At 51.5% G+C, this 132,500-nt stretch overlaps 4 protein-coding genes across 15 annotated transcripts; all 4 read right to left on the bottom strand.

Moving 5' to 3' along the window:
* Positions 1 to 19,423: 19,423 nt before the first annotated feature.
* On the bottom strand, positions 19,424 to 63,745 carry CELF5 (CUGBP Elav-like family member 5). 10 transcript variants are annotated; one of them, XR_013960824.1, is made up of 13 exons: positions 63,397 to 63,745; positions 47,181 to 47,263; positions 36,364 to 36,415; positions 34,445 to 34,573; positions 33,367 to 33,446; positions 31,293 to 31,439; positions 30,296 to 30,437; positions 30,066 to 30,212; positions 28,506 to 28,568; positions 28,005 to 28,091; positions 24,503 to 24,605; positions 21,982 to 22,224; positions 19,424 to 20,628 (listed from the first exon to the last, which is right to left on the bottom strand). XR_013960824.1 is itself a non-coding variant. In XM_080672461.1 (13 exons), the coding sequence occupies exons 1-12, from the start codon at positions 63,653 to 63,655 to the stop codon at positions 22,022 to 22,024; spliced, it is 1,461 nt and encodes a 486-aa protein (XP_080528587.1). In that variant the 5' UTR covers positions 63,656 to 63,745; the 3' UTR covers positions 19,424 to 20,628; positions 21,982 to 22,021. The 10 variants fall into 10 exon arrangements, 7 of the variants coding, with proteins under 7 accessions (XP_080528587.1, XP_080528584.1, XP_080528583.1 ...); XR_013960825.1 differs by having other exon boundaries at positions 21,982 to 22,149; XR_013960826.1 differs by having other exon boundaries at positions 36,367 to 36,415; positions 63,397 to 63,733.
* Positions 63,746 to 71,663: 7,918 nt separating this feature from the next.
* NCLN (nicalin) lies at positions 71,664 to 92,126 on the bottom strand. 3 transcript variants are annotated; one of them, XR_013960933.1, is made up of 16 exons: positions 91,732 to 92,126; positions 85,528 to 85,718; positions 84,475 to 84,619; positions 82,621 to 82,715; positions 80,773 to 80,853; positions 78,783 to 78,886; positions 77,596 to 77,684; positions 77,366 to 77,505; positions 76,753 to 76,931; positions 75,144 to 75,231; positions 75,019 to 75,057; positions 74,776 to 74,939; positions 73,779 to 73,832; positions 73,575 to 73,653; positions 72,993 to 73,414; positions 71,664 to 72,214 (listed from the first exon to the last, which is right to left on the bottom strand). XR_013960933.1 is itself a non-coding variant. In XM_080675063.1 (15 exons), exons 1-15 carry the CDS (start codon positions 91,913 to 91,915, stop codon positions 73,355 to 73,357), a joined length of 1,692 nt encoding a protein of 563 aa, XP_080531189.1. In that variant the 5' UTR covers positions 91,916 to 92,126; the 3' UTR covers positions 71,664 to 73,354. The 3 variants fall into 3 exon arrangements, 2 of the variants coding, with proteins under 2 accessions (XP_080531189.1, XP_080531190.1); XM_080675063.1 differs by having other exon boundaries at positions 71,664 to 73,414; XM_080675064.1 differs by having other exon boundaries at positions 71,664 to 73,414; positions 74,776 to 74,936; positions 91,732 to 92,103.
* A 4,703-nt stretch (positions 92,127 to 96,829) lies between these two features.
* On the bottom strand, positions 96,830 to 98,399 carry S1PR4 (sphingosine-1-phosphate receptor 4). Its single transcript, XM_080673970.1, has one exon. It carries the CDS (start codon positions 98,382 to 98,384, stop codon positions 97,227 to 97,229), a length of 1,158 nt encoding a protein of 385 aa, XP_080530096.1. The 5' UTR covers positions 98,385 to 98,399; the 3' UTR covers positions 96,830 to 97,226.
* Positions 98,400 to 106,703: 8,304 nt separating this feature from the next.
* Positions 106,704 to 128,717, bottom strand: GNA15 (G protein subunit alpha 15). The gene is made up of 7 exons (XM_080673321.1): positions 128,152 to 128,717; positions 121,173 to 121,357; positions 116,838 to 116,992; positions 115,817 to 115,945; positions 112,687 to 112,816; positions 111,377 to 111,530; positions 106,704 to 107,623 (listed from the first exon to the last, which is right to left on the bottom strand). Exons 1-7 carry the CDS (start codon positions 128,294 to 128,296, stop codon positions 107,397 to 107,399), a joined length of 1,125 nt encoding a protein of 374 aa, XP_080529447.1. The 5' UTR covers positions 128,297 to 128,717; the 3' UTR covers positions 106,704 to 107,396.
* Between the last annotated feature and the right edge of the window lie 3,783 nt (positions 128,718 to 132,500).

Raw genomic sequence — 132,500 nt, 5'->3', positions numbered from 1 at the left:
GGAAATCCTCCTGAAACCTGACCACACTCTCTTCTGCTTTAGCTGCGTGAATATCACACAGTTTCTATTCTGGGCACAGTCCTTAATAGTTTGCAAGACGCCTCCACAGTCATCTGCTCATTGGATTTCCTACAAAGACCCTGTTTGGGGGGCAAGTTCTATTATTCACGACCCCTCCTTTCACAGATCAGGAAACGGAGGCACAGAAAGGTGGTGAGCTAACTTGCTCTTTGAACGAATGAACAGAGATTGACTGAACTTAGCTGCGTTATGCTTTTTAAGGACCTGACGTGTTTTCGCCTTCCTCCTTGAAAATAAAATTATTAAACATTGGTATGCAGATGAATATAATCCGGGCTGGATTCATTTCTATCTATTCATTATGTCATAGTCATTGCTTTCTTCTGATTGTAAAAGAAGTAAAAATTAAAATATTTACAAGGGCCTGGCTGCCATGGCTCAGTGGTTGAGTGTTGATCTATGAACTAGGAGGTCACAGTTTAATTCCCAGTCAGGGCACATGCCCGGGTTGCGGGCTCGATCCCCAGTGCGGGTGTGCAAGAGGCAGCCGATCAATGATTCTCTCTCATCATTGATGTTTCTATCTCTCTCTCCCTCTCCCTCTCCGAGATCAATAAAAACATATCTTTATAAAAAAATATTTATCAGGACCCTGGAAGTCTAGCAGACCCTCCTGTGGCTGTGGGAGGCCCTGAGTCTGTCTGGGATTTGGGAGCTGAGGCTGCAATCTCTGGCCCCTAGCCTCTCTCCCCCACTCAGCCCCACATTTTAAATGCTGCCTGGACCCCTCAACCTCCTGGGGATCCTTGATGCTCTGACAATAAAGGGGCCTTGGGGAATCACCTGGCTCACTCTGCTGAAAAGCATGAAGTTCCCGCCAGTGGAGGCGTGGCTGCTGCCGGGGATGATTACCTCGTTACCTTTCAGCCGGTTAGGAGGAAGTCCTCATGGAGGTTGAACGGACCCTGCAGAGGCCGAGCTCTGACCTCTGGGGTTGACAGACCCCTTCCTACCCTCATCAGCTTCCTATGCTCAAGGGCAGCCCTGCTGGGAAGGTTTGAGACAAGTTCAGCTTCTGTGATTGGGCCCCTTGTGGGTGGGGCTGGAACTGAACCTCTATGGGGAACCCAGAGGACCCAATTGGGAGCTGTGCCCAGAGAAAGGTCAGGGGGAACAGGGTTAACTGAACGGAATTCATCTCCCAGGCATCTTCTTTTTTGAGCTAAACCCTAAGTCTCCAGTTCTTTCCCTGCGGGCTGCCGAGCCATGCTCTTTCCTCTTCCTGGTATCCCAGTGTGACACCTGCCCTTGCTGATTAGTGTGTCCATAACCTCCCTGTATTGGCTTTTACCTCTGTTGATAAGACCTCAGGTTTCCACAGAAACATTCTCCTTTTCTCAAATTGCCAGTTCCACTTGACTCTCCCAGGACGGTGGAGAAGAGGGGTGGAAAATTGTTACCCTTGCCTCCGATCCCAGCTCTGCCCTTTGCTTGCTGTGTGACTTTGAGCAAGTCACTCTGTTACTTGAACTTCCAACTGAAACACTAAGTCCCCACCATCCTTCATCTGAAACCCACCCACTTTTCTCCACCCCCAGGCGCCCAGCATCGCTGGCCTGGACGCTGCCTCAGCCTTCCCCTGGTCTCCGGCTGCCAAGTCAGACCCAGACTATCCCTTCTCCCCGCAGAAGCCCCAGGGAGCTTTAAAAAATGTAAAACAGGTCCTGTCCCTCCTCTGCCCACAGCCCTCCAGGGCACCCATCTCCCTGGAGTAGAAGCCCAAGTCCACGCAGTCCACAGGCCCTGCATGCCCTGTCCCCCCTTCCCCTTCATGCCCTCACCTCCTCCCCCTTCTCCCTCCCTCACTCTGCTTTGGCCTCATAGGCCTTGTCGTTGTTCCTCCAACATACCAGGCATGGCCCTGCCTCAGTGCCTTTGCACATACTGTTCCCTCTGACTAGACATCTTCCCCCTTCTCTTCTAGTGAATTCTGTCATCTGCCAGGTCTCAGATCGAATGTCACCTCCTCAGTGAAGCCCTCCTTGACTGCCTAGTCTCAAAGCCCCCCAGCTTCTTATAACCCCTTACACAATCATAACTGACTCCTACTTTGTGCACTGATAATTTTATTTTCTGTTTCCCCCATTGGAACATCAGCCCCAAGAGGACAGAGATCTTTGTCTGTCTGGGTCACTGCTGTGTTCCAGGCATGAGAACAAGAGACACAGTACGTGGACGATGAAGCCCGGAAGACACAATAGACCAAAAGAAGAGTGAAAAAGGAAAACAACTCATGAGACTCCCCGTGATGTGGGGAAAACCTCTGTCCTCGTGGACCCTGAGGCCTCAATACTCTGAGGCTGGGGGGACAACTCCCACTGTCCCCAACAAGGGTTCACCTGACTCAAGGGACAGGACAGAGGAGGGACAAGAAGCAGAAGCAGCTATGAGGGGGTCACAGAAGGTCCTAAGGTGCTGCCTCCCACCCTGAGGCCTCGGGGACCCACAGAGCACTGGCCACGAAGCCCAAGACATTCAGGCCCCACACCATTTCCCCGATAGGAAACCAAAGACCAGGGAGGGTAAGCCACTGGCCCAAGGTCACACAGCACACCCAGGTTCAAACCTGGAGATGTGATCTAGAATCATGTTGATAGATTTCAGAGTTCTACTGTGGGTGACAGGCCAGTTCCTGGGTGGACGGATGGATGGACAGCAGGGCAGACAATAAAGCATTGGCCTAATGGCCTCATGCTGGCCTGAGAGACACTGGACTGCCAGCCCCAGGCCCCAGGCACTGCTTCTGGCTTCTCCCCTCATTGGCTGGGTCCTGGAAGCTTCTTGAAGGGTGCTAAGTCTTAGGAGTGGGTGCTGCAGGGTGCCCTCTCCCTCCCTAGGGTCGAGAGCAAAGAAATGGCCAAGGTCCCACAGCGGCTCAGACCCCGAGCCCCCTGCCTCCTGGCCAGTTAACCTGGGTGCTCCCCAGCACCCCTCCAACTCCCCAGACCTTGCTGCACTCACAACTTCCCATCGTAGGCCCTGGGGCCACCAGAGTCTCCGTGACGCCATTGCAAGGTCTCCAGGTCCAGCTAACTCACCGCCAGTCTCCCAAGAGAGCGGCCACCTTGCGCCTTGCGCCCTCCCCGCCATGGAAACTGGCACATCGGACACAAAATCGCATCTGGGGAGTCTCGGCCACGCTTTCAAGTGCGAGACTCAGGCATGGCTTTCTCTCCATTGTCTGGTCTCGGTTTCCCCACTTCTGCTCACCGCCCCCATTTCCAAATGCTCAGGGCAGGGTCACTGTTGCTGCCAATCACACCGGACACCCCAGCACCGGTGTCCACACATCCGAGAGCCCCCTGCTGCCCGCTGTCCCCTCCTGCCCCATGACGGCTGCCTGAACCCCCTCAGTGCCGGTGGGCACCTCCCCACTCACCATCCACCACATTTTGGCCGTCATGTCGTAACAGAGCTGCCATTTGACCGAGGTCTCTCCAGGTTTGCTGGACACTGGGGCCCCGGGCACCTCCATGCTTGGATGGAGCGGGAGGCCGGCCCCACGTCGCCTTATTCAGATAGAAGCAAGGGCTGGGCCAGCTGCCTGGGGTGCAGGGAGTCAGCTTCCATGGCCCTGGGCAAGGGGGCTTTCTTCGGAGAGTCGGAAGAGGGTTCAGAGCTGGAGATCATAGGAGAGACAGAGAGAGAGAGAGAGAGAGAGAGAGAGAGAGAGAGAGAGAGAGAGAGAGAGGCGGAGGAATGGAGATACGTTAATCTGAGACACACCAGGCCACCAGTCTCATGCAAGTGGCCACCCACAGCCCGGGGAGGCTGTTGAAGGCCGTGTGTGTGTGTGTGTGTGTGTGTGTGTGTGTGTCGGCAGTCAGTGTGATCATACCAAAGCACGGATTTGTGAATGAGACTCTGATTAGGAAGACATCCACCCCTCCAGCCCCAGAAGGAGTGTGGCTTGCCCCATCTACCTTACCACCACCGCCCCCCCGCCCCCGCCTGTTTGCCTCCCCATCAACTCCACCAGGAAAGAAAGCCTGAGGCCGAGCCCCACCCAGGACCCTGTCCTAGATGCCAGATGGGGAGGGCACCCCTTCACATTCCCGAGGCCTTGCTAGCTCCAGGCGGGGCCCTGAAGTCATGGGGCAGTAAACAGTGTGTTCTGAGAGATGAGAAAGGTGCTCTCAGTGTTCGCAGAGAGTCAGGGGCAAGGAGCCTGGGTTGGAAAGAGATGGGCATTGGGTTCTGGCTGTGTGATCATGGACAAGTCACTGCGCCTCTCTGGTTTCACTCTCCAGACCTTAAAAATGGCAGATCATCACCGAGAACAGGGGAGTGGTGAGGGGGTGGGAATGAGACAACACACAAAGCCCATACGAGGGGCTAGAACGGTCATGATTTTCTTTTCTTTCTTTCCTTCCCCCCGTCTCTGAGCGGAGGCAAGCCAGGGGCTTCTCTTGTTTTCCCGTTCTAATCCTCACTGTGCTGAGGGGTGTGCTGAGAGTGTGTCCAAGCGAGACGAGCAGGGCTGGTCACTGCTCTGTGTGGGTTGGGTGTCCTGGCCCCACACGGACAGTAGGAGGGACTGAAGATAGACAGCAGGAGAACTTCCCAGCAAGGGGCTGCCCATGAACTCTGAAAGGCCATGACAGGGTCTGGCTAGAAAGCGTTTGGCCTCTGCTTTTCCCTGTGGCCTTGCAGGCTAAGGATTAGGAGTGGACAGAGGGGTGGGACGGGTTGCGCAGCAGGTGCTGGACATAACTGTGGACCGAGGCTGAGCCCTATGGAACTGGGAGTGGAGACAGAGTGGCATGTGGCAATGTGGCCCCACAGGCTTGTCCCCTTTCCTCTGTCCCACAACAACCAGGAGGACCCTTCCTAAAACACACTTCCCACTAGTTCCCTCCCTGCTTGATCCCCTCTGCCGCCAGGTGAAGGGCCCCACTGGGACTGCGGCCGGCTCCCCCTCATCCTCTCTGCCTGGCATACCCTTCCTCTTCCAGCACCTGGAGACTCCTATGCATCCTTTAAAACCCAGCCCAGTATTCCCCACCCACCCCCAGAGTGAGAAAGAGAGTTAGACAGAGATAAAGGGAAACAGATACAGAGACAGAGAAAGAGACAGAGAGAGTGAGAGGGTTAGAAAGAGACACCCAGCCACACCCCATGCATTGGCCGGGTCACACACTCTTAACTCCCACCCGAGAGGCCTGGATTATCAGCCATATGTTCCTTGAGAAAAAGATATCTGTGTGACACCCCCCCTCCTGGCCCCTGGCCCCAGCCCTGAGCACACAAGGGATCCTGGAGGACAGGCCCCAGGTCTGAGCCCTCACTGGGACTCCCAGTCACCCAGGACAGGACTGTGCACACAACAGGCTCCAATGGTCACGGACAAAGCGTGTGCATTAAACCCCGTTATTTGAATCATCGTTTTCAATACAAACCATTGGTTGATCAGCTACTATGCACCAGGTGCACAATCACATCGAACCCTCCCAAAGCCACGTGAGGGCAATACTTTGATTGCTCCTCTTTTACAGAGAGGGAAACTGAGGCTCAGAGACATTTAGGCAGGAGCTCAGGGGCACACAGTAAGTAGAATTCACCCCTGTGATGCAGGGGTGCAATAGTCACCCAGCTCCCTCTCTCACCTCCACGGTCTCAGCTTAGAGGAAACCCTCCTCTGGGAGCCTCCTCTGACCCCCTGTTTAAAATTGCTCTTCCTCCCCGGCACTTTCACCTCCTCCAGCCTTGGTTTTATTTATTACTATTATTTATCTCTTGCCTGTGTTCCCCAGTGGAGTGTCAGCTTTTGTCTGTCTTATTCACTGCTTTGGCCTCAGTACCCAGAACAGTCCCTGGCACAGCGTAGGCACTCAGTAATATATCTTGAATGAATGAACGAATGAATGAATGAATAACGGGTCCAGGGTTTTGCAAACACTGGCATTTCCTGCTGACTTTCACAAAAGGCATTCACATCTTGGCATGAAAGATGCAGGTCTGGCAAGGGGGGCGGGGAGGGGCAAGAAGCCAGGCAGTGCTCTCATGGCCTGAGTTGGGCCACGCCTCGGCCATCTCTCGCAGTTGAGGCCTGGGGAGCCCAGCCCAGCGGACGCGGTTCGCCCACATGGAGGCCCCCGCCCCGTCACTATAATTTGCCTCAGTACCTTGTGGTCTAGGAGACAATTACCCCACAGATGTGCGGTTGGAGTGAGGCATTCAGATGGCGGGTCAGAGCCTGGGTCTTGGCGGAAGGCAGATGTGGGAGGCAGCCTTCAAACGGGAAAGAAGGGAGGGAGAGGGAAGGAGGGAGAGAGAGAGAGAGAGAGAGAGAGAGAGAGAGAGAGAGAGAGAGAGAGAGAGAGGCAGGAGAGTAGGAAACAGAGAGACGAAGGAGAGAGAGACAGACACACAGAGAGAAACAGAGAAATAGATAAACTACACACAGAAAAGAAGACAAGTAAAAACAAAGAGAAAGAGAGGGAGAATGGGAAAGAGAAGGAAGGAGGGAGAGAAAGAGAGAGACATACATTAGAAGAGATAGACAGAGACATACACACAGAGATAAAGACAGACACAAGGAGGGACAGAGAGACGTAAAGAGGATGAGAGGGAGACAGAGGTGAGAGAGACATACACAGAGTGAGACAGAGGCAAGGAGGGACAGAGAGACAAATTGAGACAGAGAAGACAGAGACACACAGAGAGACAGAACAAGAAAGACCAAGAAACCCAGCCATACTCCATCCAATGGTGCAGGTTGGGGAGCTTCTGGGTCACGCCCCCTACACTCCCACCAGAGAGGCCTGGTTTACCAGCTACATTTTCCACTCAAGGAAACTGAGACCCCTGAGGGACAGCCCAATGCTCAGACTTCCAACAGCAGCTGAGCTGGGCCAGGGCCAGGATTGTGTGAGGGCTCCCCAGCTCCTCCACCAGGTCTCGTCTCCCAATACCAAGGGCAGAGGACCCAGGTCCACTCTGTGTCTCAGTTTCTTCAGCTTTGAAATGATGAGGCTAGATGGGGAAGTCTCTCTCAATCTTCTGTAACACTCAGACCACCATCCCCATTTGGTCTGTGTCCAAGTATTACTTTTATTTTGATTGAACCATTTATATAAAGAGTCTTGGATGTATTTAAAGAGAAAAGTACAACTATAGGCTAACATGAGTCAAGGTGAGCTATAAAGATAAATGCAACAAGAATCTCCTCAATCTTATCCAACTCTACCCAGAGATCAAGCCTGAAGCCTGCTCTTTTTATTAAAAAGATACTCAAGAATTATAGAGGTGTCACAGATGGGTGAGGAGAACCCAAGGGCTGTGGGACAAGATTAAATAATCTAATATATGTGTAGTCAGAATCCCAGAAGGAGAAGAGAGCAGAATATTTTAAGACAGAATGGCCAACAATTTTCCAAAATTAAAGACATTAAGTAACAGATCCAAGAAGTTGAGAAAATACCAAACAGAACAAATATCACCCCAACCCCTAACCAGACATATAATATTCAAAATGCAGAAGATTAAAGAGGAAAAGAAATTTTTTGAAAGCAGCCAGAAAATAAAAGATGTTACACAGAGGAACAAAGACAAGAATAATAGCAGACTTCTCATCAGAAATGGTACAAGCAAGGAGACAATGGAGTGACATCTTCAAAGTGCTGGTAGGAAAAGACTCTCAACCCAGAATTTTATACCCAATGAAAATATCATTAGAAAATGGAGAAATGAAGTTTTGTTTTGTTTGTATTTTTTAAAAAAATATATTTTATTGATTTTTTACAGAGAGGGATAGAGAGTTAGAAACACTGATGAGAGAGAAACATCAATTAGCTGCCTCCTGCACACTCCCCACTGGGGATGCGTCCATAACCAAGGTACATGCCCTTGACCAGAATTGAACCCGGGACCCTTCAGTCTATAGGCCAACGCTCCATCCACTGAGCCAAACTGGTTAGGGCTGAAGTTTTTTTTTCGCAAACAAAAGCTGAGAAAATTTATGATTAGCAAGACACCAATTTTAAATAAAAGGTATAGATAAGTTACAAGTAAAAGGATGGGGGACATATACCAAGGTAATACTAATTTTAAAAATGCTGGAGTGGATACATTAAAATCAGACAAAGCAATTGTATGTCAACTGTAACTGAAAAATTAAAAAAATCAGACAAAGCAGACATTACAGCAAGGGACATATAATGATAAAGGAATGTGTATGCATCTAACCACGTACAATCCAGCAACATACAATCAAAATACATAAAGCTGACACTGATAGAACTTAAAGTAGAAACTGGCAAATCTGCAATTATACTTGAAGACTCCAACACTATTTTCTCAGCAACTGATGGAAAAAGTAGACAGAAAATCTGCAAGGATATAGAAGACCTGAACCACACTACAGAGCAACATGAAATGACAAGTATAGAACACTGCATCCAACAACAGTAAAGTATACATTTTTATTGTTTTTTAATATATTTTTTATTGATTTTTACAGACAGGAAGGGAGAGGGATAGAGAGTTAGAAACATCGATGAGAGAGAAACATCAATCAGCTGCCTCCTGCACATCCCCTACTGCGGATGTGCCCGCAACCAAGATACATGCTCTTGACCGGAATCGAACCCGGGACCCTTCAGTCCGCAGGCCGACACTCTATCCACTGAGCCAAACCGGTTAGGCGAGTATACATTTTTTAAAAGTTACCATGGAACATTCACCAAGATAGACCATACTCTTTAATCATATTCACCAAGATAGGCCAAAAAACAAACTTTAATAAATTTAAGAAAATTCAAATCACCCAAATTATGTTCTCTGACCATAACAAAATTCTGACTACACATATATTAGATTATTTAAATAACAAAATTAAATGAGGTATTAAATACAAAAGGATACATGAAAAACTCCAAATATTTGAAAATTAAACAACAAACTTCTTAATAACCTATTTCAAAGCAAAAATCTTTGCAATCTGAGAAAATACTTTTAATTCAATGAAAATGAAAATGGCAACATATCAAACTTTGTGAGATGTAGCTAAAACAGTGCTTAGAAAAAAATTACAGCTTTTAGTATTATTTACATTATATTTCATATATAATTTATATGATTATGTTATTGCATTTTATATTCTTTATATTGTATATAATACACATGTTTATGTTATAATTTGTGTGAATGTACTTTAGTGCCACTGAGCTATACACCTAAAAATGATTAAAATGGTAAATTTTATGCTTCATGTATTTTACCACAATTGAAAAAAAACACAAGGGTGGGGGGAATAAACAGACCATGAGAGTGACATTATCATCTTTACCAAATTCTATTGGTCAGAGCAAGTCCTGCCCACACTCAAGGGGAGGGGTTAGCCTAAGGGCAGTGCCGGACAGGTGCCATGGTAGTTTGCAGTCCACAGCACTCACTCCTCTGCCTCCCACAAACCTGCCCAGCCCAGGACCATCTCTCCGACCCTCAAGCCCCACATATTGTGCCATCGGGCTTCCGGCCGGATCTTATCTTCCTGCAACCGAACGACCTGATTCGTGCTCATGCCCTTCCTATAGCCTGGAGTGACCTCCTCTGACCCTCAACCTTCATCACCACGCTTCCAGCCTCCACCCAAATGCCACCTTCCCCTGGAACCTTCCCATGACCACCAGAGGACGCTCTCAAGTGGTCTGGATTTGCTCAGGCAAATCCCTTCCTCTTTTGGAGCTTCAAATTTCCCATCTGTACAGTGGGTCCAATGATGACCTCTTTGCAGCTTTGATGTGATATTTAATGTATGTCAGATGTCCTCAAACCAGGGCTCTGGGCGTGAGATATGTATTCATTCATTCATCAGACTTTTACGGAGCACTTGCTGTATACCAGGTCCTGTACTAAGCTCTGGGAAACATGAGACCAAGGCAGACCCCAATCCTGCCCTCAGGGAGCCCACAGGATGCTGGAGGAGATGGACATGGCATATATGATTATATACATTCATGTTTAAATGACAAAGGTGACATTCTGGGGAGCCCTGGCCTCACCTAAACCACACCCTTGCTTGCCTAGAAGCCAGCACAAGCATCTTCTTTTTACCTGCTCTCCCCTGCAGCATGTTCTCCACAGCCAGGGAAGACTTAAAAATGCCGATGTGCTCTGGCCAGTTTTGCCCAGTGGTTTGAGCATTGGCCCAAGGACTGAAGGGTCATGGGTTTGATTCTCAGTTAACCTTGGTTGCATGTTCGATCCCCAGCCCCGGTCAGGGCATGAGAGGGAGGTAACCAATTGATGTGTCTCTCTCCTGTAAATGTCTCTGTCTCTGTCTTTCTCCTCCTGCCTGCTCCCTTCCACTCTTTCTAAAAAATCAATATAACAAATACCCTCACTGCCCTGACTGGATAGAGCGTGGGCCTGTGGACTGAAAGGTCCCAGGTTCGATTCCGGTCAAGGGCATGTACCTTGGTTGCAGGCACATACCCAGTAGGGAGTGTGCAGGAGGCAGCTGATCGGTGTTTCTCTCTCATCGATGTTTCTGACTCTCTATCCCTCTCCCTTCCTCTCTGTAAAAAATCAATAAAATATATTTAAAAAAAAACAAATACCCTCACTTCTTGGGTGAGGATTTTTAAAATGCAGATGTGATTGTCTGCCCTCTACCCCATATAAAACCCTCCCATGGCTCTCTATTGCTTTGGGATAGAGATCAATGTCCTCACGGGGTCTCTGGGGCCTGTGATGCCCATCGTTAGTCCTCTGCTAACTTCTTCCACTTCCACTCTCCAACCAGGACACCCATGTAAGTGGGAAGGAGTGGGAACAAGTTTGCAGGTGAGTATCTGGGGGAGGAGGTTCCAGGCAAAGGGCACAGCCCGTGCAAAGGCCCTAGGGCAGTCCCACGCCTTGCATTTTAGGAGAACAGTAAGAAGGCCTGTGTGGCTGGAGCAGAGTGAGCAAGTGGGGGAAAGGGAGGAGATGGGGGCTGGGAGGAGACAGGGCAGTTGTGCAGTGCCTTGTGGGCGGAGGGGAGGACTTGGGCTTTTACCCCCAGGGAGGTGGCAGCTCTGGAGGGCTGTGGGCAGGGGGCAGAAGAGGTTGCTCACATGCGCTCTCCGGTGGCTGCTTCAGGGAGAATGGACCAAAGGTGGCGCGAGGAGGGGACCTGGGGACCAGAATGGAGGACTGTACAGGTGTAGGTGGGAAGTGATGGTGCTGGACCAGGTGGAGGCCGAGGAGTGCCCGAGAAGTGGTCAGATCCAGGATAGAATTTTGAAGGCAAAGGCAACAGGACTTGCTAATAGATTGGATATGGAGTGAGCAAGAAAGAAAGGTGCTGTTTGGCCCCAGCACCTGGAAGGATGGGATTGCCTCTGCTGAGATGATGATGTGGAGGAGCAGGATTGGGGACCAGAACAGTTTCAACCGGAGTAACATCTGCTTGGAGATGTCAGGTGGGTTCATAGATTTAGGGCTGGGCTCGTTGGAGGCTTCAATGGGGGGCAGGCAGGCAGAGAAAGGTTAGGCCCTTGTCCCTATGAGCAGGCCGAGGGCTCGGGGGTTTCTTGTGGACCCCAGAACCGCCTATACAACCACCCACCCACCCACACAGCAACCCTCAGTCCAGACCCTGGAGCTGTCCGCGACCCCCAGTGCTGAAATTCCAGCTCTCTGCTGCAACCTGGCCGGCGCATCCCTGCGCTTCACCGGGCATGGCAAAGCTATTCAGTGCCATTAGTCTGAACTGGTCTCTATGCCTTGCACACCCCAACCTGCATTACACAGACCTCCCCAAAGAGAAGCAGGTATGTGTCCCTATAAGTTGGTTCCAAACTTCCTTTTCTATAGCGAAGTTAGGAACCGACTTACAGTTTACTGCCCCTTTAAGGACCACTGAATGCGTCACTCCTGACATCACAATCACCCAAGCTCTGAAGTCAAGTTCGACTTCAGATTGTAGATTGGCTGATGGTCTAATGAATATGTAGATCACCCTCACATCCAACTTGCTTTGATAGTTTGGAAAAAGGGGACAGAGGGGAGGTGGGCCTTGGCAGGACTCTGGGTGGGGGTAGAGGGGGAGAAGGATGGTCAGGGAATAGTGTACATTTTGCTCCTGGCTGTGTCTCTAACTCCTACCACAGCACCTGGCACACGGCATGCACTCAATAAATGCCTGTTGACAAGGCTGTTATCTGTGTGCATTCACTAATTTCCCTGGTCATTGCAGCAAATCTGGATGGTGCACACGATCGCGAGCCCCATCTTACATACGAGGAAACTGAGGCTTGGAGAGAGAATAAGATTGCTCAAGGGCATGCAGACCTCGGATCACTCAGCAAATAGAGAACCCAGAGGTGAGCACGTCAGCCTCTGTCCTCCTAGGCCTCATATCCGATTTCAATCTCAGTTTGACCACCGCATGCCCCGCTTCCATCCTCTGTGCAGCCTCGAGGCCAACCAGGCTGAAGGCCCTCTATTCTGTGACTGGGACCCGAATAATTCCTACCTCTGTACCTTGGCCAGTGCTGTTCCCAGTGCCTGAAAGACCACACGTGCCTCCATCGCACATCTCCAGGAGTAGGGGGTGGGGAGGAGAGTGTTCCACCTACATCAGTCTAGAAAGAGAAGGGGAGAGGTGGGACCGGCTATAAAGGACGAGCTAAGAAGTTTGTACAGGGTAGCTTTTGTGTCCCAGGAGAGAGCCCAGAGTCGCCCTCACAACCTCACCCAGCTGTGCAGCAGGTGGCACACGCCTAGTGCTCAATAATGCTTGTGGCATTTCAAATGAAGGCTCCAACAGGAAACGAAGGTGTGGGCCTCTGCTGGCCCCTGCTGGTGGTTAGGGGTGAAGCCTCCGGAAAGGACATTTTTTACTTTTCAAAGGGATTATTCTGACACTTCTCAAGTCTACTCTGGGCTTTAGAACTATTACCTCTCACAACAACCCTCAGAAGTGTGTGCCCTATTAGCCTCATTTCCCAGAAGGCGGGGGTTGGAGGGGAAGGAGGACTGAGCTGCAGAGAGATTGGCCACTGGTCTGATGAACATCATAACTGGGATTCAAATCCTGGGCAGTCGGCCTCCAGACTTAACCACTATGCTTTTGGGACATTTAGCAAGCAGCTGCTCTGTGCGGGACTCTAGGGAATAGAAAAGTAAATAAGACACAACAGGCACGGATGACATGCTATTTTAGTTGCTATAGCTTCATAATGCTCCTAGCATGGCATATTGGTTAGGTGGGCAGGCTCCCCATCTGTGAACTAGACCCTAACTCCTAGGACTGCTGTGGTGATTAAATGAGATAAGACACACTGGGAACTGTGTCTGGCACATAGGAGGTGCTCAATAAACAGCCATTCATTTTTTGGCACATTCTAGTTTTGTTTCCCTTACTCTCCCAATTATCCACATGAGTTTGAGAACCAGTCTGTCCAGTTTTGTACAAACTACTGTGGGAATTTGAACTGGGCAGAAATGCAAGGCTCATCCAGGAGAACTGACCCTTTAAAATCGTGGGTTGCCCTGGGTACCATCACTGTTCAGTTCACTACTTTTTCTTTTATGTCTTTCAAGAAAATGTTACCATGTTCTCCAGGTTTTCCTGGGATTTATTTCAGGAACTTGGTAGTTTTTGTTGTTATAGTTTATGAGGTTTTGCTGATATCATCTATATAATAAAAACCCAGTGGTCGTAACGCTGTAATGACCAAAGACCAGTCACCAGGAGGTGCATTGATGGGTCCTGTGGTGCTGGCGAGACTTGACACTGGGTCCTGCGGCACGCTGGGTCTGGGTCTCACGCGATTTTGTGCGCTGGGCCTCTAATCTATAATAATAAAAGTGTAATATGCTAATTAGACCAGACAGCTGAACGACCTTCCAGGTGTCCTTCCAGACAACCTTCCAGATGAAGCTGCAGCTGCAAGGGCCGAGCCCCTTGCATGAATTTCGTGCATCTGGTTGCTACATAATGAATTACCTTAGTGACTTAAAACATTTATCTCATAGTGTCTGTGAGCAGGAATCCAGGGATACTTAGCTTGGTTCTCTTCTTCAGGGTCTCTCACAGGCTGTAATCAAGGTGTTAGCTGGGCTGCAGTCTCTTCTGAAAGCCGGACTGGGAAAGGCTCCACTTCCAAGCTTGTGTGGTTGTTGGTAGGTCTCAGTTCCTGACTGGCTGTTGGCCCTTACTACACAGGCCTCTCCATAGGGCAGTGGGGGCGGTTGTGTTCAATGTAGGCACTTTTCCCCAAATACCCCTCATACCTGCCTTTTTCATTCATCTTTTGAAAATGTATTTAAAATGAATCTTTAATTTCCTAAATAATACCTGAATATATTTAGGTAGACCTTGTAAAGATTGCAGCTAAGGCTCAACGCTGCTTCATCCTGGTCCCCAGCTCCTCACTCTGCAAATCCACCACCTTCCTTCTGGTGAATAGACTTCTAGTCCTTCCCTCTCTTTCTTACAAGCGTATACATGGCTCCTGAGACAATGTTTACTTATACATTTTTTTAGAAACTACACACACACATCCCTCATGGATTATTTCCTGCTGTGTGTATTTTTCTGCATCTCTCTTGTTTTCATCTAACAGTGTGACCTGGAGATGATTCCATTCTTTAACAGCCACATGGTATTCCACCCTGAGAGTGCTCCCTGTGGGGGCCTCTGTCCCCACCTCCTGGTGTTTATGCCTGCTGTGACTGTAGGCTAACCTTAGTGACTCGCTTCTAACAAATAGAATAAGGCAGAGGTGAGGGGGTGTGACCTGGACATAAGTCACAAAAGGCAGGGTTCAAGAGGTCCACATGGAGAGGAACTGAGGTCTCATGCCAACAGCCACATGAGGAAACCAGCTAGCAGGGGCTTCTCCAGCCCCAGTCAAGCCCTCAGATAAGGCAGCCCTAGCTGATGTCTTGTCTGTGACCTCATGAGAGACCCTAAGCCCTAACCACCCAGCTATGTCATTCCTAGATTCCTGACCTACAGATAATGAACTTGTATTGTTTTAATCTGCTAAAATTTTCATGCAGCAATAGCTACTGATACAACCTTGGGTGCCATTAGCCTATCCCCCTGGATGAAAACCTACACCACAGGCATGGCTCAGCCATTCACAAAGCAGTTCACTCTATGGAGACATTTGTATTGTAAGGATGCACATTCTAAACGTTTACCAACTTGGAGTCTTTGAGTTAAATTTAAAAGCTTAAACTATTACAAATAGTAACTTGAATTACAATCTAACATTTGAATTTCAGCACAGGGAAGCAGAGAAGTGCAGCAGTTAAGAGACAAACCTGAGAGCCTGGATTCAACTGCTGCTGTGCACCTCAGGCAGGTCACTTAACCTCTCTGGGCTCCAGTTTACTAACTCATAAATTCAGGCTATTAATAGAACATACTCCCAGGATGGTGGTAGGCTAAGTGAGTTAAGTCACATAAAACTCCTAGGCCAATGCTGCCTTGTAGAACTTTCCACAGTGATGGACATGTGGTTATTGAGCCTTAAAATGTGGTTTAGTATGACTGAGGAAGAGAATCCTATATAATAAAAGGCTAATACGCAAATTGACCGAATGGCAAAACGACCGGTCGCTATGATGCGCACTGACCACCAGGGGGCAGACGCTCAACGCAGGAACTGTCCCCTGGTGGTCAGTGCGCTCCCCCTGTGTGAGCCCCGCTCAGCCAGAAGCCGGGCTCGCTGCTCTTTAGTGCTGCCTCGGAGGCGGGAGAGGCTCCCCTGTGCTCAGAAGCCGGGCTCACAGCTGGCGAGCACAGCGGTGGTGGCAGCAGCCTCTCCTGTCTCTGCTGCAGCTGGGCAGTAAGGAGCCAGGGGTCCCGGACTGCAAGAGGAATGTCTGACTGCTGGCTTAGGCCCGATCCCCCTAAGGGGTCCCGGACTGCGAGAGGGAGCAGGCCAACCTGAGGGACCGCCCCCCCCCCCCACCCAGTGCACAAATTTCATACACAGGACCTCTAGTTTACAATAATTTAAATAGCCACATGTAGCTAGTGCCTACTGTATTGGATGACACAGGCTTGAAATAATACTTGGTAAATAGTAAGTGCTTAATAAATGCTTGAAAGGAATATTATTCTGCCAAATTATCCTCCAGAGCATCGATTTATACCTCATCAGCTTTGAGGTCACCCCAGGTATCCTCCTAACATCCCAATCTGAACATGCCCTTCCCCTGCTCAAAGCCCTTCTGTGGTTCCCCATCGCCCTCAGGTAATGTCCCAGATTTGCTAATCTCATTGTGGTCACAATTTTTAGCATGCTCTGGAATTACTTTTTCTTGCAGAGGTGAGTACTTTTATTTTCTTGTCCACCACTCTCCTTGATGGAGACCTTGGGAGGGACAAGGTCTGGCACACATTGTGTACTTTATCAGGAAAGGACGTCTGTAATCTGGCCCCTATCATCTCTGCATCTGTTTCTTTGCCCAGTGCTGCAGTCATAGCCAACTGTCCAACCACCACACCATCTCAAGCCCATGAGCCTTGGCCCAGGCTGTTCCTTCCACCCAAAAACCCTGCTAGGCAGACTCAGACTCATCCTCCCAGCTTGTACCCCAGCTGGGCCTTGTTCTCTTTGTGGATGCTAGAGCAAGGCACTCCATGTCTCTGAGCCTCAGTTTCCTCAACCATAAGATGGGATGAATTACCGATAAGAGACATGGTTTTGCAAAGTATTTGGCAGGATATTAAGTAGCTCATTAAATCGAGTGGTTAGTATGACTCCCATCAATTTCAAGAGGCTCAGCTTGGGTGTGGCTATCCCCAATATTCATACCCCCATCCAAGACCCTCCCCTGGAGCCCCACGTCCTCACCCTAAGTGTCAGAATTTTTTTTTTTTTGAGGCCTCCACTGGAGTGGGGCAGGAGCCAAAGCCACATCATCTCTCTGGTCTCATCTCCGTCAGTCATCACTTCCTCAGGGCACTTCTGGGTCCTTGGCTGCAGGTTCAACTGGGGACTTTCTCCCTCAACATTCCAATTCAAAATCTATTTTGGCCCTAACTGGTTTGGCTCAGTGGATAGAGCGTCGGCCTGTGGACTGAAGGGTCCCAGGTTCAATTACGGTCAAGGACATGTACCTTGGTTGCGGGCACATCCCCAGTGGGAGGTGTGCAGAAGGCAGCTGAATCGGTGTCTCTCTCATCGATGTTTCTAACTCTCTATCCCTCTCCCTTCCTCTCTGTAAAAAATCAATAAAATATATTTTTTAAAAATCTATTTTGTATAACAATGCTGACAAGGGTGCAGAGAAACTGGGACCCGTATACACTGCTGGTGGGTATATAAAATGGGGCAGTTGTCATGGAAAATGGTTGGGTGGTTCCTCAAAGAGCAAAACATAGAATTACCACATGACCCAACAATTCTGCTCATAAATATCTATCCAAGAGAACTGAAATAGGTGTTCAAACAAAAACTTACACATTTATCGTGGAACTATTTACAATAGTCCAAAGGTGGCAACAACCCAAATGTCCACTGATGGATGAATGGATGCACAAGATGTGGTCCAATGATATTCAGTAATATTTCACACTGAAATATTGCTGAGCCATGAAAAAGGCATTCAATAGATGGACCTTGAACACATGATGCTCAGTGAGAGAAGCCAGACACAAAAGGCCTCATACTGTGATTCCATTTATGTGAAATGTCCAGAACAGGCACATCCAGAGATATGAATTAGTGGTTGCCAGGGGCTTGGGAATGACTGCTAAGGGAGATGAAATTGCTTTTGGGGTGCTGGAATGATCTGGAATTAGACAGAGGTGATGGCTGTAAAATCTTGTGAATATACTGAATGCCACTGAATTGTACACTTTAAAATGACAAAAATGGTGAATTTTGTTATGTGACTTTTACCCCAATTTAAAAATGTGTTGTGCCGAAACCGGTTTGGCTCAGTGGATAGAGCGTCGGCCTGCGGACTGAAGGGTCCCGGGTTCGATTCCGGTCAAGGGCATGTACCTTGGTTGCGGGCACATCCCCAGTAGGAGGTGTGCAGGAGGCAGCTGATCGATGTTTCTCTCTCATCGATGTTTCTAGCTCTCTATCCCTCTCCTTCCTCTCTGTAGAAAATAAATAAAATTAAAAATATGTGTTGTATAGTCCTGGCTGGTGTTGCTAAGTGGTTAGAGAATTGGTCCGAGCACTGAAGGGTCATGGGTTTGATTCCCAGCCAAGGGCACATACGTGGGTTGCAGGTTCGATTCCTGGTCCCAGTTGGGGTATATGTGGGAGGCAACCAATCGATGTCTGTCACATCAATGTTTCTCTCCCCCTCCCTTTCACTCCCTCTAAAAAGAAGCGATGGAAAAAATGCCCTTGAATGAGAATTAACAAAACAAAACAAAAGTGTGTTGTATAGAGTCTCCTCTCCTGGGCTGCCTCTGTGAGGGCAGAGACTAAAGCCATCTTGTCACTGCTGTGTCCGTAGTGGCCAGCAAAGAGACAGAGGTGCAGTGGGTGTTCAAGAAACATTTGTGAGCTGACTGAATGAATGTGGGAATCAAGAGATATAGGCACCTGCTCTTCCTGAGAAAGAACACTTCATTTCCTCAAATTCTGGATGGAGCAGATGCAATCCTGGCTATGGGAACTTCAGACTTGCCTTCTTAGATTATCTATCTCCTCCTCCATCTCCCAACTCTAAATCTGAATTTTTCTCTAGCCCAGGATCTCAATGGGGCCAGATGCACTTGGTCTTTATTGACATGAAATGGCAAGTAAGGAGGACTCAGTCCTTTAGCAAGTAAAACTTTTATTAAATAAACTTTGTTTTTCCAGACCAAAGAGAGGTGTTTTGGACATAAAGATGATGCTTGTAGCTTCTCACCTGAAACACACCACAGTGACAAGGACCTCTCCAGCCACAAAATTCATCAACCCAGAGTTTCTTCTAAGTCCTTTTCTTGCCTTGTGTGTGTGTGTGTGTGTGTGTGTGTGTGTGTGTGTTGGTTTGTTTCCAAAAGTTGGTTTGCAAGTTGAAACTTCATGAAATTACTAGTAGCAGAAATAAAGTACATTGTACAAATCATGTAGATCTTCGGTGTGGAGTATAAAAATGGTATTTACAGCCAGTAAACATGGATCAGGACACACACCACTGCACGCCAGGCCTGGCGGGAGCTTGGTGGGCACCGGAGACGCAGATGAGGCCCCCTCTTGGCCCCTGAGCACACGCTTGCACACGCAGACGCACGGGATACAGGCACACTAGAGAATGTCTTGGAACAATTATCAAACTCTGGAATATCGAAACAAGTTGGTCCGAAGATTTTTTTTTCTTTTCCTTTTTGTTTTTAAATTTTTTTTTTACTATGTGTTTTTCTTTCTTTTTTTTTTTTTTTCTGGGTTGGTCAACACATTTTGGTAGAAACAAAAGGGAATGCTGTGGGTTTTGTTTTTTTCCCAAAAATTATTTTTCTTGAGCTTATTAAGTTCTCTGGTACCTCGTTTGGCAATAGGCTCCACTGGACGACCAAACGAACTTGACTCTGTGCTTCAAGGTGGGTTTTCATGGTTTGGGTAGGTATGCAGAGGCACCCCACAGGATCTCCCTCCCAGCCCCAGCTAGGAAACAAAAATCCATTGCTTGATTCCCCCCACCCCCATTTTTCTTCTCTTTTCTCCTTTGTACCTGCTCAGAAAGATCAACATTAAAAAAATTCTTTGAAGAGGTATCTTCGGCAAAGGGGTGCTTGGCCAGTGCCGGTTGGGCTTGTCCAACGAGCGTGGCAATCTTGGTTATGAGACCGTGAATTCCAGGCTGGTGATCCGAAGGCAGGGAGGGCTGGCTGCCTGCCCTTGGGAGGGGTAGGAGGAGAGGGGCTCCCACCGACCCCATCTACCCCTGACGGAAAGCTAAGGGCTATTGGTCACATGAGTAAGGCTATGACTGGGGGGAAAGGGCTGGGGGAGGCCAGGGGCTCTCTTTTGTGCTGGGGAAGGCAGGGCCCTGGGACAAGGGAGGGAAGTTCGGGGTCCCGGAAGCTGCAGCTAGGACCAGGGACACTCAAGCCGGCTGAGCCCATAGGCCCGAGAGAATCGTCGGTGGCAGCGGCCAAAAGTCCTGGAGGTATATTGGTTGGCTGATGACTCCCAGTGCTTCTCTGGCACCCTGGTCTGACAATACAGCCGGGAGGTGAGGAGACACGGGGCTGTCCGGCCAGCCTCAGCCCTTCTTATGTCCCTGCTGAGTGACCAGCCTAGGGTCACCTTCTCTTGGGTGGAAGGAAGTCAGAAAAGTTTGGTCCCATGATCTACACTCAAAAAATATATATACTGTCTATAGCTCTCTCTATATATATGCATATATATATATAGAAAAAGTGGTGATTTAGTTTGGGGAAGCCACCAAGGTTGTGGGGAGGAGCCAGGAAATCTCCCAGGAGGCCCCTGACCTCCCCGGCAGCGCTTCACATTTTGGGAAGAGGGCTAAGGGGAGACAGGAGAGGAGAGGGAGGGCTGGTGTCCAAACTCAGTTGTAGTTTACGGAAAAGTCCTGGATCAGGTGGAAGCGGGGAAAACCCTCCAGGGGTGGAAGGCCCCTCACCTGGTGGAGAAGGGAGGGCGTTAGGGAGCTCTGAGCCGGGCACAAAGGCAAAGGACCTCCCCTCCCATCCACCCCCTTGCCCTGGCCAGGCTGGGGTCTAGAACCCCAAGATTCCTAATCTTTTCAGAAAGAGTCCATTTTGGAGTTTGGAGGCTGACAAACCTGGCTTGGGACAGAGTTAGGGTAACCAAGTGTGTGTCCTTACCTGGCAACTTGGGACAAATATTCCTGTTCATTTGAGTCTCCTCTCCCCTGCTGCTTGCCACTGGAGCACCAGGAAGGCAGTTTCTCTCCCCCCACCCCCAAGTTTCTGTTCATTCAAAGCTGTGTCCCCAAACACTGGAAACAGTGCCTAGCACATAGTAGGTGCTCAGGAAAGATGTGCTATCCCAGCATGTTAAAAGTGTGTGGATCGCCTGTGAGTTGGTTTCCAAACGTGGCAGGTTTCCAAATGTGAGCTCCAAGATGCAGGACTCTGACTGCACACCCTCAAATCTGTGGGTGCTGACCTGACAGGGTCTGGAAGTTACCACCATCCCCTGAGCACCCACTTTGCACCAGACCCCAGGCAAGGCTCTCTGATGACAATGGCAATGGTGATTAAAAAAGAAAAACAATAGGAATTATCAAGAACTTTACAGGTGGTGGATCCTGGGCTCAACTGGGAAAACACTGCAACCCCCGTGAGTCCTCCCTACTACCTCTAGGGGAGGTGTTTTTATGAGCCCATTTCACAGATGAGGCTCATGGGAGCTTGAGGTCAGTAGTTAGTTTCCTCATTGATCCCTTAGGGTCACTATTCATTCCCCAAAAAAGTCGTGATTAGTTGATAAAATTGTTTGCTCTGATGTCAAATCAAAATACACTCTTGGGGATTTGTTTGTTTGGGGGGACTTTTTTTCTGGCATGGGGCGGCGGGGCAAAATCCCACCTTCCCATCAACCCATTGGGTATGAACTATACCAAATAGAGGAGCTGAGAAAGGGGCCCAGCTGGGAGTCATTGGACAGGAGAGAAGCCCCTCCCCACAACATTCCCCACCCCATTCCCAACCTGGCCCCTCAGGCAAATTTCTATTCATCCTTCAAAGCTTTCTCCAGGAAGGATTCCGGAACCACCCTTGGTGAGCACTGGCTTTCCCCACTTCCCCAACCCAATCCTACCCTCCCACGACAGGGATTGGGAGTGTCTTCATCCAGCTGTGTCCCTAACAATCCAACCTGGGGGCCCCGGTAGCAACCTCACCCTCCTCGCCCCACTCCCACCCCCAGGCGGGAGAGGATTTGGAGAATAGCGAGGGGTGCAGAAAACACAGGGCAGGGTTGGGGCGGATGGGGCCGCCTGGCGGCTCACCTGGGCCAAGCCCACAGCCTCCGGGCGGCTGTGGGCGTGGTCAGTAGGGGTGTCCCGGATCTTTGGGCCGCTTCAGCTGCACTTTCAGCCTCTTCATGCCAATCTGAAAGCCATTCATGGCCTGGATGGCAGTCTGCGCGCTGGCTGGGTTGTCAAAGCTCACGAAGCCTGCAGAGACCGGGGTGGACCCGCGATGGTGGGCAACGTGGGCGTCTTCCACTCGGCTTCCCGGCTCGTGGGGTCCTAGGGGCGGGGTGTGCGCTCGCAGGGGCAGGCAGCCGGAGGAGGTGGCAGGGCTTGCCAGAGGACACACAGCATCCCTGTCCTGGTTCTGACACCCCTGGACTGCATGCCTCTGGGGATGGGGCACTCAATCCTTACCTGGGGTTTGCTCTGCTGAGACTTCCTATGCGGAGTTGGGGACAGGTGGGATCTACCTCTGGGGGTCCAGGTTCTCCCTCCCACCAGGATGCCTGCCTCCTTCTGGGCCCTGATGCTAGCTAGCCCTTTGCCTCCTCTGAGACCTCTATTCATCTGGGATCTTGTCTGTCCTTATGACTTTGTGTGTGTGCTTCTTTGTCTCGTCTCTTTTTCCATCTCTCCCTCCTTCTCTCTTTGTCTGTCAGTCTCTACTCTTAGTTTCCCCCAACCAGGGGTCCTCAAACTACGGGCCCGCGGGCCACATGCGGCCCGCCGAGGACATTTATCCGGCCCGCCGGGTGTCGCTGCCTGTCCTGCTTAGTAGCCGACTCGTCCCGGGCCCGCAGTGCGCATAGGAATTTGTTCACAGTTTTTTTAAAAAACTATAGTCCGGCCCTCCAATGGTCTGAGGGACAGTGAACTGGCCCCGTTTAAAAAGTTTGAGGACCCCTGCCCAAGACCATCAGAAATACTTAAGCCTCCCCCTCCTTAAACTGCCACCAGCCAAAACTCCCTCCATCTGCCAGCTCAAGGCTGCCTGGCCCTACTCCTGCCCTCACTTCTTGGTCTTCACAGTGGACCTCGTGCAGCCCACAGAGGCCAGGGGCCCTCCAGGGTGAGGGAACCACACAAGCATTTGGAGATGAGGTCACCTGAGCTCTTGTGAAAGGCCAAGTGGGAGGTCAGGCAGAGAGATTGGGGGCTCAGGGTTGAAGGGTCTTACTGAGGCCCAAGGGGAGCCATGGGGAATTTAGAGTTGAGGGATTAACATCATTGTATTTAGCTCCTCTAAGTCCCCTCATTATATAGATGAGAAAACTGAGGCTCAGAGAATGCATATGAATCCCCCCCCCCCCCCGATTGTTGAAAGCGATTGAGTGGGTTTTCCTCCCGAAATTTCCTCTTCCTTCTGGATGCAGGTTACAGAAAAGGGGGCTTGGGCACTAGTGGGAGTCCCATTCTTGCTGTGTGACTTCAAGTGTGTCACCTGACCATTTCATTCCTCTCTTTTCTCCCTCAGTAAATTGGGACAATTCTTCCCTTTTATGGTTGGATACTGAGTATATACAGAAGGCACTTAATAAACAGTCAAGAATTAGCTCTTCAAAGAGGACAGGGTGGGGTTACCAGTCCAGATTTTGTAGTCAAACAGACTAGTTCTAATCTAGGTTCTGCCTCTTTGCAGCTGTGTGACTTTGAACAAGTGTCAGTGCCTCTTTGAGCCCTAATTTCCTCTGTTTCTGGGGACAAAGACGTCTTCCCTAAAGTTCAAGGCCCTTCATGATCTGTCCCTGTCTCCCACCTGCCCTTACCTCCTCCCTCTCTCCCCATCATTCACTCTGTTCCATCCACACAGGCCTCCTCACTGTTCATCCAACACACATGGCCCAGCCCCAGGGCCTTTGCACATGCTGTTGCCTCTTCCTAGAACACTCTTCCTACAGATTTCCCCATGCTGGCTCATCATCAGTCAGCTCTATTTTTCTTCATACTATTTATAATTCCCTGGCCTATATCCTATGATTCCTTATTTCCATCTCCTCCCCCTAAATCTGTGCTTTCTAATTTGGTAGCCACTGGCTCTTGTGGTTATTTTAATTTAAATTAAATACAATTAAACATTTAGTCCTTTGGTCACACTGGGCACATTTCAAGTGCTTGGTAGCCACATGGGGCTGATGGCTCAGACAGACTGGATGTAGAACATTTCCATCATCAAAGGAAGTTCTGTCGGACAGTGCAGGAAGACTGTGAGTTTTCTCAGGGTAGGGTTTTGTAGGCTTCCTTCACTGCTATGTGCCCAGTGCCAAGCACAGAACCTGGCACACAGCAGAGACACAATATATGTATTTGTTGAATGAATGAATGAATGAGTGAGTCTTAGAAAGAATGCATGGCAAGTGTCCAGCAAACAGTAGGTGCTTAATAAGTGTTCACTCTGATTATGAATGTGATTCTTTTTTTAAAAATGTGATTCTTTTGGACCAGGCATGTCTCAGGGATGACCAACCTCTCCCACCCCACCCCCATCCCCTGTTCCAGGACCAGGGGAGTGGGAAAGGCTGGCCAGCAGGAAGGGGCACCCCCCACACGTACTCACCAAAACATTTGCTCTGGTTGGTGGCCCGATCCATAAACACCTTGGAGGAGATGATATTGCCGAAGGGCAGGAACATCTGCGTCAGCTCCGTGTCTCCAAACTCCTGGGGGAGGTGGTAGATAAACAGGTTACAGCCTTCGGGACCTGCAGGTGGGGGAGAGAAAGACATAAAGCCCCCAAGGAGAGGAGGCGGAACCCCCCCGGGGGAGGGGCGGGCCTGGACCCACACCTGGGCACCTCCAGCTGTCAGGAAAGAGGTGCCCCATGATACGAAGAAAGAAGGGATGTGGAAATGGGGGGTAAGGAGATAGGACATCCTGATCCCTGCTCTATAATCCTACACACAGATACTCCAAACCTCTGATAGTCCTCAAGCTCCAGATAATTTACAAAATTCAGATGATTCTTAGCCCTCTGCCCAAACCAAGATAAATAACAGGAACTCTAAAATCCAGGAAAATCCCTAAACCTCAAACTCCAGATTATTTACAAAAGTCAGGTTAACTACATGTAGATATATGGCAACTATAATCTATCTTTTCAATTCTGTAAGTCTAAAACTGGTTCTGAAATAAAATGGTGGTGTTTTTTTTTAAAGCCCTGGCCAGTGTGGCTCAGTTGGTTGGAACGTCATGACGTGCACTGGAAGGTCTCGGGTTCAATTCCTGGTTAGGGCCTCTGATTGGGGCGTGTACAGGAGGCAACTGATTGATGTATCTCTCACATCCATGTTTCTCTCTCTCTCTCCCTTCCTCTAAAATCAATTTTAAAAAATAGTAATAGCCCTAGCTGGTTTAGCTCAGTGGATAGAACATCAGCCCTCGGAATGAAGGGTCCTGGGTTTGATTCTGGTCAAGGGCATGTACCTTGGTTGCAGGCTCGATCCCTGGCCCCAGTCAGGTCGCATGCAGGAGGCAGCCACTGGATGTGTCTCCCTTACATCGATGTTTCTCTCTCTCTGTCTCTCCTCCCTTCTACTCTCTCTAAAAATAAATGAAAAAATATCCTCGGGTGAGGATTAACAAAACAAAAAAAAAGGCAATAAAAATCGGATTATCACAGAATAAAACAAGACAAGTATTCTCTGATCCCCAAATATCCAGATATATTTTCCAAAAGCCTTGGATAATTCTCCTAAGTTTGGGTAATTTCCAAAACTCAGATGATGCAAAAATAAAATCAAGTAAATTAAAAAGAGAACTCTCCAGTCCTGAATCCCAGATATCCTGAAACCACAAATAATTTTTTAAAATATATTTTTATTGGTTTCAGAGAGGAATGGAGAGGGAGAGAGAGATTGAAACATCAATAATGAGAGAGAATCGTTGACCAGCTGCCTCCTTCATGCCCCACACTGGGGATTGAGCCTGCAACCCAGGCATATGCCCGACAGGGAATCTAACCTCGACCTTCTGGTTCATAGGCTGATGCTCAACCACTGACCCACACTGGCTGGGGTCCCACAAATAATTTTAAAATGGTAGACTATACCAACCAGAAATATTTTAATTAATTAATTAATTTATTTATTTATTTTTGTTAATCCTTGCCTAAGGATTTTTACATTGATTTTTAGAGAGAGTGGAAGGTAGGGAAGAGAGGGGAGAGAGAGAGAGAAACATTGATGTGAGAGACACATCGATTGGTTGCCTCCCCCACAAGGCCAGACCAGGGCCTGGGATTGACTTGCAATCCAGGTATGTGCCCTTGATCGGGAATCAAACCAGAGACCCTTTGATGCGTGGGCGGACACTACCACTGAGCCACACTGACTAGAGCAGAAATATTTTTTAAAACATGGCTAATCCTCAAAATCATCCCTTCCCCATAAAATCCCCAGTGCATGGTTTATATACAAACTATAAATAATACCATTTAAAAACCTGATTAACTTGGGGTGAACACACAATACAATATATAGATGATATTTCATAGAATTGTTCACCTGAAACCTATATAATTTTATTAACCAATGTCACCCCAATAAATTCAATAAAAAAGAAAATAAATAAAAATCTGATTATCTGAAGCCAAACCTGCCCCCATGCTCCCCAAAACAAAGATAGTGATCAAACTACCAAGAATTGCTCTTACCCTCGCAATGAATATTCCCCACCCCAGAATATACAAAATCCAAGGTCATATAATCACATCCACCCCCTCCCTTTCTGATTAGGACCACAGTTCTGCTATAATGATTGTTTTTATTTATTTATTGTTTGCATTTTTATTTATAATTATTACCTAAATCTTTATTGTTGAAAGTGTTACATATGTCCCCTTTTGTCACCCACCGATTCCCCACCCCCTCCAGCCCACTCCCATTCCCCACCCCACACCCTCACCACCCCATTGTCTGCGTCCATGGGTTATGCATATATGCATAAGTCTTTGGTTGTATAAAATGCAAGTGTGTTCCAATGTGACTGATATGTTACGGAACAATTTTGAGCATAACACAAATTCTGTGTTTGCTTATAGGCTCTCTCGTCTCCAGGAAACACTAGGTGAATGCAGAACCCTGGGCCCAGATGAACCAAGCCTCATGAGAAAACAAAATTCGAGCTCACACGCAAGGCTCTAACACCTACCAACTTCCAGCTCCCCAAGTATGTTAGGAGCCATACCTGTCCCCATCTGAGGCTATGACTCTGTCTCATTTCAGACAACCCTGTTTCCACTAGTTCACTGTACCACACATGAGCAGCCCTTCCCATTGTCACTTCCACGTGCACATTTCAGCTCTTTTCCAAGATAAAGTGCCACCACATTTATTGTAGTATCACGTATTTCTTAGCCATCTAACATTGATAAAACTGTGTTATCGGTTTTATTAGGGTCCTATCTTTTTTTTATTGACATGTCTGCGGGCCAGGCTCCGAGCTTGCCTTGCCATGGGGAGTGGCCTGGGCTTTCCTGGTTTGTCGCTTTTCCTCAGCCTCCCCCGCCCCCGACTAGCACTATCTGAATTAAAGACAGAGGGTCTCCCCGGTGATGAGCGGTCACTGCCTACTTGCACCTCTTGGCACCAATAGTCGCCTGTGTTAGAGATGAGGAAACAGAGGCATAGGATAGTGAGGTACCTTCCTTTTGTCACAAGTCAGAACTGGGTGGATCTGAATTCCAGCTGTCCGACTCCAGAATCAAACTCTGGCATCCCTCGACTTTACTGGGGAGGCTCCAGTTTAGCCAAGATACCGCACCCCCTCTTCCCAACCTCAAAATGAGTTTACTCTCCAAAAGTTCAGAGAATCATTCAGGTTTGGAGATGGCACTTCTATGCCTACGGGGTCGAGCTAGCACGGTTCGGAGAGGGGGATTCAGTGCCCCCCCCCCCCCAAACTCCCAGGGACGGTACAGGACTGAACCCAGGCCTCTCTGTCCCCTGGGCCGAGTTCTCAGCCGCGCGGTTCCCAGAGGCCTGGCCAGGGGTGGGTCCTACTGGTGATGGGGGCGGTCAGAGGGCGGGGCTGGCGCCCGCAGGAGGTCGCGGCCCCCTCACCTTCTCGCTGCTGCTGCTGCTGCAGGAGCGGCGGCGGCTGCGGGATGCTGTGCGCGATGGGCGCGATGGCCGCGGTAGGGTACATGGCTGTGGAGACCCGGAGCGGAAGCCGCGTGAGGCCGGCGGGCGCCCGGCGAGAGCGGGGCGCGGCTAGTTCTAGGGGCGGGGCCTAGGCTGAGGGCGGGGCCAACAGTGGGTCTTGGGAAGGAGTTGTGGCGGCGCCACAACGAAGAGACGGCCTAAGGGTGGGGCCCAGGCAACACAGCAGCCCGGACTTGAGAGGCGGGGACACGGGTTAAGGGAGGGGCCAAGGCCGACCTTAGGCAGGATCTGAGGGGCGGGACCAGCAGGGCAAAGAGCTGGGATTGGGCCACGGCTAGAAGTAGGAAGAAAGGTTAGAGAATGAAAGACGAAGGGCCGAGCTCTGGGGGCGGGGCTTCTATGGGGCGGGGCTTCTATGGGGCGGGGCTTCTTGCGGGGCAGGCCGGCGTGCCTCCCTACCTGTGTACTGCTGGACTCCGGAAAAGGCAGGATGGAGGGTCTCAGCCATGGTCGGGCTCTGAGCTGCGGGCAGACGGAGGGGCTGAGTGGCGCGGGAGCAACATAAGACTTCTATCCACCCCCAATTCTTAAGAATGGAAAAGAGAGCAACAGACATCCGCCCCAGCTTCACCTCTGCGTAAGTGGTGTACTGGTATGCTTCCCATTTTACAGGTGGAGAAACTGAGGCTCAGAGAGGTGAAGTAACTGGCACAGGGCCACTTAGATAGGAAATGGCAGAAGCCGAACTGGAATCCAGGTTTCTTGGACTCCAGAGAGGTTGACACATGACTCCCATCTCTCTCCCCAACCTGGCCCCCTCTCTCCTTCCTTTCATTCTCTATATTCTCCAGGACTCTGCTCCAGACCACCACTCACCCCCATCACTTCCTCTCTCGCTCCCTACACCTCAGTCATCAGTCACCCCATGGACCCTTATGTGGTTATGACCTTCCAACTGGCCCTAGTGGAGGAGTTAGGTGAGAGTTTGTTCAGGCCACCAGAGCTGGTGAATCAAGAAAATTCAGCCAAAAGATTCCGTCTGGATGGAGAGAGGTTGCTAGAGGATGGAATAGTGTGTGGGTGTGTGTGTGTGACTGTAAAGGGGTTGCATAAATGAATTACTTTGTAAAGGTGGAACAGTTCTGTATTTTGATTGTGGTGGTGGTTACATTAATCTATACCTGTGATAAAATGGTATAGAAGCACACACACATACACAAATGCATGTAAAAAGCAGTGAAATCTGAATAAGCTCTCCTACTCCAGTTGAGTTCACTGTACACACCAATGTCAGTTTCCTGGTTTTGACAATGCTCCTGTGATTATCTGTGATGTTAGCATTGGAGGAAGCTCGGTGAGGGGTACCTGGGACTTTGTATTATTTTGGTAACTCCCTGTTAGCCTCAATCATTTCAAAATAAAAATAAATCCTCTTTAATGGTGTAAACACAGATGACTTACTTCACTTCATCAAGGTGTTGGAACATGTTTGCCTTGAAATCATGGTATAGTGGGAAAGGTGGGACCTGTTCATGAGGGCAGAGCCTAGCTCAAATCAGTGCATGGTCAATATTGAGTGAATGAATGAGTGAATGAATGAATGAATCCTGGTACTGATATCTTCCCAAATAGTAACAATAATTAAGATTGATGGTGCCATTCTTAGTACTAGGTGATGTGTTAATCATTTTTCATACTGATTTCATTGTCAATGCAACCTCATGAGGTGACTGATGTTAATCTACCCCATTTCACAGATGAGCAAACTGAAACTCAGAGACTTAAAGGAATCACCCAAGGGCCACCAAACCTGGATATGAACCCAGAAATGTCTGGGTGCAAATTTCCTATGTTTAACCTTTTTCTCTGTGCCCGCAGCACATATCTGCTCAGCTGAGACTCTCATTGTTCTGCCCCTCTGCTCCATGGGGCATCAAGACACAGGAAATTATGCTTGTCCTAGAGACACCGTCCTGCCCCCTCATGCTCTCGTAGGCCCTGGGGAACCACCCAAGTTACCTGGGTAGGGCATGAGGCCATTGGCATATACAGTCTCTAGGGCAGGGTGCCCGCCAGGGAAGGGCACGACACCTGCAAAGCTGTTGGTGATGGGAGCCATGAGGCCGGGCACGGCGGCAGTGCTGAGCAGTGGGGGCGAGTGCAGTCCTGCAGAGAGAAAAACATCATGAGGAGCCTGGGCCTGGGCCTGGCCCTGCCCACCCGTCCTTGGGCCTCTGGCGGACTCTCACCAGAGGCAGGGGCGATGGGTGTGGCAGGCAGCCCATTAAGGCTGACAGCGCCGATCTGCTGGATGTGGCAGGGTGAGAAGGCCACGCCAGGGCTCAGGTAGCTGCCTGAGGTGGACAGGACCGTTGTCTGCTGCTGCATGAGCTGGGGGTGGAGAGGGAGTTAAGATGCACAGTCAGGGTGGCACCTGCCTGAGGTCATAGGTCCCAGGGAGTGGCCTGGTCCTCCAGTAACTAGGGGGGTCAGGCTGGATATCTTGGCTGAGGCCAAGGTCAGGGACAGTCAGGAATTGGGGCTCAGCCTTGAATCAAGGCTTAGTCTAGGATCAGGGCTCAGCCTAGGTTCCGGGCTCATAGGAATCATGGCTAATCCAGGGATCTGGGTTCAGTAAGTAATTTGGTCTTGATCAGGGATCAGGGATCAGCCAACACTTAACTCAGTCAGGATTGGGACTTAGAGGCTCAGTCTGGGTTTGGTCTCAGTTCAGGGTTGAAGCTTGACCTGAATTATTTGAGGGCTGAGCATGGGGTCATGTCAGTCCAAGTAGAGGTTCAGCTTGGGCTCAGGGCTCAGTTTATGGGTGGGGGCTCAGTTAGGTGTGGGGCCTGGGAATCAGTCTGGATATGTGAGCTCAGCCATGGCCAGAATAGGACCCTGAGTCAGAGACTGGGCAAGATACAGAAAGATGGGCAGAGCGCCTGGCCAGTGTGGCTCAGTGGTTGAGCATCGACCTATGAACCAGGAGGTTGCAGGCTCGATCCCCAGTAGGGGGCATGCAGGAGGCAGCCAATTAATAATTCTCATCATTGATGTTTCTATCTCTTTCTTCCTCTCCCTTTCTCTCTGAAATCAATAAAAAATATATTTAAAATAAAGATGGGCAGAGAGGCCAAACCCTTCAACAGAGACTTAGATGGAGAGAGAGAGACTGAGCTGGATCCTCAGAGTGGTCTTGGAAGTCCCACTGGAGACAAAAGCATGTTTTCTGGGGTCACTCACGGCCTGCGCATAGGCACTGTAGGGGCTGAAGGGCAGGGTGAGGGATGGTGTCAGGATGCCCAGCTGGCCCACCATCTGCTGCATGCGCCGTAGTGTTCGCTCCTTGTCTGTGTCGGCAAACTTGACCACCAAGCTGGAGGAGGCACCCTGCAGGAGCAGCCACAGCAGGAAGGAAAAGAAAGGATGGAGGTAACCAGGAATCTGGGGTCCCCAGAACCACACCAGTTCTGGTGAGGGCTATAGATAGCAACAGCTGTTGGCCCTGTCCATGAACCCCTGCTGCAGACTTTGGGCACCACAGCAAGACAACCTGAAGATCAGAGTCCTGGGTCTCGCACTTGATGATGCAACTACCTCAGCACACAGGTGGGGCATCTGGGTCCAGGGGGCTGTATCTGGGGTACAGTGGAGGACCCTGATTCTCAGGCACACTCCCCAAAACAGGAGGAGCCCTGGCCAGCATGATTCAGTTGGTTGGATGTTGTCCCATGCACCAAAAGGTTTCTGGTTCGATTCCTGTTGGGGCACATGCATGAGTTACAGGCTCCCTGATAGGGGGTGTGCAGGAGACAGCCAATCAGTGTTTCTCTCTCTCTAAAAATCAATAAAAAATCTTACACACACACACACACACACACACACACACACACACACACACACAGAAGGAGAATCCACCTGCTGGAGAGGAACATGGTGGCCTGGGTGGAGGATCCTATAATTGTCACCTACACCTGAGAACGGGTGAGAATCCGGTCACCAGAGAGGAATGGGGCACAGATGGATAACTGCAAATGGCATCTTGCACCAGAGAACAGGTTAGATTCCCACCATCAGAGAGGTTGACATGCCCCCTTTGATGGAGAGCTCACTCCCTGTTATGCCTGCCAGCCCATCACTGGACAGGTCTAAGTATGAGGAAGCCTGACCTGGTGATGAGCTAAATCCTGCCTGTCCAGGGATTAAACTGATGCCTGCTCTTCTGAGACTGCCCTGCACTCCACACCCATTTTCAAGAACTGAGAGGCAAGTTGGTTCTCCAAGCTGTCTTCCCCAGGCAGATTTAGACACTTACATACAGTGAAGATGGTTCCCAGAGCCTCCTTCCTGGGGGTCAGGGCCACCCCAATGCCTGGGTGGTCCTTCCCAGCCTCACACCACTGCTGACCCACAAGTTCCTGGCTCCAGTCTTGCCTCTGCCCACCCCTACTCTGGCCCCAAAGAGACATTTCCAACTAAACCTGACTCCTTCCCTTCCCTGTTGAACCCCTCTGTGGCTCCCCATGGCCATAGGAGGAATCTGTGTGCCTCAGCCTTGAACTGCAGGCCCCTCTAGCCCATCCTCCCCAGTTCCTCTGGGGCCCTCCATTCCGATCCTGCCTTTGATTTTGTCACTCCCCACACCCTCATGTTCCCCTGCTGGCCTCGGCAAATACCATCCACCCTCAGGTCTCACCTATCCTGTATACTCACACACATATACACGTACTCTTACACACATTCACTCACTGTGTATGCTCACAGTCATGCATAGCATTCACATATACATGCTCACCATGCATACTCACACATACTTGCCCAATGCATTCACATACACATGCACAAAATCACACATGTACACACATAAGTATATACAGTCACTATGCACACATAATCATATGCCCTCACCCACACATACACACATGTACTCATCCACACACATAACCCTCACACACACACCTACAGAGGCACATGCATGTACTTGTTCCCCCCACATCACCTGGGCATACTCATGCACTCAACATGCTTGCATACATGTACTCACACAGACATGCATGCCCTCTCACATGCTCTCTTAGACACACACACACATGCAACCACACACTGAGAGTACATTCTTTCACACACATACATGCACACATGTACAATCACTCAGACACATACACCCACTCACACCATCATCAGGACTGCCTCCTTTTCCATCTATGCCCACTATGAAGAAGAACCAAGGACTACCAGATGGCTGGGATGGTAGGAACAGGGCCCCCTTACCCCTTTCCCATGCCCACCACCTTGACCTAGGGTAGCTCCTACTCACCGGCATGGTCTGGCTGCCATGCAGGGCGTGGATTGCCGCCTGAGCCTCCGTGTGGGAGGAGAACTTCACGAAGGCACAGCCTGCTCCAAGAGAACAGGGAAGAGGCAATGGGATATTTCTGGGTAGGCAGGCCCACCGGAGCAGGGGCTGGGGACCCCGGATGGCCAGTCAGCATCAGACACATGCAGCCAGAAAGTCAGACATCTGGACACAGAGCCAGCCAGCCATTTGCTCAGACAGAGAGCTAGACAATGAAGGATGAGACAGTAAGGGAAGCACACGGCCAGCCATGGAGTTAGACAGTCAGCCAATCAGCCATCCATTTAGTCAGAAAGCCAGCCAGATAGCTGTTTGTCAAACCCACAATCAAGCGATGGGACAGGCTTAGAGAACACCCACCAGCCACCAACACTAGGAGATCCAGAGTTGTAATCAGACGTGCAGAATTAAAGTAACAAACCATGAGACACGGATGCAGAGAGATATGGTCCTGTGCACACCCAGGCAGAGATGCACTCAGACCCAGATGGATAGTAGATGCATGTGACCAGAGTTGGAGAAATGGGGATAAGTCACCATACAAAGGCAGACCCAGCCAATCAATCACATGAGCAGAATCAGGTGGACAGATAGCCAGAAACCACCAGACACACGAAGACCCATACAGAAGTGGTCATTTGGATACCCAGCAGGAAGAGTCAGAGACAGGGATGCAGGAGGTGTGATACTCAACCCTAGTCACATACAGTCACATGGGCAGACAAGAAAACATGCCTTTGGAGGTCATTAAACAATCATTCCTAGAAGGTACAGCCATATAGGAACGGTGGAGTACCTACGCAGAACACGGCAAATCCAGGTGGAGACAGGCATCCCCAGATGGGCAGAGGCAGCTAGTAGGACCAGTCTCCACCCACCCGCCAAAGCAGCTGGCCCCGCCCACCCTCGGGCCCCATGCACCAGTGGGGCTTCGCGCGGGCCCCACCCCGGGATCCAACCCCGCCCGCCTCGGGCGCCGCCCTGCCCCCCTATGTCCCCAGCCCTGCCCCCAGAGGCAGCCCCAACTCGGGCCTGTCACCTTTGCTGCTGCCATCAGGCCCCCGGAGCACCGTGCACTCGTCTATGACCCCGAAGGGCTGGAACAGCCGCAGCACGTCCTCCTCTGATTGCTGCTTGTTCAGCATCCCCACAAACAGCTTCCGGTCCCCTGTGGGCGGAGACACCACCTCAGACAAGTCCTGGCTTGAAAGCCTCCGGGAATTTCTCCCCTGGACCCTCCAGTTATGCGCGCTCGAAGGAGGTAACAGACGGGCGCTGCCCTGAGTCTCTCCCACGTTCCTGCACGATCCCATCTTCATGCCTTTGCTCACGCAGTGCCCCTCCCCTCCCCTCCCCCCCCCCCCCATGTCTGGAATGTCCTTCCTTCAATCCTTCGGGACGTCTGCACCACTGCTCCCACCTCCCAGTACAGATGGTCTCTCCCTCCTGTGGTCTCAGAGAACCCATACATAGTACCAGGGTTAGGAACTACCTTGCCTGGCCTAGGTACCTATCTGCCGTCTAGATTATACAGGGCGGGGTGAGCGCTGATGGCCCCTGCATCCTCACCGTGCCCAGCAGAGCTCCCTGCCCAGCCTTGCTGGGGCTCAGGAGGGACGGCAATCAGTGTTTGTTAAATGAGTGAGGCATGTGTGAGCGCAGGACCAAGTGCCTGGGCAGCCTGCAGTCCCCAACAGGTGGAGCTGGAGTGGGTGCCTGGCTGGGCCCTGCCCAAGTCTAAGGCCAGGGGCCAGTCTGGGTCACCCTCTCCTGTGTGAGGCACCAGAGCCCTGCCCCTGGGGTAGTTGTGCTGCTCCCCTGTGCAGCTTCCTCTCCCCTAGACAGTAAGATGGGTTACTATGGAGACCAGTTTTCTGGCAGCTGTCACTCATGGGGTGGGAGGGAGGGAGAAACACAGAAGCAGTGAGATTGGCGAATCAGGAAGAGAAAGACATATGAAACAGAGATAAGCAAAGAGAGGCACAGAGAGCAGCAGAGAGAACCAGAGACAGGAAAGAAAAAGATAAGGAGAGAGACAGAGATATGGTGGGAGAGGGAGCAAGAGAGAGGACAGAGATGGAGACATGCGAACCCCCGCTCTCCAGTCCCTGACCCACACTGGCGGCCAGGTTGGAGAGTATGAAAACAGGCTCCAGCCCATACTGGCTTCACCAGGCTCTTACACATTTCACGTTCCAGGGGTCCTAACAGCCCTGTCCCACATCAGAGTTGAAATCAGATGTGCAGAATCAGATGTCCCACCCTGTCTCTAGTCATCCCCTGGCTGGCTGTTCTTCCTCAGCCCCCAACCCACCTGAGATGGGGAAGAGGGACAAAAATCTCCAAGAATTTTTGAATCCTACTGGGGACAGCCAGCTTCCCCCTCCATGGGCACACCTCTACCACACAGTCCAGCCCCTGCAGACACTAGACCCCAACCTGCACGCCCACAGGCCCGTCTGTTACAGTCAAGCACACACACTTGAACATACATGCCCACGCACAGGCTGCGTGCACGGCGTTGCACGCACCCCCACTACGCCAGCCTCAGAAACACACATGCATATGTGCACATACTTGCACCTGTCTGCATACAGGTGTGCCCAAGTATGCATGCTTATATACACAGACATACCCACTTGTCCAGACATGCAAACGTTCACACACAACCCCCAAAATCAATTCACAGCCCTCCAGGGACCCCATGCCCTCTGCGTCTGAAGATCCCCATTACTGATCTCTGAGAGGAATCAGGTATTTCAAGCTCCAGGGGAAAGTAGCTGCACCTGGCCTGTGGCCCTGTGGTCAGGAAGAGGGGACAGAGGCCCTGCTTCCTGTCTCCACCCCATTAGTGTGTGAGCAGGCAGGTGACTATTGCGGCCTTTTGTGCAGGGACCTTCCCTTCTTCCCCCATTCCTCCACCAACCCCCAGCCTGGAGGTCACGGAGAGATGACAACTACCTCCACGACTTTCGCTGTCCGCAGGCTTCACCTGGATTGGCCGTGCCATCTGTGGAAAAAGGGGGTGGGGAGAGGTCAAGGTCAGCAGCTGGAGCAGCGGGGGTAGAAACTTTGTCTGAGCTCTGCAGGCAACCCTGCCTACCACCCCAGCCTCAGCATCCCACCAACCACCCGGCAGCAACGAACACTCCACTCAAACCAAATAATACATGGTCCCACCCACAGGACTTTGCTCACGCTGTCTGGAAAACTCTTACTTAGCCTTTAAAACCCAGTAACAATATCACTTCCGCCAGGAAGCCTCCTTGCCTCCCCAAGTGCCATGAACTGTTTACAAAGATATCCCAACTCCGCCAGTCCCTGTATGTGGTGAGACTTTGTGGTTCCTCTCATCCAGAACTGGAATCTATTTTCCTTTTGCATCTGCACTTGGCCATGTGACTTGCTCTGACCAATAGAATGAGGTGGAACTGAAGTTGTGGGAGTTCCAACCTTGGCCTCAAGAGACCCTGCAGCTTCCACACTTGAGACACTGAGATTACCAAGTCATTCCAGGTTATGCTGGGGCTATGGGAGGACGGCAGCCGTCACGCACAGAGGCCCCACTGACACACAGCACCTAGGACTGAGGCCGTCCTGACACAGCGTGCCCCAGTCAGGACCCAACTGATTGCAGCTGCATGAATGACCCCAGGAGAGACCAGCAGAACTCCCCAGCTGACAGGTTGGGATTACCAACCCACAGAATCACGAACAAATAAGATGATTGGGGTGGGCCTGGAGACTGAAGGGTCCCAGGTTCGATTCTGTCAGGGGCACATGCCTGGTTTGTGGACTCAATCCCCAGTAGGGGGTGTGCTGGAGGCAGCCGACTGATGGTGCTATCTCATCATTGATGTTTCTATCTCTCTCCCCCTCCCCCTTCCTCTCTGAAATCAATTAAAATACATTTTAAAAAATGATTGGGATGGTTTGTTACTCAGAAGTATCTGACCGATATATCAAGACTGCTACTTTTAGTCAGCTCCCCAAGCCTTGATGGCAGCACTGTCACACCTGAGTGGACCAGCCTGGATTCATTGTTCTGGACTCTTCTGTTCCCTGCCCCTGGCCCTGAAAATGATGTTCATTGGAAGAAATCTACCCCCTAGTTCCCACTCCCACACTTAACCAGGCATGGGTATGAGGTAAGCTAATGTGAATATTTGGCAACAGACTTGAGGGCTGTAGGATGGGGGTGGCATTTACTTCTCTGCCAATCCTAGGACAGAATCCTCCTCCCAACCTGGTATCTCTGGTGAACTCCTCCTACTCATTCTTCAAATCCCAACTCAAAAGCCCCCAAGTGGGCAATCCTTCCCCTCTCTGGGTTCCCTCCTCCTCTGCCTCAGGGCAGCACATATCTAGTGTTGCTCTTCTTCCTCCAGAATGGGGACCACAGCATCACCCCACACAGGGCAGGGTACATGGGAGATTCAGAGGAGCCCACTGAACTAGGCTGACCAGGAGAAAGAGGTCAACACCCACCGGCACAGAAAGACACCTGGTCCCTCCTCAACAGGAGTGGGGGCAGTGAGTGCTGGTCCTAGGTCAGACCATCTTGGAGTAGATCCCCACCCATCCAGAGAAGGTGCTTGATAAATGTCATGTTCTAATCATAGTGCAGCTGCCCAGCAAGCTCAAGAGAGAGACACAGTTTTCACCCCATTTTATAGATGTCAAAATCAAGGCCCAGAAAAGTTATTTACTATACCCACCAAGGTCATGGTAGATGAGTTGAGGCACCAGGAGTCCTAGAAGTCAAATTTAGAGATCTTTCCACCCACTCCCATGAGTAGAGACCTCTCTCCAACTTTAAAACCCCTATGTCTTCTTCCCTCTGAACTCCTTCCCCTTCCCTCAAGACCCTGTCCCAGCTCTCTCACTGATCACCCCTTTCCCTGAGTCCCTCCCCTTGTTGATTCCCCTCCCCCCTCTAGCTTACCTCCCCTTTCTGAGTCCTTTCCTTCTCTCTGCTCCCCCCCCATCTGAGCCCCTCCTACTTCAGATACCTCCCCCGTCTCTGAAAGTGTGTCCCAGGCACATATGGGCCTGGCTGCCTCAATCTGAACTCAGCCTTGGGAGCTCCAGAACCAGAGAGGCCTCAGCCTCCCCAATCCAGTGTCCCCAGTTCCGGTGCCCAACCAATCTGCCACCCAGCCACACCCTCAGAGGAAAGGGGGAACATTTCTCCCCTCCCTCACCACACACACACACACACACACACACACACACACACACACACACACACACACACACTGAGCCTTCTCCACCTGGGTACCACACCCAGCTAGCTGGAGGCAGGAGGGGAGATGATTTCAACCAGGTGGGACCAGATTCTGGGCTGGGGGCAGACTGAGGTGGTGAAAAGAAATGGAGAAAAGGGGGCACCTGAGCATCAGCCTCCTGCTTCCCCACACCTCCCACCTCACCTCCACTGGCCCTCACCTCTTCCCCCCTCCCAGCACCTTGGGCAGATGAGGATGGGGTTGCCAAGGCAACACTGATTCACCACATGGAAGCTGGCAATTGTTGTTACCATGGAAACTGCCTCTTAGGGGCGAGCCTAGCTCCTGCCTTGCACAAAAGAGATATTTAAATATAATCTTCTAGAGATGGATGAGCCAAGAGAGGGAACAAGGGAGGGGGCCACAAGGAGGTAACCTGCCCCCAACACAGCACCCTCAACCCTCACCCCATTCTCATGGCCTGAGTACCTGCTCACCAACTGTGCCTTCAGCTGTGGCTGCAGAGCCTGGGATCTTTCACCTCCAGCTGGAAGGCTCCTTCCCCCTCCAGGGTCAGCTTGGCAGCAGGAGGAGGTCCTGGTCTGCTCCCAGAAGCCAGGTGGGCAGCCCCCTCCTCTCCAGTCCCCTACTCAAAAGCCGAGGCGTGAAGGCCCAGCTATCCACACCCCACAGCCCCCTGCCCCGCCTTACCCACCGGCCTAGAGGCTCACACCAGGCTGGCTGGCATCCATGTGCTGTGGCCCGCACTGCTAGCCCTGGGTGCACAGGGGCGCATACGCAGCAAGAAAGCTGAGGCCCAGAGCCTCACTCCCTGAGCCCCACTCCCAGGCAATCCGCCAGCCACTGGCCAGGCCCTGCCCGCCCACTGGAACCCTGAGAAGGTGTGCCAGGGGGAGCCAGGTCTCCCCATACCCCCACCTCTCCAGTCACCCCTGCCCACCCTTTTGCTTCTGCCCACCTCCTTCCAGCTTCCTCTTTCCATCTGCCCCACCAAGGTCTCTGCTGAGTGCCCTCTCTCCCTCCTCCACCTCTGGCTCCCCAGTGTTGCACCTCTTCCCTCCCTGCCCTCTCCCTTCCTCTTTTCATTTATTCAACAACGTTCCCAGTGTGCCTCATACTGAGTAATGTTGCAGTCCCAGGGAGGACTCCACTTGTCTGGTGGAGGGGAAGACAGAGGCTGATACAAACCCTCCCAGACTCATAGGGTCAGGGTGGGGGCAGAGAGCAGAATCAAGGGCTGGAGAGCCTAGAGCAGGGGTGGGCAAACTTTTTGACTCGAGGGCCAAAATGGGTTCTTAAACTGGACCGGAGGGCCGGAACAAAAGCGTGGATGGAGTGTTTGTGTGAACTAATATAAATTCAAAGTAAAGGAGTGGAGGGGAGAGCAAGAGAACCGGATAGAACAGCCGGATCCGGCCCGCGGGCCGTAGTTTGCCCAAGGCTGGCCTAGAGCAAAGTACAGTGAAGAGCCACAGACTGTGCTGGGGCTGCACTGAAGATGGAAAATCTGTGGTAGGTTTTGGAGTGAATAGGAGTTTGAGGAAGAGACTTCCTCATGTTGGAGCAATATGTATATCCACTGCCTCATTCATCTCCAAACAACTTTATGAGATGGAAACATTCCCATTTTATGGATGGGCAAATCAGAAAGAGAAAGAAGAAGGTCAGAATCAGAGGCTCAATCTCCTGCTGATTTCCTCAGGGTCCTCTGGGGACCCAGCCAAGCTCCTGTGGGCTGGGGCTCTGGGAGTGTCTGTGTTTTGGGGTGGGCACACATGAAGTGCCTGGGGTCCAGTCCTTGCTCTGCCCCCCAGCTTTGGCTGAGTGACTTCAACCAAACCATACACCATTGGGGAAACAGAACCCCTTAGTCTGACCTTTGTCTATTACAGAGACGAAACTGTGGCCACTGGGGGGAGGGCCTGCAGGAGGAGTCTCTAGTGGTCAGGCCGGGGCCCCGAAGAGCCTCCTGGATTTGCAAAGTTGTGCCTTTAGAAGATGTGGGGACTCCAGGAGAAGCCCCAACTGGGTTGTTTCTGGGCGTGTGGAAAGGAAGGAAGCAAGGTGGACCCCCACATTCTGGGCTGCCCATGCCACCATTCCAGCCTCCTCCTCTCCCACTTGGGCCCAGCCAGACCAAGCCCCTCTCCACATCTAGATGCTGCCATGGCTCCCTATTGCCCTTGGGGTAGCATGTCAGTTCTTTAACCTGGCATTCAAGCCACCTTTGCCACTCAGGCCCAGGCACTCCTCCCATGCCCCCGGGACACTGCTGTTGCACTAACTTGGCTGGAATGCACCCCGTCCTCACCTTGAAGAGAACCCCTCAAATTCTACCTCCCTTTGAAGACTTCCTCTCACTATCTATCTGCTTTGGTTGCTTTGCCCAGACCTTGCTTTGATCAAGACACAACCCCCAACTAACACACTCTCTCTCTCTCTCTCTCTCTCTCTCTCTCTCTCTCACACACACACACACACACACACACACACACACACACACACACATACACACACACACAGTCTCTCTTTTGGGTGAGCTTCTTGGGGCAGGGCTGAGGGTCTCAGTGCCTCCTTATCCAAAAGACCCAGCACAGAATTCACAAATAGCTGACATGGGACGAGGCAAGACCTATGACTTTCACAGAAAGCAAAACCTAGGTCCTGTCCGCATGGGCACAGAGCAAGCTGGAAATGTGCTGGGCACAATGCTCAGCAGGGGAGGTAACCCAAGAGTTTGTGCCAGGCCATGTCTACACCATCCCCCCTTCTTGGGAAGCAAACAGGCTTGGAAAGGCAACACGACAGGCCAGGAGTCCTAAAGCTTGTCTTGCCTTGGATGGTCCGTTCTTTCATTCAGCATAGATTTACCAAGTTCCCATTGTGTGCTTAGCACCTGGCAATGTGTCATTTCACAGAATCCTCAAAATACTCCTCTAGTCCCATTTCAGAGGTAAGTAAACTGAGGCCTGGGAAGGTCAAAGCATTAGATGTTCAGCACCTTGGGGTCCCTTGCTCGTTTGCAGGTTTGGATTGACGCTGAGCCAAGTCATGGGGTGTGGGTGTGGCTCCTGCAAGAGGGGCACCTCAGAGACTCCTCTGTGCACAGAAAGGATTTTCAGGAAGGGTTTAGGGGGGACCCACAGCTGAACAGACAAACACATCCCTTTCAGAGGTGCTCAGATAAGCAGTATGGTGGCTACCAAATCTGGGGTGTCCCTTGCCCCCCAAGACCTTCATGATGAAAAAGATGGTGTTGTCTTAAAAGTCTTAGAGACAGCAGCTGCCCGCACTGGTCTTCGCTGCCCCGTGGGACCCATTCCACCGTCAGCCTGGGGTTTGACAGCCCCACTGAGATCCTCTGCTGGACTCTGAGGCACTTGCCCAGCCTAGATTCAGGGTCCTGGGTCCATTCGGGCTCTATTCTGGGATTCTGTTGTATTCAATTTAGGATCCTATTCCAGAACGCTGAGGTTTGATTAAGCTGTGTCCCCCATGGACCCTACTGGTACATGAGGAAGGAACTGGAAAGGGGGGTCATTCTTACTTCAGAAAGAAGCATTAGGGGAGGAGGAGCTCGGCTGCTTCATGGTGTGGGGGCACCGGGCAAGCAAGTGACTGGCTTGCTCCCTTCCTGGTTTGACAGAGGGGAGACGGCGCTCATGCAGGTCACCCAGCAGGGTGAGAGGCCTGCAGCTGTATCTCTCACTTTTTTCAAGAGATAAAAAGACAAGTGTTCACTGTACAATGCCTTCCCCAACTCACACATGCACACGGGGACTTGCGGGGCGGGGGCAGTGCAGGGGACAGGAGAGATGGTGGCTGTCTTCATTTCTAGAGTGATTCAGCTCTGGCCCCTCACTCCCTGCTGTGTGTGCAAGCATGTGCAGGCACAAGAGCCGGCAGGGTGGGTTTCCCAGCACGAGGTGAACCTCATGAGGCTCCATCTTTTGGTGGAGACCCCTTGGGGTGAGCGGGGCTCAGACTTCGGTGTTCAGATCAGCTGACAGGTGAGGGGGGCCTTCTGCCCCAGCAGTCCCCTTCCACCGTGCAATCTGCAAAGGACCCTCCAGATCTGGTTCTGAAAGGCTGATCCCACATCTGTGGGTGTCCTCAGGGGAGGGTGGCTTACCCGGAAAGTCAACCCCTTAGCTAATCAGAAGCCAAAGGTACACTTAGGGCGGGATCAGAACTTCCGGGTATGTGCCTGGTGGGCATGTGCCCACCAGAACCAAAACACGGAAAAGGATCTCTATTTTGAACAGCAAAAACGAGAAAAACCCAAATGTCCACCAAAAGGAGGATGAACAAATACATTGTGTAGTCATGTCGTGGAGTGCTACACGGCAATGAAAAAGCACCCATTACAGATGCAGGCGATGTTGACTCTCATTAGCATCATACTAAGTAGAAAAATGCAGATGGCTTTACATAGAATATGATTCCATTCATGTTGGGTTAAAAGGAAAACAGGCAACAGCCGTCTAATATTTTAGCAACGTACTGATAAGTGCTGAGACCATGGAGAAAAGCAGGGGCTGGGGACCAGAAAGGTCACAATAGTGGCTCCTCTAACAGAAAGAGAGAGGCTGGGCTTGAGACGTGGGATGGGGATTCCTGGGATGCCACTTGTGTAGTAACAACGGGGGTGCGTGCTTTATCGTCGTTTGTGTTGCATGCACTTTTCTCTAAGTGTGTGGTATTTTGCAAACTTTAAGAAATAATCTTTAAAAATCATGCTGTACTTCTGGAGGATGCTTCCCAGGCCTGGTGGTGGTCCCCAGGGGTCCCTGCATCCTCAGGGTCCAACTCTGAGCCACCTCCCCCTTATTTATCAAACATCAGCCCTCACCCCCTGGAGGATAGGGACCAGCTTGCAGGAAACTGAACCAGACAAGCCAGAGGTTCAAGGCCTGTGGAGGGGGAGATACAGCTGCAGGCCTCTCACTCTACTGGGTGACTTTCCATGAGTCCCTCTTACCCACCATCTCCTCTCTGCCAGCCCTCCTGGTGGACATGGCCTTTAGATGAGGGGCCCCAACAGTGCTGGGCAACAGTGATCATTCACACACCAGGCTCCATGTGGAGGCTGAGGAAACTGAGACCCAGAGAGGAGAGGGTATTGCCTGAAACTCCTCACCTCCCAACAGTGAGCTGACATCAAAGAGAAACCTCGATCCCTGCAATCTAGATATATAATAACACTGCATCGTGTTCCTGGGTCTACCATTCTGGGTCTGTGCTATCCAATATGGTAGCTGACTCCTGGCCTAGGATACTCTAGGACCGCACTGTTCAGTAGGCTAACGGGCTCCTAGTCTAGAACATTCTAGGTCTGCACTCTCCAATACGGTAGCTGGCCCCAGTCTAGAACATTCTGGGTCTGTGCTAACATAGTAGCCAACTCTCTAATATAGAACATTCCAGATTTGATCTGTCCAATGTGGTAACCGCCAGCCACATGTAGTCACTTAAGTTAAAGTTTACATTTATTAAAATTAAATAACATTAAAAATTCAGTTCCTGAGTCATATTTGCCACATTTTCAAGGCTCAATAGCCACATGGACCTAGTGGCCACCATACTGGACAGCACAGACAGGACATGTCCATCATGGGAGAAAGTTCTATTGGACAGCAAGCGTCTAGAATGGCAAATTACAGCCTTATCCTGAGCCGCCTGCCTGTTTTTGTAAATAAAGTTTTATTAGCACATAGCCACACCCATTCATTTACATGTTGTCTGAGGTGACCCTGGGCTTAGAACATTTTAGAACCATGCTGTCCAATAAAATAGCCACCAGCCACATGTGGCTACGAAGCCCTTGAAATGAGGCTTGTATGACTCGGGAATGGGATTTTAAAATTTGTTTAATAACAATTAATAAACTATATTGACTGCCTGTTGAAATAATAAGATTTTAGAGATATTGGGTTAAAATGAAATATAGCATTAAAATTCCTTTTACCTGTTTCTTTCTCCTTTTTAAACGTTGCTACTGGAAATTTTAAATGCTGCGTGTGGCTTGCGTTATATTTCAGTTAGCACTGCTCGCCAGCTCTTCTTCCTAACCAGGATTTATCCACCTGGGCACTATTGACTTGGGGTACATAATTCTTTGTTGTGGGCCGTCTTGTGCCCTTCAGGGTGTTGAGCAGCATCCTACAGATGCCTCCCACAGCATCTTCCAGCCTTGACAATGACAAATGTCCCCAGACATTGCCCAGTGTCCTTTGGGAGCAGAATCGCCCTGGGTTGAACACTCTTCCTAACCTAATGTAAACTTTTCCGTTAGACAACAGAGGCTCTCGTGTGTTCTCAACAACACACCAGGCACGTTCCTGCCTCCGAGTCTTGGTACACTCTGTCCTCACGCCACCCCCGTCTTCATCTCCATCTGCCACAATCCTCCCCATCTCTCAAAACTCAGCCCCAAAGCTCCCTCCTCCAAGAAGCCATCCTGTTTGCTCTCTACTGAGTCTGCCATGCATGCCAGCTGTTTCTCCCTGGTGATGCTGCCCCAGGTCGCCCTTGCATCTGGCCGTTTATTTTGTGCTAGCCTTCTGTAGCGGGTTGAATGATGGTCCCCCTAAAATATACCCAAGTCCTAACCTCCGGAACCTGGGAATGAAATGAGACCTTATTTGGCCCTAGCCAGATAGAGCATCGGCCTACAGACTGAAGGGTCCCGGGTTCTATTCTGGTCAAGGGCACATGCCCGGGTTGTGGGCTCGATGCCCAGTGGGGAGTGTGAAGGAGGCAGCCGATCAATGATTCTCTCTCATCATTGATGTTCTATCTATCTCTCCCTCTCCCTTACTCTCTGAAATCAATAAAAAATATTTTTAACAAAAAAAATCGTAATAAAATGAGACCTTATTTGGAAAAGGGGTCTTGATGAATGGAATTAAATGACAGCTCTAGAGATGAGTTTATCCTGGATGAATGGTAAGCCCTAAATCTAATGACAGGTATTCTTTTTAAAAAAATATATATTTTATTGATTTTTTACAGAGAGGAAGGGAGAGGGACAGAGAGTTAGAAACATCGATGAGAGAGAAACATCAATCAGCTGCCTCCTGCACACCTCCTACTGGGGATGTGCCCGCAACCAAGGTACATGCCCCTGACCGGAATTGAACCTGGGACCCCTCAGTCCGCAGGCCGATGCTCTATCCACTGAGCCAAACCAGTCAGGGCTAATGACAGGTATTCTTATGAGAGAAAGGCAGGGGACATTGGAGAGATGTAGACACAGAGGAGAAGGCCCTGTGACAACGGAGGTAGGAATTATTGGAGTAATGAGTCTACAAGCCAAGGAACTTCTGGCAGCCACCAGAAGCTGGGAGAGTCACAGACAGGATTCTCCCAGAGGGAGTGTAGCCTGCTGTCACCTTGCTTTCCGATTTCTGGCCCACAGAGCTGTGAGACGATATATTTTTGCTGCTTCAAGCGTCATGGTTTGTGATGCTTTGTTAAGCAGCCCCAGGACTCCAGGAGTTGGAAGGAGGGTTTTGAAAATTGAAATCAAACCAGGTCATTCCCCTGCTTGCCACCCTCCCATGGCCCCAGCTTCCCTTGGAATAAAATCCAAACTCCTCACATAGTCCTGTCCCTTCGTCTTCCCCATCCTCCTTCCACCCTCCTCCTCACTCCATGGCTTCACTCTGCTCATCTCCTCGATGCTCCACAAAAGCACTGAGTTTGGTCCAGCCTCGAGGCCTTTGTACTGGCTGTGTCTCCTACCATGGATGCCCTTTTGGCAGATAGGCCCCCTCCCTCCCGCAGGTCATCAGGTTGCCTCCTCAGAGAGGCCTTTCCTAACTACCTGGTTTATCTGTAACCCACTGGGCTGGCACACCCCAGACTTCCTGTTCCCAGAATTGATGGATACAGGTGCCCCAAGCAGCTCCTGCATGCTTTTGATGCTGAAGGGTCTCTGAGAATTCCGGAGAGAATGGCAAGCCCCACCCCCAGAGCCCCGAATCTCACTGTGGTTCCTTCACTTTCCATCAGGAGGTGCTGCCTGGAGACCAGGCTCACTTGGCTTAGGGGACCTCTGCCCACCCACAGAGGACAGGGCTGAAAGAGAACTGGCAGGTACAGAGCCTGGGCCGGCCTCCCCTTGGGATGGAAATCCTGCCCAAGCAACCCCTGAATCATGGGGCTGAAGCTCTATTTGCTTCGATGTTCCTTTAACACACTAGACACAGTCCTGCCTCAGGGCCTTTGCACATGCTGCTCCCGCTGCCTGCTAATGCTTCCTCATCTTCAGGTCTCAGGCCAATAACACTCACACCCTCAACCAGTGCCACCTGCATGACCGACCACACATCACCACTCTGGTGTGACGCTTGGGCCCAATATGCAGTAGGCACTCAGTAAGTGCTCACTCTGGTGATCATTTCTGTCCCTCTGAACCTTATACCTCTTGCTGAGTCAAGACACTGCTGATCCCAAGAAGGGCCTTGGCCTTCCCCAGGCTGAGAGCCACCCCTCCTCGCCCCAGACAGCATCCAGACTCACCCCGGGCAAGGTCTTCTGTTCGTGCAGAGCAGTCTGAGCTTTGATGGCAGAGTCCCTGGCACAGTAAGTGAGGAAGGCACAGCCTGGAGGGGAGAGAATGGGGTGTTAAGAAGAAAGGATGTTGTACACCCATGTTCATTCATAGCAGCATAATTCACAATAGCCAACAGGTAGAAACCACCCAAGTGTCCATGGATGGATGAACGGACAAACAGGGTGGTCCATCCACACAGTGGAATATTATTCACTCTTTTAAAAAGGGAAATGATGACACCTGCTATGACATGGATGGACCTGAAGGACATTTTGCTCAGTGAAGTAAGCCAGGCACAAACGGGCAAATGTTGTACAATTCTACCGATAAGAAGTCCCCAGGGAGTCCACTCCATAGAGACAGACAGTAGACCTTGTCAAGGGCAGGGGGAGGAGGATGAAGAGTTCATGTTTAATGGGGACAGAGTTTCAGTTTGGAAAGATGAGAAGGTCCAAGAGGAGGATGGTAGAGATGGTTGTACAGCAAGCAATGTGAATGCACTTAATGCCACTGAACTATACACTTAAAAATGGTTAAGACGGTGAATTTAACATTATGTGTATTTTACTACAGTAAAACAACAGGGGGAAAAGGAGAAAACCACATTAAAATGGTAGGTTTTATATTATGTGTATTTTACTACAATTAAAAATTAAAAAAGAGGACCCCGAACCGAAGCCACCTTTTGCCGGGGGCGGGGAGGGGTGGGGGGGAGAGGGAGGGTGCAGTAGCAGTGGTTCAGCCCCCGCCACTTCCCAAAGAGTGAAACAGGGAAGGGAAGAGAGGAGACCCAGCTGTTAATGGAGTCCGTGGCTGACACTAGATGAAGAGACTCTCAGGACTGTGGCTGGCAAAGTGGGGTCAGGGAGTGGGCAGAGCTGCTGCCCTTTAGGGAGGAGAAGATGGGGAGAGGTCCCAGCACTGGGATGAGGAGCAGTGGGCTCTGCCACTGACTTGCTTTGTGGTCTTGGATGGGGCGCTGCCCAGTCTTTGCCTCAGTTTCCCCCAAAGAGAATGGTCCGAGAGTGCCTTCAGATGGACCCACCAAGGGGCGACCCAGGCTCCAGAGGGTGTGTGGCTGCAAAGAGCAGAGCCAATCAGGAGAGGCCCTGAAGGTGTCCAAAGCCAGCGTGTGATTGGGCAACGTCCTGGGTTGGAGCGGGGGTGCCAGGTGTTGAGAGTCACAGAGCAAGAAACGCCCAGAGAAAGACCAATGAGATCAAAGATATTTTGAAAGATGTTTGCAGAAGACAGGGTGGGGGTTGCAGGCAGGTGTCAGGACCCCTGGGATGGACCCCGAGGTCTGGGCCCAGAGCTGGGCATTGCCTAACTTCTGTGGACCTTGTTCTCACTGCCTGTGAAATGAGACCGTCATTGGCTGCTCTGATGCTGTTGGGCCCTGTGTACCCCAGCCCCAGCTTCTCCCACTCATGGTCCCTGTCTCTCTGCCTCCCTTCACTCCTGACTTCCCGTGCAGAGCTCTTGGGAACAGCTCTGGGGTGCCCACTTCTGCCCCAGGCAGGAGCTAATTAAAGCTGCATCCTGCCAGGCGATGCTGACCACAGTGGCTGCTCCCACCAGCTGGCTGTGATGGGGAGGAGTGCCTGCCCCAAGCCTGAGACGTCTCTTGGAACTCCGGGAGAGGGGCACCAGGCAGAGCTGAAGACAGGCGCTAGCATTTTAAGAAACATTTGTAAATGTAAAATGGCACAGCCGCTGTGGGAAACAGTTTGGCAGGGCCTCAAAAAAGTTACACATAGAATTACCATATGATCCAGCAACTCCACTTCTGGGTAGATACCCAAAAGAATTGAAAGCAGGGACTCAAGAGATATTTGCACACCCATGCTCACAGCAACATTATTCACAATAGCCAAAAGGTGGAAACACCCAAATATCCTTCAACAGATGAATGGATAAACAAAATGTGGGATATACAGATGTCCCCCCAAAATGTATACACCCTTTAACAGCTGATAGCTCAATGTTGAAAATGAAATGTATTTTAATAAGCACTGCCTTTATAATTATTCAAAGTATGTGTACTCACTTTTGGGACACCCTATATGTACAACGAAATATTATTCAGCCTTACAAAAGAAAGAAATTCTGAGCCATGCTACAAGATGATGAACCTAGGGACCTTATGCTCAGTGACATGAGCCAGACACAAAAGGACAAATAGCGTATGATTTCATTTTATGAGGAGTCACATCCATAGAGACAGAAAGTAGATGGTGCGTGCCAGGGGCTGTGGGCAAGGATGAAGAGTTAGTGTTTAATGGGGATGTAGAGTTAGTATTAAATGCAGTTTTGCTGGGGATGGGAGACACAGGTCCAAGAGTTTCAGTTTTGCAAGATGAAAAGAGTTCTGGAGATGGATGGTGGTGATGGTTGCACAACAATGTGAATGTGGGTAATGCCACTGAGATATACACTGTAAAATGGTAAATTTTATTACAATAAAAAATTGTAATTGGTATATATTACAAACCTCCTCCCCCACAAAGGGCAGCATCTGTAAGTGTACAATTAAATAATTATAAAGTCATGTGATCATCTCACAGATCCAGAAATAGAACATGGAAGCCACCAGAAGCCCCATGTTCCATCCATCCTACGACAATCTTTCATCCCCAAGAAGTGGCTGCGACCCTGGCCCTTGTGATAACCAGATCATGCTTTCATTATGGTTTCCCACACCTCATGCGTCGCTCATCATTGTAGCTGAGGGCTTCCCATGTTGAACTTATGTAAATGAAATCACAGTGTATGTCCACTTTTGTGTCTGGTTTCTTCCACTCAACTTTGGATGTTGTGTGTCTCGGGGATTAATTCCTTTCTATTTCTGTGCAATATTTTATCCTATGAATATACTACAAATGGTTATCCATTGTCCTGTGGGTGGATGGCACTTAGGCTGTTCACTGTTTGGGGCTATCATGAATAAAGCTGCCATGGATCATTCTCACATATATATTTTGATGCACAAAGGCAGATCCAGGAATGGGATTGCTGGTTATAAGGTTGGTATATGTTTAGCTTTAATCGATTATTTCAAACAGTTTTCTAAAGTGGTTGCACCCACGTATACTCCCACCAAAGGGGTCCTTGAATCTTATTAGTGCTTCTTTCTCACCAACTCGGGTTTTCCAGCCTTTTAAATGTTAGTGGTGGGTGTGCCATTATATTTCATTGAGATTTTAACGTACATTCCTGGATTAATGACACTAGGCAACTTTTTGCTTTTTAGAAGTTCTTTATATATATCGTGTGTTTATCTGTTTTTATTTCTGTGTGATGCAAACATTTCCCAATCCATGATCTATCTTTCTGTTATTTTTTTTCTGTGTGTGTGTTTCTATTTTCTAAATTTAATCCCCAAAGGTCTTCAGGGAGATGAGAAGTGTTAAAACACCTAGCCCTGCCCTGGCTGGTGTTGCTAAGTTGTCAGAGCGTCGGCCTGCACACTGAGGGGTCACGGGTTCAATTCCTGGTCAAGAGCACGCACCTGGGTTGCAGGTTCGATCCCCAGCCATCGTCAGGGCGTGTGTAGGAAGCAACCAACTGATAATGTCTCTCTCACATCAGTGTTTCTCTCTCTCTCTCTCTCTCTCTCTCTCTCTCTCTCTCTCTCTCTCTCTCCCTTTCTTCCCTCCCTCCCTCCCATCCTCTCTAAAAAGCAATGGGAAAAAGTATTCTTGGTTGGGGATTAACAACAAAAAATAATAGCTAGCCCTAAAACCTGAGAGAAATTAGGCATGGCTGGCAAGAAATCGGGCTGCAGGGGATGCAAAATAGGGGCAGAACCCTTCCTCCTTGGGTCCTTTCTTGCCAGTGGAGCCCCGTCTGCAGAACATGGAGTGGTCTGGCCCTGGAAGGGTAGGGAAGGAGAGCAACCTTCCATACCGCCAGCCTTTGTGTCTGTGAATCTTGCTGCATGAGGAATAAACCAATCGCGGGTCGCTGTCCCTGGTGCTGAAATGATTCCCAGTTCTCTTTGCCCAATCTCTTTTGGGACTCATAGTTTTTCTTTTCTAATTGGTGAAAATGTGTGACGTTTACCCGTTTCTAGATATATAGAGCCTTGGCATTCAGTTCCTGATAGGGTTGAAACGTTTCCTTAGCCCCCAATTCATCTGTTGCTGTCCTAACTTTCAGGGCCTCAGAATGTGATCTCACTCAGAAGTAGAGTCATTGCAGACGGAATTAGTGAAGATGAGGTCATGCTGGATTAGTGAGTCCTACCGTAATACAACACAACGTGTATCTTCATAAGAGGGAGGAAGTCTGGACACGGAGGTGTGCACACAGGGAGAAGGCCATGTGGACACGAAGGCTGAAATCGGGTGATGTATCCTCAAGCCAAGGGACAGGAAGGACTGACAGCCACACCAGAGAGTGGGAGAGGGGCCTGGATCAGATTCTCCCTCTCAGTCTCAGAAGGAACCAACTCAGCTGACACCTTGATCTCAGACTTCCAACCTCCCTTTGAGGGAAAACTCAGCCCACCCAGTACCCACACTGGGTGAGCTTTTCACTCTGATGCCAGCCCTGGCCACCCCCACACCACACATCAGCCCCACTGATGACGTGGGAGCCTGGGCTGGGAGTCAAGCAGCCCCTCCCCAAACTGGCTGAACCCTGAGGGGTTAGCTGATCAGTGGGGCAGGTAGAGAGGGCAGTCCAACCTGCAACAACTGACAGCCAGAATGCTTAGCACTTGACAATTCTATGGTACCTTTTACACACACCTCCATTTTCAAAGCTAGGACCAGGGCTGATCTTGGGAGGGTCAGTGCCCACAGATCTCTTGAGAACCAAGGGCAGAGTTGCACCAATGGGGGGATTTATGGGGGGTAAAAGATTTCCTCCATGTATGTAAGTTTCCTGCCCAGCTGGTGTGGCTCAGTGGTTGAGCATCGACCTATGGACCAGGAGGTCACAGTTTGATTCTAGGTAAGGGCACATGACTGGGTTGCAGGCTCAATCCCCAGTAGGGGTTGTGCAGGAGGCAGCCAATCAATGATTCTTTCTCATCATTGATGTTTCTATCTCTCTCTCCCTTCCTCTCTGAAATCAATAAAAATATGTTTGAGCCCTAGCCAATTTGGCTCAGTGGATAAAGCATCAACCTGCGGACTGAAGGGTCCTGGGTTCGATTCCGGACAAGGGCACATGCCTGGGTTGCAGGCTTGATCCCCAGTAAGGGGTGTGCAGGAGGCAGGCAATCAATGTTTCTCTTTCATCATTGATGTTTCTATCTCTCTCTCCCTCTTCCTTCCTCTCTGAAATCAATAAAAATATGTTTAAAAAATATGTTTGAAAAATAAAATTTCCTAATACAGTAAGTAACTAGACATGCCTCATCATGGATCTCTTTATAAGGAGAGGGCTCCCCGTCCCTGAAGATAAGCAAGCAATGGCTCCATAAGGAGAAAACGTCTTTGCCAGGGAATCCTTAGGGTCCCTCCTGCCAAGATCCTCTGCTCTCTGCTCTGAGATCTGATCTTTGGTGATTTCGTGTTGAAATTGTAACAACAATAATAGTCTACTTCCACCGAGCACCAGGCATCTGATAGGGGCATGCCACCCATATCGATCCTCTGAATCCTCAGACTAGACAAAGATAATGGTACTATTGTTTCTATTATTATCTCCATTTTACAGATGGGGAAACTGAGACACCAGCCATTGAGTCATCTGCCCAATATCACAGAGCAACAGGGGCCAGAGGTTTCTGAGTTTCAGAAAACCACAGCACACTGGGGACTACTTAAGTTGCTGAAGCTTGTTACACTGATTGAATGGCCTAAAAATGTTTTAAAATGAAAAGGATGGTTTTTCCTTCTTACTATTTATAATGCTTATTCTCATGCATAAGTCTGGGATTTTTGTCACGTCCTGGGGAGCTTGGTAACCCTGCGGACTGACCCTGGCTGGCTGTGTCCAGGCATACCCATGCTCAGCCTCTCACTGACGGTCTTTGGCTTATTTCTCCTCAACTGAGTCACCCCCGCCTTTGGTAAGCCTCACCACCCCAACTGATGTTGGGTGAGGCACCTCATGGGCTTCTCCTGTGCCTGTGTGTCCCCCATCTCTGCTCACTCATGCTGTAACTGCCTAGTCGTGTGTTATTGGCCCCCAAAGACTGTGGGCACCCTGAGGGTGGGGACAGGGTGTGTCCCAGTCACTGACATGTCCCCAGGGCCTAGTACACAGAGTGTGCTCAGTAGAATTTAGCCACGGATAACGGCCTACATCCTGGTCCAGCCCCATCATCTCCCACCTGGACAGGGCAGTTGCTTCTGCCCTGGTCCCCCAGCTTCTATCCTGGTCCCCAATCTGTACTCCCCACAGCAGCCACCAGCAGGCGACTGTGAGCACCTGAGTCAGGTTCTGTCCCCCTCTGCCCACAGCCCTCCAGGGCTCCCACCTCCTTCAGGGTAAAAGCCCAAGTCCTCCCTGAAGCCCACATGACCCTGCACAACCTGCCCCATCCACTCCCCACCCTCGCCTCCTCCCTTACTCGCTTGATTACTCTGCTCCAGCCACATAGGCCTCCTCACTACTCCTGCCCATGACCTTTGCACATGCTGTTCTGAAATGTACTTCCCCAAACGTTTTCATGGTTCACTTTCACTTCCTTCAGGTATTGGCTCAAATGTTACCCCTTAGTGAAACCTTCCTTGAGCCCTCAACCATCTCCCATCCTGTTCTTTTTTTCCCAGTGCCCCTATCACCATCTCAAATGCCATATATTCTATTTGTGTAGCTCTGTCTGCCCCACTGAACTGTAGCTTCCATTAGGAGTGGAGTTTTTATGTGTTTTGTTCAATGCAGGTCCCCAGGACCTAAATAGTGGCAGGCATGCAGTAGGTGCTCAATAAATGCTTGTTGACTGACTGAATTTATTTTGTTTCCAAACTGATCTGCTAATATCAAGACCACTTCCTTGAGGGCAGTGACCACATTTGATTCATTTTTATTTCTCCTTCCCCCTACCAGTCAACATTTTCTGAGCATCTACTGTGTGCCAGCTTTGCTGGGGAAACAGATGCAGGAAAGACAAGCTTGTTCACCTTCTCTTTGATCCCCAACATCTCCTTCTCTCCCCAGCCAGGACCCTAACCATAACTGATTATGTGAACCCCCATTCCAAATCCCTTTGATCCCGAGCCCCTGCATACTGGTACCTCACATTCTTGGTCCTTAATTTCAGCTCTGTGATCTAGTGGCTAATCTAGGCCCAATGATTTTGGACCAGCCACTTAACATCACTAAGCCCCACTTTCTCATTCATAAAATAGCAGTCATAACACTATCTATTAAGGATTATAGGAGAGCCTCCCTTCTGCTTTGGGACCACTCTCCATCACCCACCTGCCCCTGGCCACCCTCTCCCCTTCTTCCTTCCTCCTCTCAATCTGAGACCGTCACCCACCTCACTGAGGGCAATGGGCTGATGGGCCCTCTCCCCTATTCACTGTCCCTCCCCCCACTTATAAATGTATCCATTCCCGTCCAAGAGGGCAAGGCCTCAGGCTCAGGGATCACGTTCCTTGACCCCTCCATTGGGTGCACCATTTCTTGGCTGACCTTTTACCTCCCTGGCTGCCACTCCTCAGCCTCCCTTGCCTCCTTCTCCTCTACCCCAGCCTTCCATGTTGGGACTTTTCAGGGCTCTTCTGGATCCCCTTCCCAGATCTCTTGCCCACAGCCATCTTAACTCCTCCCAGGGTTTTAGTCACCAGTGATTCACCCATCCTTGCACCCATCCATCCACCTATCCATGTACTTATTTATACATCCATCCATCCAACCATCCATCCATCCATCCATCCATCCATCCATCCATCCATCCATCCATTCGTTTATCCACCTGTCCATCCATCCATCCATCCATCCATCCATCCATCCATCCATCCATCCATCCATCCAACCATCTGTTTATCCACCTGTCCATCCATCCATCCATCCACCTGCCCATCCGTCCATCCATCTATCACTTATCCATCCACCCTAGAGCAGTGACTTACCCATCTCTCCCCTTAGCACTGCTGACACTAGGTATGGATCACCCTCTGTGGGGGCTGTCCTGGGCACTGTGGAGTGCTGAGCAGCATGCCTCGTCCCACCCACTCAATGCCAGGAGCACTGCCAGTCGTGACAATTACAGATGTCTCCAGACATTACCCAGTGACCCCTGGGAGCAGGGTCACCCTGGGTAACACCCACTTCACAAGAATCCTCTCTCTTCATCATCTCCTACCCTCCCCAACCAAGAGCTGATAATTTGACATCTTAAATATATCTCCAGCCATCCCCTCCTCTCCAAGCCCACAGCCCAGACCCAGCTTAGGCCTCATCCTCTCCCACCTGGACCACGGCTTGGCCACCTCTGTGACCTTTGGCCTCCCATCCTGCTTTCATCCTTCCTCCACACAACCCACCAAAGGAATATCCCTGCACTCAGCTGTGAACTATGTCCCTCCCTAGCTCTAAACCCACCATAGCTCCCCAGTGCTCTCAGGTCAAAGCCAAGATTGGCAGCCTTTACAGGCTTTCCCAACCTAATCACTGCTGTCTTCTGACCTCTTCTCTCAACATTTCCCTCCACTGCTCTTAAATTCAATCCTCTTGTAATTTCCTAGACCCACGTGCAGCCCCCTTCCTGCCTCCAGGAACCTGACTCTGGAATTCTAAACCCTCCCAAACATCCAGTCATGTTCTAGGACTCTCTGTGCCTTATTTTCCCCATCTAGGAAGTGGAAGACCCAGAGTCCACATTCTCCAGATTCTGAAAAATGACCTCCCTAAGGGACCGCTGCCCACAGCCCTCCAGGGCTCCCACTTCACCGAGGGTAAAAGCTCAAGTCCTCCCGAGGTCCACACGGCACTGCTGGATCTGCCCCCATCACTTCTCTGCCCTCTCCTCCTCCCTCTCTCTCTCCCTTGCTCATTCTGCCCCAGCTACACGGCCTCCTCACTGTTCTTGCAACAAGTCAAACTCATTCTGAGCTCAAAATCTATGCACATGCTGTGTCCTCCTCCTGGAATGCCTTTCTCTTGGCTTTAGAATAACAGTTTTCTCATCTGTCACTCAGATCTTATCCCAAATGTCACCTCCTCAGAGAGGCCATCTTTGGCCACCCAAGGTAAGCTGTCACCTAACACACATCTGGTTTTCTTTCCTTCATAGCAACTCATTTCTATCTAAATCTTACTTATGTTTACTAGTTTATTGTCAGTCCCTCCTCCCTGCTGGATTTCTTGGTGTCCCCAGAGCCTTTCTCAGTGCCTGGCACATCATAGAGACTTGATAAACAGTTGTTGACTATCTAACTGCCTAACTATGTATTGACAGCAACAATATGCAAGGCATTACTCAGTAATTACATCAATCACATTATATAAGTGAATTCTAATTTTTATAATGACTCTCTAAGATAGCTATCAATAGTCTTTCTCTTTTACAAATGAAGAAGCTAAGAAAAGATGAGGTGACTTGTCAGAAATAAAAAGCAGAGCCAGAAATGGGAGTCATGTCTGTCGGCCTGCAAAGCTGATGGCCATCCCACCCACCAGGTGAGGAGGAAGGTGGCAAATGTTGGGGAGGTGTCCATCTTCCATCCTTCAATGCACCCATCCATCTACTCATTTAGCCACCCACTCACCTGTCCATTCATCCACCCATCATCCACCCATCTTTCCATCTATTTATCCATCTTCCATCCATCCATCCACTCACCCACTCCTCCATCCATCCATCATCCACCCGTCTTTCCATCCACACTCCATTCATCTATCCACCATTCATCCATCTTTCCATCCATCTATCCATTCCTCCATCCACCCATCTATTCTTTTATCCATCCATCTATATATTCATCTACCCATTCACCCACCCACCCCCCATCCATCAATCTATTAATTATTCTACCCATCTACCCACTCTTTCATCCACCAATCCACTCATACATACACTGAGTCATTGGCATCCATCCATCCATTAGTGCCTACATTCATCTACTCACTTTTCCTTCTATCTGTTAGCCAGTCCACCTTCCACATCCCCTATTTCCCCACACTCTCATTTCCTAATGCTCTCATTCACCCACATGCTCCACTTCAAAATGGCAAACAAGACGCAGTCCCTGTCCTCAGAGAGCTTATGCCTCAGTAATGATCACTTCAGACCAACAGGACTATTGCTATGTCAGTGTCTCCCAGATCCAGCAACCTCTCCCCTGGCCTTGGTTACCTTCATCCCCAGGACAGCCAGCCTCCTGGAAGGCTTTCACCATGAGTCTGCATCTCACAATCACATCTCTTTCTCTGCCTCCTCTGTTATTCTTCTGAAGTGGGCCAGGCTCAGGCTGGGAGGTGTGATGCCTGGCTATATTGCTGTGTGACTTGGGGCTGGGTGTTGGCCCTTTCTGAGCCCAAATTCCTCGCCTGATCCATGTGGTAGAGGGGAACCTGGTTCTCTAAGAACCACTGCAACCTGAACACATTCTGTTCCTTTACATTCCTCTCTTCCCACACTGTGGACCTCACCACAAGGGAAGCTTCTGTTTTATCCATGCAGGTGTGTAGGAAGTGGGCATATTCTGAATAAGGCTGGGAGGCTGGTAAGGGGCTGGTGGTGGCAATGGAAGGTAATAAGACATAAAGTTCCCTTTCTGTGCAGGTCTAACTGAGATCCTTCTCTGCTCTAAATTCTTTCATGGCTCCCAAGTGCCCTCAGGAGAGAATCTAAGCTCAGTGTATCATCAAAGGCTCTTCAGGGTCCAGCCCATGCTGATTATCTGGACTCATCTCCTGGACTCATCTCCTGTGTCTCACTTAACTCCTCCTCAACTTCAGCTGTGCCCCTTCATACCTCCAGGACTTTGCAAACCCAGTTCCTTCTGCCCATATCCATAAGGATGGAAACATCCATCTAGCTGATTTGCTCCTGCGTTTCACACCTGTCATAGGGCCCAGAACACAGTAAGTACTTCTATTAACAAATAAATGAAATGCTTTCTCCACCTGACAAGCTCTTGTTCATCCTTCAAAGCCCCAGTTCTAATGCCCATCTTCCATGCAGCAGGATTTCCTGTTTCCCTACCTAGTTCCCTCAACCCTGCATCCCTCCCTCAGACCCAACACTGATCACTGTGGCTGAAGGTGCCAATGTCTGCTTCTATCTTTCCATCAGAGGACCCTCTCTTGCCCAGTATAAAGCAAGTCCCCAAAAGGCTTTCAAGAAGTGTTGGCTGAATGAATAAATAAATGAGTGTGGTCCCACTAAGTGTTCATTATGGCCAGGTTCTCATCTGCCAATATTAGGGGTGAAAGAGACAGGAGCCTATTTCAGAGATAACTCCTTGGTCCAACTCCAATGCCAGAACTTCTCAGAAGAGACCTGCTAAATAAGCCCCACATCAGAAGGGGACTCTGGGGCTCCAAAGACCCTGTGCTCCTTTCCCACCAGGGCAAAAGCTCCATCCTCCCCCGACCTGAAGCCACCAGAATTAGCGCGCCTCTGGGCCTTTGCACATGCTGTTCTCCCCACCAGGAATACCTTTCTCCCTTACCAGATCCTTCTCACACTTCAGGTCTCAGCTTAGTCACATAATACGCCCAACTGCCACTGACCAAGCATGAACTCTGTGCCAAAAACTTTAACTGCCATCCCCATCCTCACCTTCCCCAACTCCTCTGAGATGGGCGGCTCCTCTGGCCTCTCAGTTCTATAGGTGACAAGACTGGGTCTTGGAGAGACAAAGATGCCTGCCCAAGCCCACATAGCCAGGAAGATGCAGAGAAGCCGACGCATCCTAACGTTAAGCTCTTAACTGCTCTCCCATACTGACTGCCTCTTCCAGGAAACCCTCTTGCCCGCCACATATGTGAGGGCAGAGCCTCCTCTAGGTGGTCCCTGCCAGCGTGTGTTTCTGCCATCACAGCCTTGACATCAACACTGTGTTCCCCCACCAGACTGGTTCTGAACCTAGGAGGAGTCTGCGGGGCGTATCTATCTGTGTGTCCAACACTGTGTACCAGGCCTGACACACAGCAAGTGCTCAATAGTCCTACGGGTAGTAACGGATTCATGTATTGCTTACTCTCATAGAGATTCCTGTGAGCGTGAAATTCCAGCTGTGCTCAAATACGGGCACACAGTAGGTGCTCAATCAATGTCCTCTGCCTGAAGGAGGGCAGAAAAGATGTCACAGTCACTTGTAAGGCCCCAGGGGCCTCATAAAAGCCTGTTAAATCAATGAAGAGTGGGCAGCTGGGGAAACAGAGGCACAGAGCAGCCCGCCTGCCTCAAAGCCACGTGGCCAGTCCCGGTGGCTTCTGCTCAGCCCCGCCCCCAGCCACTGCACCCTCCGATGCCACAGGGAAAGGACTCCTCCCTCAGTCCCCCACCCCGGGCAGTGTCTGCCAGCAGCCCAGCCCGTTGTCTCCCTGGGGCTGGCACGTCACACTCGGAATCTCACGCCTCTGAGCTCAGCGTGCTCCAGCCTCCCCTCCTGCCACCAAGCAGAGCAGCTGGTGCTCCCATGGAAACCACAGGCTCCCCTATACCCCCACACCACACCGGCCCCCCTCACAACCTCCATTTTAAGATAAATATTGTCATTAACATGCAAATGCATATGTGATTACCATAAATGGGGGGCCACAAGGCAGCGGCCAGCGAACCCTATCGCCAGGACGGGCATTAATATTCAGCCCTGATTAAGGAAGAGGGACACCTCAGGGCTCCTACAGGCACCCAGCCCCCTCAGAGCGAGGGTCCTGGGGGGGGGGCTGTACTCCATCATCAGGCTACTGGAAGGGGCTGATGACTGTATACTGGCCACTGGGAGCCCTAGTCCAGCCCTCAGTTCCTGGCCTGAGCTCCTGGCTGGGCTGGGGACACAGGGGAGGTCCTGTTCCTCTGGATGAGGCACAGATCTGGGGGATGGGGTAGGAAGCAGCCTTGTGACCTCCTGATCCCCCTTCTCCCTCTCTCTCTCTCTCTGATTCCCACCCTCTCTCTGCCTCTCCCTGTGTGTGTGTGGGGGGGGGGGCGGCGGCTCTCTCCACTTCTCCTTAAAAAAACCCAGCCTGCCCTCTTTCTGAGGACCCCTCACTTCTTGCCCTCTCCCCCAAGCCCTGTCCAATCCCCAAAGCCCAGGGGATCTGCCGAACCCCCTGCCTTTCTCTTGGTTCCAGCAAGATCCCCCACTGTATAGGCCCTTAGGAATTGGAAGGCCCCCACTGTTCAGGCCCCACCACTGGCTGTGGCTGTCAGATGTCACAGCCACCTCCCCCATGCCATCGTTGGGAAGCCTCATTCTCATTTTGGAGGAACCTGTCATCCCTTCGTCACACGCATATACTTCTGCTTCCCCTGGCCTGGGAGGGAGAAGGTGTGTGACAGTGGGGAGGGCAGCTCTGGTTGGTCCTTGGGACCCAGAAGTTGGCCCAGTAGTTGGCCCTGTGAGCCTGTTTCCTTTTTATATGAATATGGTGGTGCTCACAAGCCCCCCTCAGTGGCGAGCCCTTTGGTGAGAGATCAAACAGGACCCTGAATGTGAAAATTAAGGATGAGATGGTCATGAGGATAATGACAATACTGGGGGGTGGGGGGCACGGTGACCACAATGGATGTTTTGACTTAACGTCATTCTGGCCCTTTCAGCTGACCTGATGCCCAGCCTCATGGGATTCTCCCAGCATCCAGGGGCCCAGAAGGCTGGGCGAAAGGGAAGTTTCTCTCCACCACTGGGCCCAGACCCCTCATCCCTGCCACACTCCTCCTAGGTCACATGGAGGAGTTAGATGTTAGTTGGTTCCCCAGAAATTACACCAGATAAGTGTTCTCTGGGAGGTACCTGGACTTCCCCTCCCCCCACATCCCATTCATCATTCCACTTTCCTTTGCTTGAGGCCCAGAGAAGGGAAGCCACTGGTCAGAGGTTACACAGGCCTCCATCCCAGCTGCTGGCACTCAAGACACCCCTACCTCCAGCTTGCCTCCCACAGGTAAGGTCCCTCCAGGCCCAGGACCAGGTGGGACCAGGAGGGGGATCTATTCTTGACCTCAGGGTGTTGAGTGAGGGCAGAGAGGAGAGAAAGCCCCCCACCCTCTTGTTACCCTCAGGCCCTACATCCAAGGCTCAGATTGGCCCAGGGCCCCTGTGAAGAGGAGGATGAGGACTGAGTGTCATGGACACCCTGCTTCCTAATTTTAAGCCTCCAGGGAAAGATGGGAAATGGAAAAGACCCTGAAACCCCGCCCCCCATAATCCCAACATTCTCCAGCCAGAAAAAACAACAACCCCACATTCATGGGGCCCTGCTTTGTTAACAGTGGGGAAACTGAGGCTCTAGCCCAGGCGAACCTGGGCTGCAGCTCCACCCCCTCATCTCTTCTCACTTGTGGGGAGGATTTCCATAAAAATGAGGAAGGGGCACCTCTGCAACCCATTTGTTTCCCTGTCCCAGAGCTCGCCAGCAGCCTTCCAGGCCAACATTTGGGGGGCCACATGGACACCCCCCGATTCCCATCGGAATCTTTCTAGAAATGGGCTCTTCAGACATACCAGAAAATGACCAAAGCAATGAAGTCCAGAGGGGATGGAGGAGTGTGAACAGAGCCCTCTATAGAGCAGTGGATTCCTGAGCTGGATTCATGGGCAAAAGTGAGCCCTCTGTCCTCCGAAGCCACATGGAGGAGTTAGATTTTCCAGGTCCCCCTTCTTTTTGTGATGATAGAATTCAATAAAAGGTTAAGGCTGGAGGGGGGGTTCTTTCCTCCCTAGGGTATCAGCTGAGGTCTAGCTGAAATGACAGGCCTGGGCTCCATCCTACCAGACTCACATTCATTCATTCATTCAACAAACATGTATTAATGATTACCATGCTGAAACACTGAGGGGAGGATGGAGATAAATGATTCTGAAATAGGTCATGGGTTCTGGTCCACCCCTAAGGTCCCTCCAGTGTTCAGTGCAAAGCCTTTGCCATCTCCAACCCCAGCCCCCAACAGCCAACAGAAGAGCTGTCAACACCACCCCAATTGAGACTGTGCTTATGATCAGAGTCCAGGGCAGGGGCCACAGTCCCTGGGCACCTGCGCCCAGCATGCCATCAGAGAGAGAATCAGGTAGGAGGCAGGCAGGCAGTCCTCCCCACCCAACCTGCCTCCCCGCTGGATTTGCAGGCCGCCCACACCTCCCCTGTCCACCCCAGGATCTGGGCTCTGCCAGATGGACAGCCCAGACTCATCATCGTTGGCCTCAGACCTCAACACATTGCTAACGGGATCGGCTAGTTTTAACTTGAGCCAAAGGTGGAGGCAGGGAGGGGGAGGGCAGAGAAATGGAGGGGGGATGCTGATCCAAACAGAGAGGGTGGGCAGGGGGGAGGGTGAACGGTAGCATTTGAGCCACCGGAGGCTGGTGCTCCCCCTCAGCCTGGCTCAGCTCCCTGCGCCCCCCAACCCCCCTCTTGCTTCCTTTGTAGTTACCGATTAGCCGGGGTCCTGGGCATCCGTATGTCCCGGAGGCCAGCTGGACCTGCCCCACCGGCCTGGCTTTGTGAAAATGACCAAAGCAATGGAGTCCAGAGGCGCAAAGTTCCCCGACGGGGCCTGGGGAGGCCGAATGAATGGGGGGAGCAGGGAGGGGTGGTGGTATTCAGGCAGCTCCCCCAGCAAAGGGGCAGGAAAGAGTGGGTGAGGGAGGGAGGAAGGGTGGGGGTTAGGGGGAATGGGAGGAGAGAGAGAGAGAGATGCTTGGGGGGTGGAGTATGGGAGGTAAAGGGAGATGGGAGAGTAGAGAAAGGGAGAGAGAGGGAGAGAGAGGGAGAGAGAGGGAGAGAGAGGGGGAGAGAGGGGGAGAGAGGGGGAGAGAGGGAGAGGGAGAGAGAGAGAGAGAGAGAGAGAGAGAGAGAGAGAGAGAGGATGCCGGAAGGTGGAGAGGGAAGGAGAGGGGGCGGAGGAGGGGAGGGGGCCAGATCGGATCTGTCAGCTGCACCCCCAGAGGGAGGAGGAGAGGGTGGGTGGAAGGGGGGAGAAATGATGCCGTGGCAGAGGCAAGTAGAGGGAGGTGGTTAGGAGAGGAGGGTTGGGGGAGAGAAGATGCCGGAAGGTGGGGTGGAGAGAAGGGAGGGGAGGGAGGGGGCCAGGGCGCCCACCTTTGTGCATGCCCGTGTAAGGGTCTTTGAGCACCGTGAGCTCATAAATGCGGCCGAACTGCTCGAATAGCGGCTTGAGGTCCTTCTCGTCCAGGTTGCGTGGGATCTGGCCCACGAAGAGCTTGATGGCGTCCAGGTCCTTCATGCCGTCGGGCTGCCCCCCGGGGGGCTCGGGCCCGCTGCTGCCCACCGGCGAGGGCCGCGGCTGCAGGAGCTGCTGCTGCTGCCGGCGCGCCTCACTCTCCGTGAGGCGGGCCATGACGGGCGAAGGCGGGCGGCGGGCGCGGGACCGAGCCGGCGGCAGCGGGCGGCGGGCGGACTCACAGCTACAACGACGGACGCCGCCTCCCGCCTCCCTCCCGCCCGGTCCCCGCGCCCTCCTCCCTCCTCCGCGCCCGCTCGCTCCAGCATCAGGACCACAAAAGGGCGCCTCGGCAGCGGCCCCTGGAGGCCAGCGCGCGCATAGCCATCCCGCGCATTCTGCACTCCTCATCCCTCATTCCACATGCCGCGTACTGGAGCCCAGTCCAGGTTGGGTAATTGAGGCCACGGGTCCGCAAACCCCGCCTTCTGGGTGGGTGACAGTGGGGCTTCGAGCAGGACAGACATGACTTCCAGGTGTCACTGGCTCCTTCAATTGATAACAGGAAAAATCACTAAAAGCAGAGCCCAGCTTTTACTTAGCTGTGCTGTTCTTGCCATTTTTAAGACCACAACTCATCAATAACAAGAAAGAACACTTCTGATAACAAAGGCACTGCGCTCAGCACTTTTAAGTTGATAACTTACTGAATAGAAATAGAAATCGTGTTTGTTACATCAATAACCAGAAGTAACATTTTTTGTCACACTTGCTTTGTGCACACAGTGTTCAAAATATTTCAAAAGATATTGATGCATTTGGGCCAAGAACTTTAAGGACATCATGCTTAAAACTCTCTAAAAATGTCCTAAAATTAAGACGAAGTCCTCTGTGCAGCCCCCAATGTCCTACACAACCTGCCCCAGTTCCCTCCCTACCCTCACCTCCTCCCTCTCTCCCCCTTGCTCACTTGCTCCAGCCACAAGGGCCTCCTGGCCTTTCTTTGAACACACCAGGCACCAACCTGCCCCAGAGACTTTGCACAAGCTGTGACCTCTGCCTGGAATACCCTTCCCCCAAATGGTGCATGGCTTTCTCCTTCAATCCCTCAACACTTTCTCTATCCATTCTATCTAAAATTGTTCAGCCACTATCACCTCATTTCTCAGGCTTCCTTTCCCCTCCATAATATTTATAACCATTTAATGTAATTTAATTATAATATGTTGTATATTTACATGCTACCGATAAAGTGCATAGCTCTTTCCAGGCACCTGGCTCTGTGCTAAGTTCTTGACATGCACAAACTCATTCAATCCACATAACAAATCCTGGGGTGGTACAAATAAATAAACAAGATACTTTTACACTATGAAAAAATACAATGAAAGAAGCAGCTGAATGAATGGAGGGAAGCCTTTAGGAGGCAAATTCAGGGAAGGCTGATAACAGAGCTTGGACTTGGAGCTGAGATAAGACTGGGGCAGCAAGTGCAAAGGCCCCGAGGCAGGAAGCATCCTGACAGGCTTGAGGGACTTCGAGGAGACTCTAACAGGGAAAGTGCCGACTGAGCAAGGGGATGGGGGTGGGGGGGAGCAGTCTACCAATTCTGAATTTAATTTTTAATTGCTTTTCTTTATTTTAAAACAAAGACAGGATCAGTAACAATGCAGTGCTGAGCCAAAGGAAAATTCAGTAATACTGATTCTGTCTATTTAAAATGTTGACATTTTATTCATCATGAATTTGGGGAACATTAATTTTAGTTTTAAAAAGAATACTGCATTAGCCTGGCCAGCATGGCTCAGTAGTTGAGCGTCAACCTATGAACCAGGAGGTCATGGTTCAATTCCCTATCAGGGCACATGCTTGAGTTGTGGATTCAATCCCCAAAGGGGGGGAGGGAGCATGCAGGTGGCAGCTAATCAAGGATTCTCTCTCATCATTGATATTTCTATCTCTCCCTCTCCTCTCCTCTCTGAAATCAATAAAAATATCTTTTAAAAAAACTGCATTGAAATATTCTTTATCTTGCCCTGGACTGTTTGCTCAGTGGTTAGAGTGTTGGCCTGGGGACAGAGGGGGCTCGGGTTTGATCCCTGGCCCTGGGCACATATGGAAGACAACCAATTGATATGTCTCTTTCATGTCAATGTTTCTCTCTCTCTCTCCTCCCTCATCTCTCCCTTCTACTCTCTCTAAAAATCAATGGAAAAAAATATGCTTGGGTGAAGATTTTAAAAATAATAATATATATAAATAAATAAAATAAAATATCCTTTACCGTGATGACTATGTTTTTTGGTGGCCCCTTAAACTTTGCTCCCCAGGTGAGCTCACCCTGGTCCCTGCCCATTCCTCATAGTAACCATTAAGAAGTAAATACTGTTCTATACCCATATTACAGAGAGGCAAACTGAGGCCCAAGTAACTTTTTCAAGGTTACACAGTGAGCGTGCTAGGATTTGAACCTAGCCAGCCTGAGCCCAGAGCCCACACACTTCCCACCATCCCACACTGTCTTTCCCACAATCTAGGCAGCCAAGTCTTGGTTTCCTTATTTGCCAAGTGAGACTAAAGAGTGAATAGGATGAAGCTCTTGGCTTCAGGGTGGATTTGGTGAATTCATAGGTGAGGCTTATCATAGCACCTAGGACATCCTTAGTGCTCAATAAATGGCTGTCATGACTGTTACAGGCAGCCACTTGCCCATCCCCAGACGGGAGCAGGGTGTCAGGGTTAGGTGAGGAGCAGAGCCACCCTTGGTCCCTGGTTCTCAGCTTGCAGCCCCAGGCTGGGCTGGTGGAGTTGGGCCAAGACAGGTTCAGTCTCCATGGAGACCCAATCAGGATGCACGAAGCCCTGTGAGCCTCTGATGTGCTGGAGAGTCATTAAAAAGAATAAAAATAGCCCGGCCAGTGTGGGCCAGTGGTTGAACGTCAACCTATGAACCAGGACATTATTCAATTCCTGGTCGGGTGGGGCACATGCCCAGGTTGTGGGCTCAATCCCCAGTGTGGGGTGTGCAGGAGGCAGCCAATCAATGATTATCTCTCATCATAGATGTTTATCACTCTCTCTCTCTCCCTTCCTCTCAAATTCAATAAAAACATATCTTTTTTAAAAAGAATGAGAATTAAAACTCACCAACCCTCCTGTGAGCCAAAGATGAATTTCCCACACTCTTACTGAACACACAAAACAAACTGGGGGCAGGGGCAGGGAGGGTCCCAGTCTAGTTTGAGTGTGACCTCCAGGAATGTAAATTCAGCATTCTGCCTCCTGAGTGATACTCATTTCTGGAGTTTACTCCCTGACTGGCTGACACAACTCAGCTGTATCAGGGAATAGGTCAAGGCACAGAAAATGTCCAGGGCTGTCTGCTTGGAACCCAGGAGGCCGATTTTCTGACTTATTAGTCAGAGGAAACCTGGTTAGCTGGGCATCATTGCAGGAGGCCCGTGGTTTGGGCTGCTGTTACTGAAGCAGCAGCAGCAGCAACGAGGCTGGGAGCAGAGCCTGGGGTGGGAGCCAGGGGCTGGGAGGCTTCCCGGAAGTTGCTTGGCTCCCTGAACCTGTTTCCTCATTCACCTGCCCCAGGGTTCATCTTCCAGAAGAGTGTTTCTCAAAATGCTTACATGAGCTTGAATAAGTCAATATTAAAAGGAAAACTGTGGACATTTAGGGGTCATAATGTTCTCTATGGAGGAACCACCTGCTGGAGGGTAAGCAGCATCCCTGGCTCCACCCACTTGGTGCCAGGAGCACCTCCAGTCATGAAAACTACAGATGTCCCCAGACATCTCCCAGGTCCCTCGTGGGGCAGGACCTCTGGGAAGAACTGCTGATGAGCACAGCTAAGGCACTTGCCTCAGCAGAGGAGCTGGGGTGGGGTCAGCAGGGTCCACACTGCACTTCTCAAATGTGCGTGTCCTCCTGGGCATCCTGCTAAGAAAGCAGAGCCTGATCCAGCAGGTCTGAGGAGGGGCCTGGGACTGCATTTCCTAACAAGCCTTCAGGTGACAGGCGGCAAAGGTCTGGCAAGATGTCCACCATGTTCCCGTTCTGGCTTTTCACAGCAAGATTCTTATTTCAAAGGTCGTGGTTGTGGGTAGGAGTGAGCCCCTCGGGGAGGGACAAGAAATGGCCTCTGATCTTTTCTAGGTCCCTCCAATCCCCACACCCTGGCTTTCTGTGTGGGGGCTGAGGTGTAGGGTCAGCAATGGGGCCAGGGTATTGGGTAGGGCAGGGGCAGGGGGCCCAGCTTGGAGCTGCCCTGTGTTAGGACCTCTGCTCTTTGGTGGTCTCTGCACAGCCGGCCTGTCTTCCTGACCCCTCAACCCTGATGCCCTTTGACCCTGCCCCTCTGTGCCCCCAAGTCCCTCGTTGCCCAGACTACCTACAGCTCTGCTAGAACATTCCCAGAAGTTGAAGCACCCCCACCTACCAAGGCTCAAGATGTGTCCCCTGGGAATACTACCCCGCAGTCCCCACCTACCCCAGACATCTCCTGCCTTCACGCATCTACAGCCACAAAGCAGACAGAGACCTCTGGTTGCCACACCCCATCCACACTGCCTCCCCTCCCCTGAAAGGGTGCCCTTTCATCCTGCAGGAACCCCAGTCTGCCTGGATTCTCCCAGGTCCCTGGACCCACCATTTGGTTTCACAGATGGGAAAGGATTCCTCATTGGGTCAACCCCTTGTTGCTCCCTCTCTCAGGAACGGGGTGGGGTTGTGTGAGGTCTAAGGCACAGCTTGGACACCCCTACACCAGCATGGGGGAGAGGGGAGCGAAGGGAGGGAGGGGTGGGAAGAGGTGTCAGGATCTGGTTGTGCCCCACCCTCAGGAGCTGTGGCACCCTCTCCCCCATCTGTCCTTCAATGTGGTTCCACTCCTCTGGCCACAGCTCATGGGACCTGGAGTGGACACCTGTCCTGAGGGCTGACGAATTATTTCCCTGGAAACACTGAGTGGATGCCTCACCATCCTTGGAGCTCAGTGTGCACCACATTGAACTTGGGTGTGTGTTTTCCAATGTTATGATGAGAGAGGAACAAACCCTCATTTCTGAATGAACCATCCCCAGTGTGTTCCTATAACTTGCAATCGAAACTGCATGGGTTCGTATATTGTAGAATTCTATTTATGTGAAATGTCTAGAACAGGCAAATCCACAGAGACAGGAAGTGGATCAGTGGTTGCTAGGGGGTGGGGGTAATTGCTGATGGGAATGAGACTTCTTTCTGAAGTAATGTAATGTTCTGGAACTAGAGAGAAGTCACGAAACCCCTGAATGATATACCTAAAAGGGTTAATTTTATGGTATGTGAATATATCCCAATTAAGTTTTAAAACACACACACACACAAAAAAAAACAAAACTGTGTTTGAATGCCAACTCTGCCTCCTTTTTGCCACAAGACCTCAAGTAAGATAGGTCACCTGTCTGATTGTCTCTTTCACCCTCTGCAAATTGGAAATAAAAGCAGATAGGCACTTCAGACAAGGGATAGAAAGAGAAAAATCCCCACGTGGCAACCATCAGTATGATCACAGCTTCACAGGAATCACCAGTGACTTTGGTGACGTTTGAGGAGTGACAGGTTATTTGCACCGCCCAAAAGTATCTCCCCACGCCCAGCCGGTGTGGCTCTATGGTTGAGCATCGACCTGTGAACCAGGAGGTCATGGTTCAATTCCTGGTCAGGGCACATGCAGGAGGCAGCCGACTTATTGTTCTCTTATCACTGATGTTTCAACCCCTCTCCTTCTTCCTTCTTCTCTGAAATCAATAACAATATATTAAAAAAGAAAAGGGTGGAGCCCAGCAGGCATGGCTCAGTGGTTAGGGTCTACCTATGAACCAGGTGGTCATGGTTTGATTCCCAGTCAGGGCACATGCCTGGGTTGCAGGCTCTACCCTTAGTAAGGGGCATACAGGAGGCTGTCAATTGATAATTCTCTCTTATTGATGTTTCTATCTCTCTCTCCCTGTCCCTTCGGTCTGCAGGCCGACGCTCTATCCACTGAGCCAAACCAGCTAGGGCTAATCATGGTTTTTAAAGAACGACAAGGAGCCCTGGCCTGTGTGGCTCAGTTGGCTGAGTGTTGTCCCTGCACCAAAGGGCTGCCGGTTCTATTCCCAGTCAGGGCACATACCCAGGTAGCAGGTTTGATTCCTGGTCAGGGTGCGCATGGGAAGCAACCAATCGGTTTCTCTCTGACATCAATGTTTCTTTCTCTCCCCCTACCTCTCCCTTCCTCTCTCTAAAATCAGTAACAACGTATTTTTAAGAGAATTAAAACAAGAATGACAAGGATATGGACAGTGGGTTATACCTTTGGGCAGATCGGGGGGAGACAGATGATTATAAGAGATGTTAGATTGTGTTTTATTGCCTTTTAAACAAAGACCCCTGGGAAGAGATCCAAGACACTGGTTGGGACCCCCTTGGGGTCCTGGTGGAGGATACAGTACCCTCCTCAGAAGATGCTTTTGCCCAAACTGTTTGCTGCCACCCAGGGCTGATGGGGACTTAAGGTGATGTTCACGGGCACCAAGGGAGCCCAAGGAACAATCTCTCACGTCTGGCACACATGGCCTGATCTCATTTCATCTTCATATCTGTCCTTGGGGAGCCAGTGACCTTTCCAAATACAAGTCAGGCCTATGTTCCTCTCCTTGGGCCACCCCCTCCCCAGTTCCCCATCACAGAGCATAAAATGCAAACACCTCACCAAGGCCCCTACAAGTAGCCTGCCTCTCCTCCAGCCACATGGGCCTCCTCACTGTTCCTCTAACATACCGAGCACCATCCTGCCCCAGGGCCTTTGCATGGACTGTGCCCTCTGTCAGGACCACTAACCTGGATTTCCACACAGCTTAATCCTTCTTGCCATTCTGATTTGACTCAAAATCGCCTCCTCAGGGAGCCATCACTGTCCACCCCCAACTATTTTTACCTGATTCCCCAGTGGACCACAGGCCCCAGGGTGGCCGGGACAGGGACTCTTGTTCTGGCCATGCAGCAGCGGGGAATACTGGTTGACTCCACAGTTGAATGAGATAATCTGTAGTGACATGATCAGGGGCCACCTGGGAACAAGGGCACAGGGAGAGATTGCAGAAGGGAGCAGGGAAATGTTCACCTCAGTGTGGTGATGGTTTCCGGGTGCCGCCAGGGGAGCACTGGGCAGTGGCAGCTCGTCCCAGGCTAACCCCTGAACCTGTCTCCAAGGCCTCCTTTTCTCTAGCACTTTAGTGAGCTGACAGCAGCCCCACCTTGGCTCACTGCTTTCCTGTAACATTTTGGAGACAAAGCAGCCCGTGTGCCCTTCTCACTGCATTCCCGTTTGTCTGCAAAGAGCCATTTAAAGAGAAATACTTAAAAAATTGAGTCCTATTTTCAAAATGAGATTGCATGTACTTATATTCACATACACCCACACACACTGGGAAACAGGATGAAAACACACGAGCATGAGGGCAGCCATCTTTGCCAGCTGGGACTATTGGTGGTTTTCATTTTCTTGGTTACATACAAACACTGGAACTTTTTGTGAAAAAAAAAAAAAAAAAAAAAGGAAACATCAGCTTATGTCAACATGAGGAGGTAATGGGCTGGCCTTTCCTCTGAAATGTGGGGATTTTTACCCGAGTTCATGATGAGGCCAAAGCTACCTCCTAGCCTTAGCAGGGGGACGGCAGGGGAGAGGAGAGATGGCCCACCCCTCTTCCCCCACGTCTGGAGCAAGAGCACCCCATAAACCCGGAGTGACCTGTACCACGTGTCCCAGAGGCTGTGCCCAGGCCAGGACACTCCCAGGGGCTGGGGATGGGCCTGGCTGGTGGGAGGGGCCTCCACACAGCCTGGTGTCCCCCTCCCCACTGGGTTGAATGCTGTCCCCTCAAATTTATAACCCCTGGGAACCTCAGAATGAAACCTTATTTGGAAAAAAGGCCTTTGCAGACGTAGTTAGTTGAGATGACGTTGTACTAGAATAGAGTGGGCCCTGAATCCAATGACCAGTACCCATATTAGAGACACACACATACAGAAGACTCAATATGATGGTGGAGGCAGACCGGAGATACAGTTCACAATCTGGGAGAGCCCCGGACAGAACCCCTCACAGCCTCAGAATCAGCCTGCCCACACCCCCAGACAGGACATTCAAGGCTGAATGTTCGATATGGCTTTATTTTCTGATCATCCGACTGCGTCCCACATCCAGCCTGAGCTCTGAACAGTCAGTGGCCTGAGCCACCTGGGGAGGGAGGGCACTAACTGGGCAATCCCAGATGGTGCACCCGTCAGTCACATGTGGGGAAAGATGAGTTCCCCCCTCCCACCCTATCCAACTTCTCATCTTGTAGCATGAGCCCCCAGAGGTGGTCAAGCATTTGGTGAAGTCTCTGGGGCAGTGGGTCCTCCAGGAAGGGTGGAGGAGGAACGAGGCTGAACCTGTGGCCCCCACGCTGACTTCTCCCAAGGCCTGGCTTAGCCAACCGCTGGGGCCCAGAGGCTGGAGGACAGGACAGCCAGAAGTTCTCAGGGACGGCTTTGGCAAAGGTGGGAGACTGGAAGTGGAGGCAGACAAGAGCCCCCAGAAGAGCCCAGTCAGTCTCTCCTGCTGGCAGGCTTCGGGGAAGAGGCAACAGCAGGCTGGGTGGGGGATGGGAGAGCCGGTCCTCTTGCCCCTTTACACCACTTCAGTCCTCCATGGTGAGCCTGGAGCCCTCCTTCCTGGTCCTGACCCTCCCCCTTAGCATTTAACACTTGCTTGATTATATTGCTCATGAATTGGTATACCTGCATCTCCCTGAGGTCCATCCAGTGCTGGAAGCCTTCTCTCCACCAGGAGAGAAGCTCACGCCCATGAGGCACCTGGTTTGTGGAGTGCAGGCTCAGCTGAGGCTCGCAGAGCCCACACCTTGCCCCTCTGGATCCCACCGATGCATCTTCTCCAGCAAACACTGCCCTGACATGGATTTCACACCCCCAGGACACATCACACCCGCCTTTTCAGATGAGGAAACGGCTCAGTTGGGCTAAGAAGTGAGTGCGCAGAGGGGCCAGAGTCTCCAGCCCAGGGCCTCTCCTCCAGGGCCTCCTTGAGGACTGCCTCTGGAGCCTGGGACCTCCAAAAGCACCCAGTTTCCCTTTGGGAGCCAGGAGCCAACAGAGAAGACGCTTGGGGAAATGCTGGCATTCCCTAGGGCGCAGTGAAAGGGAGCAGAGGCCAGAGAAGCCCCGTGATGGGAACAACGCAGGGGCCCTGCAGGAAGGCGACAGAGATGGGGGGGGGGGGGCGGGGAGGGGGCTCCAGGTCTTCAGGGCACCAACTGTCCAATGGGGGTTCTGGGAGACATGTGCCTCAGCCCTGGCCCAGGGAGGAGACATAACATTCCAAGGCTGGAGCTACAAGCTGGGGACCTGGAGGCTGGTGCTGCCCTCCTCAGACCAACATGAAGAGAGCATCCGAGACACTGAGGGGGATGAAGACAGCGTGGAGGACAGATGCAGAGCCAGTGCCAGCTGTGGTTGTGGTCGGCATCACGAACAGGAGTGACCCCAAGGCTGTGCGGGGCAAATTTCCTTTCACAGCACGGCTTAGCGCCTGAGGGCCAAAGGGCCATCTCCCGGGCCAGAGGCTCAGCCACCGCTTGTTCCCAAGTCCGTGGTCTGGCCCCAGAACTCTACCAAATGCTTCTCCAAGGGAGTTCGAAGGACAAAAAAGAGAAAGAACCCCCTAAATCCTCAAGAGCAACACAGAAAAGCTCTGTAATTCGGGGTTTTGGTGAGCCCCTGCAGGCCAAGGGTGGTGGTGAGGGTGGCAGGCAGGGGGCCCATGGTGCTGGCAGGGCCTCGTCACTGCGTCTTGGCCTTCAGGAGTAGTCTCTGAACTGTTTTGTACAGGAGGTCGAAGTGCTGGAAGCAGTGGGAGGGCGCAAGTGAGGTCAGGAGTGAGGGCAGGGAAAATCCCACCAAGGAAGGCCCAGAGACTGTGGAGTCCACATGCTTTTAGGCAGGATGGGGGCAAGAACTCACCTGGTCAGGTTGCCCTCCCACTTGTGCCCTGTGAGCTCACCTGGACCGCTGTATAGGCCATGCCGAGGTAGGCGCCGATGCAGACTGCCAGGAGCAGGTCAAAAATGGCTGGTTTGACCCTGGAGGGAGAGGAGTCAGAGGTCAAGGGAGGGGGTGGGACTGGCCACTCCCTGGCTGTCCTGTGGACCACAGTCCCCTGGATGGTAACCCAGGGGGACAGGGCTCCTGGTCCAGAGCAGCTCACCTGTAGGCATTCATCACCTGCTTCAGCTGGTCGTAGAAGACAAACTCGGGGTCCCTGGGAGAGAGTGGGTTCTCAGTGGACTCGCCCCGACAGCCGGGCCCCCAGATACCAGACCACCCGGAGGTCCCACAGCCCAGGGACATGGCAGGGAGCACCCTATGTGTGTGTCTCCTCGAGGCTGCCACTATTCCTCCTGGGAAAGGGCAGTCCTTTATTCTGAAATAGCATCTTTCCTATTGCTTTTTTGGTGCTGAAACAATCTTTAAAAATGGAATATGGGGACTGTAGAAACTTGATTGGTCTCGGAAATATTTCTATAGAGGGTGGGTGACCATGGCCCGAGAAGCAGAGACCCTGGCTTCGGCTGTGGATCCACTTTGAGCCTCAGTTTCTTCTAAGCACTCTGCTTCCGGGAGTGCCATGACTCAGATGGAAGGTGAAGGCCAGCAAGGGCAATGAGCAGTCTGGGGACACCTCCTGCCCATGGGCACCCACAGGTGCCTCTCCTATCACAGCCCCTGAGGTGCCTGCTCAGTGCAGCTGGGGAGCTTGGGAGCCTTAAGCAGAAAAAAGACAAAACTCAGGGGGCCCATGGTGAGGAGGAGCACCCTAAGGGCAGACAGGGATGGGGTTCAAGCCACCTGATGCTTAGAGCACCAAAGGCCCAGAGGGTGGGTGGAGGTATAGGGCTGCCAGGTAAAACACAGAACATCAGTTCTCTGTGGATTCAGGTAAATAAGGAATAGGCTTTTAGGGATAAGTATATCCAAACATTTCATGGGATATACTTATACTAAAAAACATTTGCTGTTTATCTGGAACTCAAATTTAACTAGTACCCTGTACTTTTTTACTTATCATTTAACTTTTCATCCAGTATTTTATTTATTTGTTCAACCTGGCACTGGGGGAGGTGTAGAAGACTCTAGAAGAGCATGCTCCCTGGCCAGCCACACTTCATGAGCCTGTGACGGGGTGGGGGCCGTCTGCGCCTCACCGTTTGTCAGCCTTGATGTGGTGCTGCTTCACCTCCTTCAGGTAGCGGCTCAGGTAGTGCTCCAGTGTGTTGAGGAACGTGCCATCTTTGTCCACCAACTGGGCAGCCCGGGGCTGGTTGGTGAGCCAGTCCATCACCGAGTCCAGCTGTTCCTGCTGGATCTGCTGCGAGGGACATGGCCATGGTCAAGGGACCCCTTCCTACCACTGCCCCAGGACCCTGCCCACCCAGCCCAGCAGTTACCATCTGCTCTGTGAAGACAGGCATGTCCGGGGGCGTCCCCTGCAAAGAGAGGAAAGGACAGGCTCTCAGTCCCAACCCACCTGGTGCACTGGATAGAGGGCTTGCAGCCACCGGTGGGGTCTCACCTTCTCAGTCAGGTTGTAGATGACTCGAGTCAGGGCCTCTGCGATGAGCCTTGTGTTGCGGGTCAGAGTTTTAGAGTCAACCCGGGACCTTCAGGGCAGATTTGGAAAAAAATCTATATATATTTGGAATCGGCATCATTTATAATCACCCAAAATCAAGAGCAACCATATACCTAATGATAATAAAAATAAGAAAAGGTACAGTCTCCTTGGGCAGGGTGGGCACCTCTCCACACCTCAGATTCTTCTTTAAAAGTTAGGGGGACCCTGCCCTCTTCGAAAGGTTGCCCAGCACCCTTGGGGGTTATTTGCAGGTACAGAGAAGCAAGCCTGGCTCCTTGAGCAGGAGCCTGAATGGACTGGACCCTTCTGAGCCTCAGTTTCCTCATCTGATACGTGGGTGGTCAGAGAACCTGCCTGCATGGGTTGTTGAAGGCAGTTAACACCAAGCACTTAGGGTCAAATATCCCCCCCAAATTCACACCCACCCGAACCTGGGAACGTGACCTGATCTGGAGGTAGGATCTTTGCAGATGTGATTAGTTAGGATGAGGTCACACTAAAGTAGGGTGGCCCTACATCCAATGGCGGATGTCCTCATAAGAGGAAAATTTGTGACAAAAGAGACACAGATTGGGGTGATGCAGTCACAAGCCAAGGGACACCAAGGATTATGGGCAACACAGCCCGAAAAGAGGAATGCTGGAGGCAAAACGTCACTGATCCAAGTGGGTGTGAGATGCTGGGACCACTCTGGGAGGGGAGAGCAGCAGGTGGAGGTGGCTCAACTCACTCTCCGGGCTCTGTTCCTCTTTCCCTCCAACTGTCCTTTGCTCTCAGCTTCCTCTGCCCTGGAACACCCTGTTCCTGACTCATGTCCCTCAGTTTCAGCGCCACCTCCTCCAAGAAGCCCTCCAGCCCCAGGACCAGCCGATGCTCCCACTGTGCCTGTTCTCACTCTCTGGGTCTTGCCTGTCACCAGGCTGGGCTGAGACCCATCCAGGACTACCTTCTCATTCCCCCAGCTGATGTGTGTCCAGGAGCTAGGACATTGCTCAGGGTTGGCCAATGAGAGGGCATAGGCAGACTGTCCCAGGCTCGGGGTTTGGCAGCCAATACCTCCAGCCCCACTGGGGGCTGCCATGCTAACAGGAGGAACTAATGGAATGTGAGGTCCTAAAACAACGGAAGCCAGAGGTAGCAGCCAGAGAGAAGAGTGAGAAAGGAGTTGGTGGGGAGTGCTCCCAAGGAAGCATGAGGGGCCAGGGAGACAGGGCACAGCTCGCCAGGCGGCAGCACAGCCATGCAAAGGCCTGGGGGCAGAAGCCACAGGTGCTCAGGGTCTAAAAGTTATGCTTAGGAGCTGGAGGTGGGGGGAAGCCACTTGCTGTGTCCTCCCTGTCCCCAGCACCCTCTTACTGAGTTAGCACAGGTGAGCCACGCTCCTGTTTCTTGAGCTGCCAGACTACTGCCAGCCCTTCCCCGCAACCCACATGGCAGGTTTGCTCCCTCCAGGCATCCACTCTGGAAGAATAGTTTTTGTTTGTAGGACCCAGATGACAGAAAGACAGCTATGAGATAAAGTGGGAGGCCTGGGGGCCACACTCACCGCACGTCCATAATGCTGCTGCGCTGGCCATCACGGTGGCTCTCCAGGTGGGACAGGGTGAAGGCAGGCAGCCGGCGGATGGCGAAGCGCTCGTGCTCCCAGGCCAGGATGTCCTCTGCCAGGTTGATCTTCTTGTGCACCATCGAGAAGCGCACCTCCGGGAACTGGTGAGCAGCCACCTGTGTGGGATGGCGTAGTCAGGGAGTCCACCCACTGCCCTGGGGTCCCGGCCACACCCAACAAGTCTGCAGAGGGACATCTCGCACCGAGTTCATTCTACAAATGTTCACAGGATCCTCAGAGCCAAGAGGGTCCCATGTCCCTCCCCAAACCTCCTTTTAGAAATGGGGAAAAACCCACTTGCCTCCCAGGAAGCCAAATGAGGCTCACTCAAGGTCCCAGGGTTTGCAAAGCGCCTGGTCTGATGCTTGGCCAATGGTGAACACTAGCTAACAAGGGACAGAGGGCAGATATCCCAGACTGGCCCCCGAGTCCCTTGTGATATACTGCTGCCCTTGTCAGGGCCTCCGGGGCCTGTCTGTGAAATGGGCACGTGACCGGCATGAGGTCAAGTTGCTACCTGGAGGGCTCCTTTGCCACCAGAGGCACCTACCATCTCCAGCTCCCGCAGGAAGGCGTGCTGCAGCGTCCCCTCCCTGGGCGGCTTGGACACATGCAGGTGGAGGCTGTTCCCCCGGCCCACGGTGTCCAGGCAGAGGACGAAAGCCACATTGTCCTGGAGCAGGCTGGAATCTGCGGAAACAGTAGGAGCTGACCAGGGTCGGGCTGGGGGGGAACCAAGGGCCCCTGACCACATAACCTGGGAAAGCTGGGGCCACTAACCTGTGTGGTCCAGGTTGTCTTCTAACCAGCGCTTGGTCCCCTGATAGTTAAATTTGCCCCCTCCAGACGCAAAGAACAGGAGATTATACCTGATGGGGAGAGTAGCGTTGTCAGCTTTGGCAGATGAGTGTCCAAGTCCTCAACAAGGAGGAGATGGTCTCCCCCAAGTGCAAAATCCTGGCCAGCCCTTAGGGCAGGGATTCCCCACTGCCCACTTCTGGTATCAGCACCGGGTCATCTCTGTGTGGGACCGTCCTTGGCACTCTGGTGTACTGAGCAGCATTCCTGGCTTCCATCCACTCGATGCCAGGAGCATGCCCAGTTTTGACAACCACAGATGTCCTCAGACACAGTGCAGTATCCCCTAGGGCAGGTCACCCTGGGGGGAACTGCTGTTCCAGAGGCTTCTCTGAGCTCTCAAAACCAGGAGACAACCTGGTTTCAAACGATGAGGAAATAGACCCAGAAAGAAAAGGTGAAAGGAATCCAGCACTGCTTTTCCTGAAGCAGGACTAAAGCCAGGGCTGTCACAAAAGACCATATCCCTGGCCTCCCTCACCCTCCACGTACCCATCCCACCAGGGCCACAGCAGTCCTTCTAGGGGAGAAAAGACAGAAAGAGAGAGGACATGTGAGGTAGGAGACAGAGACTGGAGTTACGCAGCCACAGCCAAGAAATTCTGAGCACTGCAGGTAGTGGGAAACATGGCCTGTGACAACTTGATCTAGGCCTTGTGGCCTCCAGAACTGGGAGCATAACTGTTTGCTATTTCAGCTACTATGTGCGGTGTTTGGTGACAACAGCTCTAGGAGACTGACACTCTCCCTGAGCCCCTTTCTGCCCCAGGGCAGCGTGGTGTGTGGGTGAATAAACAAGAACAACCCAGCCCAGTGTCCACAGTGCCAAGAGAAGGAAACTAGTTTAAGTGACTATTTTTAGAGCGTTTCTATTATTACTTGCAGCTGAAAGCATCCCCAACACCTGCCAGGACTAACAGCAGCTGGGCCTCCTGGGCAGGATTCCAAGGAATGAATGTGGGAGGGGTCTGGCCTATGGTAGCCCTCAATACAGACACTGTTATTCCTGGGGTTGGAACTGCACCTGGGCCACAAGGCATAACCAGTGTGGCCCAATCAGCAGGTGGCCCCACCTGGCCCTCAGGCCCTCCCTCCGGGCCATCACTTACGCAGCATGGGTGCGCTTGTAGGTGTATAGCCTGGAGAAGAGGCGGGCGAGCTCCAGCAGCACGGAGATGCCGCTCCCATTGGAGTCTGCGCCATGTGACAGCCACTGTGGACGAGCAAGACAAGACCAGCCGTCACCCCCCACCAGCCACACATGGCACCTCACTACCCTCCTCCCACAGCACTCTGCCCGTGTGGTCTTGTCCCCAGTCCACATTTAGAGCAGACCTGGGATGGCTACCCTCTGCTTAGAATCCCAGACTGACAGCACCTCAATGTCCTCAGGGATGAGCGCCCGAACACTTGATGCTATTCCGAGTCTCCTTGCCCACTGCAACTCTGCCCTGTGCTGGGCAAGGAGCTGTGCCACCAGGACTGCCTCCACCCAGCTGCCTCAGCATGTGCACTTGGACCCTCACTCCCTTCACTATGGGGGGAGTTGGTACAGATTCCCTCTGGCCAGACCACCAGCCCTCTGCACCTTCCCTCAATTCATCTGGGTTCTGTGATTGAAAGCAGAACTTCAATGGGGCATGACTGTTTCTTGGGGAAAGAAAAAAATCTTGGATTCCATAATGGCTCAGGACTCTCCCCAGGTCACAGTCCAACATATAGTGTATCAACAGAAGTAAAATTCATGGGGAAGAGGACCATGATGCTCAGCAAGAGGAGCCAGACACCAAAGGCCACAGAATGTGTGATTCCATTTATGTGAAATGTCCAGACTGCTAATAGGGGTGGGGACGATGCAATGTACTGGAATTAGATAGTGGAGATAGTTATACAACCTCGTGACTAGATTGAAAACCACTGAATTGTATGCTTTAAGAGTGAATTTTACATTATGGGAGTTATATTAAAAAAACTGTTTTTAATTTCACAGACAGAAATTAGGACAAAAGTGTTTAAAAAGGAATAATGAACAAGTTGAGAAGCGTTGTTCTCAGCTAACTGTTCAGAGCCTGTCTCTGGGCCCCGGCTGGTCCAGGTGTTCTCAAGGATGGCCTTGGCCTTTCAGGTGGTGTGGCCGTGGAACAGCTGTCACTGGTCTGTGGCACAGTCAAAAGCTCACACAAGGCTGCAGGTCCACCCACCAGCAGCACCCTGTCTGGTTCAGCTGGTTGTTCTTCCAAAGTAAGACTTTCTTGACAACAAGAAGCAGATTTACACTTTGGCCCAATCTTGCCATGCTGGGAGCTCGGAGAGGTGGCCCAGGGATGCCTGCAGCCTGTGGGAAGGGCTAAGTGCACCTCAGACTTCTCTCCTCAGAGAGGCTGGCCTGCAAGGCTGGCCCTGGGCAATGTCTGGAACTGGACTCTGGGGGCTCCCACCAACCTCACTGATGGGGGGCTCCCGGGCATAACCTGTCTGTGCCAACACATGACTCATGCTGAGCACATGCTCTCATCCGGAGTCTGGATCTCGTACTTGCCAGGCAGAGGGGCCTGCATGATCGGCCCCCAGTGAGAAACCTGGGCACTGGGTCTCTATGAGCCCCTGGGGACTGCACCTCACATGCATGGTCACATCTTGTTTTGGGGAAATAAGTGAGCGCTGTGGACTCTGGGAGCTGTGCCTTGTCCCCAGCCCGACCTGCCCCAGGCACTTTGCCCTGGGCTCAGTACTGTCTCTGTACAAACTACTGCTGTGAGGACAACCATCTGCTGAGTCCTGGGTGAGTTATTGACGGAGTCTCTTGGAGACCCTAACAGACACGCCGGGCTCTGTTCCCGGCCCGGCCACCTATCTGCAATGGAACCCTGTCCACGAGACCACCCTGGTTTCGCCTGTCTTAGCTGGAAGATGACACCACCCTGCAGGGTCCTCAAGAGGAGCCGAGGTAATGCCTAAAGGGCTCTCAGAGTGGGCGCTGCTCCTCTGACCACAGCTGCTGTCCACAGACAGCCGCTTCTGCATCGGAGCTGGGCTGGGCTGAGCAGTGTGGGAGGAAAGGCACCCAGCTCCCCTCCTCTGAGGCGAGCGTATACGTACAGGAGCCACTCCAAAGGCATCGTAGTGAGCCACAATGACGATGGTGGGAAGGTCCTCTCCACCCAGGCCCGTCAGCCGTCCCTGTGGTGAGACAATCTGTGAAGCGGCCAGCCAGCTGGGGTTCTGACCCCCAGAACAGTCTAGGCTACCCCGACCCAGTAGGACAAGGATAGGAGAGTATTTTTAGCTTTGCTAGCTCTATGGTCTGTCAATAACTTCTCAGTTGTGGGTGACCTGTGAATGAATGGGCGTGGCCAGGTGCCAATGAAACTTTATAGAAATAGGCTGAAAGCTAGACTTGGCCAAGGGCTGCAGTTTGCTGACCACAGCTCTAGCTACAGGAATCTGTTCGATCTTCTTAATGTGCTTCTCCCCCTGGACACCAAGCCCACCCTTCAAAGGCTGAGCTCCAAGCCACTGTTCTCAGGGGCAGAGCACTGTTGATAAGGAGAAATGGTACAGTCAGGAATGGAGCTCCACGAGCCCCACTGCAGGTCCCAGCACTAGCTGGGGACAGTGGGAGGGAGGCCAAGCACCCCCACTTCCTCCCTGCCCTCTGCTTCCCATGTGAATAACAGGAATGGCAGAAGACGAATGGCAGAACCAAAGGCCATGGCAACCAGGCTGGCAGGTTGGAACAGAGCCTCAAATGTGAGAGGGGCCCGACTTGCATGGCTCGGTGGTTGAGCATCAACCTGTGAACCAGGAGGTCACCTGTTCAATTCCCAGTCAGGACACATGCTCGGGTTTCAGGCTTGATCCCCAGTGTGGGGGGTGCAGGAGGCAGCCAATCAATGATTCTCTCTCATCATTGATGTTTCTATCTTTCCCTCTCCCTTCCTCTCTGAAATCAATAAAAATGTATTTTTTTTAAAATGTGAGAGGGACCCACCAGATCCCCAATGGCTCCATCTGCTGTGACCCCCTGGGAGTCTGATAACAAGGACTCTGGCCAGTACAGGTTTTCTCTGCCCAAATCACCACCATCTCTTATGCAACTTAAAAAACGTATTCATCTGATTATTGTATTAATTGCTCAGAGGCTGCAGAAGCCTCACCTCAGGATACTGAATCGGCCTATCAGCCCTGCTAGCTGCCTTGCCTCCCCACTTCCCCGCCCCCCCCAGTCTCTGCAGGAATCCGAGTCCTCTCCTCACTGCCACTTCACTTGGCTCCACGCCTCAGCCTGGACGTCCTTGAGTGACCTTCTGAAATGCGAGAGAAATTCAAGGGAAATTACAGAAAGGCGTGGGATACTAGATTGACTTTGTTTTTCTGTTAATCCTTACCAGAGGATATTTGCCCCCATGATTTTTAGAGAAAGTGTAAGGGAGGGAGGGAGAGAACATCAATGTGAGACACATTGATTGCTTTATTCCCACACACACCTTGACCAGGGCTGGGAATGAACTGTAACCCAGGTGCATGCCCTTGACTGGGAATCACACCTGCAACCCTTCGGTGCGCAGGCCAACACCTGCTACTGAGGACACCGGCCAGGGCTCAACTGATTTTGTGTGTTAAACAGCTCTAAGGCAGACTCACTTAGTCTGGGAGGGGGAAGAGTGACTGCACCCCAACTTCTGCCAGAGTTTGCACACTGACATGGGGGGCAGTGCCAAGCAGCCTGGCACCATCTGGTGTAAGTCCCTGGGAATTTGGGCCTACAGAAGCCCCATTAGTACAGAAGGCAGTGCCTGGCCCAAGCAGAGGGCCGAGGAGACCAGTATGCTCAACTGTAATGGGCCTAACTGGGCAGTAGGCACCAGGGTGGGCTCTGAGGATGAGACAGTAGTCTCAGCACCCCCCATCCCAGGGGCTCGGCACAGGAACAGGGCTGGCACTCACCTCCACACTGGTGATGAGCCAGTCACTCAAGGCCTTGCTCTGGACCCCGCTGGTGACCATCTGGAAGCCATTGGCAGTGGCAGTGTGGAGCAGCACTGGGGACAGGAGCAGTGAGGGGTCAATCCAAGGGTTCCCCGACCACAGCCAGCATCCTCATCACCCCAACACCCTGGACCCTAGATGGTCAGTCTATGCAACCACATGAACTAGAATGCAAGGCAATGACTGGACATGGAAAAGAGCCTGAGTGTTCAGGATAAGAGCTGGTGAAACAGTCACCCCAACCCCAAGCAGGCAGGGTGCCCTCACTCTACAATACCCTGGGACTCCATTCCAAATTTACAGAGGCATGTTCACGTCCCCTGACCCAGCCTTCCAAGGACCGACTCAGCACCCATGAAGATGGTCACCCTAGAGGTGACCCAGAAGCAGGAGTCTTCTATCAGATGGCCCATGATCCACCAGCCCATCCCCAAAGGCCCAAATAGCCTAAGCCAGTGGTCGGCAAACTGCGGCTTGCGAGCCATATGCGGCTCCTTGGCCCCTTGAGTATGGCTCTTCCACAAAATACCACGGCATGGGTGAGTCTATTTTGAATTGGGTTAGAAGAAGTTTAAGTTTAAAAAATTTGGCTCTCAAAAGAAATTTCAATCGTTGTACTGTTGATTTTTGGCTCTGTTGACTAATGAGTTTGCCGACCACTGGCCTAAGCTCTCAAAGCTTTGGAACTCACTTGCTCACGACCAGACACAAGGCAGCGCCACCTTGCTCAATGTGAGCAAAGGAACCACTGTGGATGTTTTCCACTTACCCGTCTAAATAAGCATTTTTCCATGCCTTTAAAATTTTACCCTGATGTCATTTTTAATGGCTGCATAATATTCCACTAAGTAGAAGATTCCTCCCCTCTTCTACTCTAACTGGAAATTTAGGTCTTTCCAAAAATTCACTCTTCTGCTGCCACAATGCAGACAGATGCTATCAAAACTTTGATCTAAACCAGGGGTTGACAACTTTTTTCTATAGAGCCAGAGAGGCAATATTTTCTGCTCTGCTCTACCATAGCCATTCAACTGTGCTGCCGTGAAAGCCACCATAGACAATACATAAACAAATGGACACAGCAGAGTGGCAATAAAACTTTCTTTACACTGACAGCTAAAAGCTGTGGTTTGTCAATTCCCAATCTAGCATTCCATGCAGCTAATCATCTGGCCAGGAGGAGCAAACCTTTGTCTACAACTTAAACACATACTGCCATACTGTTTCCCCAGGGAACTGGGCCAAGTCTCCCAGTGTGGACAAGCCCTCCTGCCTTGCCCACTCCTGTCAGTTCTGAATATTTTTCTCCTGTTAGACCTGCTGTTTCAATAGGTGAGAACAGTGTCAGGTGGTTCCTTTCAGCTGCATTTCTTTGACTAATTCTGCTATCTCACTTCCAACAGTAAACCACTCCTGCTCCCAGCTCACCACAGCATCCCCGGTCCATGAGATAGGAGGCAGGTTTTCTCCTCCTCCCAGGAACGTTGCTGACCCACCCTGATGTATTCAGCAGGAAGGACAGAGAAAACTGAATAGATGCCATGCTTTCCATAAACATCCGGAGGCTGAAGACAGGAAACATCTCCCTCCAAATTAGCAGTGCTCAAAGCTTCTGTCTGCCTGAAAATCAGTGGTGGGATAAGGTGGGGGCTATAAAATGCAGAGTCCTGGCCCCCAGCCCTGAGACTGACAGAGCAGGTAACTTGCACTGTTAAGTATGGGTGATGTGCTAAGGGTTTCAGAAGTGGCACAGTGTGACCTCAACAGGGAAGGCTCCCCATGAACCTGCTTGGCTCCTGCAGCCCCCCACACCTTCGGCAGCAGAGGCGGAGCCCTGGGAGGCAGAGGCAGCCTGAGTCTGCTCATAGATGGAGAGCAGGGCCTCGTCTTCCACAGCAAAGTACACAGGAACAATGGTCTCCATGGCCAGCATCTCAGGCTCAATCTCCATGAATTGCTGTGAAAGAGATACACATTTAGGTGACTTATGGCCTGGGGGGTGCCCAATGGCTGTCCCTGGAGGGCAGATAGGCCAGGGCCTGAAAGAATGCCTCCTCTGAAGCAGCTAACGAGGCTAGGATTGCGCCAAAGAGGAAGGGGCAAGAAGGAGACAGGAAAGTGTGACGAAGACGGAGGGACAGGTGAGGTGGGGCGGTGCCCAGGGGCCCCCCTGATGGTACCCAGCAGGGAGGAAGTTGGCTGGGAGAACAGGCATTGGAGCCAGCCAGGCTAGGGTCAGGTCTGGTGTTACCGTGGACCGTCCTACCCTCACTGGCCATCACATCCTTAGCAATAAGTGGGCAAATGGGTGCTGGCTTCCTAAGCTGACGGCAGGGATCCACATGGACAGTGGGCATAAACTGCATGCCTGGCACTGAGCTGGCTTTTGGAAAATGTGGGCTGCTGACCCTACCCAACCCCCACTGCCCCACACCCCCTTCTCACATGCAAAGCATCTTTATCGCAGAATCTTGGGGGATCCTATCAGATCCTGTTCATTCAAAGCAGACCTTTGCCCTTCAGCACTGCTGACATCAAGTCCAGGTCACTCTCTGTGGGGGCCTGTCCTGGGCACTGTGGGGTGTTGAACAGTACCCCTGGTGGCACCCACCTGATGCCAAAAGCACCTCCAGTTGTGACAACCACAGATGTCCCCAGACATTACCCAGTACCCCCTGCAGAGTCACTCTAGGGGGATAGGGAACAATGATGAAGGGGAACAGGTGCCATCCACTTCCTGAAGGACAAGGGCTCAAGGGCTCAGGGAAATGGTTTGCCACACAGCTGACTCCAAATCCAGTGTACCCTTTTCCACAGAAGCTTCTGGACCCTGGCCTGTACAGAAGGTGGGGAACGGGGGCTCACCCGAATGACGTCCTGGGGCACGGCAGCCATGGCCCGTGGCAGGATGATGACCACAGCACCAGCCAACTGCCGTAGAGCCTTCTGGTACTGTTCATAGGAGAAGTCTAGCAACCGCATGAGCACGCAGCGGCGACTCAACACGTCTGCATCGATGGTTCGCGCCTCCGTGTTGAGCACTGCATTCCGTGTGCCTATGGGGGAGCCAAAGGGTGGGGCGCTCCCTAAGCAGGGTCCAAGTCCTTGCCCAGAGAACACCGACTCAGTAACCCCCAGAGTCCCACCAGTCCTCTGCCCACATGCCCCAATACATGTCTGCCATGGCCAGCATCCCACTTGCATTGAATGCAGTGCCCACTTGAACCCTGGAGAGTTGCAGGAGGGCCTTTTGAGAACCGAATGAAAGCTGAGACTCTTGCCCCTGGACAAATCCACAGGCCCGCCCTCCCCCAACTCCCAGAATCCTGGGGGCAAACTCAAACTCTGGGCCTGGCTAACCTGAGCCCGGTGGCCCTGTCCTGCCTTCTCTGGCCCCCTCCTGCCAGGCACCCTCTTCCCTCCAGGGCTCTAACATTGCCTTGTTAATCCTCTAGGTGGGGCCTCAGCACCATCTTGCATGTTTATGGCTATCTATTCCTCTAATTAAACTGGGATTCAGAGGACAGAGACCTCATTCACTGCAAAGTAAAACCAGCACAGCCACTTACTAGTATGTCCTGACAGATTCATGTGTTGTTGTTTTTTTCTATTTTTATTTATTTCAGAGAGGAAGGGAGAGGGAGAAAGAGAAACATCAATGATGAGAGAGAATTATTAATTGGCTGCCTCCTGCACACCCCCTACTGGGGATCGAGCCTGCAACCGGGGCATGTGCCCTTGACCAGAATCGAACCTGGGACCCTTCAGTCCTCAGGCTGACACTCTATCCACTGAGCCAAACCAGCTAGGGCTGTCCCGACAGATTCTTGATGAACACCAGCCAGGAGAACAAATGAACAAACGCTAAGTCCCCCAGTGACCCTCAGAAAGTTCCAGAAATGCCAGGGTCTCTCCCACTCAGCAGACACTAGGGTTGAGTTGTTCTCTGTGGGGGGCTGTCCCGGGCACTGTGGGGAGTTGAGCAGCATCCCCTCCCCCACCTACTTGATGCCCGGAGCACCCCCAGTTGTGACAACCAATGGTTGTTCCTAGACATCTCCAAGTGTCACCCCAGGTAGAAACTTCTTGCTGCTCTACTAGTACATTCAATCGCCATATTCTGCCTCTCTTCTAAGAGCTCAAGAAAGATCTAGGGACTCAGGGAAGAAGGGAGAGGCTGAGTCTTGGCCTGGACCCTGGCCACTCACAAGCTTCCCATGGGCAGCTGAACCCCCACCCCCACGTGATCAAAGTGGCATGTCAGAACCAGGAAGTCGCAGAGAGCTTTCCTAAGGCCAGCCCCTTGGGCGCACAGCATGTGAACACTGGGTCCTGAAAGTTCTGCTGGAGAAAGCCGTCCCAAAGAAGCCCTTTTGAGGTTAAAATGCTGGACCGTGGAGGGGGCAATAACGTCTACATAGCTCCCCACAGGTACCAGGAACGCAGTGGCAGGCCCTTGGGGGCCATCTTTTCTCTTTTTAAATCCTCACTTCAGGGCATGCTGAGAGAGAGGAAGGGAAAGAGAGAGAAACATCAATTGGCTGCCCTCCGTATGTGCCCGACCAGGGATTGAACTGGCAACCCTTTGGTGCACAGGACGATGCTCAACCAACTGAGCCACATCAGCCGGGCAAGGGAGCCATCTTTTCCAATGGAATGGTGGGTAAGGGGGCTCAGTCAGCCCCCCAATGTCAGAACCATCTACATGCTGCCGGAAAGCTGCCAGAAATCCCAATTCTTATATCAAATCACCCCAATTGTAAAGGCAAGCAAGGAGTCCAGAACATTTCACATGCTGCAGGCTGACCAGGCTGAAGCAAGCAAATAAACCCTAACCACACGAGGGCTGGATGGAGCCCCCAGAGCCTCCAGTTTGAGACCCACACGGTGAGCACAGAGGACACGGAGAAGGGATCTGGCATCCCCAGGGAGGCCAGCCCTCAGCCATTCTGGAGGTGGAAGAAGCTCAGGGGAGGCGCCATCCATGCACTTACAAATGCAGACCTATGCTAGGCTACACTAAGCCCAGGCTCGGGGCCAGGAGCCTAGATCCCTGCCTCTGCTTTCCAGGAATGAGCTCTTTGGGAAAGTGAACAAGCAGACAGAAGGCTTGCTTCCAACGGCATGCTCTAAGAGGATGGTGGGGAGAGAAGGCCGGTGGACACAGAAGAGACAGCATCCCAGGTAGGAACAGGGAGGGCCATCTCTGGCAGGGGGTTAAAATGCGACCAAGGAGTAAAGGTGGGCCATATGCCCTGGGCTGGGGTACCCTGCTTCCACCCCCAATCCTCTGGGGAACTTCTCTCTGCTTTAAGCAGGGGAGGGCAGCAAAGACCTTCAGGATGCCCTTGAAAGTCTTGAAATGCCCAGAAGGCCCCTTCTCCATGCCCCACCTGTTTTGGGCCCTCGGCCTCCCAGAGGTGGCTCAAATGTCACCTCGGGGGGGGGGGGGGCATGAAGGGCAGCCTGTGGAGCCTTCTGTGTGCATCTTCTCCCTGGGCCTGGTGCTCCTACAGGGCAGGAATCAGGACCCCAATTTCCAGAGGGAGGAAGCAAGGCCAGAGAAGGAAGGAGGGGGATAAGAGGAAGGCCAGGGACTGTCCCCCAGTCTCTGAGCACCGCAAGGGCAGAGACCATCTTTACTGATATGAAGTTAAAGCCAGCACAGCCTTCTACATCCCTGCTCTAGACCAGCAGAGGCTCAGGCTTGGTAGAGGGCACTGGACACCTGAACAGATGTTGCTGGTTCCCACTACGGAGCCTGCAAACTTCTATCGAGGACCAAAGGATCAATTCTCTTGCCTGGCTGGGCCATACTGGCTCTGTCATGACTACTCAGTTCTGCTGTCAGAAACACATCAACTAGTGGGTGTGGCTGTGTGCCAATAAAACTTTATTTACAACAATGGCTAAAGGGTCAATCCTAGGTAAAGAAGCCCTGGCAAGTCTGCCCAGCATGGTGCTGGGGTACTAACACCCCCACCTCCTCGGGCCTTGTTGAGCCACAGTGCACCAGCACCAATCAAGTGCTGTTAAAGCAGTAGTCACCTCAGAAAGGCCAGAGTCCACCTGGTAGGGGTGAGGCCACACCTGTGGCCCTGTACCTGGTGTATTTCCCTCAGTACTATTCACAGCAGCAGCACAAAGAGCACTCGCCTTTCCTTCCTGGGCAGCTGCCCAGCCCTGTTTCTTAACAGGAGCGAACAGGAAGTTGGGAAACAAGAGACTCTGAGCCAGGATTGCACCAGAGTTGGGGAGCCTGGGCGTGCACTCTAGGAGAGGGTGTGAAAGACACTGGGGAGACTGCAATCAGCAGTGACCTAGCTGACCAGTTCTCAAAGGCACCACTGGCAGGGAGAGACTCAGGGCTTCTTCTGGCCACACCAAATCTTTCTGCTGCTGCTGAAGAATAAGAAGCAATGCCTCAGACCCCTGAGGAGCCTCCCCTCCAACAACGAACGCCCCCTCCACCAACTATCCCACCAGCTTCTCCCCAGGCAGCAATGGTCTGCCCAACATCTGAGCCAGGGATATTGCAGGGTGTGTGGGGGTGTGGACATGCAAGCCCCACTGGCAGAGCCTCATTCAGATTTCTCAAGCCAGACCTCTGTCTCCCTACTCTGCAGATAAGCAGCACTTGGCTAAAATGGGTGGGTGCCCCATCAGGCCCCCTCTGATCACCCCTGGAACCCAGAGTTTCTATAAATGCCTCATAGAGAGCAGGAGGTGTCTGTGTTTCTCATGAGGAGCAACAAAGATGGGGGCCAAGAAAGGGGGTATGTGGAGGGAGATACCAAGTAAAAAGAAATAAAAAGAATGGGAGGGAATCCCTGGGTCAGGAGCAAAGGACTTAGAAAAGGGCGGGAAAAGGGGGGGAAAAAGCTAAGGGAAAGGAGAGGAGGCTGGGAGAGAGGTTACCTAGGATCTGCAATGGAGGGAGATGGAGAGCATGGCTCTGCATTCAGAAAGATGGTGCCTTGGCACCTGTTTGCTCCACAAATTCAGCCAGCATTTCCTGGGTGGGTTTGGAGGGGAGAAAGGAGGCCACATCAGGTGCAAGCAGGACAGTGCTGAAAGGGCCAGAGGAAACCTGGGGGTGTCCAGGCTGTCAGATTACAGTTGTCCAAGGGGCCAGAGAGAGAAGCTGAGTGTGTTGGGAGGGGTAGGACAGGAGGCTCTTGGCAAGGCTTCTGAGTGTGAGTCGTTTGGGTTGGGACAGAATGACAGGTGTGAGTCGAAGGAACTGAAACTCAGGGTCTGGAGAAATTGGTTATATTGAGTTTTAGGATCTGGGCCTTCTGGACTGTGGATTCCTCTGGGAAACCAATGAAAACTCTAGACCAGGATGGCAGCCACCTGTCACATGTGATTATGTGACTTTATTACAATTAAATAACACTAAAAAAGTCTCCTTCTGTGGCATGAGCCACATCTCAATTGCCCAGTGGCCACCTGGGGCTGGTGGCTCCCGTATGAATGAAAACACAGAACCCATCAACTGTCACAAAAGGTCCACTGTACAGACTGGTCAAGACCCTTCCTCCAGGAGAATGTCAATACACAGAAACGTGCCCACAACATTAGAGCTCCTAGCCCCCACCCCTACTCCTCCAGAGCCTGAGGCCTCGGGTTCAGGACCATCACTGAAACCCCAAGTTTCTCCCCTCAGCACTGGAGCCAGATCTTTCTCTGTGAGGTGATAAGCAGGATACCTGACCCCCACCCACTCAAAGCACCCCCAGTATGACAATCATAAAGTCATCACCCAATGAACCCTGGGTTGGAAACCACTGCTCTGAACAGGAAGAGCATAACTTTGTGGCTAGGAGGATCTGAGGGGAAATCTGGACTTGTCTCCAGAGCCTGAGGCTCTCCAAAGGCCTGGCAGGGCTTGGGCTTCAGGGGTCTCAGGTTGGGCCTGAGGTGGTCTAATAGGAGAGGGGACCAAGAGAACTAGAGAGGGAGGCTCCTTTATCAGGAAGTCAGGCTTTGACTAGAAGGGACCTAAAGCACCAGGCTGGAAGAGAAACCAGAGGCCAGAAAGTTCGGAACAACAGATACAGACATGTAGTTGGGAAGAGACCAGGGAATTTAGGATAATTTGGGCACTGGGGTCAGAACCACCACAGGCAGGTAAAGAAGCAGGAATGGGGGAGCAAGGAGCTGTGCAGGATCCAGGCCCGGGAATCAGAGACAATACAGAAATCCTGGAGAGAGGTAGCAATTGGAGTTCCAGGAAGCTTGGAGTGAGGAAGAGGAACTGAGGGGTGTAAATACCAAAGGAGAGGTCAAGACATGGGGTCCAAGGGATCCTCAGGAACCTAAGGCATGGGGATGAAACTGGGGGAGCGGAGTCTGGCTAAAGAATTCTGAGGAATCTGGCTCATGCGCTGGAACCTCGGAGAGTTCAGAGCCTGGAGAGAAATGGGCCCTGACATGGGGCCAGGCCTTGGTTAGGGTTAAGGTTAGGGTTAGGGTTGGTGATCTGTGCTCTGGAGTCCTGAGGGGAGCAGAATGTGGACGCTGCACAAAGAGCACCGAGGTACCCAGGTGCTGTGGAAAGCAGGGGCTGGTTGGAACAGCACGTTGGGCGGCTCACCTGGCAGACCTTAAGCGAGGTGGCTCACCTCCAAATTCACCAGGCCAGAGGGTGAAGCTCTGGGAGCAGAGTATGACCCAGTGAGGATGGCACGCGGTGGTGGCCCAGGGAGGGACATCCTGGGCAACGCGACGCTGGCCCAGCTGGGAATTGGCGAGGGGACCCCGGGAAGATGTGGGAGCCAACGCGGGGGGGGGGGATTCCTGGGGCACTGGGCGGAGAGCTGGGGGCCTAGCGGTGGTCCAGGCATCCACGCTCTGACTTACATGGGCCTAGGTGAGGGTCTGGCAGCTGGACAGGCCGGAGAGGAGGGTCCTAGGGCCCGGGAAGCAGAGACCCGGCTTGAGGGAAGGGGGCATCTCGGCTCGGAGAAGGCCGAGAGGAGGGCGGCTGAGCCAGGGGCCGAGGGGTGGGGTGGAGGGGAGGCGGGGACCCGGGGGAGGCCAGGAGGGAGGCCGGGGTCCACGCACCGTAGGGCTGCCCTTGCAGGTCGTACTGCTGCATGCGGTAGACGGTAAACTCGTGCGCCGCGTCGGCGGCGGGCAGCGGCGGCGCCACCAGCAGCAACACGGCGGGCAGGAAGACGATGAAGCCGAGCGGCAGGCACGACGCCTTCAGCATGTTCTCCAGCACCTCGCCCGCTTCCTCCAGCATCCTGGCCGGCGGGAGAGCCGCGCAGAGCGGCGGCCTGAACGGGACAGCGGCGGCAGCAGCGGCGGCAGCGGCGGCGACGGCTCCCGCAGACTCACCTCAACATGGGTAGCCGCCGGGGTCCTGCGGACGCGGCGCGGGGCAGCCCGGGCCCGCCCCGGGGTCCTGCGGGCACTGCTGCGGACCGCCCCGCGCCGCCGCGCTGCCTCCTGGGAGGTGTATTTGTCACGGCGTGCGCGAAGCCACCTGGGAGTTGTAGGCCCACTCATTTACTCCAGAATGCTAGCTGTGGTGGACTGTTTGGCTAAAACTGCTAAAGTTTCACTTAAACTCCAAGTCAGAAAATACGGAGACTTAAAAAAGAACTATTTGAAGTGGAACTTATTTAAACCCTGTCTTTGCTGTAGGAGGAGGGGGCGGTGACTGCGGATGTAGAACTTGACCTTGAACGGAGCAAAAAGTTGGTAATGTTGGGAGGGGCTTGCTTGGTGCGCTAGGTCTCCTGGGAGTTGTAGTCTCAATGAGCAAACACAGGGGATCATTGAAGGTGTAGTCTTCCTGGCAGAAGTCTGAAAAAAATCACTTAAAACTTCCAAGGAATATAGATGTTAAACTTCCATGAGGACGAAGACTTTGTTCTGCTTTGAGCATTGATGTATCCCCGGAACCTAATAGAAAGCCTGGCGCACAATGGGTGAGCTATATACTTTTGGGATGAATGAATGTAGAAATCATAGAAGGTTCCTAAAGGGATGACGTAATGGATTATGGGACTTGTAGTCTGGAACCTGAAGTTCTTGCAGGGATTGGTGACATGCTTATTCATTTTGGGGTCATAATCATAGTAAAAAATTATTCATCAGAAACTGAAATTTAACTGTGTGTCCCAAGTTTGTATTTTCTAATATGGCCACCCTAAGAATTCCCTGTCTCGGGGTCAGGGATCTTGAGAAGCATGAGTAACTCACACCCCCTTGTACAGATGGAAAGACAGAGGTCACAGGGTGAAGAATACAACAGCCTTGGCCCACAACGTGTTGATATCCCAGGCTCTGATATGGTGGCACTTGTATTGATTAACAGCATTGGGTTCAAATCCCAGCCCCTCCACTTCCCATCTGTGTAACCTTGGACAAGTCACCACCTCTCTGAGCCTCAGTTTCCTCAGCTGCCAAATATAAGAAAAAATCAAATACTCTTCCACTCGCCGAAGAGGTGTGTAAGAAGTTAATCAGATAATGCACGTGATCTGACTCAGAAGGAGGAAGGCACACATGAAGCTCTCAATAAGTGTTGCTATTATAAAAATACACCCACTTGTGCAGCCCCAGGACTGTTGCATCTGCTCTGCCACTTTTCTGCATGGCTAGCTCCTCATAGAGATGTCATTGGGCATTTGTTAGCTCAGTATTGCCACCTCCACCAGAGTGGGACCTTGATGAAGGCAGAAACCAGATTGTTTATATCTGGAGCCTCAGTGCCCAGAATAGAACCTAACACAAGTGAATGAATGAGTAGTGAAAGCTCCAACACACCAGCCAACCCTTCCTAGCCATTCTTCTTCTTCCCTTTCCTCCAGCCATTCTGCAGGCCTTTCAAGGGAGGTCCTAGGCCTGAGGAGTCAGGAGTGTCCTGGCAGGGCAGGGAAAGAGACAAGAAGTCATTCTGGCCCACATCACCAAATGTTTATTACCTGCTTCTTCCATCTGCACCCCCATTCTCCCAGGCCAGGATAGGAACACATATGACACACACACATTCATCCAGAGACAGGTCAAGATAGGGTCCTGGCCCTAGCCAGTGTTGCTAAGTGGTTAGAGTATCAGCTCACACACTGTAGAGTCACAGGTTCAATTCCCGGTCAAGGGCACGTACCTGGGTTGTAGGTTCAATCTCCAGCCCCAGTCTAGGTGTGTGAGGGAGGCAACCAACCAATGTGTTGATGCATCTCTCTCATATATTCATATATTTCTCTCTCTCTCTCTCTCTCTCTCAATCTCTCCCCCCCCCTCACTTCCTTCCACTCTTCCTAAAAGAAAAAAAATCAATGAAAAGAATATCCTCGGGTGAAGATTAACAAAACAAAACAAAAAAAAGATAGGGGCCTAAACATGGCTGCTTAGAGCTGTCCTGCTGCCTGCTCTCCTGAGTCTTTGTTTTTCTGTCTAAAACATGGAGGTTCAACTAGTCCTCCTTCAAAGAATGAAATGGTGTTTTGAGTTTTCTGAGGAGGAAAGGAATTGGTATTCATTCATTCATTCAAGAGGCAGTACCATGCAGGAATCAAAAAGCCACCTGCCTGGTTTTAAATCCCAGCTCTACTGCCTCCCAGCTGTGTGACCTTGAATAAGTTACCTAACCTCTCTGGGCCTCAGTTTCTCATCTATAAAATGGAGTTAATGGAGAGGTTTTGTGAGGATTACATGAGTTAAAACAAAGGTGATTACACAACACTAGGCACCGAGTGATAAATAAGGTGTTGTTATTATTATTCATTTAAAAGCATACACATGATAGTTCCAGGGTCTTTTTATGTTTCAATTTAGCAACATCCCAGGAAGGCAGAGGCTATCAGTGTCCTCATTTGACAGATGAAGAAGCTGAGGCCCAGGGTGTTAGAGCTGGAGAATGACAATGGGTTGCAGACACCTGAGATATCTAACAAGCAGAAGATAAGGATTCTTGGGGACTATTCTGCCACTGTTAGAGAGAGGGCTGGGGTAGGGAAGGAGGAGGGGGAGAGGTTCCCAAGGCTCAGCAGAAGGCGTGCTGATGAGTCCAGTGCTTCCAAAGCTCCAGGTCATTGAGTATCTGCATGCTCCCAGGCCCCGGACACCACCAAGATCTCCATTGTCACAGCTTGTGGTCCAGGGGAAGAGATAGATGGGTGACCAGGTGCGATTGGCGCTACAATGGGATGCACAAGCAGCTGAGGGAGTCCAGAGGAGGCCTGGGGGGGCGGTGGGATCAGAAGAGACTTCCTGGAGGAGGTGATGCTAAAGCTGAGACCCAAAGGGTAGGCAGGGCAGATGGGGCAGCTAAACCAGCTCAACACAGGTCAAGAACACAGGCTGAGAGTTTTGGGGGTGCGTTCCACTCACCCCAAATTCCACCAAGCCCCCACACTGCCTACTGCTGCCCCAGATAAACACACCCAGAACCAGCATCAGGGAAATGTAAAACTTACTCCAGCATTTTGCACCCCAATACAGGCTGGAACCTCTTTCCGGCCATGTCCAACAGAACTTTCCATGATGATGAAAACACTCTGTCTCGGCAGTGTCCAAGACAGTTCCCATGAGCCACATACCACCATTGAGTGCTTAAAATGTAATAGCGTCATTGCTATGGGTTGAATGTATATGTTGAAGTCCTAACCCCCAGGACCTCCGAATGTGGCCTTATTTGGAAAACAGGGTCATCGCAGATGTAATGAGTTAAGGTGAAGTCATACAGGACTAGGGTGGTCCTAATCCAATATGACTGGTGTCCGACAAAAATGGGGAAATTAGGACACAGACATACACACAATGGGAATGCCATGTGAACATGAATGCAGAGATGAGGGTGACGCATCAGCAAGCCAAGGAACACCAAAGATTGCCAGCAAACACCAAAATCTAGGAACAGATCCTTCCTCATGGCCTCAGAACAAACCAACCCTGCTGGCATCTTGATCTCAGACTTCAGCCTCCCAAACTGGGGCAGAATAAATAAATGTCTGTGGTTTAAGCCCTCTCACGTCTGGTACTTTGATATGGCAGCTCCAGCTGACCAAAACAACCAACTGAATTTTAAATTTTCCTTTCATTCTAGTTCATGATAACTAGCTGCACACGGCCAGTGGCTGCTATATTGGACAGTGCAGTAAACGGTTTCCAGTCACCAAACCCCCATCCTGCAGCAGAAAACAGACGTGGGGCTGCCCGGAGAACTTGGTGAGACAGAGACAGGAAGACCCTGCTGGGTCCCGGGAGGATGGAGAAAGAGAACAGCCTACCAGCCAAAGGGGGCCAAGTACTGAGGGTGTGCACCTGCGCTGTCCCATAGGCTACTTAAATGCAAACGGGTTCAAAGGTCAGTTCTTCAGTTTCACTGGCCACTTACTGAGTGCTCAGCAGCCACGTGGGTTCTTGTCCTGGCTAGATGTATACCCTTTCACCATCGCCAGCCGTTTGGTGGGACACATAGATGCCATTCACTGTGGCAAGCACTGAGCAACAACAACCTCACGCTGTGGGTTCTGCTTGCTGCCAGCCCATTGTAGGAGGCGGGGAGTGCTAAAAAGAATGCTAGAGAGTAGGCAAGGCTCCTGAGGCAAGGAGAACCAGGCCACTGCCCTTTTGTTGCCCCCAGACTGGGGTCCCAAGAGATGCAGAAACTAGAGGTGGAGGAAGAGGCTGCCGGGAAACCAAGATGAGAGATGGGGTAGGAAAGGGGAAGTGAGCGAGAAGGGGCGGGTGTCAACTGTCACTGTCCCCACCCACCCACCCTGGTAGCCTTGTATTGCTCAAATACTTTCAGAAGAGTGGGCCGGTTACACACAGGTGTGTTCACACACCCCCCTCCCCCCCGCTCGAGGCCTGCCACAGAGATGTCTGTGCATATGCAGAGGCACAGCACATGCTCATGGGCACAAGCCAATCTGTCCCCCACCTCTCTCTCTCTCTCTCTCTCTCTCTCTCTCTCTCTCTCTCTCTCTCTCACACACACACACACACACACACACACACACACACACACAACCACCTGCCTTCACAACCACACCACCACCACCACCACCAAGCACACAGACCCAAGGCCTTCCCTGGCCACTGACATGCCTCCTTGCAGGCTCCTGGCCGCCCCACAGCCCTCATGCCATCCTCCCTCTGCAAAAACGTGAATAAGAGGGAGACAGAGACATCTCATACCATCATTGAACTTCCATGTTGTCAGGGCGTCATTCCCACAGTCTGCCCCTTGTTGCCTGGGAGCCCCACTGAGGCCCAGAAAGGAGCCCGGATTCCCCCAGAATCACACAGGAACTGGGGCACGCATAGTAACCCCATTTGTCCCCATTCCAGGGTGCCCTCTGTTCCAATGAGCGCTTGCCTCTTTGGCATCAGCAGATGTGGGGACTGTGAGGAGGACCATGGGGCCTTGGGACCCCTGGGTGGCTGCCCTGTTCCGTCCTCTCCCTCCACCTACCTAGTGCCTCCCTGCATGTTCCCAGGCCCCTGGCCCACCCCTCCTGGGCCTCGTCCAGGGCAGGAGGGGGGCCTGCGTGGGCATGCACCTGGCTGGCGGCTGGACCATCTTCCCCAGCTGTGGCTCAGATGCTCCTCACGCTGGAGATGCTAGTCAGGGGCTCCCGCATCCGAAAGCTGAGCGGCCGGGAGCCCCGAAAGCTGTCCCTGGGCCTCAGCGAGCTGTCCGTGGTGGAGGCTCCAGAATGGGCCTCAACGGCCCGGGCCAGGCAGTCCCCAGGCCCTCGCAGGCCCAGCCTGAGACACCCACAGCAGAGGAAGCCCAGCACGGCCCGGCACACCTCCCGGCTGCGGAAGGAGTAGATGAGCGGGTTGACCGCCGAGTTCAGCACAGCCAGCGCCAGGATCCAGTCCATGCCCCGCAGGTACTCCTGTGCCCAGAGGTTGGAGCCAAAGATGTCGGCCAGCAGCAGGCCGAAGAGTGGGCCCCAGCAGACCACGAAAGCCACCAGGATCATGAGCACCGTGTTGAGCAGCCGGCGGGCCTTGCGGCGGAATGGGGGGCGCGAGGCCTTCTGCCCATTGGCCCGTACCACCCGGAAGATGGCCCCATAGAGCACCATGATGGTGGCCAGGATACAGGCAAAGATGACCACGCAGAAGAGGATGTAGGCCTTGGAGTAGAGCGGGAGCAGGCTGGAGCAGCTCTGGAAGGAGCACACGCAGTTCCAGCCCAGCAGGGGCAGCAGGCCCAGCAGGGCGGCCAGCAGCCAGCACAGCCCGATGAAGCCCAGGACGCGGCCTCTCTTGGTGTCCCCGCTCTCGGCCACCGGCCGCACCATGGTGGCGAAGCGCTCGCCAGCGGTGAACAGCAGGCTGAAGGTGGATGCAGCCAGGGCCATGAAGAGCACGCCCTCCCGCAGGAACCAGTGGGCCGGCGCCAGGTGGAAGGTGCGGGCCCCGGACAGCAGGACGTTGACCAGGTAGGCCAAGCCGGTGAGCAGGTCGCTCAGTGTGATGTTGACCAGGCAGTAGTAGACCCATCGCCGGGACCGCATGCGGGTCACGATGGCCATCAGCACCAGGAGGTTCTCCAGCACCACCAGGCAGCTCATGGCCACGAAGAGCCCCTGCAGGCCCCCTATGCCCCCATCCTCTGGCGTGGCCCGCCCCACAAGCCGGCCGGAGTGGTTGTAGTGTAGGATAATGAGCTGGCTGTGCCCACTGGCTGCCAGCTGCCGGCAGGCGTCAGGAGCCTTCACTGGGGACCCTGTAGCATTCATTGCGGTCCCCCAGGGCAGACTGAGGCCCAGGGTGGCTGGCCCCAGGGCAGGGTGGAGCTGCTGCCTTGCCCGGTCTTGGTTTCCTGTTATTTGAAATTTCCTGTTATGTTCGAGGTACCCCCAGGGTGGGGGTGAGGCCTGGGAGGGGAGGGGCATCCCAACGTTCTGCTCCCACCCCAGGTCCTTGGAGGGTGCTGCAGCTGCTCCTGCTGCCAGACCCCCTCCTTTGTCCCCTTCTGTTCCTCGAAAGCCCAGGGAGTAGGGGCCCCAGAGGGAGGGAAAATGCACCCCCCAAAAGCACTTGCCACCCTTCCCAGCTAGGTGAGTCCCTCCAGGACCCAGCTATTCTTTCACTGTCTTCCCAACTGCTTCAACTGTGCCTGGCACATAGTAGGTGCTTAATAAGTGTGTGTCAAGTGACTACACACACATGAGGATGAGCATGAGCACTGCTAGCCACTTCGTTGAAGGTGCGGATGCGCCCCACGTTATCCCCACGACAGACCTGTGGTCCACCCATCCCAGAAGAGGACACTGAGGCCTGAAGAGGTGGCACCAGCTATCGAGGGTCACACAGTGGGAAGTGACTACCTACAAACACAGGATTCTCCAGGGCCCGGACCCAGCTTAGCAGAGTTTTTAGTTGCCCTTTTGTTGTCTCTTCTGTCCCCTGAGCTGGCCCTAGGAGCAGAGCTAGGGATCTCCACCCTGGGGAGATCTCACTTTTGGGGAGAGGGGCTCACAGGAAAAATGGGGGCTCACTCCATCCCCGTTCCCACCCATGTCCACCTGACCCGGCTCAGGCTGACCCAATCGGAGATGGCTGAGGACTGAGGTGTGAGCACCAAGTGGGGATGAAAAGTTGGGGGAGTAGAGCCAATCCTGGGGCACCTGAAGAGGGGAGGCACAGTCCTGCCCTGGGGTCTCCAGGGGGAGGCAGGCTCCCCTGCCAGGCCCACAGGTGTGCCCATAGAGGTGGGTGGGTAGGAGCTCGGGGAGGGCACCCAGGTGACCGTGGCTCCTGCCCAGCACCTCTCCTGTGGTTCACTATTCAGCTGTGGGAGCGGAACCATTACAGGGAAGCTCAGATCGAGGTGTTGCCTGAGGAGGTGGTAGCATTTTGCCACTAGAGGTGACCAAGCATTAACGGATCTGAAAGGGAGGTTTGGGGAAGAGGGGCCACACAGGAAGCTGTGTAGGCAGCTGCGGTTTGAGGCCTGGGTAGGGTGGGAAAGGCAGCCAAGTCTTTCCCAGGTACCACCCTGTGCAGTAGGACAGCTGGCCCTCAGTGCTGGCCTCACCAGGGACCGCCTGCCTTGTACACATTAACAGAGAGACACACACTGCGTGTTCTGAGACTCAGCCTGCACCCAGGATTGAATCCTCATTCCAGGCTGGATCTTGGATGGAGCTCTAATCCCAGGCTGAGCTCTGGTCCCAGGTTGAGCTCCGATCCTAGACTGAGCTTTGATCTCAGGCTGACCCCTGACCTTGGATGAGCCTTAAGCTGATTCTGATCTTCACCCATGACCCTGAGTGAGACCCAGCCCTGGACTGAGGCCTGATCCCAATTCTAAGCCCCGATTCTAGTTGAGCCCCAACCCCAACTAAATCCCAATCCCAGCTGGGCCCCTGATCCCTGGCCCAGAGAGCAAATCCAGGACTAAAGTACAATACCATGAGAGAGCAGTTTGACCAACATGGCAGAGCTGTCCAACAACAACCTCTCCCGTGAATTACTTGCTGCCTGGGAGAAAGGCCATACACACATCATACCTGATTTAATCTTACGATATATGTCTGTGCTGTAAGAACAAGCCCCATCTAGAATCTGCCCTGAAGCCACAGCTCTAACAACATGCAAGTTAACACAGAGAAGGTTATTATTGTTGTTTGTAAATGAAAAATATTAGCACCCCAAATGTCTGTGCATAGGAAACAGGCTGATAAATTATGCTGCACCCACAGTGGAGCACCAGACAGCTGTGAAAAAGAACAAGGACAACCTCTGTGAATGAATAGAGTGATTTCCAGGTCATCTTGTCAAGTTGGGGGAAAAGCACAAAAGACTTAGGTCATTTGGTACTTATCCTATATAATAAAGAAGGAATATGCAAATTGACTGTTACACCCTTGCATAAGATGGCCACCACAAGATGGCTGGCAGGGGAGGGCAGTTTTGGGCAATCAGGCCAGCAGGGTAGGGCAGTTAGGGGTGACTAGGCCAGCAGGAGAGGGCAGTTGGGGACAACCAGGCCTGCAGGGGAGTGAGGGCAGTTGGGGGGGACCAGGCCTGCAGGGGAGGGCAGTTGGGGGTGATCAGGCCTACAGGGGAGGGCAGTTGGGGACAACCAGGCCTGCAGGGGAGTGAGGGCAGTTGGGGGGGACCAGGCCTGCAGGGGAGGGCAGCTGGGGGCGACCAGGCCTGCAGGGGAGGGCAGTTGGGGACAACCAGGCCTGCAGGGGAGTGAGGGCAGTTGGGGGGGACCAGGCCTGCAGGGGAGGGCAGCTGGGGGCGACCAGGCTGGCAGGGGAGGGCAGTTGGGGACAACCAGGCCTGCAGGGGAGTGAGGGCAGTTGGGGGGGACCAGGCCTGCAGGGGAGGGCAGTTGGGGGAGACCAGGCCTGTAGGGGAGGGCAGGTGGGGGCAACAAGGCCTTCAGGGGAAGGCAGTTGGGGGCAATCGGGCCTGCAGGGGAGCAGTTAGGCATTGATCAGGCTGGCAGGGGAGTGGTTAGGGGGTGATCAGGCTGGCAGGCAGAAGCAGTTAGGGGCAATCAGGCAGTCTGGTGAGCAGTTGGGAGCCAGCAGTCCTGGATTGTGAGAGGGATGTCTCAGATTAGAGAGGGTGCAGGCTGGGCTGAGAGACACCCCGCCTCCCAGTGCACGAATTTCACGCACTGGTCCTCTAGTTGTGTAATAAAGAAGGGAGGATAAAATATACACATATCTGCTTGTTTTTGCAAAACAAACACAAGAGAGAAACCAATGAGGCTTGTGGGGGGATCGAAATTAAAAAGAGGGAATGACACCCTCTGAGTATCCCTCTTTACATAGTTTTTTAAAAAAAATATGTATTTTTTATTGATTTCAGAGAGGAAGGGAGAGAGAGAGAAAGATAGAAATATCAATGATGAGAGAGAACCATTGATCGGCTGCCTCTTGCATGACCCCACACTGGGGATCAAGCCTGCAACCTGAGCATGTGCCCTGACTGGGAATTGAACCATGACCTCCTGGTTCATAGGTCGACACTCAACCATTGAGTCACGCCAGCCGGGCTTTACATAGTTTTTTAACTCAGTTAATGCTTGCTTTAGTCAACAATGAAATTAAATCAACAAGGATGGATAAAAAGAGCTTTAAGATGGAATAAAATGGAAAAGAAATGAACATAATTGCATTTCAAATGAAAAACAAAACCACACAGAAATACAAAGGAACCAGCCCATGCAACCTTTGGATACAGTACTTGCTCTAAAGACAAAAGAAACTGCAAAGGGATTTTGAACTTTGTTTAGATTTGTTTTTGGGAGTGGTATGGGGGGTAGTGATTCTAAAACCATCATGTGTGTTATGGGACTGAGCACAGTAGCAAGCGTATTGATATTAAGAGCCAGGTCTTCACTGGGGGAGAAGATGTGACAATGGAATGGGAGAATGCAGAAGAACCCCAAGAGCAGGATTGAAAGTGTCAGTGTGGCCCTTGCTGGTTTGGCTCAGTGGATAGAGCATTGACCTGTGAACCATTACAGGGCTGGTCTTGTCATTTAAACAAAAATCTGTTTCCTGACTCTGTCCACTGAAACTACTCAATAGCAATGAGAGTATCAAACACCCAGATCTTGGCTTCTGAATATCATCCCCTTAAAAAAAAAAAAGGTAGTGAGGCAGGGAGAGTACAAGATGAGCATGGAACGTGTTGGTGTGTCAGGAAGTAAGAAAGTGCTCTGAGAAAGATGGGGACCTGTCACAGAGAGGCAGGAGCCAGCCTGAGGGGCTGCTGCTGGCCAAGCCTGGAGCTACGTGAGCACCAGCAATGAATGAATGACCTTAAAGTCAGAGAGAAAGGAAGTAGATGGTGGGGGCCAAGGCTTAGGGGAGGGGGAGGGGCACTTAGGGCTTCATGAGGACAGTTTCAGTTTTATAAGATGAAAAGTTCTGGTGATGGGTGGTGGAGATGGTTACACAACAATGTGAATGGCCCTAGACGGCTTGGCTCAGTGGTAGCAGGGGTGGGCAAACTTTTTGACTCGAGGGCCACAATGGGTTCTTAAACTGGACCGGAGGGCCGGAACAAAAGCATGGATGGAGTGTTTGTGTGAACTAATATAAATTCAAAGTAAAGGAGCGGAGGGGAGAGCAAGAGAACCAGATAGAACAGCCGGATCCGGCCCGCGGGCCGTAGTTTGCCCACGGCTGGAGAGCTTCGGCCTGCAGACTGAAGGGTCCCAGGTTCGATTCCGGTCAAGGGCACAATGCCTGGTTTCGGGCTTGATCCCCAATAGGGGGTGTGTGGGAGGCAGCTGATCAGTGATTCTCTCTCATCATTGATGTTTCTATCTCTTTCTCCCTCTACGTTCCTCTCTGAAATTAATAATAATAATAATAATAATAATAATAAACTAATGTGAATGGACTTAATGCCACTGAACAGTACATTTAAAATGGTTAAAATGGTCAGTTTTATGTTATGTGTATTTTACCACAATAAAAAAAATTAGAAGAAAAATAATCTTTCCATATGATCCAACAATTCCACTCTTAGGCACCTACCCAACAGCAGTTAGAAAAATCACTTTTTTATAATCATCATAGTATTAATTGGCCCAGGCAATAATCAACAATAAATGCTAAAATTGTTGGGTGGAGCCCTGGCCAGTTTGGCTCAGTGGATAAAGCATCAGCCAACAGACTGAAGGGTCCCGAGTTCAATTCCGGTCAAGGGCACGTGCCCAGGTTGTGGGCTCGATCCCCAGTAGGGGGCATGTAGAAGGCAGACAATCAATGATTCTCTCTCATCATTGATGTTTCTATCTCTTGCTCCCTCTTCCTTCCTCTCTGAAATAAATAAAAATATATTAAAAATTATTGGGTGGAATTTTGTTGGGGAGCAGGATATTGACATAATCTCAGAGTATTTTCCTACAGAATACATATTAATGACAAAGAGAAAAGTATCTTACTCATAAACCCCTGAATGTCACCTTGAGACAGGCCAGCAAGCCAGGACAAGTGGAGTAGGAAACTGAGACAGACAGCTAAGCAAACTGGCCGAGCAATTTACAGCAGATCCAGACAGAAGGTCACCTCCTGAGAGAGAACATCTAGGCCTCAACTGTATTTCAGCTCCAGGCCCAGAAAAGCAGTCAAACCAGGTGGGTGACACCAGGACCAGCTGCAATGACTAATGACCCCCTACCCTGACACTGACCAATCAGTGGAGACCATGACCCTGAAGGAGCACACCTAGAAAACTAATGAATATTTTCCTAAAACTCTGCCCTGAGACACCTCCCCCCGCCCCCCCCCCCACCAGTATTCCCTCCTGCAAGAGAGAGATAAAAACCTCAAGACAACGGACCCAGCGCATGCTCTCCCTCTCAGGACCACCCCCGCCATTCCCTTTCCTCTTCTTCCCCACTTCCACCCCCACAGGCATGCATCTCCTAAATTCTAAAGAACCCAGGAGGCTTGCAACCAGGGGAGCAATGGACAGGGGTAGCTTGTGCCAGGCTTACCCCTGAGCCTGTTCCCCAGGCCTCCTTTTCTCTGACTTCCCAGAGAGCTGGGACAGCCCAGCCTAGGCCCTCTGGTTGCTCCTTCTATGCTAAGCCCTTCCTTGTTTTACTGTCCCCAGCTTTAATAAATGTTCCCTTCTAGTCATCTGGGACTTGTGTTGTGAATTTTTTCCTGCACGAGTCAAGAACCCACACACTACCAGCCGGCCCTAGGCAGACCCGCCAAGGGCTAGGCCCCTTTCGGTAACAGTCTTAACCAAGAGATCCAAGTTAGCATCACTGGAAATGCAGTAAATACACATGGCTGGCTGGTATCACACACTGAGGAGGCAACAGCGCTTCTTCTATGATATTCCCACCAAAGTATACAACCTGCATCAGGTCATGGGGAGACATCAAACAAGCCCACACCAAGGACAGCCCACAGAATAATTGGTCTATAGTTTTTAAGAGTCAAGGTCATGAAAGTTCATGAAAGACAAAAAAGGCTAAGGCTGTCTTGGATGAAAGGAGAACCAAGATGCATGAAACTAAATGCAGTGAGTGGTTCCCAACTGGGTACTAGAATGGGGGAAGTGCTGTAAAAGACAATATTGAGGAAATTTTCTTATGAGCTGCATATTAGAGAATATTATTGTATCAATGCCCAGCTGGCATGCCTCAGTGGTTGAGTGCTGATCTATGAACCAGGAGGTCAGGGTTCTATTCCCAGTCAGGGCATATACCCGGGTTGCGGGCTTGATCCCCAGTGTGGAGCATGCAGGAGGTAGCTAATCAATGATTCTCTCCCATCATTGATCTCTCTCTCTCTCTTCCTCTCTCTGAAAGCAATAAAAATATATTTTAAAAATATATTATTGTATCAATGCTAGATTTCCTGAATTTGACTATTGCACTCTGCTTATATAACAGATTTTTTTTCCATAGGAAATACATGGTGTTCTCCAACGTACTCTCAAATTATTTAGAAAATTAAGGGAAAAAATGTCCATATTTTCTATGGAATATATAATACACTTTTAGATTTTGTTTACAGAGAAATATAAAGCAAAAGGTTAACCATGGGCAGACCTAGCTCAGGGGTCAGCAATTTTTTTCTGAGAAGAGCCAGAGTAAATAATTTCAGCTTTGAGGGCCAGACAGTATCTGTCAAAACTCTGCCCTCCATAGGAAAAGTTGCCAGAGACCATGTGTAAATGGGTGTGGCTGTGTGCCAATAAAACTTTATTTACAAAAACAGCAGAAAGCTAATGGTTTGTTGAACCCTAACCTAGATGAAGGGTAGATGGGACTTTATTGCAATAGTTTTGCAACTTCTGTAGGTTGAAAGTATTTTCAAAATAAAAAGATAAGTGAAGAAAATATGGATTTCCTAACTTTGTGGTCAGAGTGTGGTCTCTAAATATCTCCTGTTAAAAGGAATCAGGGCTCCTTGGAGAAATAGCCAAATGCAGGAAAGTATAGGACAAGACAAAAGCATCTCACTGTGCCAGAACTATGACCTGTTAAGACCACAAGGGTCATGTCAACAGGACTGAGGAGCCAACGCAAAGAGGTCCCACTGGCCACAAGCCAAGGGATGCCTGGGGCTCTCAGAAGCTGGAAGAGGCAGGAAGGACCCTGCCCTAGAGCCCTCAGAGGGAGTGGGGCCCTGTGCTGCCTGTACCTCACACTTCTGTCCTCCAGAATTGGGAGAATACATTTCTGCTGTTTTAAGCCACCCAATCTGTGGTACTTTGCTACAGCAATCCTAGGAAAAATATCTGACCAGCACTCCTCAAAACTGTCAAGGTCATCAAAAACAGAAAAAGTCAGAGAAACCATCACAGCCAAAAGGAGCTTAAGAAGATGTGACCACTAAAAGCCATGTGGGGTCCTGGGAGTAAAGAATGATATTAGGGGGAAACTGAGGAAATCTGAATAGACTATAAATTTTAGTTAATAATGTGTCAGTATTGGTTTTTTGATTATAAAAAAGTACCATATTAATGTAAGATGTTAACAGTAGGGGTATTTGGGTGCAGTTTTATAAGGCAACTCTCTCTGCACTACCCTCACAATTTTTCTGTAAATCTAAGACTATCCTAAAACATAAGGTTTTTTCAAGTAAAAAAAAAAAAGGGGGGGGTGATGAATAGAATCTTGGTGTGTGACCTCCCAAGTGTATTACTTCAGTCAAATTATTCAGTTTCTTGGTGCCTCAGTTTTCTCATCTGTAAAATGGGAATGACAGGGCTTGTGCTACATGGGACATTCCTGAGGATGGTGGGTCACCATGATTTAGCATAAGTAGAGCCATTATCTTCATCTTCATCAGAGATGGGTAGAAGCTGCTGCTAGAATTTTGGGTAAATAGCAACATAGGTGGGCTTAAATGTGCCCCCACTCCAGGAAGAGAGGTTGGACTCTACCGCTTGGCTCAAAGTGTGCACTTTCCTGGACAGCTCTATATACCGTGCCCAGCACAGTGGGCGAACAAGTATAACCCTTTTCCTTCCTTCTCCATGTTTCTACCCTACGTGGGACAGGAGACCTGAGAAGGGATTGCGGGGGGATAAACAGGACACCCCTGAGAAATCACAGGTCTCCAGAATGTCATTTCTTTAATGTCCAACTCACAAGGGGCCCTGCAAATGAGGGAATAAATACAGGCTTTAAGATGCAGCGCACCCAGCCCCAGCCTAGGTAAGAGGGGGAGACCTGTGAGCCTCAGTTTCCCTCGTCAGCAAACCGTAACAGAACACCGTTTTCCGGGGGTCTCTTCCCCCACAAAGGGAGGCCTCTGAGCTACCAAAACCTCAAACTGGGAGATACCACCTCCTGTCCACTAAGGGGCGCCAGAGTCCGGCTCCTGGGCCTGAAGGACCACTGCCCGATCCCTGAGTGGGTGTATCCCCCCCTCCCCACCGGGGGTTCGGGACTTCTACCCAGGAGGGGACAGACCCGGAATGGGGATCCCGAGTCTTCCGTCCTCTGCTCTTCATCTTTCCCTCCACCCTGGGACCCCAGATGGCCACTGTGCTCCTTTTTCGAGGAGTCAAGAGCTGTCCTAGCAACGGGCAGAGAAGCAGCAGCGACTGGCTTTCCGCACCTCACTCGTGGCCCTCCCGCCACGTGGGCCTGGAGCGACTAGGGAGGCATCCGGGCTGTCTGAGCGCCGACCCCGCCCGCAGGTCCTGAGGGCCACGCGCTGGTCCGAGCCCCGCGCTGGTCCGAGCCCCGCGCTGGTCCGAGCCCCGCGCTGGTCCGAGCCCCGGAGGCGGGGCTTGGGTCACAGCAGGTTGATCTCGTCGAGGTAGCGGGCCAGGACCGAGTCTCGCACGTCCTTGAAGACTTTACGGATGTTCTGCGTGTCCGTGGCGCACGTGTAGTGGCTGAAGAGGCGCCGGGAGCGCGAGCCCTTCCTGCCCCCATCAGCGGCGTCCACGCAGCCGGCGTACATGCCGCTGTACATGTCCAGGATGAACCTCTTGGCTGCCTCAGCGTCCTGCTTCGGGCCTGGGGAGCAGGAGTGAGGGCGTCAGGACACAGGCTCCTGGGGCAGGCGGGGACCCCCTACTGACACCAAGGGGGACTCTGGAAACTCTCTTCCCGATATGGGCAACTTAGGGCTGCAGGGACCCCAGCGAGCACCCACTACAGTTCCAACAGGTGGACGCCCTCTTTAGACTTTCTAAGCAGGTCACATGACTCCAGCCCAGCCATTGGCCACATTGGGTTGGTGGGGTCACAGCACCTGGGATGGACCAATGAGGCTCAGCTCTGGGACTCTGGTCAGAATTTGTGTTGAAGAGATGCTCTTGACTGGGCTTGGAGCTGAAGGGATGGGAACCGGAGCTGCAGAGACAGAGGCTGGTGCACCCGGGGAAACCAAGGCCAGGAGAAGGGGAGGGATGGACACCCTGGTGAGGCACATGGGCTGCTTCACTGAAAGCACAACGTGAGTTAAGGGCCCAAAGCCTGGCTCTGTGACTTACTAGTTTGGGTACATGTTAATAAGTATAACCTTTGTGAGCCTCAGTTTCCTGGTTTGTAAAATTGGGATGAGGACTAGCCCCAGGCCTCCCAGAGTTGTGAGGATTCAAAGCAATCATGCCCAGGGCCCTGTGCTCAATAATCAGAAAGCTTCAGGGGTGTGTGCTGTCATTCTTTCAGAAAGGCAGGTTGCATAGTGGGTAAAACCTGCCATCTCCAAATCCAGACGGCCTGGATTAGAATCTTGCCTCTGTCACTCACTGGCTGTATGACTTCCAGCAAGTGACTGTACCTCAGTTTCCCCATGAAGGAGTCCTACTGCACAGGAGTTTTTTAAAAATATTTTTTTATTGATTTCAGAGAGGAAGGGAGAGGGAGAGATAGAAACATCAATGATGAGAGAGAATCATTGATTGGCTGCCTCCTTCACGCCTCCCACTGGGAATCAAGCCGGCAACCCGGGCCTGTGCCCGTGACCAGAATGGAACCTGGGACCTTTCAGTCTGCAGGCTGATGCTCTACCCACTGGGCAAAACCATCTAGGGCTGCACAGGGCTTTTTTTAAAAAAATATTTTTATTTATTTCATAGAGGAAGGGAGAGGGAGAGACAGACAGAAACATCAATGATGAGAGAGAATCATTGATCGGCTGCATCCTGCACGCCCCTCACTGGGGATCGAGCCCACAACCTGGGCATGTGCCCTTGACTGGAATCGAATCTGGGACCCTTCAGTCCACAGGCTGACGCTCTACCCACTGAGCAAAACCAGCTAGGCTGCACAGGGCTTTTTAATGAGGACCAAACAAGTCAATAATACATAAGAGTGCTTCCACCAGTGTTAGATGTGTTAATTGTTATTGTTCATTATTGTCATGAGTATTTAGTAGCAGGAAAGAAGGGCCAAGAGCCGTAAGTTGAGTATATGGGTGTTGCAGCCTCTTTGGCTGGGAGAAAAGGATGAGTCGTGGAGTTTCCCTTTGACCTGAAGGAAAGCAAACAATCCTCAAAACTGTCTACTTCTCAAACTCTCCAAGTGCTGTTCATCTGAGAAGGGTGATGGGGGTGCCCAGGCCACCACCCTGGAATAAGTTGACCTCTGTTGCCCAGACTCTGAGTCTTGTGGGTATGACTGGCTGAGTTGGCCACATGGGCTCTGACAAGGGCAGGGGGTCCCACCCATGGTGATGTCACCAAAGCTTAGTACACGCAAACTAAGGGCTTCATCTACCATGGCTGATTGTGTATTGGCGGGAACAGTGTCCCCTCAAATCCATGTCCACTGTGAACTTCAGAATGTGATCCGATTTGGAAATAGGGTCTTTGTAGCTGTAAAGAGTTAAGTTGAAATGAGATACTGAACTAGGTTGGACCCTAAATTCAATGACTTGTGCTCTTATAAAAAGAGGCGAGAGCTGGTTTGGCTCAGTGGATAGAGTGTCAGCCTGCGGACCCCCTACTGAGGGTCCTGGGTTTGATTCTGGTCTAGGGCACATACCTCGGTTGCAGGCTGCTCCCTGGCCCAGGCCGTGGTCAGGGCTTGTGCAGGTGGCGACCAATCTATGTGTTTCACATCAATTTTTCTCTCTGTCTTTCCCTCTCCCTTCCACTCTATAAAAATCAATGGAAAAATGTCCTCGGGTGAGGATTAAAAAAAAAAAAAAAAGAGGAGAGACAACCAGAGACAGAGAAGGCCATGTGACGAGGGAGGAAGAGATTGGAATGATGCATTATAAGTCAAGAAATGCTAAGACTGCAGGCAACCACCAGAAACTAGGAGAGAGGCCTAGGACAGATTCTCCCTCAGAGCCTCCTGAAGGAGCTGAGCCTGCCACTGTCCTAGCAACAGTTTCAGACTTCCAGCTTCCTGGCTTGTGCGGGAATAAATGTCTGTTGTTTCCAGCCCCCCAGCCGGTGGCCATTTGTCACAGCAGCCCAAGGAAACAGAGATAGCTGTCCCCAGGATGGCTGTCATTGCTTCCTTCCCTCCTGTAGTCACATGCCATTTGGCCATCAGTATGTAGACTGTGCCTCCGTTTGAGTCTGGGCTGACCTGAGTGATTTTATTGACCAATAGAATAAGGCGGATGTAACCACCTGGGACTTCTTAGGCTACGTCATGAGCAGAGGCTTCCACCTGGGCTGAAGTCTGACCATCCTGAGGCAGCCATGCTGCGAGCTAGCCCTGGATTAGAAGATACTGGATAGGGGGAGGGGGAGGGGGAGAAAGAGACAGAGAGATAGAGAGGTAAGGGGAGAGAGAGTAAAAGGAGGAGGAGGGGGGAGGCGGAGAGAGGAAAAGGAGGAAGGAAGAGGTGGAGGATCACAGAGTCATCATACACATGGTGCAAGAAGCCACCTCAGAAGTTCATCTCCAATCCCAGCCACCCCAGCTGATGCCACATGGACCACAGGTGAACAACCGCCCCAACCTTCCCCAAATTCCTGACCCCCTTAATCGTGAGCAAAGTGAAATGGCTGGGTTAAGCCCCTAACTTTGGGGGGCATTTGCTACTCAGCTGGGATACTTCTAGCAGCTCCCTTTACCCTCACAGTGGCCCAATATCTAGCTAACACACCCCTTCCCTGGTTTCACCAAAACCTTCCGTCTCTGGCAGATACCCTACATGGCGCCCAACGCTTACTGCACTCCACTCTAGTTGGCCGGGGCCCTTTGTGCCTCGGGTCGCACCAAAGGTTTGTTCCCAAACGTGCTGTATTCCTCCTGCTTGATATGCACTTAATGAGACACTACACAAATCCATTAGCTGCAAGCACCGCCTGAAAGAGGGTTGCTGTACCTATGAAAACTGAGCTGTTGTATGCGTTGGAAAAACTTGCTCAGAGGTCAGATTTAAAAATAAAAATGCTATCCAATTAGGTATAGATGAGACGACTAGGAAAGTTAGAAAAAGAAAGTGTCAAAAATCTAAGAAGATTCTGGAAATAGTTGTTGATGCCTTTTGGGTATGCTTTATGACCATGAACTCTATCCAGCAGACCCTCCCTCACAACATCTATATGACTTTTGAAAATTCTCTTCTTTAAGGAATTACCAGTACATCGAGTATGAAGGCATCTGTTATTTTATCCCCATTCTACAGATGGGAAAACCGAGAACAGAGAGAGGTTGGGCAGTGAAAGCATCTGGGTCTGGAAACTCCATTGACTCCAGGCTGGAGTAGGGCCTGGACGAGCATCTTGCTTTGGGAGCTGCTTTTTTTATTTTTATTTTGGGGGGGGAGGGAGGTATGGTATAGAAGGTTCTAGAACTCACCCTGGAAACTGGGGAAGTAGGTAGCCAGGTGGGAGGTGGGGATCTTCTCCTCCAGTATGTCGGTTTTGTTGAGGAAGAGGATGACAGATGTGCTTTTGAACCAGGGCAGTTCCAGGATTGTGCCAAACAGGGCCAGACTCTCCTTCATTCTGTTCTGGGTTGGGGGACACAGGCAGTTCATCACTCAGACCAGCCAGCTCGGCCCAAACAGGAGCCCTCCCTCTACGTGGGGATGGGTCTGAGCAGGTGTGGCTGGCTGCCTATGTGTGCCCAACATGGTTTTGTGCCTCGACTGGTTTGACTAGTGCCCTTCCCCGCCCAACCCCCCAATTCATGTCCACCTGGAACTTCAGAATGTGACCTTATTTGGAAGCAGGGTCTGTAATTCACTAAGAGGTCATACTGGAATTGGGTGGCTTTAAGTCTAATGATTGATGTCCCCATAAAAAGGGGGAGTTTGGACACAGCCTCACATACAAGGAGGATGCTATGTGAAGATGGAGGCAGAGGTGGGTTGATGCATCTACAAGCCAAGGAATACCAAAGATTGCCAGAGTCACCAGCAGCTGGGAGAGCCTGGGACAGATCTCCCTCCTGGCCTCGGAACCAGCCCTGCCGACACCGTGAGCTCAGCCTTCTGCCTCCAGAACCGGGAGAGAATACTTTTCTGTTGTCTCAGCCTCCTGGTTTGTGGTCATTTGTTACGGCCGCCCGAGCAAACTAGGACAGGCCACGTGGTGAGAGCTATGTCGGAACGACCTCAGACTCGTTCTGTCCGATTCAAGTCAAAATTATAGCATCTCCCTCTCAAATGCCCAAACGGCCTCTGTGACACTTGAGCCACTGAAAGTGCGCATGTCAGAGATAACAGTGTGCCCGCCCGCCATCATGCTGGATGTTAATTGGGAGAAGCAGTCACAAAAGAAGATTGATCCTCACCAGCATTTCTAAATAGAAGTGTGACATTGTCCCTGCAGTGTGACAACATTTCCAGGACAGTTTGTGTTGTGCTTCTGGGGGGCCAATGTCTCAGGACATGCAGGACATGAATATCCGTGTGTGTGTGCGCACGCGTGTGTGCCACATATGAGTGTTGTTGGCAACATGAATGCTTGTGAATCTGAGTCTTGGGGCTCAATGGTCTGATCACGAAAGAGTGGAAGGTGAGGCTCAAAGCCACACCAGACACACACAGGCCCACTCGAGAGTGGTGCGGGGCTTCCTGCCCAGCTGTGGGTCCCTGGGGGTGGGGGGGCAGGTGGGAGTAGAGCAGAGAAGATGGCGCCCCTGCGTCCTCAGGGGCCCCTCACCTCTTGGTTGTTCTCCTCTAGGCACTGGTCGTATTCGCTCAGCGAGGCCAGGTAGATGAGGGCGATCACGTTCTCAAAGCAGTGGATCCACTTCTTGCGTTCTGACCTCTGGCCCCCAACATCAACAATCCTACCAGAATTGCCCCTTTTCAGAGCTCAGGCTTAATCAGGACCCCACAACGTGGCACCCCATACCCCAGTCATGTCTGAGACATGCCAAGATCAAGATGACGAGCAGCAAGAATAGGGCCTAGCCCCTGGGCCCACACCTCTTGTGTGTTATTGCATTTCAAACCACCCCCCATTACACCCATTATACAGATGAGGAAACTGAGGTACAGAGAGGAGAGGGGACTTTCCTGAACTTCTACTGCACTGGGTTGTCTGATTACTACCCTTATGGGGGAGGCCAGCAGGTCAGACACATCCGGAGTCTGCCCTGGTTCTGGCTGATTGGCCTAGGAGAAACTGCAGACCGTCTGCACAACTCACGTTTTCCCATCAGTGAGATGGGGATGCTGTGTTGTGGCTGGCCAGGGGACTGCCCAGTGGCCAACACCATCCCCTCTGTGTGTGGCCTAAGGCGAGGGCCGGGCCTCCACCCCCACACTCCACAACAGACGCCTGAGCTCTCCTGCCTTCCTGTGCTCTCTTCTAAGAAATGTGGGTCACTGATAACAGGCCCTGCGTCATTTCCCCGGGGATACAGCCGTTACTCAGGCAGCCGACAGGAAATGCCAGAAGCCTCAGAGCAAGAAGGGACTTGCCCTGCTGCACAGGAGGGGAAAGAGGCTGGTGCCTGTGGCTCCTAATGCCAGAGACCAACCCCTCTCATGCATCAGACCCCTAAAGACCCCATGTCTGGAGTGGGATGTGGGTGCAGCGATTGAGAGTGGGGCTCTGGGGACTGAGTCAGGTGGGGTACACTTCTTGCCATCCTCCCATCTCAGAGTCTTAGTTTCCTCTGCACCCTCACTCCACTGATTAATCTCTCCTTAGCTTAAGAACATACTCAAGACTCAAAAAATCCCCTCCCCAGCCCAGCCTTCCCTGTGAGCATCCCCAACCGCTACCTTCACTCCTAAACTTTACCCATCCATCCACCCATATATAATCTATCCACCCACCCACCTATCCAACCTCTACTACATATCCATATATTCACTGATCTATTCATTTATCTACCCATCTACTCATCCATCCATCCATCCATCCATTCATCCATCCACCCATCCATTAATTCACCTACCCATCCATCCACACATCCATCCATCCATCCATCCATCCATCCATCCACACATCCATCCATCCATCTATCCATCCACACATCCATCCATCCATCCATCCATCCATCCATCCATCCATCCATCCATCCACACATCCATCCATCCATCCATCCATCCATCCATCCATCCATCCATCCACACATCCATCCATCCATCCATCCATCCATCCATCCATCCATCCATCCATCCATCCATCCACACATCCATCCATCCATCCATCCATCCATCCACACATCCATCCATCCATCCATCCATCCATCCATCCATCCATTCATCCATCCACACATCCATCCATCCATCCACACATCCATCCATCCATCCATCCACACATCCATCCATCCATCCATCCATCCATACATCCATCCATCCATCCATCCATTAATTCACCTACCCATCCATCCACACATCCATCCATCCATCCATCCATCCATCCATCCATCCATCCATCCACACATCTATCCATCCATCCATCCATCCATCCATCCATCCATCCATCCATCCATCTATCCATCTATCCATCCATCCATTAATTCACCTACCCATCCATCCACACATCCATCCATCCATCCATCCATCCATCCATCCATCCATCCACACATCCATCCATCCATCTGCACATTCATCCTTCCATCTTTCTAGCCATCCTCCCACATATACCAACTTCCACTCTGATCTGGATCTGATCATCACTATGAAGCAGGAGACTGAAACTCAGCCCCTAACCGTATGGGACTCTCCATCTAGTGGACAAAACCTATGGAAAACAGCTAAATTATGAACCTTCCAGGAAAGGACTAATGCAGAGGCCAGAACAGCATGTTTGGGGTGGGGGAGGGTGGTCCAAGGAAGTGAGAGAGTCAACACACGTGGGTTGATCACAACCCCTGTCTCCAGGCATCACCCTGTACTCTCCACAGCTCCGTCATCAGCCCACAGACACAGAGCTTGCTAAGGTCACTGATGACGCTCTAACTGCCCATCACAGAAGTTGTTTCTCCTGCTGTATTCTTCCTGACCTCTCCTTGGCCTTTGACACTAGCCATCACCCTCCCGACGCCATGTTGCTGCATGTCCATCCACACCTTGTCTTCCAGCTCAGGCCTGTGTGTGCCCAGTCACCTCCCAGATGCCCTAGACTCCTCAGACTCTATGTGCCCCAAGGACTTTATCATCTTATCTAATACCCCCCATCCTGCTGCTGCCACCATGGTGGCTCCAACTCCTACCCTGTCACCTTGATGGGAAAACTGGGAGACATTTTCAACTCCCTGCTCTAAGTCCCACACTCATCTAGCCCTGCCCCTTCTACATCAGAAACATTTCTTGCACCATCCCCTCATTCCCATCCCCATGGCCACTGCCCTGGCCATGACTAACCCTTCCTGCCTGGACCATAGCTCCTGCCTCCTCCTGACTCTTTGGACTTCTAGTCTCACCCCCTTATTGACCACTAGAGAAATCAGCCTCTGAGCTTCCCAGTCCAAATCCATCCCTCTGGCACAGCTCTGACCACACAGTCTCTGTCTTCTCCTGCACAACAGCCCTTCAAGGGTCGGAACTAGTGAACTCCTACTCATCCTTCAATGCCCTAATACCAGTGTCCCCTTCTCCAGGAAGATTTCCCCTCTTGGAGCTCTGGTGCCTCACTCTGGGCTCTTCCAGGTCCCGGTCCTGACTGTATGGGGGTGGTGGCGGGCTAGAGGTGTCTATGTCCAATTCTGCCTCCTGCAACCTGGAAGCCCCTGGAGGGCTGGGTCTAGGAAACGCCCACTCCTCCCTCAGGGCCCCAGCTGCTTTGCCCCTCCTCCAGGAAGCACTCCCTGCCCAGCAGGCCATGCACTCACCGCAGGTTGGTTTTCTGCACGGAGAAGCAGTACTCGTTGATGCCGGTGGTGGGCATACGGCTGCGCAGCACATCCTGGGCGGTGGGGATGTAGCCCTCCTCGGTGATGCGCTCCAGGTGCGACAGGTAGCTGGGGAGCAAGAAGCCCTGAGCCTGGCCCTGCAGACTTCCTTGGCTTCTCAGACCCTCCACCCAGCGCCCAGTGAGGACCCGGCTAGGGGAGAGGAGCAGCAACCAGAGGCCATGGGAGCCCTGGGAGAAGCAGCGTGACCCCTGAAGCAGCGTGACCCCAAGGATGATGTGACCTCAGGAACAGCAGCACTGCCCTGACCGGTGTGGCTCAGTGGATAGAGCGTCAACCTGTCGACTGAAGGGTCCCAGGTTGGATTCCGGTCAAGGACATGTACCTTGGTTGCTGGCATATCCCCAGTAGGGGGTGTGCAAGAGGCAGCTGATCCATGTCTCATTGATGTTTCTAACTCTCTATCCCTCTCCCTTCCTCTCTGTAAAAAATCAATAAAATATATTTAAAAAAAAAAAAAAAAAAAGAACAGCAGCACTGCAGAGGGGTGTCACCTTGGGGGCTGTCACCAGGAATGGCATGGTCCCCAAAACAGTGATGGCCTGGGAGCAAACCACCCTGGGCATCCAGCATCATGCCCAGGACAGTATCACCATGTGATAATGAGCAGTGTCACCCCAGAAATGGTGTCACCTGGGGCAGATTCACCCTAGGCGCTGTGTCACCCCACAAATGACATCACCCCAAAAACAGGGTCACTCCAGAGACAATGTCATCCCAAAACAACCTCACCCCAGGAACAATGTCAACCATCCCACAGCCAGCTGATGCCCAACAGCCAGTCCCCAGGGTGGGAGTCGGCCACCTGGGACCCCCTCTGTACAGGTGCAATCCTGGCACGGGGTCTCTGCTGGCTGCATCTCAAACCTGCAGCTGTGCCCAACTCACCCCCAACCCCGCACCCTGCACCCCGCACCCACCACGGTGACCCCAGACTCACTACACTGCTGAGTCAAGCAGGTGGAACTCGCGCCGGCGCTCGTAGCAGGCCCGGATGCCACCGTCACTCCACAGCCACTGCATGGCCACCGCGTAGCGCTTCTCAAAAGTGGTCACTTTGTAGGGGTCCTGGCTCATGACCAGGCTGGCATGGTTCTGGAGGGAAGGGCGAGGCAGGTCAGAGCAGCCTCCTGGCATCCCAGCAAGGCCCTTCCCCTCCTTTCTCGGCTGCTTCTCCTTCCTGTCCATGCGCACCCTGCACATTCCCACCGCCTTTGTCTCCCCTGATGTGCTCCTTCACGCATTTACCCACAGAGGGAGCATGGAGGCAAAGTGCCTGCCCCAGTACCAGGGGCAGCAGAGAGACGAGTTCCAGAGGACCATGGCCCGAGTGCACGGAGGCCTCCTAACGGCGGGGCACCCCCTTTCTCACACGCATTGGTTCCTTGACTCCCAGGAGACAGGTCCCTACAGATGTCCCCCAGTTTACAGATTAGGCTACTGAGGCATGAGAAGCAACTTGCCCAGGTCTCACACTGAGGTAGGGCACATGACAGCCCCAGGGATGGGCACCGGGTAAGGCCTGGGGGGTTGAGAATAATCCCTGTATAGGATCAATTAGACGGTTTGCGGCCTGTTATGGCTGGGGTTTGTCCACCACCCATGTCCTCCACAAATTCATAAGTTTAAGCCCCAACCTCGAGGACCTCAGGATGTGACTGTATTTGGAGATGGGGGTCTTTACAGAGGTGATCCAGTTAAAATGAGGTCATTAGGGTGGGTCCTGATCTAATATATGACTGGTGTCCTCATAGGAAAAGAATAAGGACAACCATGTGAGGACACAGAGAGAAGAAGCCATCTGCCAGCCAAGGAGAGAAGCCTTAGGAGAAACAAGCCCCGCCGACACCTTGATCTCAGACGTCCAGCCTCCAGAATTGTGAAAAAACAAATTTCTGTTGTCTAAGCTCCCCAGACTGTGGCACTTTGTTATGGCAGCCTGAGCAAACTAATACACAGCCTAAAAGTATATTAACTTCAAAGTTAAAAAAAAATGATTAAGAATTTTAAAAGTAAAAATTAAGAGACACATCCTTCTAAAAATTCAGAGTAAAATTTGTATTCAGTGAAGGCCCTGAATTGTCCTTAATGTGCTTTGCAGGAAGTGAATATGGGTCCTTCACTCTTAAAACACAGGAGACTGGGAATGAGACAGTGGTGCCCACTCATGCCATTTCTAATTAACACATGAAAAAAAAATAAAAGGTCAGGTTTGGAATGGAAGAAATTACACTGTGGTTATGCACAGATGACACGACTATAGGTAGAAAATCCAAAATAGTCAGTAGATAAACTATTAGAATAAACAAGTGAACTTAACAGGGTCCCCAAAAGAAAGATCAATAAATGAAAATAAGATATGTGTCTATATACTAACCACTAACTAGTGGAAAATTTTAAAAATTTAAATCACATTTATATTAGCATCAAGAGATAGCAAATACCTAGGAATAATCTAACAATAGATGTGAAAGTAAGAAAGTGCTTATATCCAGAATATACAAAGAATTTGCTATAAGTCAGTAAAGAAAAAAACCAAGGAACTGTATTTTTCTTTAAGTGGGAAAAAAATAGGCCAAAGATTTAAACAGTTGCATCACAAAAAAAGAATATCCAAGTGTCCAACAAACATATGAAAAGGTGCACAAGCTCATTATTAATCAGAGCAAAGGAAATCAAAACCACAATGAGCCCAGCGGGCGTGGCTCAGTGGTTAGGCATCAACCTATGAACCAGGAGGTCATGGTTCAATTCCTGGTCAGGCCACAAGCTTGGGTTGCAGGCTCCGATTCCCAGCATGGGGCGTGCGAGAGGCAGCCTATCTATGGTCATCTCTCATCATAGATGTTTCTATCTCTCTCTCCCTTCCTCTCTGAAACCAATAAAAATATATTTAAAACAAAAACAAAAACCACAATGAAATGCCACCAAGCACCCACCAGAATGGCTTAAATGAAGTGACAGACAACATGAAGTGTTGCGAGGACAGGGAGCACCGGAGCTCTGCTGGTGGGCGTGAGAATTGCTACAGTTACTTGGAAAACAGTGTCTTCTACACGTTGATTCTAGTTAGATACCCAACAGGAATATGCAAATGACCCAAATGTCACCAACATTAGGATGGACAAATAAATTGTCCTTGGCCCCCAAAAGATAAAGGAATCACAGATATACGGCACCAGAAGCCAGACAGAAAAGATCATTCCAGAAAATTTGAGAATTTAAAAAATAGGCAACTCATATATGGTGATGAAAGATGAGACAAGAGTTATCCTTAGGGGGAGCCTCTGTCTCATCTATAAAATGGGATACTCGCTGAAAGGGGTTATTGTGAGGATTCAATAATCATATCACCCACTAACACTACCGAGCCCATACTACATCCCAGGCACTGTTTTGAGAGCTTTCAGCACATTTAATTTGTCACATTCTCACATCAGCCCTGTGTGGTAGGAACCACAGGCCTCCAGTCCCTCTTCCAAAGTCCTTGGGCCACCTCATAGTCACAAACCAGGTGCTTTCAGGTTTAGAAAGGTGATGTGACCTCACACCTGTTAGGATGGCCATGATGAAAACCAAACACACCAAGAACAGCAAGTGTTGGTGAGGATGTGGGGAAATTGGAACCCTGTGCACTGTGGTAGGAATGCAAAATATGTGGCCACTATGGAAAACAGTATGGAGGTTCCTCAAAAATTTAAAAATAGAATCACCATAGGATCCAGCAATTCTACTTCTCAGTGTTTATCCAAAAAAATGGAAAGCAGATCTCGAAAAGATATGAGCACTCCCATGTTCATTGTAGCACTATTCTCAATAGCCAAAATGTAGGGAAAAAAACAGGTGAATGGATAAGAAAATGTGGTCCATAAGTGGAATAGTATTCAGTCTTTAAAAAGAAGGAAATTCTTGCCCTAGCTGGTTTAGCTCAGTGGACAGAGGGTCCCAGGTTCCATTCCGGTCAAGGGCATATGCCCGGGTTGCGGGCTCAATCCCCAGTAGGAGGCATGCAGGAGGCAGCCAATCAATAATTCTCATCATTGATGTTTCTATCTCTCTATCCCTTTCCCTTCCTCTCTGAAATCAATAAAACTATATTTTTAAAAAAAGGAAAAAGGAAATTCTTGCAAAGTATATGGTCATCTAACCACTATTCTGTATATCTAAAACTAATACAAAATAATATTGAATGTAAACTGTAATTGAGCCCTAACCGGTTTGGCTCAGTGGATAGAGCATCGGCCTGCGGACTCAGGGGTCCCAGGTTCGATTCTGGTCAAGGGCATGTACCTTGGTTGCGGGCACATACCCGGTGGGGAGTGTGCAGGAGGCAGCTGATCGATGTTTCTCTCTCATCGATGTTTCTAACACTCTATCCCTCTCCCTTCCTCTCTGTAAAAAAATCAATAAAAATATATTTTTAAAAAAACTGTAATTGAAAAATAAAATAAAAGCCTGGCTGCTGTGGCTCAGTGGTTGAGCATCGACCTAGGAACCAGGAGGTCATGGTTTGATTTGCAGTCAGGGCTCAGTCCTCAGTAGGGAGCATGCAGGAGGCAGCCCATCAATGATTCTCTCTCATCATTGATGTTTCTCTCTCTCCCTATCTGAAATCAATAAAAATATTTTTAAAATAAAATAAGGAAATTCTACAATAGTTATCAACGTGGATAAACTTTGAGGACCTCATGTTAAGTGAGGCAAGCCAGTCATAAAAGAAAAATACTACACGACCCCATTACAGGAGGCATCCAGAATAGGCCAACTCAAGGGAACAGAGGAGATGGGCTTGGCGAGGGGCCAGGTGGAGTTGCTATTCAGGTAGGATGGCAAGGCAGAGTTTCCCCCAGGTAGGATGGATTGTTCTAGAGCTCTGCAGCCCATCCTTCCTCCAGTTAATACCGGACCGTGCACTTAAAATTTGAGAGGGTAGATCTCATGTTGAGTGTTCTTAACACAATAAAATAATGTGTATGTTCTTAAAAAGGTGATGTGATGCATGAATTGTACAGCAGCCTTTTCCTGCAGTAATCAGTCCTTTGTATTAATATTTCCACAGGGGAACAGGCATTGATTCAGGATTCCCGCGCCCAAGGGGTCCAAGGATGGAGCTCTGGGGATGCATGGGGGACACGTGAGGGGGAGCGTGGTGAGGTGGAGCTGCCTGGAAGGCAGGGCAGGATCTCAAGAAACCCCTGGAGGGGGTATTGTTAACAGGGCCTGGGGGACCTAAGGAACCCGCCCCCCGACCCCGCGTGGCACCCACGTCACTCACCTTGCTCTCAGGCCTGCTGAAGGGGATCTGCAGCTGGTCCATGGCCTCGATCATGGCCCGCATGGACGCGAAGATGTTCTGGTAGACAAGCGGCCGGAAGCCCTTGCGGTCCTCCTCCGAGTAGCCAGCCCCATGGATGATGCGCATCTGCTTGATAAACGTGCTCTTCCCGCTCTCACCTGGGCCTGTGGATGCGCACCATCGCTCAGTCTCAACCCGGGCTTCCTGTGTTCCCACGCCCTGGGCCAAGGCCACACTCTGTGACCTTGGTGAGCGTGCACCGCCCCCTGCCTCAGTCTCCCACCTGCACACATGGATCTCGACAGGCCCTGCATGCACTTTCAGTGTGAGCATGAAACGAGTTCAGTGTAAGGGGCTCCCAGGAGGGTATGCCAGGTGCGGCCCTTGGGCCACATCCAGACACAGCCTGTTTGTGCACAGCTGGCGAGTTTTTACAGTTTGTATGTTTTTTTCTGTTTTTGATACTTTTTATGGTTCTGGTTTTTACCTTGAATGGAATCAAAAGAAAATTGTTTCATATCATGTGAAAATTATATGAAATTCAGGTTTCAGTGTCCAGCAATAAAGTTTTATTGGCACACGACCACACCCATTTGTGTTTGAATAGTCTATGGCTGTTTTCTCCCTATAGACCACAGACAACGAGGAGGCCCTGTGTGGCTGGAGGGGAGGGAAGGGAGGAGGTGACAGAGGGAAGGGACAGGGCAGGTCATGCAGGGCCTTGAGGGAGGACTTGGGTTTTACCCCAGGGAGGTGGGAGCCCTGGAGGGCTGTGGACAGAGGGACGGGACATGACTCAGGTGCTCATATGCTCCCTCTGATGGCTGCTGTGGGGGAGGACAGACTGTGGGGTACCAGGGCAGAGAGGCACTGTGATGGGGTGGATCCAGGAGCTGGTGAGAAGGGGACATATTTGTGAGATATTTGGGAGACAGAATCAACAGTCCTAGCCTTGCTGATGAACCAGGAGGGGGAGAGGGGCCCTTGCAGGGCCAGCTGCAGAACCGACAGGGCCAAGTGCAAGAGGAAAACCACAGGACCCTTCTGAGTGAGGGCACTGGGGGACTGCCCAGGCTGTTCCCACACAAAGCCAGCCCTGGGTTTGTGATATCAATTCTGGAATCTTCAAGGGCCCTGGACCAGAAGCTCCAAGACCAGGGCTCAGCTCCCTGCTGTCTGAGCTCCAGAACCTCTCTCTCTCTCCGTGCCTCTGTTTTCTGTCTGTAAAATGGGTGTGATAGCCAGGTAGGAGGTGCAAGCCTGGAAGGCTCCTCCAATATCTGGTCAACCTGCCTGGCTCATGGGGGGCACAGGTATGGGGCTTTCCAGGGACTAAAGGGGGGACTGCAGCAGGAGGAACTGGAAAAGCAGCAAAAAGGGAAGGGGTGGCCTGGTGGAGCCAAGAAAGAGGAAATGGGAGCAGAAGGGGGTGGGCAGGGAGGAGGGTGGAGAGTGTGGGAAGCGAGGAGAAGGAGGGTGCTGCCTTGCATCAGCCCCCAGGGGGTATCCTGTCCCTGCCCACCCCCAGCACATCTGAGGGTGACAAGGGCAGGTCTGAGGTGGCACCAGGTGTTATAAGTCCACTGGAATCGAGGTCTAAGAAAAAGAGACGCTGCTGTGTTGCCATATAGGACATGAGTGGGGAAAGTGGGAAAGCTGGCAGCTGTGAGCCAGGAGCGCCCTGCTGACAGCATTGCCCATGCTCATCGACAGCTTTTGTTCATGGTCCTGGGGAGTCTTTGCTTTGCAGTGAGATTCAAATCCACTGGAGTCTTTAGGGGTAAAAAGGCTCCAGGTCTGCAAGTTACAAACAGTTCAGAAAAAATGACTATGTATCTATTAACTATATAGTAAAGAAATTGCAGCTGTAATCATGCATTCAATAAATCATATGTGTACATACACTTACATGTAGCATATACATGTGCATATATTTGGGGGAGAAGAATAAAGGAAATGTGGTCAGATGTTAACATTTACAGTCCTGGCCAGCTAGCTCCGTTGGTTGGAGCATCACCAGGATTGTCCAAGGTTGCAGGTTCAATCCCCGGTCAGGCCACGTACAAAAAGCAACCAATGAATGCATAAGTAAGTGGAACAACAAATCAATGTTTCTCTCTCCCTCCTTCCCCTCTCTCTCTAAAATCAATACATTAAAAAGAAAAAAGAAGAAGCCAGGCACAACTGTTCTAGAAATCTGAATGCATTTTAAAACAAGCTAAGAAGGAAAAAAGATGGCGCTGCGGATCTGTAAGAGCTGAATGTGAGGGGAAGCTGCTTAGAGTAGAGGGCACCTCTGTGTACTATCTTTACAACTTTTCTGTAGATCTAAAATTATTCCCAAATAAAAAGTTTTCTTAAAAAAATCACTCCAAAGCACCTCACAGGTCCCACCAGTCCCTAATCTGAGGCTCTCCAAGGTGGGGCCACGGGTCTCAGATTCTGGAATTCCTTGAATTTTAGGAAGAGGACATGTCAAGCTCACTAAATATTCCAGAAGTGAAACATCTGAACGTCGCAGTCAGCGATAGAAACCCCCAGCCTCGCTTCCCATTGAGAAACCTGGGGAAATCTCCAGGCTGCAGAAGTTCGGCATCAGGGGATGGCAGCAGCAGCGGAGTCCTGAGAGCTGAGGGCATGAAGCACCATCTCACCTGAGCCTCACTTTCTTGGCTGTTAATCCTCACCCGAGGATATTTCCCCCATAGATTTGTAGAGAGAGTGGAAGGAAAAGGGGGAGGGGGGAAAGAGAGACAAAGAAAAAGAGAAACATCGATTTAAGACAGACACATCAATTGGTGGCCTCCCACAGGCACCCCCGATCTGGGCAGTGATCAAATCTGCAACGCAGGTACATCCCCTTGACCGGTCCTCGAACCCTCGAACCCTCGGGACGTGGGTGGGTGCTCTAACCATTGAGAACACTGGCCATGGCTTGACCCCAAGGTAGGGAAGATGAATCCCAGATGTACTGAGGGGACTGCCTTGAGTCAAACCCAGTTCTGTCTGAGTCCAGAGCTCACGGGCTTTCAAATGATCACACCAGAAGCTCCAAACGTGCTGCCTAAATGAAGACAATAACAACAACCATCGGCATCCTCTTCATCGTCACAGTGAGCATGACTTCATTCTTGGCATCTGCCAGGACAGGGGCAAGGCACTCTGCGTGTCCTCGGTCAGTCCTCGTAAGATTCCTGCTGTTTCTCCATTTACAGAGGAGACATGGGGCTCAGAGAGGGGACCTGCCTTCCCCAGGGTCACACAGCTCGTGGGGAAGCACAGGACGAAAGTCAAGCCCTGTGGGTCCTTCACCTACAGAATGGGACGTGGCCAGCCCGAGAGGTCAGGTAACATCAACATATCTGTTAGCGTGACCTTTCTACAGACACTCACAACCTGGACGGCGCCTCTGGGTGCTGCCGGAGAGGGCAGGGGCCTGTGGCCGGGACTGCAGCCTCTGACCTCTCGGTTGCCTTCCAACTCTCAGACCTCGGCCCTCCACTCAAAGCATAGAGAACCAAGGTCTCCAGAAGCAACCGTTAACAATACTGCAACGCACTGATTTTTTTCTTCCTTCTCATCTCCTCTGTTTTATTAAAGAAAAAAAACTTCTGGGCTCCACCCACAACATGGATTTTGTGACTCATGATGGATCACAACCTGAATTCTGAAGAACTCCACGGCTGGAAACCCCTGTTGGCAGCCCATGCCAGTCCTGAAGCCACAAAGGGCCCTGGAAGGTCTCCAGCCCCCAACTCCTGGTCTGCCTCAGGAAAGCCCCACATGGGGCAGGGGGTTGTGGGGCAGCTGCATCCATCTGGCAGGGCCTTGCAGCCCAGACGGGAAGTGATACTTCCTCCTGGGATGGATGAGGAAGTGGAAGCCAGCAGATGCCCGGAGGAGTGGGCCAAGCTCCAGGGCATCATGAGATAGCATGTGGCTCCTGTCAGAGGGATGACAGTCCCAGACTCCCCCGCCCTGGGAAATGGGGTTCCTGGGGGTACAGGAGCCAATCGGGCAGCAGGGAGTGGGGGGCAGGTGGCTCAGCTTCTACGTTCAGTTCTGGCTCAGACTGGCCACTGACCCAGACCAATGCTGCCACGTTCCTGGGCCTCGGTTTCCCTGTCTGTCACTGGGGTTCTGTGGCTTTGCTCTCCTGAGGCACGTTCACAGGGCAGTCAAACACACGGACTTGGAACTGGAATTCTAGGTTCTGATCCTGGCTGTGTGACCTTGGGAAAGTCCCTTCACCTCTCTGGCCCTTGGTTTCCCCATCTGGGGTTATGGACAGAGCTGGCTTCATTCTGACTGTTCCCCTCCCCAACATGGTGATCACTTCCTGTCATGGACAAACAATCTTCCCCTCCCACCCTCTAGCCCCTTGGCCTTCATCCTCAAAAGGATCAGCCAACCTTCAGGAAAAAATAACTTTTTTTCAAGAAGGGAGGGAGGTGTGGAGGTGGCTTCAGGGCAGGGATGGGGTGATCGAACCAGGGCACAGGGCTGTCCACAGGGCAACCATCAGTGCTTGGGGACACACACAGCCTCCTCTCCCCGCCCCCTTCCCCACACCAGCAGAAGGGGCGTCCTGATTTGGGACTGGCTGAGCAGTGGTCAGAGCGGTGTTGGGCAAGGGACCTTCCCAACTCCAGGAAGATATGGTATAGCTCTGGGGAAAATTGCCCCTGAATCAGGATTGATTGACTCATTCATTCAGTTGTTCGCTCATTTATAAAGCATGCACTAGGCATCTACTATATGTCAGATTCATTGTCCTTCTGGGCTAGTTGCTGGGGGTACAGGAGTGAATAAGACAGACATGGTCCCCACTCTCGCACTGCTTGCTCTATAACTGGAGAAGGCAGCCCATAAACAAGGAAACACTGAAGAGTGTCAGTGAGTGAAAAGTCAAGCCGAGGACGGAGAGGGACGAGGCTGTCTGTGTAGCCACAGCATTCAGGGAAAACTTCTCTGAGGAGGTAAGAGTTGAGCTGGGACCTTCCTTGAGTGAGAATGCCAGCCATGCAAAGGCTTGGGTGACCCTGAGAGCTCTTGGCAGGAAGAACAGCAAGAGCAAAGGTCCTGGGGTTCAGATAAATGAACTTGAAATGTACAAGGAAAGATCACTGACATTGGTTAAAGCCCTAGACATGAAAAAGGACTAAAAACAAAGAATTAAAGAAGGGCCCTCGCCAGTTTGGCTCAGTAGATAGAGCGTCGGCCTGCAGACAGAAGGGTCCCAAGTTCTATTCCGGTCAAGGGCACATACCTCGGTTGCAAGCTAAATCCCATCCCCCCCCCCCCCCCCCGGTTGGGGTGTGTGCAGGAGGCAACCACTCTATGTGTCTCTCTCACTTCGATGTTTCTCTCTCTCTATCTCTCCATCCCTTCCACTCTTTCTAAAAATCAATGAAAAAATATCCTCAAATGAGGATTAACAAACAAACAAACAAAAGAATTAAAGAAGGGCATCACTTTGGAGCCTACACACACAAAAAGGATGATAAGGGAATGTTATAAACCATGTTATGCCCATAAATTTAACAATTTTAAAGAAATCAACAAGTTCTTTGAAAGACACCAATAACCAAAGCTTACTCAAGAATAGATAGCTTAAATGGCCCTATTTATTAAAAATAATAAATAATATCTTAACATACCACCTCTATTATTAATATAATGATAGCCTATCTAGGAAGGAAATAAAATAGAAATCGCTATTAAAGCAATTAAATTCTTAATTAAAAACGTTTTAGGCTCAGACAGCTCATGGATGATTTTACCAAACGTTTAAGGAAAACAGAAAATATTTAATGAAGAGCAAAGAAGCCAGGTGGCTGCATCTGCAATATTATGGCCAGTAGACAAAGCTGGGGCTGGAGAGGTCAAGGGGGGGGGCCAGAGTTTGAGTTTTATGCCATGTGAGATCTTCTTGGAGAAATGAATGGGGCCGGGAGGTAAGTAGTTGAGCAAGAGAGAGCAATGTGAGAAGTCGGAAGGCCCTCAGTTAAGGTGTAATTCCTAGGGGTCCAGTGCTCCACTCTCTCTCCTCTCTCCAGTCCTCAGGGCTTCCCACGAGCAAGGGAAGACAGGTGACTACAGCCTCTCTGTCCCGGGCCAGGCGGCTGTGACTTCAGGACCTTCCCCAGCCCCACCCAGAGTTCAGGGAGGCCTGGGAGACCCTCCAATGCCCGCATCCCTGGGGCCAGACACAGGGCAAAGTGGTCAGGGGAGTGGACACCACAAGACTTGAGGTTTCAGCGGTCACAATCTACTGCCTTTCCAGTCACCCCTACTCCCTCGTCTGGCTTAATTTTCCTCCTCCGTCTTCTAGCTGCTGGGAACTATTTTATCTGCTTCTTAGTTTATGGGCTTAATGTCTCTCCCTCATCAGAAGATGAGATCCATGGAGGCAGCGACAACTCCCATATCTTTTGCTGCTGTGTCTTCAGGAGTTACTTAATATATCTTTATTGTGTGGATGAACAATCAATCACAACGAGGTGGCAACGCTCTGCCCACAAAACTCATGCTAGTAAACCTGCAGAGCCGGGGTCAAGCCCTTCCCGCTGGTGATGTGGCAGGGAGAGAGGAACTGGGGGGCCGTGGGGGACGGAGATAGAGGGAGAGGCCAGGGTTCACTGGCCTGGGCGGGCGCAGGCCTGAGCTCATGGCTCCCTTCTCATGACACAGAGCCAGTAGGGCGTGCTGGGCCTGCCAGGCTGGAGCCGGGCCTGCCAGGCTGGGGCCGGCCCCACCAGGCCATCCCGAGGGGCCACCTCCGTTCTTGCAGATGCTCCGCAAGATGGTTGGGCCCATGTTTGGACAAGGAACTGGGGTTCCCTGTGCCTCAGTTTTCCCATCTGGCAAATGGGTTCCCAGGTCCTCCCATCCCGAAGGCCAGGACCCTTTCCTCCAGCCCTCTTCCCTCTGCCCACTCGCCAGGCCCTGGACTCACCCAGAAGCAGCAGCTTCAGCTCCCCTCGGTCCCGCTTCTTCTGTTCCAGGAGGATCTTGTTGATCTCCTGGTCAATCCGGGCGGCCGTCTTCTCGTCCTCCGTCAGGCACCAGGGGCAGCAGTGCCAGGTCAGCGACCGGGCCATGATGCCGGGGCCTCAGAAGGCGCAAGGCAACATGGCCCCGGCCCCCTGGGGGAGGGCACCCCCCACCCTGACGGCTCCAGGAAGGGCTCCCGGCAGCCAAGCGTGAAGCGGCTGCCCTCTTCTTGGGGGTCACCCCCCTGGGCCCCCCCCCACCCCGGTTTCCTGGCCTCAGGCACCCAGGCAGCCCAGCTCAGAGAGGCCTGAGTGCCGGGCACAGGGCAGTGGGGGAGGAGGAGGAGCAGGAGAAGGGGTGCGGAGGCTCAGGGCTCCCCGCCCATCTCCAGACCTGCCCAGCCCGGCCTAACAGGTTGACTGTGGCAGCAAGGAGAGGTGGGTGCCCCTGGGGAGGGCAGGGCGGCTCGGGGAAGGGCTCCAAGCAGTCTGGGTCCCAGCAGTTGTCTGGACCCTCCTTCCTCATTCTGGAGAAGGGGTGGACTCCATCCTTCCTGGGCCCCTGACCCCGCCCTAGCCTATCCGCAGGCCCAGCCCTGCAAGCCCGCTCTGAGCCAATGAGGAGCCGGACTCCGAAGCCCGACCACAAGGCAGGGCGGCACCTGCTGTTTGAAGAGCTTGCCTGTGCAGGCTTGTTTCACGTGCACATTGCCCCAGAGTTACACGGCAGAGTACCAGGTGCACTGGTAAATAATGCAGATTTTATAATCAAAGAAAACACGATAATTACGATAATTTCAAGAGAAACCTCAAAAGTGCTTTATTCAAAGTAATGTCCATCGCTAGCTACACATTTCCCCCATCTTTCAGGTAATTTGTGGATACCGTCCCACTAGAACTTTTCTTGTTTTGAGGCAAACCATTCAGAGACCCAATTTTCCACTTCTTCGTACGTTTTGAAGTGCTGCTCAGAAAGTGCGTGTGCCATCGATGGGAACAAGCGGTCATCTGAAGGAGCAAGGTCTGGTGAATACAGCGGGTGGGTTAATACTTCCCAGGCAAGATCTTTTAACGTGTCTTTAACTGGTTTTGAAGTGTGTGATGATGCGTCATTATGAAGCAAAATTACTTTGCTGTGTCTTCTGGCCCATTCTGGTCATTTTACCATCAAAGTGTGGTTCAAATTGATTATTTGTTGTCGGTAGCAATCAGTATTAACGGTTTCACCTGGTTTCAGAAGCTAATACTACACCACACCTTCCTGATCCCACCAAACACAGAGCATGGTCTTCTTTCCAAAGCAATTTGGCCTCGAAGTCGATATTGATGGTTGACCTGGATCAACCCATGATTTTGTGCGTTTGGGATTCTCAAAATAAATCCACTTTTCATTGCCAGTCACAATTCGATGCAAAAAAGACTTTCGTGCCATTGAAGCAACATTTTACTGATGACTTTGCGGTTTTCCATTTGTCTTTCATTCAGTTGATGTGGCACCCATTTTCCTTCCTTTACAATCTTTCCCATTGCTTGTCAACGATCGGAAATTGTTTGCTGAGCAACGTTTAATCTTTCTGCAAGTTGTTTTTTTTAGTTTGACATGCATCTTCATCCAATAATGCTTGTAATTATTGGACTTCAAACTTTTTCAGTTGACCTGGACGTTCTTTGTCTTTCACATCGAAATCATCACTTTTAAAGCATTTAAACCAGTGTTCACAAATATCTTGAGATGGAGCATGTTCACCATAAGCTTCCCAAAGTATACGATAACTTTCAGCAGCACTTTTCTTCCAAATAAAGTAATGAATTAAAACTTCCCACAAATGTGGCCAAGCCTCTCTATGAAGCTTTAAAAGGGGAAGAGAAAAAATAAATAAAATAAATAAAAATAAAACTTCCCACAAATGCTCTTTTTTTTGGCACGAAATTAGGCATTTTAAAAATATATCTATGATGTTAACACTTTCAGCAAATTTGACGTATGAAGTTTTGAAGCTTGCTGTCAATACAACAAAATGGCATACATATCAAATTGCATATATATCAACATATATGTAACTCGATCTATTGAAAAAAATCCGCATTATTAACCGGTACACCTAGTACACGGAGGCACAGATCATGATGGGACAAGACAGGGCCCGCCAAGCAGGCTCTTGCCCATGGGCCTCAAGGTCTAAACACGAACCAGGCAGCTTTGAGGAGAGCCATTCATCATTCTGGCAAACACTGAGTGAGCACCTACTGTGTGCCAGGCATTCTAGGTGCTGCCGAAAACAAAATGACAAAATCCCTGACCCCTCTGCCGAACATTCTAGTTAGAGACAAGTAAGGAAAGACCCTTTTTTCTTTTTTTTAGAAAGAGAAAGAAAGAAACATCTGTTGGTTGCCTCCCGCACAAGCCCCGACTGGACCAGGGATCAAACCTGCAGCCTAAGTGTGTGCCCCGACTGGGAATCGAACCTGCAGCCTTTCGGCGTCCTGGACGACACTCCGACCGACTGAGCCACCGGCAAGGGCAGGAAAGACATTTCGAACAAATATTCAAGCCTGTTGGATGGCAATACATTCTGAGCAGAAAATAAAGTGGGGCCGGGGGCTGGGGGATGTTAGGGGCTTGAGCTATGCTTTACACAGGGAGTCAGGGAAGGTCACACGGACCAGGCCGCATGTGACACCAGAAGGAGCCGATGGTCAGCAGCCTGGGCACAGGAGGTCTGGCGGTGCAGCCCGCTGGGCAGGGCCCGGCCCTGACGCCCTCGGCTGAGGCCCCTCGAAGGAGGAGAGGACTCAGGGTGACGACATAGGGCCGCTTCCTGACTCGCAGCAAAGCGGGGACCGCAATTTGTCCCAATCCAGCAGATCTTGGCTGTTTCTGGGGGGCAGAATCCCTTTTGAGAGGTTCTTGAAAGTTCTGGAAAGTTCTGGAACACCACTGCCCTGGAGATACGCATAGTTCAGGGGCCTCTGGACCCTTCACAGGTGGTGCTGTCAAGGCTCAGAGAGGGTGAGTCCTGAGGTCACACAGCAGCGACTGCTGCCCCTCCCCGCAGTCCCAACCGTGGAGAAGGTGCGGTTTTCTTTGCTGTTGAATCATAATGAACGGCAGATGGGAAGTTTCATAAGGCCCCCACCCCACCCCAGTCAGGAGGCTGGGCAGGCAGGCAGGCACTGTGCTACCCTCCACCCGCATCACACTCTCTGCTGGATGGCCCCCCCCCTACTCCACCCCAGTCAGGAGACTGGGGCAGGCAGGCACTGTGTTACCCCCACCCCCACCACACTCCCTGCTGGATGCCCCCCCCCACTCCACTCCACCCCCACCTGTCAGGTCACGGGGGCAGGCAGGCACTGTGTTACCACCCCCCACCCGCACCACACTCCCTGCTGGATGGCCCCCCCACTCCACCCCACCTGTCAGGTCACGGGGCAGGCAGGCACTGTGCTACCCCCCATCCCCCCACTGGCTGGCCCGGAGGTCAGGTGACTCCCACTGCCAGGCCGGGGAAGAAAAGCAGAATCAGTCTGGGTTGCACAGAGCTGGAGGACGGCACAGAACAGAAATAACCAGCTTGGCAGCGGAAGGCCGGGCTGAGTCACAGACCAGAGAGCGGACGGAAGTGTGGAGCAGCCCAGCATCCGAGGGCCACGTTCTCCGGGCAGCTGCCCACTGCCCATTCCCAGCAGCAGGACCGGGTGCCCGGCCCCGGCCTCACACCTTGCGCGTCTCCCTGACCTCAGAAAACCACCGGCTCCCTCGTTCCCTGCTGGGCTGGGCCTCTCTGAATTTCTCCAGTTTCAGACAAATCTCCCTTCAATTCCCCAAAAGGCAAACTGGTTCCTTCCACAGGCAGGCGCTGGGCAGGGGACATTTGTCACATATTAGTTCATCAGGGGGTACTGGGGTGAGCTTGTGTGCATGTTTTTTGGGGGGGTCGGTTGTTTTTGTTTTTTAGGAGGAAGGGAGAGGGAGAGGGAGAGAGAGAGATAGAAACATCAATAATGAGAGAATAATTGATCGGTTGCCTCCTGCATACCTCACACTGGGGATCGAGCCCACAACCTGGTCATGTTCCCTGACCAGGAATCAAACCATGTCCTCCTGGTTCATAGGTTGACACTCAACCACTGAGCCACAACAGCTGGGCTTGTGTGCATGTTTGAAACACACACACACAGAAAAGCATAAAACATGAATATAGCCCTAGCCAGTTTTGCTCAGTGGATAGAGCATCGGCCTGTGGACTGAAGGGTCCCAGGTTCGATTCTGGTAAAGGGCCCATGCCCGGGTTGTGGGCTCAGTCCCAGT

This window comes from Plecotus auritus, assembly GCF_963455305.1.
Source record: "Plecotus auritus genome assembly, chromosome: 6".
In the NCBI taxonomy this organism is placed as follows: Eukaryota; Metazoa; Chordata; class Mammalia; order Chiroptera; family Vespertilionidae; genus Plecotus; species Plecotus auritus.
Note: the sequence above shows the minus strand (reverse complement) of the source record. Positions and strands in the feature narration are given on the sequence as shown.

What these genes read in the sequence shown, in the direction of transcription:
- CELF5 (XM_080672457.1), bottom strand. Translation starts at nt 63,655, where the DNA reads ATGGCCCGCCTCACGGAGAGTGAGGCGCGCCGGCAGCAGCAGCAGCTC. An exon ending in ACAGTGCCTATGCGCAGGCC is followed by an intron (nt 30,438 to 31,292) that starts GTGAGTGACCCC and finishes CTCCACCCCCAG; the next exon opens with CTCATGCAGCAGCAGACAAC. An exon ending in CAACCAGAGCAAATGTTTTG is followed by an intron (nt 22,225 to 24,502) that starts GTGAGTACGTGT and finishes CCCCGCCCCTAG; the next exon opens with GACCCCACGAGCCGGGAAGC.
- NCLN (XM_080675063.1), bottom strand. Translation starts at nt 91,915, where the DNA reads ATGCTGGAGGAAGCGGGCGAGGTGCTGGAGAACATGCTGAAGGCGTCG. An exon ending in CTCCGCCTCTGCTGCCGAAG is followed by an intron (nt 82,716 to 84,474) that starts GTGTGGGGGGCT and finishes TCCTGTCCCCAG; the next exon opens with TGCTGCTCCACACTGCCACT. An exon ending in TCCTGCGGGAGCTGGAGATG is followed by an intron (nt 76,932 to 77,365) that starts GTAGGTGCCTCT and finishes CATCCCACACAG; the next exon opens with GTGGCTGCTCACCAGTTCCC.
- S1PR4 (XM_080673970.1), bottom strand. Translation starts at nt 98,384, where the DNA reads ATGAATGCTACAGGGTCCCCAGTGAAGGCTCCTGACGCCTGCCGGCAG.
- GNA15 (XM_080673321.1), bottom strand. Translation starts at nt 128,296, where the DNA reads ATGGCCCGGTCGCTGACCTGGCACTGCTGCCCCTGGTGCCTGACGGAG. An exon ending in GCTGAAGCTGCTGCTTCTGG is followed by an intron (nt 121,358 to 128,151) that starts GTGAGTCCAGGG and finishes GCGCATCCACAG; the next exon opens with GCCCAGGTGAGAGCGGGAAG. An exon ending in TAGAGGAGAACAACCAAGAG is followed by an intron (nt 111,531 to 112,686) that starts GTGAGGGGCCCC and finishes CCCCCAACCCAG; the next exon opens with AACAGAATGAAGGAGAGTCT.